General features: G+C 48.5%; 4 protein-coding genes across 8 annotated transcripts; 2 read left to right on the top strand and 2 right to left on the bottom strand.

The window, feature by feature from the left end:
* The first annotated feature begins 13155 nt into the window (after positions 1-13155).
* Positions 13156-25278, top strand: LRIF1 (ligand dependent nuclear receptor interacting factor 1). 2 transcript variants are annotated; one of them, XM_086627284.1, is made up of 4 exons: positions 13156-13220; positions 20238-21738; positions 23050-23328; positions 24652-25278. In XM_086627284.1, exons 1-4 carry the CDS (start codon positions 13156-13158, stop codon positions 25120-25122), a joined length of 2316 nt encoding a protein of 771 aa, XP_086483410.1. In that variant the 3' UTR covers positions 25123-25278. The 2 variants fall into 2 exon arrangements, with proteins under 2 accessions (XP_086483410.1, XP_086483411.1); XM_086627285.1 differs by lacking the exon at positions 13156-13220 and adding an exon at positions 17997-18075.
* Positions 25279-38918: 13640 nt separating this feature from the next.
* Positions 38919-55112, bottom strand: DRAM2 (DNA damage regulated autophagy modulator 2). 2 transcript variants are annotated; one of them, XM_086627143.1, is made up of 9 exons: positions 55078-55112; positions 52130-52224; positions 49047-49204; positions 48619-48686; positions 47919-48058; positions 44455-44632; positions 40995-41077; positions 39802-39894; positions 38919-39243 (listed from the first exon to the last, which is right to left on the bottom strand). In XM_086627143.1, exons 3-9 carry the CDS (start codon positions 49175-49177, stop codon positions 39136-39138), a joined length of 801 nt encoding a protein of 266 aa, XP_086483269.1. In that variant the 5' UTR covers positions 49178-49204; positions 52130-52224; positions 55078-55112; the 3' UTR covers positions 38919-39135. The 2 variants fall into 2 exon arrangements, with proteins under 2 accessions (XP_086483269.1, XP_086483270.1); XM_086627144.1 differs by lacking the exon at positions 39802-39894.
* An 82-nt stretch (positions 55113-55194) lies between these two features.
* CEPT1 (choline/ethanolamine phosphotransferase 1) lies at positions 55195-87944 on the top strand. Of its 3 annotated transcripts, none has more exons than XM_086627141.1 (9): positions 55195-55218; positions 57002-57403; positions 61432-61579; positions 62563-62704; positions 70442-70526; positions 83861-83992; positions 84865-85023; positions 86275-86400; positions 87143-87944. In XM_086627141.1, the coding sequence occupies exons 2-9, from the start codon at positions 57008-57010 to the stop codon at positions 87263-87265; spliced, it is 1311 nt and encodes a 436-aa protein (XP_086483267.1). In that variant the 5' UTR covers positions 55195-55218; positions 57002-57007; the 3' UTR covers positions 87266-87944. The 3 variants fall into 3 exon arrangements, with proteins under 3 accessions (XP_086483267.1, XP_086483266.1, XP_086483268.1); XM_086627140.1 differs by lacking the exon at positions 70442-70526 and adding an exon at positions 79165-79249; XM_086627142.1 differs by lacking the exon at positions 70442-70526 and having other exon boundaries at positions 62673-62704.
* A 7068-nt stretch (positions 87945-95012) lies between these two features.
* DENND2D (DENN domain containing 2D) lies at positions 95013-106351 on the bottom strand. The gene is made up of 12 exons (XM_086627299.1): positions 106297-106351; positions 102567-102751; positions 101949-102061; positions 101682-101751; positions 100461-100538; positions 100226-100366; positions 98482-98630; positions 98143-98320; positions 97591-97632; positions 97118-97208; positions 96427-96666; positions 95013-95074 (listed from the first exon to the last, which is right to left on the bottom strand). The coding sequence occupies exons 1-12, from the start codon at positions 106349-106351 to the stop codon at positions 95013-95015; spliced, it is 1404 nt and encodes a 467-aa protein (XP_086483425.1).
* Positions 106352-108423: the final 2072 nt, after the last annotated feature.

Below are 108423 nucleotides of genomic sequence, written 5' to 3' on the forward strand. Positions count from 1 at the left end.
GTAGAAATAGTTTTAAGGATAAATAGTAGTCTTTCCAACACGCCAGCTAAGTGTCCCTTGAAGGTCATAGCACGTTAATGTGTTGACACGAGCGTCAAAAGCGTGCTGTGCCTGTCGTGTAGAGACGGAGACTCGGGGATTTTCAGATACGGTTTTTAAGTTCACAATTTGTGCTCGTGGTCCCCAGTTTGGGGAGGGACAGCAGAACGCAGCCCGTTGTAAGGTTGTGTGTGGTTCTTACAACTGAAATGGGACTTCTTACGCATTTTTAAGGGTAACGTTGCGAAACGTCTCACTGAATTAGGGCTGATGTACAACTTTCTTCACCATAACTCTCCTTCTTGGCTAATTCCTCTAGAACTGTAGGGCAGATATTATTTCTATCGTGTGCCACGTGTAAAAATGTACCCTTCCATTGAAATGCCTCGTTGTGAAGTTTCACAAGGCCGGATTAGTCAATTATCTTTGTTATGGTTGAGGTTTTGGTGGGGGGGAGGGGGGTAGTGGGTTTTTAATCACTGTAGGTACTATTTTTGTTTTTAAAAGCAATAAAAATGATTTCTAACAGGAAAAACGTAAGGTCTGTAGAGTAATCGGTGGTCACAATTGGCATCCATCAGTCCTCTATGGAAACCTGGCTGCAAGACAGGTCCAGCACCAATCCAATGCACCCAAACTCCTTCACTTTGAAAGCACCCAAGGACCTGGTGCAGAAGCAGCACAGGACCCATGTGCACCAGGAGGAGATGTGCTGGGTTTATGGGAGGGGCTGCAGAAATGGCCTCTGTAAGTAGCAGTGAAAAAGCTCAATGTGCTGGCTTTACGGGATGGGGTTTTGGCAGCATGGGAGGGGTTGTGGGAATGGTCCCTGTAAGGAGCTGTGAAAAGCTTCCCCAGCTCCAAAACTGGCTGGACTGGTGAGACCCTCCCCATGCCCTCAGGCCAGGGTTGAGCCAACCAGCACCTCTGCGAATGCCCTCTTTAAGACCGGGACAAAGGAGCCTGAACGGAAGCTGGACCTACACTGAAGAGAGAGGGGATGCAGGGACTGGCCCCTGGCCTCTCAGGCCGGTGGCTGCCCACACTGGGCCACCACTACCTGACTGGAGATGGCTGCAGCTCCAAAGCACCCCACTGCTGGGACACCTGTTGGGAACAGTTCGACTTGCTGGGACTGCTGGGGTTCCTGGAGAGGACTGAGACCTGAGAGAAACGGCCATGCAGACACCAGGGTCAGTGAAGATGGAATGGGAGGAGATGTGCTGGAGATGACAGTTCCCTGCAGCCATGGGAAGATGGCAGGTGGCCCCCCTGCAGCCCGTGGAGAACCCCATGCCAGAGCAGGTGGCAGCTCCCTAGAAGAGGCCCACACCGGAGCAATCTGATGGGTCAGGATTGCATCCTGCGGGAAGGACTCACGTTGGAGAAGTCTGTGGACTGTCCTGTGAGAGGGAGATCCATTGGAGCAGAGAAAAGAGTTTGAGGAGTCCTTCTCCTTTGGGAAAGGAGCAGCAGAAACAACGTGTGATGAACTGATCTGCAGCCCCCCCATTCCCCATCCCTCTGCGCTGCTGGAGGAGGAGGTAGAGCCAGGAAGAAGGGAGGGGTGGGGGGAAAATGGTTTTGAGACCTGGCTTTGTTTCTTATTGTCCTCTCTGAATGAGCTGCTAACGAATTGAATGATTTGTCCCCGAGCCAAGTCTGTTTTGCCCGGGGCCATGGTCCGTGGGTGCTCCCTCCCTGGTCCCATCTCCATCCTCAGGCCTTCTGTTCCATTTTTCTCCTCTCCACCGCACTGAGGGAGAGGGGTGAGTGAGCGACCTTGTGGTGGCTGAGCTGCTGGCCGGGCTAAACCACGACACGAGGCCAAACTCTGCTCCTAGAAGCATCTTCCAACGCTGCTGCTGACCTGCAAGACCCATCGGTGAAGCGCACAATGGCAGCAGAGCAGTACTGCCTTCTGCTTCTAACGGAAACACAAAAGCTCCAAGGACTTTGAGACCGATCCGAGAGGCTGGTCGTACCCTCCCGCTGCGCCCAGCCTGCACTGAGCTCCTGCAGGTGCTGATGTTACTCGACGTTTTAGCTCTTCAGCAAACCTAACGATTTGCAAGGATGACCAGAATGAAGGGTGGTCACCGAACCCTTTATGAGAGGGAGAAGGCCAATGCCGTGCTTGTTACTTTGGGAAGATGACTCCTGCTCTGAAGCCTCCTGGCATCCATCATCCTTTTAATTGGGTTCCTTCCAGCACGTCAAGGCATTTTCTGCATCCGTGTCCCAGTGCAGGTGGCCACAGGAATGCAGAGCTGGTTCTTGCCTGGTGTTTTCAGGCATAGTCATCGCCTTCAAGCCCTAAATGGGCTGGTCTTTGGTTACCTAAAAGATCTCTACCTTGGAGTGCTTTGTGCCACCTGAGCTTCGTTGTGAGTCCTGGGAACCACCTAGTGCAGCAGAAGACAGGACCATCAGCAGCCATCAAATGTCTTTTGCTGTTCAGCATCACCTCTAACATTGTGGTGCAGGAGATGACTTTGGACACTCGATGGTCATGAATATGCACGCAGCCAGAGTGGCATCCACCCTAGAAGGAGAGAGTTCCAACCGTGTGGGTGGCCCTGGTCAGCCACCGAAGGACCCAGGAGGATGAAGGCCTCTTTAGGACTCCTGTTGTCGCAAAGCAGCTGCATGGTCTGGTCTTTGGTTAGATGGAACGGGGCTTGTGCCTGCGGAGGAGTTGAGGTGGGAGTAGGAGTAATGTCTGAGCAAGAAATGGCAAGAAACAGCAACTGAACTGCCAAGACAGCCTCTTCTGGCTGATGAAGTAGCAATGGAGACGTTCCGGTGAAGAAAAAGGACTGAGGTCTAGTTTGTGACCTCACGGCAAAAAGGCTTGCTCAGTAAACATGAATCGCAGAGAATATTTGACTCTGCATTTTCTTCTTCTCTCCTGTGGTGAACCTGACCTTGGAGGCAACAGCATTTACATGTGGGATTGGTCGGATTTTGAGCCGACAAATGCAGCTGGCTTTCTGCCGACGCAGATCTCCGAGTTGTGGGGCACGGAGATGAGCGATGGCGTCTTTGTGCACGCCTGGTGTGAGGCACAGCCACTCCAGCGTGGCAGTGGCAACATCTGCATTTGGCTCATTTTAAGTGCATTTACTACAGCACGGAACGGTGTCTGATGATTGATCTTGCTTGATTTTTTTTTGGCCACTCCTGCCCCTCCCTTGGCTCCCTCGCTCCTCTCCAACATGCAGAAAGCTTCTCTGTGTGTCCAGGTGACATTTTGCCTCATTCTTCCTTCTTTATGAGGCTTATCTTCTGAATTTTATACTTATGGGGTTGTGACTTGGGGCTTTAGGTGTCTTTTTCTGATCTCGTTTCCTTTGGTTTGCACCACAGGTGATGGAAAGAAGCTCTTACGCTGTGGAGAATCACACCAGAGGTAGGTGGCCAAATTAGGTCACCTGCCTGCGGTGAATTCTGCTTCAGGGTGGCCTTTCCCAACCAGATACAGAGTTTTCAGAGCTGTTTTAGCGTTTTGATGACAGTGGAGTTGATGAGACAGCTTCCTTCCTTGCTGTGGAAGAAACCTTCTCTGCTAATAGTGTTCACCAGTTCAACCGACTTCATTGGTTGGCTTGAAGGACTGAAATCACCAACTGAAAATGACTGACTGTACAACCTCATCCTGGAGCACTTGCCCGTGGATGGTGACAGGTGGTTCTTTGCCAGGAGCGACAGCAGAGGGCAGTTCCATGCCTCACCTTGATAAGGTCATCTCCAAGGCATGGGGTCTGCTAGAGTCATCCTTGCCTAGGAAGTACTGCTGCGACTGCCCCTATTATCTCGTATTTTCAGTGGTGAAGCCTTTGTGTTCCAGCAGTGACTGCAAACAGTCCCAGTTGGCTGAGGACTTGCATCAAGGAGATGTTTGATGCAAGTCTGGAGCTGACCCTGAACTTGGAGTCACCTGTCCGTGCTTCCCATAGACGATACTTTTTGGAAGAAACTTACTCACTACAAGCCCACGCTTCAGCTAAGCATGGCTGCAAGTTAAAGGCTGAGTTCCTCTGTGTGCTGTCTGCTTGAACCTCCGCAGGCTGAAGAACCACCTGCCTGTTGCCCAGAAGACACTATCTTGTTTGGATGGATGTTTAGCGGAGAAATAGCTGGTTTCTAGACTGACTGGGTTTTTCTGGAGAACTAAGCTATGATTCCTCCAGCTTCTGCTGATGGGAGAAGTTCTGAGTATTAAACTTGAAAACTCAGAAGTTTTCGTATCTAAAAATTGTGGGGTCTGAGTTAAATTTGAATCCTTTCCCGGATCTAGACTCCAAGAACATAGAAATCTGTATCCTAATGTATTTCATTTCACACTGATGAATGATATGTTGCTTTAAAAATTGAGATTTAGAAGTCTAAGTAGTTTACTTCTTGAGTTATTTTATTGGGTTCATTAGCAGGAACAATAATTACTCTCCTACGTGTGATAAACACTGGTGGTTCTGCTGGGTTTGTGTGTGTGGGTTTTGGTAGAAGGGGAGGGGCTGTAGAGATGGTCCCTGTAAGAAGATGCAAGAAGCTTCCCCTGAGCTCCAAAACCAGTTGGACCAGTCTCTGGCCAGGGCTAAGCCAATCAGCACCTCTGCGAATGCCATATTTAAGAAGGGGACAAAGGAACCTGAGCCATGCAGTGAAGAGAGGAGGGAGGCAGGTGGGCTGGCCTCCCAGGAGGGCAGCTGCCCATGCTGGGCCACCAGCACTCAACTTGAGATGGCCGCGGTGGCACGGCTTGGAGAGCTCCGAAGCGCCCCGCTCCCGAGGCACCTGCTGGGTGGAGTTCATCCTGCTGAGATTCCCCTGTAGCCCGTGGTGAGATGGCAGGTGGCCCCCCTGCCACCCATGGATATTAAGAATGGAGCAGAGATCCACCCGCAGCCCACGGAGAACCCAACGCCAGAGTGGGTGGCTGCACCTGAAGGAGCTAGTAGAGGACTGTCTCCATGGGAGAGGACTCCCACGCTGCTGGAGACTGACAGTGAAGCAGAGATGCAGCTACTATGGCATCCAATCATTATTAGCCAGCTGGACTGAGTTGAAGATAATGAACTAATTAACTCATCAACTCAAGGTACAGACCCTGCCTACAAGAGGCAGGCCATTTCCTCCTGGCTGTGGAAGATGCAACAGCGTTCTTGGTGCTGTGGCCCAGGCTGGTGAGCAACAGCTACAGCCTGTGGGAAGGGACTCCCCACCGGAGCGGGTGACTGTGCCCTAAGAACCCGTGATTCTGTTGGAAAAGCCCACGCTGGAGCCATCTGATGGGTGAGGATTGCATCCTCTGGGAAGGACTCACCTTGGAGAAGTTAGTGGATTATTTCCTGTGAGGTGGGGCCCCACATTGGAGCAGGGGAAGAGTGTGAGGAGTCCTGCCCCTGAGGAGGAAGGATTGGCAGAAACATTGTGTGATAAACTGACCTGCAACCCCCATTCCCCGTCCCCCTGCACTGCTGGGCGGGAGGAGGTAGAGCTGGGAAGATGAGATGGGTGGGGGAGGTTTTTTTTTTTTTTAAGATCTGGCTTTGTTTTCCCTTTATCCTCTCTGAATTAACTGTTAATGAATTAAATTTTGTCCCCAAGCTGAGTCTGTTTTGCCTGGGGCTGTGGTTGGTGGATTATCTCTCTCTGTTCTTATCGTGACCCTCAAGCTTTTTGTTCCCCCCGGTAGGGTGGGGAGAAGCGAGCGAGTGGCTGCGGGGGGGCTCAGCTTCTGGATGGGTGGGACCACAATGGCGAGAGGCAGCGGAGTGCACGCTCCGACGCAGAAAATGTGGCTTTAAGATTTATTCCCCTCATGCTCCGAATTGCCCTGCCAAAATTGGAACTTACCTCTCCTTTCTTACTCAACTGTTTTTCTTTAGTCCTGAAACTTTCTATACTTGGTCTTATTAGAAGAGATTACTCTTTAAATTAATTGAGGTTTTAATAAGCTCTTCACCCGTTTTAAAAGTACAGAACACCCCCTGGTTCCAAACATGATGGTCATGTATCTTCAAACAGCCCGTTGGTGTTTCAAACTTCAGCTGAGTTCTGAATTTTAATTTTTTGTGGTTTAGTTGTAATCGTGCAAAGAAATATATTAAACAAGACAAACAATATTAGCTAGGATTTGGTGGACCTCTAACAGAATTTCAAGCATTAATTTGTGTAATGTCTAGAAATCAGAAGCGGAATGCTGAATTCTTGTGAACCCTCATGAAGTGCTATTTTAATTAAAATAAGGTTTTTCTGTGTCTCACACCAAGTTCACTTTTTCAAGCTGTGTAATTGGCAATGAATTTAGGCAGTCTTTCTTCTTTATACTTGCAAATTTGCTTTACATGGTTGAAAATATTAATTCGGCATGCATCGGCATAGAGGTGGAACCCAGCCTGTGAAGGACATCTACACCTTTGATGAGTGTACACCACTAAAAACTGCATGGAGAACTCTACAATGGTTCATAATTCGTGTAGCCTGGACTGAACAGGGAGCACATGGCAAACTTTAATTCAGCATCGTTTAGCTGTCACACGTGTTACAAGACCCCAGCTGTATCAGGGCACCAGTTACGTTAATCAGCCAAATTTACCATCCTGTGATAGCTCGAGTTTGACAAGAGCAAGAGCTTAAAATATCCATATTGACTGGCAGAGGATGCATCTGTCTGGCTGCTTTTCTGATTGAAGTGCTGGACCAACAACACTCCTTTTGAAGAGCAGACTGGACCAGCGTTGGATAAACAGCTTGTCAGTTCTGCACCCAAGGATCTGCTTTCACTAGACAGGTGGCGAACTCAAAGTCAAAAAGAACAGGCAGGAAAAGGAGGCAGTCAGTTGAAGTGGTTTTCCCCAAAGACTGCACCAAAATTGATGTTCGTGTGAAGTCTATGGGTCTGTTTTGCCATTTAGAGGAAGATGAGTTACACCTCACTCAACACGCTGGAATTTCACACGAGGAAAAAGTTAACGATGATGAAAAAACCTTAGAGAAATTTTTAGTCTAGCTTCTCATAAATGAAAAAGGCAAAGGTCCACCTCGCCGTTAACAGAGGCTGGAGCACTTTGCCAGTTCGAAGGGAGCTTGGAAGGCTTGACAAGAATCGCCCAAATCTGAAGGAATCCAAATTTCCCTGAAGCCCAGCTGGCATCCTCTCGCAATAAAAACTGCACAGTAAATACCGCTTTTCAGAGATTGGCTTCCTTCGCTTTTAAGAAATAACGGAGTTAGTGCTAACGATGTGTGTCTTTGATATGTTCTAGATCAGAGGCCAGCTTCTGTCTAAACGTGTGAGTTCAATGGCCAGAACATCACCAGTTTGCTGTGAAACAGTAAAAACTTATCCACAGAACTTTTACCCAGCTGCCCTGGAATGTCCAGATAACGTCCAGAACGTGTCAGATGCAATATTTCCAACCTAGTCACACACCAAACCTCGTTTATTAGGATATCCAGGTGGGAAGGGAGGGAAAGGAGGAGAAAAAGCTTTTGACCAGGTAGAGTGGTGACCTCTGGTGAAGCCACTGGTGATTAGACATTTGCCAAAGTCTTGTTTGGGGACACACAGGTACGTAGGAACCACTGCAAGCAGCTTCAGGTGAAGTCCTGCTGTTTGCATGGCACAGCAGGACAGGCAGAGCCATGAGCTTGGCCCCTTCTTTGGGTTAAAATACATCCATCCCGTCGAATATAGTCAGATACGGGAGTGTTCCCACTTCATCCTGAATAGATGATGGAAGTTTGGGATCTAGTGGGGTTATTTGCATTAGGGTGGAAAATCAGCTTTATGGGTTCGGTGAATTCCCAGGACAGCACCTGTATTAACTATAAATTGATACAAAATTGTGCACTGATTCTTCTTTCTCTAAACTCATCAAATTCCTCTTCAAATTTTACAAGCTGGGTCCCAGAAAGCTCTGTGTCCAAGACAATTTCTTTCATTTCACCCTCAGTTGTGTTTTGTTTTGTTGTTGGGTTGTTTTGGTTTTTTTTTTTTTTTTTCTTCCCCCTGGCTTCCAGCCTCCAGTGAATAGCATTGCTGATGAATTTGGAACTAGACAATTTATTTTGTCTAGATCATCTTTTTGGTCTCCTGAAGTGTAGTTGTTTCACTGTCTCCGAGCAGTGCATGAACGGCATCATCAATATTTTAAAAAGCAAATGCCCTCAATAGCATCAAAGTTACTTCTTGCTCTTATTTCAATTACACAACACCTTCTGCAATTTTAACAATCACAGTTTATATTCTCAGGTCATCCTCAGAAAACAGGAAGACTAACTTTTGAAGTGAAAAGTCATCTGTAATGATATGGCTCTGGAGCTCTAAAGAAAACCAACTCAGTAAAGACTACAGGTCTCGTAGAAAAATGGAAGGAGATTCACAAGCACCAGCCATGGTATAAGCAAATCTTGTTCACAAGTTGGTGGTCAAGAAGTGTAGATGAGAGATGATACAGGCTCCCTGATGAGCTGAAACAACAAGGTCTTTCTCCAGACAACCTCCTGAGACCGTTCAGGGCTCAGATCAGAGCAGGTCCTCCTCAGAGAGGTGATATGGATAGACTGTGACCAGTCATGGTGCTTCTGCCTGGCTTCACCTGCCAGAGCTTTCTAGAAAGTCTCTGTCCTCAAGTGTCCCCATGCCACATCTCTCCATGCAAGCACACCATTGGTTTCACATACACAAACATGGCGGGTTCCAAAGTCAGTCTTATGTTATGAAGAAATAATAATTTTTAAAAATCATAATTTCTCAGGTCTATCAGGAACCATACATGTCAGAAGATGGTCTAAACCTCAATGTGCCTTGAGCTATCCCAGACAAGAGAGAGGGAAGAGAGGAGTGCTTTTTTTCATAATTAAAAAAATAAAATATTACCACCTGGGTTATTTGTGTTGTTCTCCAACCCCTTGGCAGGTTGCCTGCAGTGCTTTGTGAGTCAGTAAGTCGGAGAAGGGAACTTTCTGTTCTGAGCTGAAGGTGATGCTGCTCATGGTCATTCTCACGAAATAATAGAATAGTTCAAGTTGAACGTCCAGCCCTTCCTCAAAGCAGAGCCAACATCAAAGGCAGACCAGATTGTTCAGAGGTTTAGTGAGTTACGACTGGAATATTTCCTAGGAAAGGGAGCCCACAACCTCTCTGGGCTCCCATACCACTGCTTAGCCACACATACAGTGAAATATTTTTCTTCTATCCAGGCAGAATTTCCTTTGCTACACCTTGTATCTCCTGCCCTTCCATTGTGCACCTCCAAGGACAGTCCAGTTCTGTCTTCTCTACAGACCCCCAGTCAGGCTGAAGACAGCCCTTAGGTTCCCCGTAACTTCTCTCCTTGAGGCTAAGCAAAGCCGGGTTTCTGAGTCTCCCCTCATATACCATGTGCTTCAGCCCTGGACAATCTGTGGCTCTCCACTGGGCTCTTGCCAGTTGGCTGTTGACTTTTCTGTATGGTAGGGTGGGGAAGACACGCAGAAGTGCCCCAGATGAGCCTTCACAACTGTCATTGAGGTAGACTGACCATGGCTGGCTGCCAGATGACCACCGAGCTGCTTTCTCCCTCTCCCTCCTCAACAGCACAGGGGGAGAAAAGGAGAGGAAAAAGCTCATTCGTTGAGCTAAAGACAGGGAGATCGCTTCCCAATTAGCGTCATGGGCAAAACACTCGACATTGGAAATGTTAATTTAGTGTATTGCAAATTAAAATAGATTTAGATAGTGAGAAACAAAGACAAGACTTAAACCCCCACTTCTTCATCCCCAACTCCTCCACCTACCCGAGCAGTGTAGGGGTGATGGGAAATCGGGGGCTGTCGTCAGTTCGTAACAGCTCCTCTCTGCTGCTCCCTCCTCCTCACACTTATCTCCCACTCCAGCATAGGCTGTATTTTCTTCAGGAAACATCCAGCTGCTCCTGTGTCAGGTTCTCCACCCCTGCAACCCTCCTGCTACCACAATCTGGACATGTACAGTAGTGCCAGGGGAAATTTTGCCTTCTGATGCGCAAATCCTGACAGTTTTGACCCATGCTATTGCTTGGTGTGAAAGGAAGTAATGGGAGATTGTGGTCATGGAGCAAGAGAGAGTGGACAGAAAACAAGGTCTTTCAGTCTGTTCCCGAAGAACTTCAAAATCCGTAACGAGAACCTCTCAAATATTTTTTTTTTTTAAAATCTTCATTGGTAGTATGAGATCCAGTACCACGATTTGCAACATCGAAGGATGAGGCTTTGGGCAACCTGGGGTAGTGGAGGGTGTCCCTGCCCATGGCAGGGGGGTTGGAACTGGATGATCTTTGAGGTCCCTTCCAACCCAAACCATTCCATGATTCTGTGATTCTATGACACTAGTCGTTGTTAGCTTTGTGGGTGGGAGCCTGGGAAGCAGCTGAAGCATTGGGAAGGTGGGATTTGGGCTGATGTGAAGCAAGTTGTATTTCATGCCACTGAGAGCTTTGGTCCATACCCAAGGATTTTCTTAAAATCTGACTAAACGCAAAAGCGTAGCTCTGAGGTCCTAAACTGGAAGTCCACTAACTCTACTGACCATTAACATTAGCTCTGACTGAATTAATCTTAAAACGGGCATCTAAAATAGATCGGCAAACTTGAAAACGGTCTGTTTTTCTAGACTGATACGGACATCTACACTGCAGGTATCAGGAGAGGGATTGGATGACTCAGTCTTGGGTTTTTTTTAATATTAATCTTACAAGCTAAGTCCCCATGGAAGAGAGCCTGTCAACACAGCTAGAAGAAAATAGCTTTAGTGAGCTGTTCCTCTGGAAAATGGAGAGGAGTCCAACACGTGCTTGAAGTTTCATGATACTTTGATAATGTACGGTTGGTAAAAGAAAATTTTTAATAAATTATTTTGAAAGTTTTCCCTTCCATGAAATGCAGGCACTGCAAATCTTGGAATCTGTATGAATTTATTTACAAGGAGTTTTCATATAAAGTAATTTATGTGGAATTGTGGAAATTCTAGGGAACCGAAGGGGAGATAGATGATAGAGAAAAAAGGATGAGAGAGAGAAAAGTGTGTGCCATGGGTAAGGGGAGGTGGAAAGGAATGAAGAGATTGGTGGGTGGATGAAGCACTGAGAGCTAACCCACCAGGGAACTTTATTTGGATGAGCTAATTAGATAAGTTGGTGCCTCATGTTGGGGAAAATGAAGCTGGTGTGAAAAGGCAGTGAACATCTAGGAAGATTCTGCGTGTAGGGGATGGACGTCAGCCAAAGTGTGGAGATGCACTAGCAGGAGGACACTAGAAATTGCAGTAAGCAGCAGTCAGAACGTGGCTGGCTGAAGAAGTCAGCTGGAGGGGATGCAGAGAAAGGCAACTGATGTCTTGTAGACCTCAAGGTAGGTAGTAGGCAGGGATGGATGGGGAAAGATGGGAAGGCTCTGGGTGTGATGTGGCGATTTCATGGGGAAAGAGAGAAGAGGGGACCACTGAGATCCAATGAAAACTGGAAGGTTGCGTTTGCCATGAGTGCATATAGCTCCTCCTCTGTGATGCCCTCCCAGATTTTAATGATTTGCAGGTCAGGGATTTCGTCAGGCTGTTGCAGTTTGTTCAGGGATGTCTGACAGAGGTCTTATCCAAATGTTTGTCTACTCTAACTGAGGATGTCTGCTAACGAGATGGCTGGGAAGAAGCAGGTTTAGTACGAGTTGGAAGACGTTAGTTTAAGGCAATTAAAAATCAGAGCTAGCAGCAAGGAGATGTAAGCACTGAGGAACAAACAAGCAGAGTTGCTTCTAGACCAGTAAGTGGGAATAAGAGATCCATACATGGCAAAGGAATTCCCGGTGAGGAAAGAGCTCGGGCAGTCAGACGGGTGAAGATGCCAGACGGAGCACGCAAGGAGGTGGAGGGAAGGTGGGTCCCTACAGCTGCAGTGTCCCGTGCACAGTGCCACCCACGGCAGGACGTGCAAGTGCCACGGAGGTGGTCTCGCTGCGGAAGCGTTGCTGCCACCACCATTGCGTGTGCAGCAGCGGGGTGAGCTGGGAATGGGAGCCTGCCTGGGTGCTGTCCTGAGGGCAGCTGCTTTGATCATCTTCCTGTGCCAAAGGAATTGGGGGAAATACGCTGGAGCCTGGGCAGCTCTGTTCCGCCTTCATGGGACAAGGGAGGGATTCTACCCCTCTGCTCTGCTCTCCTGAGACACCGCCCCCCCACCCCCGCCAGTGCTGCGTTCGGCTCTGGGGTCCCAACATCAGAGGGACATGGAGCTGCTGGAGCGGGTCCAGAGGAGGCCACGGACATGATGCGAGGGCTGGAGCACCTCTGCTCTGGAGACAGGCTGAGAGAGTTGGGGCTGTTCAGCCTGGAGAAGAGAAGGCTCCGGGGAGACCTTCCAGCACCTTCCAGTGCCTGAAGGGGCTACAGGAAAGCTGGAGAGGGGCTTTGGACAAGGGCCTGTAGTGACAGGACACGGGACAATGGCTTTAAACTGGAAGAGGGGAGATTTTGATGGGATCTGAGGAAGAAACTTTTTACACTGAGGGTGCTGAGGCACTGGCACAGGTTGCCCAGAGGAGCTGTGGCTGCCCCATCCCTGGCAGTGTTCCAGGCCAGGTTGGATGGGGTTTTGGGCACCGGGATGGGAACTCCGTGGAGAAGGGCCTGCAGCAGCGTCCCCTCGGGCCCAGCCGGGCCTGACCCGCCATGGCGGCGCAGCCCCATCCGTCCCCAGGACCCAGCCGGGTGGCGGCGGGGTCGGCGGGCCCGGGGCCGCCCCCTCTCCCGCCGGGGCCCTCTGCGCCATCGAGACCGGCCACCCCAGCCCCAACACCCGCCCGCCAGGGCGCGGCTCGCTCCGCCTCCAGCCACTTCCGGCCGCCGCCGGAAGCGCCGCTCGCAGCACGGCTGGCGGCCACCCGGCGGCGCCGCGCGCCACTGCGGCCCTCTCCCGGCCGGAAGTAGCCGCGGCGGAAGTGGCCGCTGATTGGCGGCGGAGCGCGGCGGGCCGCGAGGCCGCTCCGCCGAGTGGCTGAGCGGGGGGGCGGGGCGGGCGGAAGTGACGCGCCGCGCGCCCGCCCGGGGAGCGCCGCCGGTGCCGCGCTCGCGCCCCCCGCGGCCGTTGCAGCGCCGCCATGTCCGGCCGCCCGCCGGGCGCCTTGCGGAGCCGAGAGGAGCGGCCGCGCAGCGCCGCGCAGTTGTGAGTACCGGCCGGCGGGCGGCGCGGCGGGCTGAGGCGGGCGAGCGGCGCCTCCTCCGCCGGCCCGGGACCGCTGTTCTCCCGGACAGCCCGGGAGCGCCCGGCACGGCCGAGCAGGGACGGACCCGCCAGGTACGGTCCCGCCGCGCTCCGCCCCGGGGCCCGGCGGGGTGCGAAACGGCGGCGCGGGAGGGAGGCGGCTCGGCCGGCCGCCCCTCTCCCGGAGCGGGGAGCGCGGGACGAGGCGCCGGTGTCGGGGTGCGGGTGGGGAAGAGTCGCCCTTCCCGGGGCGGAGGAAGAGGAGGGCGGGCAGCGGAAGGGCGGCCCCGGGCCCTCCTCCCGCCGTGCCGCCGGCCCTTCACGCCTCCGCCCCGCACGCGGCGAGCTCGTCGGCGGCGCAGCGGCAGCCGTGGCCGTGGCGGGCGGGCGGGCTCGTGCCGGAGGCGGCCGGGAGAGCGGGGAAGGGAGAGGAACGCGAGACACGAGGATTTAGGCTTTTCCCGTGGGAGAAGGGCTTTACACCGGCCCGTTAGTGCAGCCACAACATCACCGTGCGGCGGTGGACCCCGCGGGAGCCGGTAACACCGGCTCTGCTCGTGCCAAGGAAATTTTCCAGCCTGCCCGAGACTCCGTGCCCGCGTTCCCGCTGTGCACCGGCAGGAGCTCAGCAGGGGCGGGCTGCTGGAGTCGTCGTTTGGCTCCCGGCGCGGTCGGCTCGTCTCGCCGGAGTTCTCCGCTCGCCGTGTCGGTCGGAGAAGAGGTTTGGCGCGGGGCCGCGGCGGGATGTCGCGGCGGTGCCGTTGGCGTTCCGTGCGATTCTCTCGAGGGCTCTTCGGCTGGAGGAGGACTTGGTCGTTGATGGGTAGAGCTGTGCTTTGTAATAAAGCACAAAGAACGTTTCCCGGCAGCTGGCACATCCTAAAGTCATCATCCATGCTCCGGGGAGTGTTCCGCGATGAGTGAAAGTGTTTCCATATAAACTATCGAACAGAAAGTGTTTCTTCTGCCGTTGTTGAGAGCTTCTGCATTACGATAAATCAGCAAGCCGTTAGGAATGGCTCGGACCTAAATTCTGGACAGGATTCCTAGTTTTGTGTGCAAACTCAACATAAATTTCCACATTTCCTTTGGGTAATAACAAAAAATATTTAGTTACAACATTCAGCTAATGCCTAGGCGGGGTTCAGCGATATAAAATAAATACAAAATAGTCGATTTTGCTCTGGCCCTAGATGGGTGCTTCCAGTTTATAATAAATGTTGTGCTTCCTGGGTCCAGCTTAATCCGTGAAAATAAATGAAGTTGGTTCTCTGAAGTTTGGGGTGGCTTATAGTCCCCATTTGATTTATTCATATTCCCATAAGATTAAAGTTGTGTCTGAAGTAGTAGCTGGAATTAAAGTAGCTGACTTCAGCCGACAAGGAATGTTTCTTCTGAGAACTTGGAACTATACTTGGAAGTTTGGGTGTGTTTTTCTGTCATTTTTGTCTCCACCGGTATGTTTTTTAGATGGCATGATCATGATTTCCATTGCAGTAACGTGTTGGGATGCCCTGGTGCTTGCAAGGGACTTGCCAAACGGTTTTATTTACTGAAGATATTCTGAGGGTATTTTTGTTAATGTGAAAATTAGGGACAGAAAATGAATTTTTATATATTCAGTGTTTTGTTCTTTGAGCCTGCTGCTTAGTAAGAGAAATAAATAATATGGGAGGAGAACTTCAGACCAGAAACTTGGCGTGCCTGGGAAGAAGAAGAGCAATTCTGTTTCGGCTGAAGGAAATGTAGGCTATCCTTTTTATTTCTCCAGCTTGGTAGAAATAGATAAATAAGGAAATAAATAAATCTTCCTGTTTTCTTTGTTACCTCTGCTTTCATAGCTTGCTTATTGCCGTTTCTATTGTTGACTGGGAAACTTTGCATATTGCCATACAGACTATTTTCCTAAAGAAAAAATGACCTTTTTGGTCAAGAAAAACGTCACCTAGTTGACAGTTCCTTCTGTGAATGTCACAGAATTTTATTTTTTTTTTAAAGAAAGCCAACTATCTGAATTTGGTCGTTTCTATGGTGACATTAGATAAAATTTCTACCAGTCCACTATGTTTTTTTTTCCTTCCATGAGCTTGTCGTCCTCAAGTTCTGTTCAGGGATCTGGTTTACGTTCAGGCCTTCGGTCGTGCTGAAGTATCATGACAATAAAAGCGTTTCTGAGTGTTAATATGTGAGATTTGAGGGTGTTTATGTTTGTGGGCTGGGGAAGTGAAGAGTGATGAAGAGGAGAAAGAAAACTCTGCTTCAGTAATTGTGGGAAAAGTCCCCATTACAACTTGGCATGTTTTACAGAATTCCTATTGTTATTTTTTTTTTAGGAAAAGAAATTAGCCTGTTAATAAACTAAATTAATCTGACACTCTTAAAGGAGGGTACTGATGGAAAGAATTTTTCACTCTGCTTAAAGGATTCTTAAAACAGAATCTTCAAAGTAACAGTGGGCTGCAGAGTGAATTGGAACCGCTTCTAGCTCTCCTCTTCATCACTCAGTGATCTGTTTTACTTTGGTAACACGAAATGTCAGTCCTGGTTATTTCTTTGTGTCACCTGGAAGAGTCTTTAGTGATGTGGGATATATATGGCGAAGCGTTTTCAACTTATAGCTGAAAGAGCAAAAATTTGTCAAAACCTTTCCTTCTCCTGTCAGAGGTGTTTGAGCAAATATGTGTGAATACAACAACGTCTCAATGTCTCATCTGAGCATTTCCTTTCCTCCTTTCTTGTCTGCCTTTCAGCTTTTTGTAATTCCACACTCCTTGAGTACCTGCTCTTATTTCAAGTAAAAAAATGTCATCATGGAATCACGGAATGGGTTGGGTTGGAAGGGACCTCCAAGATCATCCAGTTCCAACCCCCCTGCCACGGGCAGGGACACCCTCCACTACACCAGGTTGCCCAAAGCCTCATCCAACCTGGCCTTGAACACTTCCAGGGATGGGGCAGCCACAACTTCTCTGGGCAACCTGCTCCAGTGCCTCACCACCCTCACAGGGAAGAATTTCTTCCTTAGATGCCATCTAAATCTCCCCTCTTTCAGTTTAAAGCCATTGCCTGGTGTCCTGTCACTACACAACCCTGTCCAAAGCCCCTCTCCAGCTTTCTTGTAGCCCCTTTAGGTGCTGGAAGGTCTGCCCAGAGCCTTCTCCAGGCTGAACAGCCTCAACTCTCAGCCTGTCTCCATAGCAGAGGTGCTCCAGCCCTTGGATCACCTTCGTGGCCTCCTCTGGCCCCGCTCCAACAGCTCCATGTCCTTCTGATATTGGGGACCCCAGAGCTGAACGCAGCACTGCAGGGGGGGGGTGTCTCAGGAGAGCCGAGCAGAGGGGCAGAATCCCCTCCCTCGCCCTGCTGCCCACGCTGCTTTGGATGCAGCCCAGGACACGGTTGGCTTTCTGGGCTGCCAGCGCACGGTGCCGGCTCATGTTGAGCTTCTCATCCACCAGCACTCCCAAGTCCTTTTCCTCAGGGCTGCTCTCAATCCATTCTCCACCCAGCTTGGGATTGTGCCGACCCACGTTCTCACAGGCCCACCTCTCTAGCCTGTCAAGGTCCCTCTGGATGGCAACCCTTCCCTCCAGCGTGTCCACCACAGCACACAGCTTGGTGTTGTCAGCAAACTTCTTGGGATGCATCGCTCCTGAGCCTGGAGGAGGTGATCTTTGAACATTAAGCAGCTTTCTTGAGCCTCTTCTCAGGTGCTGTCCTGATGACCTGTGATCCTTCTCCAGGCTCTGAGCATCTATTACTGGCACCAGCATCAAACTGGTAGGAGCGGAATGGACTGAGGTTCCCTTCTCCCAGCAACTTCAATTTAAAACCCTCTTCACCAGCTTGGCAAGCCTGTGACAGAAGATGCTCTTCCCCTTCTCCGACAAGTGGACCCCATCAGCCCCCAGTAGACCAGATTTCTCAAAGCAAGTCCCATGGTCTATGTAGCTGAACCCCTGACTGTGGCACCAGTCCTGTAACCATTTGTTGACTGGCCAGATTCAACTGGCCCTTTCAGACCCTTTCCCTTTGACTGGGAGGATTGATGAAAAAAACTACCTGTGCTCCAGAGTCCCTTCCCACCGCTCCCAGGGCTCTCTGATCCTTCTGGATAGTCCTCAGACTGCTCCTGGCTGTGTCCCTGGTGCCCACGTGGAATGACAGCAGCAGATAATAGTCAGTGGGCTGCGCGAGGCTTTGTAGTCTCTTGGTGACGTCCCTGATACGAGCCCCCAGTAGGCAGCACACCTCCCTGGAGAGTGCGTCAGGCTGCAAACGGGCACCTCCGTACCCCCCAGGAGAAAGGCACCCACTACTACCCCTCGTCGCCTTTTCTTAGTTATTTTCCAGAAAACTGGAATTTTGGGGTTTCTTGCTCTTTTTACATACAGTGTGAAGATTAAAAGCTGCGGTTGTCTTCTGTAGCCGTGAAAACCAGAATGATCCGGAGTTCAGACAAAGTGGATTTTTTTAAAGGAGGTTTCTTCCTCAGCTGACTTAGAAGATCCTGTTTGTAGCACAGTGTCAAAACCAGTTTGTAAAGTCCATGGAAAGGGAGATGGAGTGACTCAGGGTAGAGGTGAGCTCTGGAAACCGGCATTGCTGCTGAAGAAAATACTCATGCAAGCGCATCCTCTATCTCACTTCTCTCTTCCTCTGCTTTTCTTACTTCCTCTCTCTCTGCTCTGCTCCCCTTCCTCTTGCCCGAAAGTTAGAGGTATCCCCTTGCTTTGACAGGTGAAGGAGCGTGGCTCTTGGGAGGTTTCTTCTGCCCTTTGATGCCTGCTTGCAGTGCTAGTTAGTTTGAGTGGAGGTAAGTGCCTGTTTGCTTTGTAAAAGCTGAAATGGTTCAGTAGTTCCATGTCTGTGGAACTTGATGAAAATTTCCTTCTGCATTTACCTTTGGAATATTAATTCTTCTGTGTAGAAGTGAAGAAAAAGTGTAGATCATGGAGTTATTAAAAGAAGAATTGAAAGATTCAAAGCATATAGCAGTGCTAGAAGGTTTAAAGAGGATCCAAAAGTGAGTCTTTTCTGCTTTACTTAAGTTCAAACACACAAATATTTCTAGTTGCTCTTTGTTTAAGCAAAAATATTTCTGAAGGGTCATTACCCTTCAGTGCTTGTCCTTCTCAACTGTCATTTCTGCTTCCAAAGCATCCAACTCCGTTTTACTACCAGAACCTCTCATGGCAACTGCCACTAGGACCCACGTGGTGTATTGCCCGTGTTTTCACCTTATTTTGGAGACAAAAGTGTTGCAGAATTTCCTGCCCACTGCACTGAGGAATGACGTAAACGTCTGCCTTGTCACACAGTGTGCCTAGAAATGAGGCTTGGTACCAAAATATCGAACGGGGGAGTTAATTCTGAGGTCACAGTGAGCAAAGCTCTGCGTGCCTAAAGCCTTTGTTTTAGCCAGACAATAGCGTGGTTCTTTATGTTGACCACCAAGGGAAACGTGACCCCTCAGCCCGTAGCAAGAGCTGTCCAGCTCTGGGATTGAAGAGCATCCTTGTGACTTCTCACTTGATGAGAAAGGCAATGTCTTGACTGACTTCTTGAGCAGATACAACGATGGGACGCACGAATGATATCTCCTAGTCACTCTCGTCCAAGCTGAGTTGGAAGCCCAAACTAATGGTTCACTGCCAGAAAAAATGCCAGTGTTTCAAAACTACTTGGCAATAAACAGAACACAATTCTGGTGTCATCTGGACTGGAACTGGGAAATAATCTCACGTCCATGTTCTCAGTGCATTTATTGATGTAGAAACTCAATGGCACAGAGCTAGAATGCTCTTGATGACTGAGCTCTGCCTTTTAATCATTCTGGATCTGATGACAAGACCATGAAACCTACTTCCAGTTAATTTGGTCTCTACTAGTAAGGGAAACTCTGTTTTGATCATATATTTCTCAACATGCCATGTTGCTTCTGCAGTGCTTTGGGCGTTAGATTGTTCTTCTGAGAGCCCAAGAGTTCTTTGGGGAAGATGGCTGCGTTTGGGCAAACTCACTTGAAGTGGGAAAGATTCTCTGTCGTGCAGTGGACTTGAAAAATCTTGGCATTTGAAGCACTCAAAACTAACTTTTGCTTTGACAAGGTTCTGTCTGTTTGCTGTTTTGAGTTTCCTATCTTCACCTACAAAAAAATAATCTGTATTTACTCTTCAGATTTCACTGGTGGGTCTCCAGGTATTCCTCTTTGGTTTTGAAGCCCTTTTCTTCCTAGACTTAGACTTCCCTTCTCATAAACGTATGTACCTTTCAAGGTTGGTTTTTTTTTCCGTCTCTTTGAAGATGACCACCTCTGTAACCTATATCCACCTAGAACGAGCGGGCAGGTGAGATGTGGGTGTATGAGTTGGTCACCCTACATCCTGTTCCACAAAGTAAATGTGTTCTGCACCTTAATTTCTTCTTTGTGTGTGTCTGAAGTAATTTCTGCTTCCATCTGCAACTAATCTGCCTGTATTTTCTTGAAGCTTTCCTGAAATTCATACTTACAGCACTAAGTAAGGATATTAATAGTGACAGGGAGATGGGAAAACAAAAAATATGGCTTCTCTGTGAAATCTGGAGATAATGTTTTTCTTTTTCAGAATGAAAGGCCCTGTAAGTAGAAGAGGAGGATAATGTAAGGTGTTTTCTCGGGTCTTTTAACTTACTTTTATCTGAAAAGGACACCGTTTCTTGCCACTCTGTGATGTAAAAGTTGGACGTGACTTTCAGATAGTCTGTGGTGTTCTGAAATGCCAGCTCAGAACGTGCACTGAGCAGATCAGTGTGATTTTTAGCAGCGAAGCTCCTAAAGCTTGGATCTGTCATTTTTCCATCGTTGACCCGCTGCCGAGGGGTGGCAGCGCTGGGCGGACGGTTCGCTGGTGCACATGGATTGAAATGCCTCTGCCGCGTTCGCTTACGCCGTCTCTCGTTTGTCTTTCTCTTTTCTCTGTTCTTTGTTTTGTTAAGCATTGCAGGCTGTATGTACCGAGTGGTTCAGACGACGGGACCAGATGGAAAAAACCTTCTGAAATTACTTCCAATTTCTAAATCTGGAAGCTTTGTGCCAATAGTTAAGTCTTCGGCCATGCCCAATAATTCTAAAGCGAGTATTTCTAGTCCAGTCCGTCTTACTTTTAAGACGCAGCTTGGCAATACTACTGCACCTTCATCTGTTAAGATACCTGTTTTTCAGTCTGCTAATCCTGGGAAGATTATTCTTACAAGGACATTGGACAAACAGAAAAGTGTTAGGGCAGGTTCCGAAAAAGAAAGCTTCATTCCAAAACCAGCTGCTAACGTGCAGAGCAGTTGTGTGTCAGTTGATAGCCTGTCTTTGCAGAACATTGCTGTAACGAGTTCGTCCGGCCAGAGTAACACTGCATACATGTTGGTAAACTCCAAGAGTCATCCAGTGACTGTGAAGACTCCAATATTGCCCTCTGGCCACCACCTCCAGATACCAGCTGATGCAGAAGTGAAATCTGTCCCTGCTTCTTTTTTACCACCTGCAATACAGCAAAAAATACTCGCAGCTGCAGCAACAAACGTGTCTGGAGGAGCTGACAGTACGAAAATACCAACTGTTATTTACGTGTCGCCAGTGAACACAGTGAAATCGGCGCTTCCCAAGCATTTGCCAGCCATTCGCCCAAAACCTGCCACAGAAGTTTCAAAAACATTAATAATGACATCTACACAGAAGGGAAGTAGTTCTTCTCCTGAGACAGTGACATCTGATGGTCAGCAGTGCCAGCAAACTCCAATGAAATGGATTGTGCAAGAAGGTCCACAGTCATCAGCACCTTGCCTTATTCCTGTAAAGTCATCAAATAATGTGGCTTCCAAGATCTTGAAAACTTTGTCAGACACGAAGAATGTAGAAGTTAACTCAGCAAATATTTTACCACTCTGTTCTGGTGGTCCTGGTGGAAGCCAAAAAAAAATCACATCTCTTAAAGATAATGCTCTGGTCATGTACAATGGGAAAGTCTATTTGTTGACCAAAAGAGGCTCTGATGTTCTGTCAGCCCCAGTTGACAAACAAACATCTTCCTCTTCTGATGCTTCACTTAAAAAGGAGACATCCAAGCTAATTGATTCTACTGCAGTCAATAAAATAACCAGTAAAGTAGTGAATCTGGTATTGACAAAAAGAATGGTGCTGTCTCAGAAAGATCCAAAACCATGTACAAACTCAAAAAATTCTTCACCAACTGGCTTAAGAAATGAGTTAAAATCTGCAGCTCTGGTGACACCGGGTGCTAATCAGCAGAATTCCACTGTAAACCAGAGAAGGAGTTTGCCCTTCACCGAGAGCGTTTCAAGTGGAGTGATCCCTGTTACGGCAGTAGGGACACAGGAAAACACATGCCAAAGTGGCAAGGAAAAGGTTAATTCCCTCAAAGCAGCAAGTGCGCTTTTCCCTCAGTCTAAGCAAGAGTGTGCTTTCAGTGAAGACTGGCAAAAGGTAACCCTCCACTAAACATGCCCATCTCAGTCTCTGCTAAATTGTTAAATGGTCCTGGTTCTGTTGGGGTGGTTTTTGTATTTTTTTTTCTTCTCCAGTAACATTGCACTATGCAAGCGAGAAAATGCATAAAGAAAAGAAAGGGGCAGGGAAAAGATGACTTTTTATTTCCTCCCGAGATAAATTGTCCGTTAACAGCTGAAACTATGGGAAAGTTGTTCCTTGTTTCAGCCCTGGGAGCTGCCTGCACTCTGACGCTGATGCCACACTCCCACAGCGCAGCCATGGGCTGTGTTGTAGGTGTGATGTAGAGGAGTTTGAAGCTACACAAGAGGAAGGCAAGGTGGAAGAGCTCCAGAGAAAACTCTGGTGTTGCACTAAGTCAGCTCCAGTTTCCACGAGCTCAGGCAGCCAAAGGCAGGAGCTGTTTTCTTCCTTTCATGCCATGACTCTATCCATGAATGACTGTAGGTCACATTTTCAGTTGCTCAAGAGACCAGAATGAATTTGCCTCCAGATAAAAAAAAAAAAAAATCATTCTGAAGCTAGTTTATACTTCCTTGAGTTGACCAGACAGAAGAGAAATGTCAGCCAAGCGTATTTGTGCAAATTTTAGATGTTTAATCATTACCATAGACTGTAGGGCCTCTTCTCTTGATTGTTCCTTGCCTGAAAATGGTTAAAATAGACTTTTTTTTTCCCTTCAGTGCTGCGTGATGCCAAGTATTAGTGTTCTCATTTGCTATAACCTCTGTGAAAAGCAGCACATCAAATGTTTGCTGCTTTTAGTCCGTGAGCGTGCAAGGCCATGGGTTGCCAGGCATTCTGGTGTGAGATTGAACTGGAAGATCAGAAGCAGCTCAGGTTGCGATGAGGTCAGAGATGAGAGAAGGCGAACAGCACTTTGTTGGTGTTTCCAACCACAATGCAGATAGGAAATGCATTCAGCATTCTGAAAGTGACAGTGGAGAGACACTGTCTGAGCTTCCATCATCTTCCAGGGTTACTTTGACGTTTTAGAGCAGGTCATTTCCCTTGTTGCTTCTTTTACTTCTGTGGTTTACTAGTTGGACTGTGCATTTTCTGGATGTTCCACAGTTTACTTGGAGTTTTAAATAACTAACAAGAGTGTTAGGCCCATGACAATATCCATGTAATTTCTCAAAGTTGGCTTACCTGTGTTCAGTGTAACTCTTGGAGAACAGCAGACCAAAGAAATGGTCACCTGTCTTTCTAGTAATTAGTTTTTCGTTTCTATGTATGGAGAGAGAGAGAGAGATTGATGGCTCTCTCACTGTTTCTCTATTTCAGATCCAGTGTGAAAAGATGGATTCACCAGAAAACGTTATTCAAATCAAACACCAGGAGAAGCCACACTGTAAACAATTCTTGGAATTAAGGAAAAAATTTGGTCTCTTGAAGGAGGAGAGAGTGTACCTTAAGAGAATACCATTAACGGCCTCCTATGAAAAACCAGAAGAAAGGGATTGTTCCAGCAACAGCTTGAAAAGGAAGAATGGTTCTTGCAGTTCATCACCATTAGATGTAGAAACAACAAATCAACATCAGGAATGTGTTAAAGAGGAAAAGGTATCTTGAGATTTTCAGTGCTAAAACGTGTTCTGTGACACATTCAGAAAGCAGCGGATGTATGGTCCATACAGAGCTGCGTGTTGATTTGGACCCTCCCACCTCTGGATTCATCGGGGCCAGTGGGTAATCGTGATGGTCCCTGTGAGAATTGTTCCTAGAACCCGTTCCTGTGACAGAGTTGTGCGATTCCAGTACAACTTGAGTACCCTCTGAGAATTTTTATCTTCTTTTCCGGGTTCCACTGGAGGAAGTTTGAAAAACAAATGCTTTGAAGAAGACTAGACCCTCTAGTGGTGGCTGAGCAGTCAAGGGGATGGTTTTTATTGGAATAGAAACCATACCTCTGTCCTCTGATTTGTGTTTAGCCCTCTGCAAACAATTGTGCTTATCCAGTAGCGCGACAGATACAAGCAGAATAAGAGAAGAATTCTTGTGAGGCTTTACCCTGGTGTTTGACATCATCACGTGCCGTTACTTCTAGGCACTTCAGTCGCTCACGTCACCGGGTGTGGCTGAATTCCAAAGAAAGGCATCCACTTAGTCATGTGTGGTTTTATTCAAAGAAATTGACCTTTGCACCCATCTAATCTTTAGAGTTACCAATGTCTTTATAAACTTAGTCCTTGGTCGTTGGCAAGGAACTTGCTTGGGTGCTTCTGGAAAGGTCCTCTGGATGGAAGGACTTCCATTTTAACGCGTTCAAGTGTTTTTATCTATCCAAAGTGCTTCTGTTCAGTCATAGTGCTCTAAATTGTCTTTTGTATGATTCTACTCTACCCAGCCAATGGCTTTCTCAGGTTTTAGTAATTCTGTTTTAAGAGCCCTACTTTGAGCAGACCTACTGGCTGCTCTTAATAAAGTATATTAACATTTGAATAACAAAACAGCTGGGAGGAGTGCAGTCTTGTAGTGGACATTGTTGCTGACGTTTGAGCTTTTTGGAAACGTGAACATGAAGAGGTCTCCTGTGTTTTGGATTTTCCCATCAAGTTAGATAGAAAGTTTTTGTCTTACGCAACAGTTAAGGAACTTAAGCAGCAACAGGAGATGATGGGTGTGGGCAGGAAAGGCAGAAATGTACTGCTGGCTAAGGAAGGAATTCAGTGTTCTGGAATTGTTTGCTGGGAATCTTTGCTAGAAAAATATTGAACAAGGAAGTATGTTTGCTCAAGTTGCTAAAAAAAACCATCTTCCATATAGTAATTCTAAGAAGCTTGTGAACAAATAACTTGTAATTTGTGCTCAGTGAACTGTGATGTTATGCTGCAGAATGGTGCTCACTTTAACAGAGTATATTTTGTATGTTTCTTGACTGTACAGATAATTGTGGATCTGGAAGAGGGTTTGACTAAGAAAAGGAAAATAAAATCCTCACCGCTGTCAGACAGTGGAAAGAGAAAGAAAACTTCAGTCAAACCAACCACAAGTCCAAGTTCAGAATATACCAGCCCAAGCTCCAGTGCACTTAACAGAAGTGTTTCACCTCCACCAGTCTCATCGCAGCAGAGCATTTCCACAGACCTTGTTTTATCGTCTCTAGGGAGGGGGGACACTGAGCAAGACCCATACTCTCCATACAGTGACGTCACAGACTCAAGTAGACCAGTTTTAGTGTCTTGTGAAGATGATGCTTCAGTTCCTGAAGGTTCTTTCAGAGATGATGCTTTCCCTTTGACTCCCCCAGACCTGGATGAGACAATTCGGGATGAAAAAATAAAACGACTTAAACAGCTCTTAAGAGAACGAGAAGCGGCACTTGAGGAGATGCGTAGGAAGATGCAGCAAAGCTGAAATACTGAAGCTGGTGATCTGGACTATATTCATCTTCATTTCAGTGACTTCAGGAAGAAATTCCTTGTTTAAACAAGATTTTAAAGAAATTTGCAGTATGTATGTATTTAGGAAAGTATAGATTTCTTTTTAAATACCAGAAATAAAAGACTTGGACCATCATATTCTGTTTCTGGTACATGATATGTCTCAAAGAATGCAGAAGATGGGCATTTTTCTTAGTGTATTATCTATATTTTGAATTGAGGGGTTTCTCTATTAGTCCTAGCAAATAAACTTTCCCACTTTGGAATTCCGTGGCCTCTTAGAAACTGAATGTAAATTGCCAACCCCAGTTGCAGATATGTTTTGTTTTCCTGATGTTCTACAGTGCATGACAACTTTTATGAGTTCCTGAGAGCTGTCGATTGTCATAAATGGTCAGTGTTTAATAAATGTTATTTAAGTTACCTGGGAATTAGACTTTAGGCAGTAGTAATACAGATGTTTCTACAAAACCCGTTACAGATGTGAAGACAGAAGCAGTGGAAGCCCCTGCTCAGTTACCTACAGACGTGTCTCTTGCTGTTCTTGCTGTAAGCCTGTGTAAGGCCTTTGCCAGCTGTGCAATGTGAACTTGGTTGTGGCGTTATTTTGAGGGAGGGGAGGGGTATTTTTTTTTTTTAAACAATTATGTTGATGAATAATAACTTGTTGAAGAAAAAAAGGCGTATTTCTTTCTGCAGAGGTGGTATCTATAATTTCTCGATGAACATATTTTCCATTAATTTACTCAGTTGTCACTTGAACGTGTCTCTTGCTGCCTTTGTTTGATGCTGCCTTAGTTGTGTGTTGTAGGAGAGAACGTGCACTCAAACTCTTTGCCATCGTGATTTTTATAGATCTTTGTAGTGGATTTTCCCAGCGTGTTCTGTCATGTGTTGTACGGATGCCTTTCGCTACCCTCTTGTCCATGTCAGTGAACCTTGTAAAGCCCTTCTCCTTCTGTCTTTTTTGTCACAGCCATGAATAACTGTTTTGCCAACAGAATTTGTCATTGGCTTTTTCTTGTCCATTTATGGTTGTATTCAACATCATTGCTCCCTGTAGAACGGCTTTGCTGATTTCTGTTCATGAGAGACTGTTGGCTGCTGTTCTTATTTTCTGTATTTCAATCAAATTTTCATCTGCAAGGTTTTTCTCTGTTGTCATCTGGATGCCTAGTGTACGTATAGGGTTTTGGTGAAGGGCGTTGCTTTGGAAATATATCTTTGGAGAGACTCGTGGACAGTATCAGTCCCGTGTTCCTTATTAATACGCATCTCGTCAGTGTGGAAAACTCAAGTGCATTAGAGAGGCAGGACAGGCTTTGACAAGGGAAGAAGAAGATGACCCTTACTCTGAAGAGCTTGAGGTAGACCAAGTGTAGGAGAAGATGATACACCAAACACGCAGTGGTGGGTGAAGAAGGAAGGTGTATCATGGAATTCAACTCTTTAATGATTGAGTTGTTCTACTGTAGAAGAGGCAAGTGCCTGTGATAGAGCGAGCAAGTAAGGGCGATGTTATCATGGGCGTCCATGGGTTCACTCTGGAGTGAGTGTTGTGGGCTGAAATCCCATAGCTCAGCACAGGGAAACAGATACCTGATGAGGGGCTGATGCACAGCAGGGAGATGATGTGAGTGAGTCGGGCCTCAGGACCTGTGTTATCGTGCAGCCCAGTATCACAGAGCTAGGGCACGCAGGACAGCTGAGCAACGGAGGGAAGGACTGTGTTGGTTGCATCAGTGACCTGCATCATGTAGCCTGACAGTGATGCTGAGTTCCTTATGGAGCAGGTGTGCCCAGATGTTACGTGTCCTTTATTGGTAAAGGTGTAAAGAGGGTAATTTATGGGAGATCTTTTTTTGAGCAGCCATTGATACCAATGAGGAAGATGTCTGTTTGCAGTCTCATCTGTGCTTGTTCTCTTGTTCTAGAAAGTGTGGAAGAAGCCTAAGCTTGGCCAAGCCTGCCTGTCAAATGGAAGCAGTAGTGAGGAGGCAATTGTTTTGTGTGAAAAGTGGGAATATTCCCTGTGTGTCTGTGAGTGTGATGGGTTGACCCTGGCCAACACCCAGCTGCTCGCTCGCTCCCCTCTCCTGCAGGATGGGCAGACAGTAGAAGGGAAGGCAAGACTTGTGAATTGAGATAAAGACAGTTTGACAGGTTAAGCAAAAGTTGCACGCAGGCAAAGCAAAATAAGAAATTTATTACTGTATCCCATCAGCAGGCAGATATTTAGCCCTTTCCTGGATTTCAGCATGCATAATGTTTAGTTGGGAAGGCAAATACTGTAACCATAAACGTCCCTGCTGCGTCCTCCTCCTTTCATTAAACTTCATTAAGCTTTCATCTGCTGAGCATGACATCATATGGTGTGGAATATCCCTTTGATCAGTTTGGGACAACTGTCCTGGCTATGTCCGTTCCTAAATTCTTGTCCGTCCCCAGCCCGCTTGCTGGGAGGGATGCGGAGTGAGAAAAAGAGAAAGCCATGATGTGGTGTGAGCACTGGTCAGCAACAGCCGACATACTGGTGTGCTACCAGCACTGTCTCCCTCACAAAGTCAACCCACAGCACCGCAAGGGCTGCTGTGAGGAGAATTGGCTCCGTCCCAGACAGACACAATATGATGGGATGGCAATCAGAACGGAGATAGAAGCAGCCTTGTGTCTTGTGTCTGGTGCTGCAATCACCTGTTGTGGTGCTCTTCCAACAGACATCACTCCTGTATCGTAACTGTCTTCAGACAAAAGTCTTTCCTCGATTTTCCAGTGATCTCCAAAGAAATTAATAAAACTGAGTTCACTTATCCTCGCTGTTCACTGGGAGGATTCTAGGTTTGACATTCTATGGCACACCACCTTCTTCCAGAACCTCTCTTACCCTAACAAAGTGGTCCGTTAGCCTGAGTTTTCTCTAGACACAATGATAAAATGTTGAAAATTCGGAGAAGAATCCTCACTGCAAGGTTTTGAAGAAATGGGGCCAGTAGGATTTGGTGGAAAAAAGTGGATGGGCTATTTCCATGCAGTCTAGTAATGGAAAACAGTGCGATTCAGAAAGACAAAGCCAAGCCAACTATGGAAGAGAAGAGGGTGTCTTTCTTGGAACAGCATCAATGCAAAGTTGAAAGGATCACCAAGAGCCAAGAGAAGCCCCTTGGTGTGCTGACATGGGGAAGTTGTGCCAACGGCAGGAGCAAAGGGGCTTGCAACAGCCGAGGACCTTGCAAGTTGTTGGAACTGCTCCTCGTCCAGACACATCATCTGTAGCACAGATTCTATTTTTCTGCACTGTTCATCCTTGAACTCCTGTTAAGAGTTTGTTTGTGACAGAAAAACTGGAGTCCTGGGAACACTGGCTGCGGCCCCAGGAGGGGAAGTTATTGGCGGCCATCCCTACAGGCAGCCTTGTTGGGCAGAAGGCGTTGTGGGTACACGCCATGGTTGCCGCGTTAGGTACATAGCAATACGAAAACCATGGATTTAAGCTATGGATTAAAATCATCACACTCAAGCAAATATTTAGGAAGAATCAGTGGAAGACCTTTGGTCTGAAGAGCAAAGATGGCCATGAGTGCTGGACAAAACCGTTGGGGAAGCAAAGACAATACTGGGCCAGTTGCAAACGTCAGCCTAACCTGGTGACTTGGAGTGTGTGCAGGAGTGTGAATTTTCGGCTAGAGGCCAACCCACCACAGCACCAGCATTTCTGTATGAGGACACAAATCTTCACCGAGATCTGTCCCACTTATTTATAGAGCCTCAGAATCATTTAGGTTGGAAAAGATGCTTAAGATCATAGAATCATAGAATCACAGAATGGTTTGGGTTGGAAGGAACCTCAAAGATCATCCAGTTCCAACCCCCCTGCCATGGGCAGGGACACCTTCCACTACACCAGGTTGCCCAAAGCCTCATCCAACCTGGCCTTGAACACCTCCAGGGATGGGGCATCCACAACTTCTCTGGGCAACCTGTGCCAGTGACTCACCACCCTCAGTGTAAAAAATTTCTTCCTTAGATCCAATCTAAATCTTGGGGCTAAATCCGGCTGGAGGCCGGTCACCAGTGGGGTTCCCCAGGGCTCAGTGCTGGGTCCAGTTCTGTTTAACATCTTTATCAATGACCTGGATGAGGGGATTGAATGTACCCTCAGTAAATTTGCGGACGACACCAAGCTGGGAGGCTGTGTCGATCTGCTCGAGGGTAGGGAGGCCCTTCAGAGGGATTTGAACAGACTGGATCGTTGGGCTGAGGCCAATGGCATGAGCTTTAATAAGGCCAAGTGCAGAGTCCTTCACTTGGGGTATCAAAACCCCAAGCATCGCTATAGGCTCGGGGAAGAGTGGCTGGAGAGCTGCCTGGCGGAGAAGGACCTGGGGGTGTTGGTTGACTACCAGCTTGATATGAGCCAGCAGTGTGCCCAGGTGGCCAAAAAGGCCAATGGGATACTGGCGTGTATCAAGAATAGTGTGACCAGCAGGAGCAGGGAAGTGATCCTGCCCCTGTACTCGGCACTGGTGAGGCCGCACCTGGAATATTGTGCCCAGTTTGGGCCCCTCGCTTTAAGAGAGATATTGAGCTCCTGGAGCGAGTCCAAAGAAGGGCGACCAAACTGGTCAAGGGGCTGGAAAATAAAACTTATGAGGAGCGGCTGAGGGAGTTGGGGCTGTTTAGCCTGGAGAAGAGGAGGCTGAGGGGAGACCTGATTACGGCCTATAAATACTTGAGAAAAGATGGTGGGAAGGTGGGGGAAGGGCTCTTTACATTAGTGATGGGAGATAGAACAAGAGGAAATGGGCATAAGCTTAGTCAGGGGAGATTCAGGTTGGATGTTAGGAAGTATTTCTTCTCTGAAAGGGTTGTCAGCCACTGGAATAAGCTGCCCAGGGAGGTGGTTGAGTCCCCATCCCTGGATGTGTTTAAGAATAGGGTGGATGAGCTACTTGAGGATATGGTTTAATGGGGATTAGGGATGGTTGGACTCGATGATCTCTAAGGTCTTTTCCAACCTAGAAATCTATGAAATCTATGAAATAAATCTCCCCTCCTTCAGTTCAAAGCCATTGCCCCTTGTCCTGTCACTACACACCCTTGTAAAAAGTCCCTCTCCAGCTTTCCTGTAGCCCCTTTAGGTACTGGAAAGCTGAAGATCATAAACCTAACACTGCCAAGTCCACCACTAAACCATGAACTTAAGCACCATGTCAACACATGTTTTATTTACCTCCATGGATGGTGAATCAACCATATGTAGTGTGACAGGCCACCTGGAAGCTGGGTACCCTGTAGTCAGTCAGGTCCAGTTTCTTTCTGGCAAGCCAGTAGTCAGCTGCTGCGGGTGCAGGTGTGCAGAAATACTCGAAAATTAATCTGCAGACAGTTGTCATCAGGGATGTGCAGGTTCCACTTTCAAGCTCTTTTGGATGGTGTAGAACTGACCCTGAATTTCCTACAGTTCCAAGATTTAAGCGGATAAATTGTGACCAATTTCCAAGACACAGCTGGCAGTGGGAGCATATACCAAGGCTGAATTTGGCAGAGCCCCCGCCTGTCCTCCTCTTGTGGATCTGGAAGGTGTGGAGCAGCTACAGTGCAGTCCAAGACGGCTTCTGGCAAATGGAGATGGCACTGCTTTCAAGAGCAAGACATCAAAGCGTGAGTAGTCGGTGCTGGATGAGTCTGAAGATCCATCCAGCCCATCATTGCCTCTCCAGCAGAGACCAATGTGAGGAAGAAAATCGGGATGGAGACTGATAGTGGGTGCCTAGAAAAGAGTACGAAGACATAATGATCACAAAAATGACCACAAAAGCGATTAGGGGAATGGAGCCCCTCTCCTGTGAGGAAGGGCTGAGAGAGTTGGGGTTCACCCTGGAGAAGAGAAGAAAGATGGGGAGAGACTTTTTGTAGGACCTTGTAGCAACAGGACAAGGGGCGATGGTTTTGAACTAAAAGAGGGGAGATTCAGACTACACATAAAGAAATTTGTTACGATGAGGCTGGTGAAACACTGGCACAGGTTGCCCAGAGAGGTGGTAGATGCCCCATTCCTGGAAACATTCAAGGTCAGGTTGGCTGGGGCTCTGAGCAACCTGGTGTAGTTGAAGATGTCCTTGCCCATGGCAGGGGGGGTTGGACTAGATGAGCTTTAAAGGTCCCTTCCAACCCAAACCATTCCATGATTCTGTGATCGTACGTGAGACTTCACTGGTACTTGTCATTTTCCAGGTCTTAAACAGACCTGACATCTTTATGTTTAATACATCTTGGGTTTTTTTCCTTTATCTGTTATATTTTTCTATTAACTTTTTGAAGCGAGTGTAACCAGGCCTCGAGGCACCATGTCCAAGCGAGAAAGTGATTTTGTAGACTTTTTTCATCTTACTCTTCAGTCTTTCTTTTCCTAGACAGGGTAATTCTGTGTAGGGGTCCTCCGAATAGAAACTGTCCCAATCCTTTGACTGGTTTTGTTACCCTTCTTTCTAACTTCCCAGCTTCACCATAATCTTTGGCAGATGGATGGACCGGAGCTGCTATACTGATGAAGATGGCGTTGTGTCATGGAGTTACGGCGGCATTTGATGGTTTTGTTTTACTTTCTATACCTCCTTTCTCATATTCCAGCGCTCTTTACTATTGAGCTGATGTTTTTGTGGACCGATCTACTAAATTTGCTGATGTCTTTGAACGTAGCAGCTCAGTCAGGGCTCGTTATTGTAGACGGAAACACAAGGGTTTAGGTTCCTCTATGCTGTTTTCGTTCATCCACGATGAATTTCATTCATCTGTACTGAAATTCATTTTGTTTTATTGCTCAGTTATTTGGTGTTATGAGAACCTTCTGAAGGATTTTTCAATTTCAACTCACTTTTCTAAATAAATTGTGAATATTGAAGAGTACAAGCTCCACCAGAAGTATCTGGGACTTCTTCCCTGAGAAGAACTTCTTGCTGAGAAGAACTTCACTGAGAAACTGACTGTTGAATCAGCCTTTCTTCTCTTTAAACCACCTATTTATACAGCTGAGGACAGTCTGTCTTTTACTGTAGCAGCCTGTTTTTTGTGAAACTATAGTGAATAAAGTCCAGGTAGATGATTGACCATGGATCCCTGTTTATGGGGGCACCAATTACACCGACTCCTTTTGTGAAAGCCACTGGATTTTTGAGTGTCGTGGTTTAACCCCAGCCAGCAGCGAAGCCCCACACAGCCACTTGTTCACTCCCCACCCCGTGGGATGGGGGAGAGAATCGGTAAAAGAGAGAAAACTCTTGGGTTGAGATAAAGAGAGTTTAGTAAGTCAAGCAAAAGCCAAGAAACAAGGCGAGGAATTCCTTCCCTACCTCCCGTTGGCAGGCAGGCGTTCAGCCATCTCCAGGGAAGCAGGGCTCCACTGTGTGTGACGGTTTCTTGGGAAGACAAACACCATCACTCCAAATGTCCTCCCCTTTCCTTCCTTCCCTCAGCCGAGCATGGCGCCACGTGGTAGGGAATGTCTCATCTGGGCGCGTTGCTCCGGCCGTGCTCCCTCCCAGGACACCTGCTCACTAGCAAAGCCTGGGAAAGTGGAAAGTCTTTGCAGCAGCTAAACCCATCAGTGTATTATCAACATTCTTCTCATACCGAACCCCGTCCGCGCTGTTCTAGCTACTAAGAAGAAGATTAACTCTATCCCTGCCAAAACCAGCACAGTGAGGTGGGTCTTGTCTTAACTGAACCTGCAGAGACTTTTCTTTGGTTGTAGAGGATTGTAATGGAACAGAGAAGGCCAGTTTGAAGAGAGAACGACCGACCACGGAAGCAGCGGAAGAAACAAGCAGCAGGAGGACAGTGAGAATGGCAGGGGTTGGTGGCACTGAGATGAGCAGGTCGTCAAGATCCCAGCACATCTGCTTGCAGCTACTGAGGACCCCCAGCTCAGGAAACTAATCACAGTCTAAAAAAGGCAACAGATTAAAATGAAAACTCAGGCCTTGAGGAGATGATGGTGGGAAGATAGAGCAGGAGTCACAAACACTCAGATAAGAAGGGAAAGGATAGGAGGTAAATCCAGATGGTTCACACAAGTGGGGAGGAAGGATGGACAGACAAAAAGACCAATCTGTCAGTTCCTCAAGGGCGTGAAAAGGTACTCCCAAAGCTGATGGGTAGTTGCCAAAATCAGAACCACCCAGGAGATGTGAGGAGGATTTGGAAGCTGGTGTCATCCTCCATGTCACAGGAAGCAACACTGGACAAGCCACGTGGATAACAAGTATGGCACCGAGCTGCTGGCCAGGCCTCATGGACACCTACCTTGGTACCCACCCGTGGTCATGAGCATGAGAGAGGGTTTTAATTTAAAAATGTAAGATCTCCAATAAGATCTCCCGTTGAACTTTACTACATCATTGCTGCAATGCCACGTTTTCCTACACAGTCTGGCATTGCTATTCCATCATTTCTATTTTTATTATAATTTCTACCTATTTTACTGGTATGGATGAGAAGATGCTGCTCTTACAGTGCCACAGACACCCCTGGGAACACTTCAAAAAGCTGGTGTTGTGTTTGCCACTCTCCTGTCCTCTAGTACTAAAGTCATTCTCATTAAGAACTTATTTCAGCTGTTTCATGTTTTGTTCCTTTCGGGTTCCTGTTTGAACATGAGAGCATAATCCCGTTCGTTCATAAACTCGTTACTGTTCATCAGGTTGTTTGGAAACTTCTTACCAGCATCTCAGTTCGGATACATCGGTCAGTTCCCTGTGATGAAAGGATGGGAACGTTTCTGGGCTCTTCTGTGGTGGTCATGGGTACCAATAGCGTAATTTTTTTCTGATAGATTTTCCTTTGAGGACTTATTCTATACTTTGATCTCAAAAACCTTCTGGCAGACTTCCTCCTGATGTTTGAAGACACGTTGGTTGTCCCTTAAGCCCCCTGCTCATTTGGATGCAAGTTCAATTTATCCAAGGCTTTTTTCCCAACGTCTGATGGCTGCCTTATCCCAGTTCAGCCATGCTGGCTGTCCCCTTCCCTCCCCAAATCTTTTTGGGCCAGGTGGCACACGTTTGCTCTCTAAACAGCCTCCAGCAGCTTGCATAGATTTTGCTCTTTGGGTTAACCCTTTTAATTATCTTTTTTTTTTAATGATGGCCTCACTTGCCTATCATTTTTCTTTAAATAATAATAAAAACCCCATAAAAACCTTGTTTCAATGCATGAAGGATGAGTCAGCTGAAAGAGTTTCCTTTTGTTACACCCCAGGCCCCTGTCTTGCTCCTGCCCCATCTTTTTGTGCGTCTCTGAAGACAACGCTGGGTACTTGCCGTGTTCTCCGTTGGCTTTTTTCTTGGCATCTTCACCACATCTTTCTTCCACATTCTTCCCTCTCACTGAAGCTGCTCTGCCTCTGCCCCTCCCTCTCACGTTTGGCTTTGGGTGGAAATACGTGATATTTTGGTGCTCCACCTCTCACGTGCGACAAGTGGTGTCGAAGCTTAGCGCGGTCTGACAAACCCGAGCTGTCCAGGTGGGAGGACGAGGATTCACCCAGAATTTGAGCGGCCACTGGCTGTTGCCATTTAGCATTTTTTTTCTCCATTTTTAGTAGATGTCTTATGTTGGCATTCCTGTCAGTCTTAGCAAGAGGGCTGTGGCTCCTTAGCCGGCTTCATCTCCGATGTTCAGCTGCTGACAGATGCCTCCATCCTTACTGTCCTTGCGGCGGGGTGTGGGGCTTGTTTCAGGAGTGACGCTGTAGAGCCACCTCGCACCCAAGCAGGTGAGAAAGTCAGCCCTGTTTGCAGTTGTGGTCTCACAAGAAGACACCGGTGTCATTTGGGTGGCAGTTTCTCTAGTCCAAGCCTGTAGATTTACTGCAGCAGCCAGGAGTGGAGGAAAAACAAGTTCACAGGAAGTGGCAAAGACAAGAAGCATGGATGCAACCACTTCTTCATGAGGAAATGCTGATGAACTCAATGGGAGTTGACTGAAATGTCTTACTGTGTCAGGGAGCAGCAGGAGCGGGGCTACTCCCCAGGGAAGGATGAGCTGGAGGTCACTTGGGTACAGGCAATGCCCTCAACAACCGGGAAGCTGGGCCAGGTAGACAGAGCAGGGCGGTGATGACAGGGTCCATGGACAGCCCCAGGCAAGGTGAGATGATGAACAAGGTTCTGGGTCCATCCAAGATGTTCAGTCAGGAGTGACAGGAAGTGGGACTGGAGACAGGACTGACTGCACGTTTGAGGTCCATGGAGGAGATGAGGTTGGAGGAAAGTCACCTACAACCTAGGTCTGAAGTCCATCCACAAAATGAAGCCAGAGGCAGAACTGGAGGCATGTTTGCCTTCAACATAGCTCAGGCCAGGACTGGGTGCTCAAGCCTGGGCTCAAATGGAGCTCCTGGGCCATGGGCAGAAAGTGTGGGAGGAGGTCCCAGGTGAGGCTGGTCAGAGCAATTAAGGTGTATTAATACCCTCAGGGCCCTGTCAGTCTTGTAGTAGTGAGGGAAGCCGATCCTTGGGTTGAGTGCTTGAGTCTTCAGACTTTCCTCAGCCAGCATGGTCTGACTGTGCCCATCTCCCTGCAGGGACCTGGCCATCAAAAGTCTTCAGCAGGAGAGGTAGGACCTGGCCCAGCCCCCAGGAGCACTCATCTGTGTTGGTGGGGCTTCAGGGAGAAAGAGGCAGCGACACTGTGGGGTTGTGTATCTCTGGAGTGGTCCGTCAGGAGAACAGAGTTGTTCCTGGGTGCTGCTCCTGGATTATGCTCCATCCCTGTCCCTTTGGTAAAGGGTGAGAGAGAAGGAAGAGGGTTTTCCTTGTGTTGAGGAGATCGTTAAACAGAGAGGAGCTTGATGCTCTGAGATTGATGCTCTGTGGACGTGTGAGCAAGGAACCCAGCGAGTGGTGCTGAGCTGGAGGGGGAGCCTTGGGGTGGTTTGGGCAGGGCTGTGGGTTTTTAACTGCAAACTCAGGAATGTGCTATTTTAGGTAGAACTGAAACTCTTCCCAGAGCTCAGACTCCTCCTTGCCCACAGTCTGTCTGGGCTGGCTTGTCAGAGTGCTGCTGCTGCAGACAAATCTGGCTTTCTGCAGCAGGAATTGCTCACGGGGGCAGCCTGTCTGTGGTTTAGCCCGGCCGGCAACTAAAAGCCACGCAGCCGCTCGCTTGCCCTGGGGCATGGGGAAGAGAATTAGAGAGGAAAAGGGGAAGAGACTCGTGGGTTGAGATAAGAACAATTTAATAATAATAATCTTTAATAACAAAAATATATGAATATATGTATAGCAGTAATAATATTTACAAACAAGTGATGCACAGAGTAATTGCTCACCAGCTGGTGACCAACACCTGTCCCATCCTGGCAAAGGATCCTGAAACAGGTAAGTCCCGACACCGCAATCCCGGATGAGCGAGAGGTCCGAAAAGAGAGAGAGAGAGAGAGCACTCCAAGAGTCCAAGAGAGCCCTTGGAAGAAGGTTCCTGGAAGAGCAAAAGCCCCTTTTTCCAGTCAACCCTCCTCTGTATACTGGGCATGACGCTGCAGGATACTCCATTGGCCAGTTTGGCCCTCAATCTGAAGTCCAAGTTCAAATCTTAAGGGGAGTTGTGGGACCCTTTGTCCCAGCCATGCTCCCCCCCAGCCTGTTGTGCTCCTGCCCACTGGCAAAACATGGGAAGCTGAAAAGTCCTTGAGGTCTCCGTGCCAACTCCAAACATCAGGGCGCTGTCAGCGTTCTTCTCAGACCAAGTCCCAGACTAAAACCAAACCCCAGAGCTCTTCCAGCGGCTAAAAAGAGAAACTCACTCTGTCCCAGTGAGAACCAGGAAAGTGTCTGATGCTTGTTGTCAGGAACAGCCTCTCTGTGCTTGACAGTGATCCGGGAGAGATGAAGGGAGGGGGCTGCTGTGCTGCCAGGCACCCAGGGGAGGGAGAGAACCACCCCGTGAGTGGGCAGGGACCTACTAGAGCTTCGTGAGAAGCCACATGAAGGAATGAGTGAAGTTTTTGCTCCTCCCCTTTTCACACCAGGAAAAGGGCTCTCTCCCTCCTTCCCGGCAGAGATCATGGCCCTGCAGACCCGGGGCGGAATGTTGCTGTTGTGGTGCTCTCCTGATTAAGCTGTTTGCCTCATGAGACTTAATGAGGCATGTAGTTTTCTAGGTTGTGGTGGTTAACTGGGAACTGGGGTTTGTGTATTGCCTCATTGGAAAGCGTGTGGCCAAGTGTGCAGCCCTCCATGGAGTCCCTGATCCCAAGGAATTTATCGGCAGCTAAAATACCATACTTGGCAAAATCTTCCCCGAGCTGTAGAGCCCTTGAGGTCTCTGTGACTCCATGTTGCTCGTATTTACTTGCCCTCTTACTCCACTGCTTTAGTAGCTTGGCAGTTCTTTGGGCTCCAAAACTTGTTTTCACCATGTGAACTGTCTGAACTCTGGGCCGAACCAGACCGTAAGTGCAAATAAAGCACCGCTGCGATGGAGATACCCTGTTTTAATTTGGGAGAAAGAAGCTGCCCAGGGCAGCTGCTGGGATTTCCAGGAGGCCTCCAGCTTAAATGCCTCTCCTGGTGCTTTACCTGCCCCTCCAGGGAAGGGAAGATGTCAGTGTAGGCTACTCTGGTGTGGGAGGGAGCACATGTTAGAGCTCGTGTAGCTGTAGGCTTGAACAATGATGTGGGATGGGAGCGGAGCTATTCCTGCTAAGTAGGGCTCAAAGACAGCTGTTGAGAATCATGGAAGGTTTGGGTTGGAAGGGACCTCAGAGATCATCCAGTTCCAACCCCCCTGCCACAGGCAGGGACACCCTCCACTACACACCAGGTTGCCCAAAGCCTCATCCAACCTGGCCTTGAACACTGCCAGGGATGGGACAGCCACAGCTTCCCTGGGCAACCTGTGCCAGTGCCTCAGCACCCTCAGAGGGAAGAATTTCTTCCTCAGATCTCATCCAAATCTCCCCTCTCTTAGTAGGTCTGTCTAATCAAATACCATCACTTTGCTATACTTTGGTGGAACTAGAGCAAATGTGTACTTTTAAGGCTTCTGGCTTGGTCTGGACACAGCTGTTGTGTGTGGGAGGTTGTCTCTGTGAAAACATTCGGTATAAACCCCCTGGTACACATCTGGGTGTCCAGTACTGACAGCGTCGTGGAGCTCAACCTCTGGAGCCCCCTGACAAGCTGCAAGGTGAGGATAAGGGCTGGTGACGCCCTGTGACAGCTTTGGGAAGCACCAAAAGGAGGGAGCAGCTGGCTCTTGGGTTGGAGACTGTTTAGGGGAGCACACAAGGACACGCATCGTGCTCTGCTCTGTGCTCTGAAGAAATTCAGAGTGCTTTGACTTTGGAGCAGCCTGTGCAGGTCGTTTGTTCCTGCTGCTGCTCCTTGTGACTCCTCTCCAGGAGTAAACACATGGCTGCCCTTCCAGCAAGAGGGGAGCTGGTCAAGCTACCGTCTGTCTCCTGTCCTCTGGAGGAGGCTGTGGTGTAAAGAGGGCTTTCCTCATGAGTCACTCAAAGGATCATGTGGCTTTGAGGTCCTTTATCTCTGGCACAGCGTGCAGGTCACGGGTCAGCCCCCGCTGCCCCAACGAGGGAACTGCAGGTGTGGGAGATGAGGCTGGAGCCCAGCTCTAGGCTGGAGGCTCCGTGCATCTGAAAGGACTTGGCCTGAGGAACACTGGGGAGAGGGGGGCAAGGGGCTGCGGGAGGTAAAATGGGGTGTGGTGGAAGCGATGAGGAGCCACAACTCTTTAATAACCTTCATTTAATTCTTCCATGACATTGGCATGTGTAGAAATGTTACAGGCTCGTTTACGATACTGGTAACATTTGCATTGCTGTGTAGGTTATTAGCAAAGCCCTTTATGTCAAGTACAATACAATCACTTCATATCTTTTTTCATAGAAAATAAATGCTTAGAAATATCAACTGTTATTGCTACTAAATTCCTGAGTTATGCTGAGAACATGTTCTCGTCACCTTCATTAGATGCTCCCCGCGACCAGCAGCGTCTGCTCGTCAGTCACAAAGCTCTGCGGTGTGTTATAAAGGGTTTGTCCGTGCAAGCTGACGACTGCACGCAGGGAAATTTTCTATAGAGGAGAAAGGAAAGAAAATTCAAGTTAGCAGGTTGTCACTGTCACAGCACGGGCAATTCCAGTAGTCAGATGGAACGCCAAAAGGCGGATCGGCTCCAGAACTACAAGCCTGACTCCCAAGCTGTTCTCCTGGCCCGACTCCCAACATTTGCCTTGCAATCCGACAGCAAACATCCCCTGTGACTGTGACAGAGCTCGCGAGCAAAGCCAGTTAGAGCTCGTCAGATCATAGAATCTTAGAACGGTTTGGGTCGGAAGGGACCTCAAAGATCAACCAGTTCCAACCCCCCTGCCATGGGCAGGGGCACCTTCCACTACACCAGGTTGCCCAAAGCCTCATCCAACCTGGCCTGGAACAGCTGGAGTCTGTGTGCTAACACAGCAGGGGTGGATCCTGTGGAGGAAGGGAGCACTGCGTGATGCTGTTCGTGCCATGACTCTTCCAGCCTTGATGACTGATACTGTACAGCAGCCCGTTCCGCATCATGCCAGGCTGCTCAGAGCTTGGAGAAGCAGAGCACTGAACTTAAAATTAATTAATGTTAATTTTACCTGAAAGTCACGGATGTAGGTGAGGAAAAAGCTGAGGAAGGAGAAGGCTAATGACCACTCTGAGACGGTGCTGATGATGTGAGCTGTGTAGCCCTGCATGGGGGGGGGGGGGAGGGAGGGGCAGAACAAAACAGTGTGAGAAGCTCCTCTTGAACTCACAATGGCACAAAGATGGCACAACTATTCCCTCTGGAGAGCAACAGTTCTTAGTGTATCTGGAGTCTCTAAGAATGAAGTGCTGAAGTCGGCAGAAGAGTGAGAATGACCAGGAAAACACCTGCTCCACACAACTGGGATGACCCCCTCTGGGAATTTAATATCCACCTGCAAAGCCTGAAGGCTCAGTGAAGAGCTTGGCATGGCTAACGGCAAAACCTCGCTACAAAAAAGGCCCCGCTTTGGATGCAAGCAGGCTTCTGAGAGGCTCCTTATGCTTTAAATAAAGGGAGGGGTGGAAAAGCCCTCAAAGCCAGCTGGGGTAATCACAGAATCATAGAATGGTCAGGGCTGGAAGGCACCTTCAAAGGTCATCTAGTCCAACCCCCCTGCAAGGAACAGGGATATCTCCAACTAGATCAGGTTGCTCAGGGCCTCATCTAACCTGCCCTTGAACATCTCCAGGGATGGAGCATCCACCACCTCTCTGGGCAACCCTAATATTTCCACCAGTAAGCGCCCACGCCTCCAGCAGTGCCTGGAGAGGATGAGGAGGGCCAAGGAGACAGGCAGAGCTGTTAGACATGCATGCCCTCTCTCTGTCCCACTTGGGACCTCTCGCTGCCCGGCACTTACTGCTCCAACGGCAGCTCGATGGCTCGTAGCCTTCGGCCTTCATCTCCTCCTGACTCCCCCAGCCAGGAGCTCCGCTTCGCCGGCGCGCGAGATCCCTCATTTACAGGGGCCGGGAATCGCTGACCAGCACGGACTGGACAAGCTGCTGGTCTGACAGCCCATTGTGACAGTGCAATTGCTGCCCGTGAGTGAGATGAATTTAAAATAACCCTTCCAGCTGCAACTGTTGCTCAGAGCAGTTCTTTGGCAAGTCGCTGCACACTGGCTCAACTGGTAAAGCTCACTCGTGCTCTCCCATCCCACGTGCGTGCACACAACTGCAGCAGGTGCCCGGATGCATTTGGCACTGTAAATGACGTAGCTGGTTTTGTTCTGGTTATTTTCTTTGCTCAATCACTTACTTCTTCCTGTGGGTCCCAGTGCAACTTCTGCACGAGGTTCGTTCCGTACAGGCCACTGTATAAGACAACTGAGGAAGCAAACACTGCAAAGGAATCTGTTAAGGAAGATTCAGCGCCGAGAAGGAGCAACTCCGAAATGTCAGACTCGGCTCCGGATTGTGTCAAGCTGAGGCTGTAAGGAGATCCCTGCGTGTTTTCCACGAGGCCTCCTCAGCATAACGAACAGCAGTGGTGACAAGGACCACTTCACATCGCTCCCTTCAACTTGTAGATTGTTCCAACCGACTAGTTACCATCACACGGCACGGTTAATTCTACTCTAAATCCATTTCCTTTGTTCTCTGGATGCTGCTGCTTGTTGCACCTCCTCAATCAAACACAGGCTCCTTATGAAAGCATAGAATCATAGAATGGTTAGGGCTGGAAGGGACCTTCAAAGGTCATCTAGTCCAACCCCCCTGCAAGGAACAGGGGTATCTCCAACTAGATCAGGTTGCTCAGGGCCTCAAGGCTCCAACCTGGCCTTGAACGTCTCCAGGGATGGAGCATCCACCACCTCTCTGGGCAACCTGTTCCAGTGTTCTACAACTCTCATGGTAAAAAATTTTTTCCTAATATCCAACCTGAATCTACCTCCCTCTATTTTAAAACCATTACCCCTTGTCCTATCACAACAGGCCCTCCTGAACAGCCTCTCCCCATCTTTCCTGTAGGCCCCCTTGAGGTACTGGAAGAGCATTTAAGTTCTGATCAAATGTGAATACTTACTTAGCGTTTTGAATTTTTTTTTGTGGTGTTTTCCAGGCTAATAGTGTCCAGATCTCTTTCTCTGATTGCTTTGCAACTTCCAAGCCACCTTGAATTCCTGGTATGCGGGTTACAGGCTGGAATACTGTATCATTTGCAGCAGAGAGGGTTATTAGCTTCTCAGTTTCCCTCTTAATTCACTCAAGGTTTGATAACAGCAGCCAAGGAAAAACCTCATGACAATGATTCCTCATTTGATCAGAGACTCTAGAGTGACTGAGATGTCACTTTTTCAACATCTTACGAAGGTACAGTGCTTCAGTGCTACTGCCTCTATAAATGAAACTTGGAGCACTAAGTTGGAGAAGATTTGCTTTTCATAGGATTAAGACATTATCTTCTTTAATCATTAATGAGATGAAACATCAGGAGCCTCCTGATGTGAAAGGTTAATTTTAGTGGTGAATAAGGCTGAACTTACTGGCACAAACATGTTTTTGAAAACCCAGACTTCCAAAGCTTATTAAAAAATTGATGTGAGTGGTCCAGGGAGCTCTGGTTACTGATCTGAATGCAAGACACCCAATTCTCTGCTAATTAAAATGTACAGCTTTCGCAGCTGTTAGATACCTGCCTGAGATCCCCCTGCAATGGAAATAATTTAATCATCACCATACAAAAATAACTGGCTTTCATCCTCCCCTCGTTACAGAGCAGGTAATTAACTGCTTTGCTCTTTCTGTGTTGGTAATTCTGCTGTTTCACTCCAGCAGAGGATCAGGAGTATTTTTACGTTCCCTTCTGTCCTCCAGTACCAGTTAGAACCATTTCTCCTACTGCCATAGACTTCTGCCTGTTTCCAGCTTTCCCTTATTACATTACCAACTGTTAGTTTAGAAAATACCCCAACAATTTCCCCTTTCTTCCCCTTCCATATGTACGTATGTACGTACACATCGTTATTTCTACAGCTGTCTTTCCTTCCCTCTAATTTTGGTTAGACCACACTGGTTTAAAAACCTCTCTAGATTTGGAGTTTGTGGGTTTTTGGCATCTGTAAAAGGCTCTTAACTTGCCTGAGTTCATATTGTTCTATTTTAGGTCTTCCTCAGTTGTATTTGGCTCCTAACTGTTCGAAGCTGAAATTCTTGTTCTTTGCTAGCACCAGAAATTTCTACTACAGACTGTAATTCCCTAAGTTTCCCACACGACTTCCCTGGGATGTGTCAAGCCTCCTGAGCAGGAAAGGGTCCTTCTCACTCCTTTACAGACAACCAGCCTGTGCCTCGACTGTCGCTTCTCGTCCGACCAGCACAGATGATGTAATCTTGCAGCAGCAGGAACGGGAGCTCGGCGAGATGCTCCGGCCCTGGGAAACAGGGCGTATGGTTTAGTGCTGGTTTTGGCTGCCAGCCTGGAAATAAGTGGAATTGGTGGGGATTCAATCGGTGGCCTTGATTCAACTGCAGAAGGGACAGAGTTTAAGCAAGGATGTTTGCACTCATGTCTTTGGAATGTAAATATGAAAGCTTTAGCGTTGCAGTTCTGTTTGACACAAAACTGGGTCATAATTTTCCAAATACAACGTTTAGGTCCATTGAGGTGAGCAGAGGAGCTGCTGTGGGTCAGTTTCCTGATTGTTAAATGACTCCAGACAGGAAAAAGGCCTCTCTTTCTGGATGGATCTGCCTGTATTTCTGTAAAACCCACAGCTGCTTCCAGCACTCGGAATGTGAAGTGAAGGGAGATGATGGATTCCAGAGCTGAGGGAAGGTCGCAGGGAATGCTGGTCAGAAACGTCTTGTCTTTTGAACTGTAGGATGGCCAGGGGAGGAGATCAGAGGTCAAATGTCTCTTCTGACTCGACCTTGGCAATATGCTCCAGAATCATGTCCCTGACAACGCCAGACCTGGGAGACAGCTGGCACAGTGCATGGTTAGGTAACAGGATTTTCTCTTCTGCTACATTCTGTGCTCCTCTATAAAATTTGCTGCAGCATTCCTGTCACCAGGGAACAGACACTTTTATTCCTTACACGGCTTTTTCTTCCCATTAAAACCACCCATCTCCTAAGTATGTTTCCCTTTTCTCCCTTTCTCCCCATCTTTCATGATCTACAGTCAGACCTCTTTGTGAGAAACTCTGATTTTGCCATTTTGAATCGCAGGCGTACGGAAGGACAGGAGAGGAGAAAGGGTGGTAACCATCCCCCTTACCTTTCTTATGCAGTGACTCACTTGCAGGGTCAACCTGATGGTTCCCTTTTTCCCTAAAGTTCCCAGGTTGCAATCCAGAAGATGAGTCGATAGTGTGATACACGCAGTACGTGTAAGGATGACAGGCCTCCTGTGGCACAGCCTTTCACGTAGAATCACAGAATCATAGAAAGGTTTGGGTTGGAAGGGACCTCAAAGATCATCCAGTTCCAAACCCCCTGCCATGGGCAGGGACACCTTCCACTACACCAGGTTGCCCAAAGCCTCATCCAACCTGGCCTTGAACACTGCCAGGGATGGGGCAGCCACAGCTTCTCTGGGCAACCTGTGCCAGTGCCTCAGCACCCTCAGAGGGAAGAATTTCTTCCTTCTATCTAATCTAAATCTGCCCTCTTCCAGTTTAAAGCCATTGGGAGGTTAAATTAACACCGGTGCAAACACTGTCACTTGTGAAGGCTGCTCTGTTGTATGGTGACACTGCACGGCAAAAGGATACTGCTGACAATGCTTGAGCAACACCAGAGCAACACGGTCAGACGGATCCAAAAGATGTCTTTGCTGTGAACTTCTGGCTGCATCAGGTAGGACAGGACAGTCTGAACCAGCATGTAAATGGCCCCTACTCCGAACGTCAGGCAGGCTCCAACCACGTGTATGTAGTACAGAGTGTATTTCTAGGGAAAGAAAGCACTGCTTGTACAGAACCTGGTTTCATTTTGGATTCTTGGAATAATTTTCTTCTGTAAACCTTTGGCACTCCACCCGCTCAATTACCTTCCCACATCCCAAGTGAAGTAGTTCTGGAACATGCTAGTGCTTAGGAGATTTTTCTTGGAAAGCCCATACAGGGTTAGCTGGAAGGCAGCACCTGCCAGCCCTCTGCACTGCAGCTTTTGTGAAGTTCTTGTGGCCAAGATACAGGTCACAGCTACATCTGAGCTACAGGAATTTATGAGAGCTGCTCTCAGTAGCTGTAACACATGGTAGTACGGAAACGGGATGAAGGAATCCCTGCAGCTGGACAGGAAATGAGTGACAACAGGCTATCTACTGAGCATTTCTATCCCAGGAATCTGTGCATCTATGAGAGATAATGTGACACAGGATAAACACGACACAGTTCTGGTACCCAAAATGGGATTAAAAATAAGGAGGTTTAGCGTTTCTCTGAATTACTCTAGTTTGAACAAGCCTTGTTTGTCAAATTAGTATCTTTGAGCACTCGCAGGGAACAAGGTTGAACCAAGCAGTGATACTTCCTAACTTAAAAAACACTACGGGAGAATCAACTGTTGAATAGTAAAAATCATTAATGCTGGAAGTTATTCCAAGAAAAACAACCCAACTTAAAACTTATGCCCTGAAAAATGACGTTGTGTTCAGCCCTCTCCTCTCAGCCCTGGGTAAGCAAGGTGCCCAAAGGCAGAGACGACAAAGTGTTGTCTTGCCAACTGTGCCACTCGAGGCCTGGCACTGCCCCGCACGCCAACCCTGCAGGTGATCTCTTATGCCCTAAAGCAGGAGACTGTGTATTTTACTGAGTAGCTGTTAAGATGAGGAACTGGAGTCACCTCTTCCTCACAATCTCCACGTGCACAAATGAATTTGAAGTGCTGCACCCACAGCCTAACAGAGGTGGGAAGGCAGATTTAAATAGTGAATCACCCAGTTGCAAAGGCACGTGCTCCAAAATCCACGTGCTGCTCAATGATGAGGTGTCATCAAAGAGAGGTCTTTGCCCTCTATGAGACGAAATCAAGAGCCCCAGCTAGAAAAAAGCAATAGTACTGGCTGAGCAGCAGGAATCAAATCATAGAATCATAGAATCATCTGGTTGGAAGAGACCCTCAAGATCATCGAGTCCAACCGTTTACCCTACACTGTCAGGGTCCCTAAACCATGGTCCTCAACACCAAATCCACACAGTTTTTAAACAACTCCAGGGATGGGGACTCCACCTCTTCCCTGGGCAGCCTGTTCCAATACTTCACAACCCTCTCTGGAAAGAAATTTTTCCTGATATCCAACCTAAATTTCCCCTGGCGTAACCTGAGGCCATTCCCTCTTGTCCTGTCATTCATAACGTGGGAGAAGAGACCGACCCCCATCTCCCTACAACTTCCTTCCAGGTAACTGTAGAGAGCGATAAGGTCCCCCCGAGTCTCCTCTGCTCCAGACTGACCAGTCCCAGCTCCCTCAGCTGCTCCTCATAGGACAAGTTCTCCAAACCCTTCACTAGTTTCGTTGCTCTTCTCTGAACCCGCTCCAGCACCTCAACGTCCTTCTTGAAGTGAGGGGCCCAAAACTGGACACAGTGCTCCAGGTGTGGCCTCACCAGTGCTGAGTACAGGGGGACAATCACCTCCCTCCTCCTGCTGGCCACACTGTTTCTGATCCATGCCAGGATTCCGTTGGCTTTCTTGGCTGCTTGGGCACACTGCTGGCTCATGTTCAATCGGCTGTCGACCAGCACCCCCAGGTCCTTCTCTGCTGTGCAGCTTTCCAGCCGCCCTTCCCCAAGCCTGGAACGCTGCAGGGGGTTGTTGTGGCCCAAGTGCAGGAGGATATCCCATGAGGATGAGCTTATCCCATGAGGATGAGCCCTGTGCTACTGCTTTGACTCCCAGCAGTGAGAGCTGTCCGGAGCTCTTGGCGAGGTGGCTGTTCCTGTATCCCCTTTGTTCATCTTTGCATGTTTTCACACTTCAGTTGTCTTCAGTAACTGGTGGATTCCAGGGGGCATCTTTTCTCTCTGGGGTGGCCCTCAACCAGTCCTCAGCACCACTTGGATATGCAGGTACATCACTTCCAATTTTTGTCTTGCTCAAGGTTAAATGTTACACAAACTAGTTAACAAATTAACATGCACCTTCTGTATTTGGATTATCTCGAAATCTACAGATCCTGACCAGTGGTGGAGTGAAATCATGGAGCTGAACACAGGCTGGAGGCTTTTTCTTGGTGGGTGTGGCAGGGGAGGTATAGCGAGGGCTTTAGAAAAGAAGTAAACAGATGGAGGCCTCCAAAAAACCCCCCAAACTCCAAAATGAGTGTGCTGAGGTTTCTAAGACAGGGGCTGCTGAAGCACCTGGAGAGCTCTGCTAGGGGAAAAGGAGAAGGGAAAAAGGTGGAGCTGTCCAGGAGCTTTTCCTCTTCGCTTTTCCCGAAGCTGACTCGAATCCAGCAAGACACCGAGGTGACACTGCAGCCTCTAGTGGCTAAAGGCACCACAACAGATTCCCCAAAAAGCCAGGTGGGCAATTAAGATGATGAGCCTGGCAACTGTGCAAGTGTCTTGCATGTAACAGTCAATGATGTAGAACGTGGCTGCGCTGATGGTGTGATGTGTGAGAATATAAATTTTTTTTTTTTGGAGGGGGTGGGAAGTATTGGAGAGGGAAAAAAACACAGGCTCTGGTACAGAGAAATGCAAAAGCTGGTTTTGCTGCAGTATTTTTAAGAATTGCGTGGGTTTGAAGGAAAATATTCCTAAAAGGGGCAGATTTTTCAGAGCTGGACTTCTTGTAGGGTTGGGTGGTTTTGTTGGCTTTACTTCTAGTTGTAACAATTTTTGACTATTTGATAGCTGATTCTCCTGAGTCAAAATACAATACCTGGAGCTAGAGCTTTCGAATCTCCTATACGGAGATCAAAAAAAAAAAAAAAAAAAGGACATCCTCCTATAAGGAGGAGGTCTGCTCTCTGCAAAACTTGTGGGTTTTTTAACAATTTGAAACTTGATGAATGGCTGCTCACAAGTCCCAGTGGAAAAAGTAAATAAGAAATAAGTAAGAAATTATAAACCAAACCTTAAATTTTGTAACAATTTCCTGTAGGGAATTTGACAAAAACCAAGCTTGCCCCTAAAAGTTTTGCTTTCAGTAAAATCCCCATTTTATCAGATATCTCAGCAAACAAACAACTCTGTCCATTTCAGGACTTTGCAAGCAAAGCACAAACCTGGAAATTTGCAATAATGCAAAGTCCAAAACAGCTCATCCATCCCAGCGTGAGGCCAATCTTATTTAGCTTGATGATCTTGGATTTTTCTGGATTCAGAGCGTAAACTTGTTTGTAACGGACATACATGGTGGCCATACCTGTTCACGAAGAACCCAAATGCAGTAAGATTTTCAGCTGAGGAGCAGACTGTCCTTTTCTAACTGGGAAGAGGCTAAGTGACAGAGGCAACTATTTAAAACACAAAAACTGTCTTATGGCACACTGAAGTAGAAAAGTTGAGAATCTGAAAGTCAAAGCTGAAATAATACAATGGTAAACGAGTCATCTTACTAGATTTTTCAGATCTCTTTCATTTGAAAGACACACTAGGTTGTTTCCCCCCCACCATAATTGCAGCACAAGTGAGGAGACTGCCTTGAATTTTCATTTCTATTTCTTTTACTAGTCTGCTGGGTATTTTAAAACACGTTTTTGCCCTTCTGAAATCTGCAGCTGTCATGCTGGCTTTGTGGATAACATCCCTGACATACACTTTCCTCTGAATTGCTTAAAAGAATTAAGATTAATTGGTTTGAGTTTAGTTTTTGACTGAGAATTATGGGCTGCCTAATGATCTGAATAAGGCAATTAAATCATTTTAAACTGTGTGCATTCCAGAACTGCCTGCAGTTTACCAAGGACAGCTTTCTATACTCACCTAGGAAAGCTGAAATATTTAACATGATCCCAAATAAGCATCTTTCAGGTGGTATTGTCCCTGTATCACTGGAAGAGATAAATGGATATTATAGATACATACATACAGATAATATGTATGTATCTATACTAAAAATACATGCAACACAGCCATACTTATTTCAGTCTACAAAGGAACCGTAAGAAACAGGTTTGTAAAAAAACCAACCAAAACCCTCCTAGATATTTTTCACTGAATTTTTCCTTACTCAAACTATACTGTGCTAGTTTTAGAGCTGTAGAAACAAGCATGTTAAAGACACGCTGTCCTCAGAACAAGGAATCAACATACTTGGTATAACTATTGCTTTTATATTGATCTTGAGTCCATAAAAGGTGAATAAAGAGCATTGAAACGAAAAACGAAGAACCTGGAAAACTGTTACTGACCTGATGTAGGGCACCAAAGGATCGACGTGGTGTAGGACGATCGCAGTAATGTATGAAAACACAAAAGATGCAGCTGACCAAACAACCAAAGCCGTGGGCAACACAGAGAGGCCTTGCTGAAACCACCACATTTTGGTGCTGACTTCCCACTCCGAACACTGCGAGGAACCAAAGACAAAGGCTGACTAGCGTTTCTCAAAGGTTTTGCTTTTCTCGAGGCAAGCTGCCTCAAATACAGCAATTCGATCTTGCTCTAAGTCCTGTCCTGCAAACCCAAGGTGGTTATTTGACTTCATGGCACAGAAGCAATCATAAATAAGCAGAGACAACATCTGGAAATGCTAATTCTGAAATTCGTAAAAGACCCTGAGAAAAGAAACCGGAAGCGTCACTTTACTACGTGTCTTAGCATTTGTGTCTGCCAGAATAAGGTCAAATGGGTCACTGTGAATAACAGTCTCTATTTTCTTCTTACCCTTGTGTCACAACACAATTAGAATTAGTGAGGATGACAGAGAACGTGTCCCAGTAGTGACAGTTTAACCAATAGTGGCTGTTGTGGAGCCTCTAAATTCCATTAACAATCAACTGGGCAGATGTGGAAGAAACGACCTAAAATTACTTTAATATCTACACTAATTTACTACCCGTCATGCTGTGTGACTCAACATCTGTCATAAGCATCACTTCACAACAAGCTCACAGGTATCAATGAGCAAGAGCTGACCGCTGCCAGCCACAGCCTTCAAACTCAAGGGCTACTCATTCCTGGTGGCAGAAGAGTAGCTACCTTGTTTGTACAGGCAGGAGGAAAAGGTCCATTTACCCTGGAATGAAATGGCTAACTGTCCAGTTCCCCAAGCCCCAGCCTGATGGCAAATCTGTGTCTCTACCTCCAGTTGTCTAAGAACAATAATGTGCAGTTGCATCACCCTGGTGAGCTCACGCAGAAAGAACTGTGACTCCTCTCTACTCCTGGTGCTAGAGGGAAGGAATTTTCTATCGGCTTCAAAGTTACGCAGAGCTGATTTCAGAATCCCAGAATGGCTGACGTGGGAGAGGGCCTCTGGAGGTCAACTTGTCCAAGCCCCTGCTCAAGCAGGGCCACACGGGTCTCTTGTGCAGGAGGGCTTTTGAATATCTCCCAAAGATGGAGATACTACAACCTCCCTGGGCAACCTGCCTCAGTGCTTTGTCATCCTCACGGTGGAAAAGCATTTCCTGATGTTCAGACAGAACCTCTTGTGTTTCTGTTTAGAGCTGTAGAAACAAGCATGTTAAAGACACGCTGTCCTTAGAACGAGGAATGAACATACTTGGTATAACTTTTGCTTTTATATTGATCTTGAGTCCATAAAAGGTGAATAGAGAGCATCGAAACTGGAAAAACGAAGGCCCACTGCCTCTGGTCCTGTCACTGGGCACCACTGAAAAGAGCCTGGCTCCGTCCTCTGTCCTCTTTGCATCCTCCCTTCAGGCAGGGAGATGAGATCCCACCTGAGCCTTCTCTTCTCTGGGCTGTACTTGCCCCTGTGCTTTATGCTGTTTCACTGATGGCATTGCCTTATGCTTACAATGGTGAAAGAGTACAGAAAGTGTTTCGGTGGAGTCGAAACTGGCAACCGTAAATGGCATATGAAACAGGACAAAAGCAAAGAGCAAATAATAAAGAGTCCAGATCCAAGGGCATCCGGGCAAAGATCAAACAGTACGTGAGAAAAGCAAAACAATGCTGAGACAAAACAGGAAGGAGTGCAGCACTGAGAGGTTTTGGGAGGCAGGCGTTGCCTAGAGTGGGAGAGACTGAAAGAAAGGAGAAAAAGGAAGAAAGAGATAGGAAGCACCAAGACTAGAAAGTCTCATGGGAGGAAAAAAGAACTTGAAATAAAAGTGGGTGAATCTTACAACAGATCAGAGCTTATAGAATCACGGAATGGTTTGGGTTGGAAGGGACCTCAAAGATCATCTAGTTCCAACACCCCTGCCATGGGCAGGGACACTCTCCACTACACCAGGTTGCCCAAAGCCTCATCCAACCTGGCCTTGAACACTGCCAGGGATGGGGCAGCCACAGCTTCACTGGGAAACCTGCTCCAGTGCCTCACCACCCTCTGAGTGAAAAACTTCTTCCTTATATCCAATCTAAATCTCCCCTCTTTCAGTTCAAAGCCATTGCCCTGTGTCCTGTCACTACACACCCTTGTAAAAAGTCCCTCCCCAGCTTTCCTGTAGACCCCCTTTAAGCACTGGAAGGCTGCAACTCCTTTTATCAACTCCTTTGCATCTCACTGAGGAGCCCTCAGCACTCCTCTGACATGGATTTACTGCACTCAGCAGCACTCGGTCCCAGGCAGATCGCTGGCATTCCACAGCGTGCCTTGTTGCTGACCTGTGCCGGCACCGTGTCCAGGAGAGCTTGTGGAAAGCCAGGCTGACAGATCCATCACATAACACGAGAATTGCTCATTTACCAGAAACTGGTCACTGTCTTGCATTTGTGCTGCTTTTCAGCCTAAAACCTTCGTGGTTCAAGTGAGGACAACAAGCTCTGGCACGCTCCTGGGAGGTGACAAAAGCCAACTCTAACTGATGACCTTTGAAAAGAACGTAGCTACACCCTCGTAGTAGTTACACCCTGATAAAACTGTTGGTTCAGCTGCTTGTAAGGAAGAAGTTGGGCGCAGATAAAGGTGTCTAACAGGAGAGGTGATGAATAAGAAGAGAGTGAGAAAGTTGCTTGCTTCCTTACCCTTAAGCTTTCATTTTGAAGCCAAGTATAACATTTGCCCTTTAATTTTAAGCCTGTAATGCAGTAAAAATAAATAGTAATTAACAGAACTTCACAATCCCACCTCCTGTAAGAGTAAACTGGGGATTTGTATCACAGAAGAAGGCGTATTTGGCATGGCATTCTCTGTTACGGATGTTACGTGCCTGGGCGTGTCATTCAAAACTTCCTGCGGTCAGTCTGATGCTTCATTTTTACTTTTCCTTTAGCATTTAAATCTTCCCAGTGCCTGAGCTTTATTTCTGAGCAAACAGACATTTTTGCCTGAGAACAAACCAAACGATATGCCACATACCTGAGAACAAGGGCATCAAAGCAAACGTCACCTCAAGGGGAATCCAGAGTCATCTTGCTGGTGAAGTTCCACATTCGCTTCATTTTTTCCTAAATCTTTGAGATATAAAGGAAAATAATCAACATGTGAGTTACTTTTATACCCTACTCTACAGTATTTATTCTCCTCCTTAGCATCTTTGATTAGTTGCTGCTGAGTGAACATTGGATTAGATGGCCTGACACAGTATGCTTTTCTTATGTTCCAAGTGGTTTAAGGAGTGAAGCACGTGCATGGTGGGATGGTAGAAATGCAAAAAACCCCCAGGTTTTTAAGACTTTTTGATGTATAGGACTTGCCTGCACAAAGATTTAACTTGAAATGAGAAGCCTTCAAGGAAAGAAAATGAATGCAAGTGCTTTAATGCAATCAAAACCAGTGCCTGTAATCACTGCTTTCCTGTAAGGAGGAGGACAGGACAGAGTCTTCCCGTTTCATGGCGGACGGGCATCCCAATGTGATGCCAGTGCCACACTAAATATGTGCCAGGGTGGGTGCTGAGGCGCAGCAGCAAGCAACCTGAATTTAATCAGACATCCCACAGCTCCTGGCTTCTCTCCGCCGTTGTCACGCACTGAAGGAATGGTCAGAGAGGAGAAACCGCACCGCCTTCTGTGAGCTGGTGGCACTGACCAGCTCCTGCAGACGTCCGCCGCGCTCGGGGTGCTGGGCAGACGCAGCTCTGGGGCACTGCTGCCAGGCGGGCAGTGGCACTGTGGGGGTAAGGCTCACAGACAACGTGGGTTCTCCACCTGTTGGGAGTTATTTCCACGCGTACACAGATGAATTTACCTGGCCTAAGGTGACGTTAGTAAACCAGAACTGCTGTTCCCAGTTTCCCCCCTAGCAGAACTGCTGTTCCCAGTTTCCCCCCGGACACTGCTCTTAGAGCTCACCAGCAATACCTGCTCCGGAGCAAGCCCTGCTGCAGAGCAGCCCTCTGTCAGTCACGACAGCTGAAGGCACTTTCGTGTCCTGAGGGGTTTTTAAAGCATCAGGCTGAGTATCATAGATCTTTTCCGTGACAGACATTATCAAATCATCATCAGGAGCAAGTCAAGGAAGTGTTTCAAGCGCAAAGGAGATTTTAATGATCTCTGAGGTTTTCCTTTGAAGGCAGGAAGTGTGCAGCAGCGTTCTGCACGTACTTGAGCATAGAATCACCGAATCATGGAATGGTTTGGGTTGGAAGGGACCTCAAAGATCATCTCGTTCCAAGCCCCTGCCATGGGCAGGGACACCTTCCACTACACCAGGTTGCTCAAAGCCTCATACAACTTGGCCTGGAACACTTCCAGGGATGGGGCAGCCACAGCTTCTCTGGGCAACCTGCTCCAGTGCCTCAGCACCCTCAGAGAGAACAATTTCTTCCTTAGATCTCATCTAAATCTCCCCTTTTTCAGTTTAAAGCCATTGCCCCATGTCCTGTCACTACATGCATGTGGGATAGAAACTACAATGAAAATAAAAGGTGGCCAAGACCATGAATGGCAGAAAGTTAATGTTACCTAGAATGGTAACGCTGGTCAAAAGTACACAGGGAAAAGGGAAATTCCTAAATTAATGCTGATACTCTGATTGTCAACTCTTCCCTGCTCTCTCAGCAAAACGGGCAGAGATAAAGCCAAACTAAGGGATACTCCTTGTTCTCTCCAGTAAAATACTCCAGCAGACGCCGTGTTGAAGGAAGAAAGACAAAGCAATTTGCCACGTGCCTTCCCAGGTAAGCACGAAGGGTGGATGGGGATGACTCAGAAAGAGATTTAACATCTTGGTTTGCGCAATTTATTGCCAGGGTCAAACTGATACCAATGGCTAAAGGGTACTCATCCTCACAGGACCAGAAGTAAGAAAGCAGGAAACGTGTCACCTTTGTTGTTCTCACTGCAGGGTAATGATGGGTCACTCGTTTTGAGTCCTTTCTCGGTACAGACACCAAAAAAACCCTATTAAAACTATTAAAACTTCATGATTAAAACTTCTCAGCTTCCAGAGAGTTGAGGTGAGGATCTTTATGCCCTCACCAAGCCCCTGTGGCCCAGCTGGCAGAATGGCACGGTGCCAAATCAAGATGCCACGACATGAGGATGCACCGATTCCTGTTTCAGACACCTGCCGCACCGCGGTACCGGCGTGCCGTTCCAGCCGGCTGAGCTCAGCGTCCGGGATGAACAGACGCTGCCTGTTGGTCCAACCTGTCTAACCGGAGAAAAGCAGCTACAAATACGGGAGACAGTTTTCCACGTTACGGCTGGGGAATGGAATTCCCTGCACGGTCCCAGAGAGGGCCTGGAGATGCCTGGTGTGAGAGAGTGGGAAAAGGGATGGAGGGGGGTTTAGGAGAGCAGCTGGGCTGGAAGGAAGGGGACATGGAAAAGGGATGGAGGGGGTTCAGGAGAGCAGCTGGTGCTGGAAGGCAGGGGACATGGAAAAGGGATGGAGGGGGGGGTAGGAGAGCAGCTGGGCTGGAAGGAAGGGGAGATGGAAGGGGGAAAGCGCAGCCTGAGGGCAGGGAGGTGACAGGACAGAGGGGCTCGATGGGGTCCCCGGGGCAGAGGCGCCACTGGAAGCGACGGGGGGTCACTGGGGCCGACAGGGGGTGCCCGGCGCGGCGGGGGATTGCTGGGCGAGCGGGGGGGGCACTGAGATAACCGGGGCCTCCAGAGGCGCTGGGGGCTCCCGGGGCGGCCGAGGGGCAGCGGCGAGGGCGGCCAGCGGGGCACGGAGGAGGCCGGAGCCGGAGCCGGAGCCGGAGCCGACCCCGGGGAGGCCCGGGGACATTGCAGGGTCGCTGAGGGGGTGACGGGGAGGCGGCGGGAGAGCAGCGGGGAGAACCAGGGAGGCCCCGGGAGGGGCGGGACGCGCGCGCCAAGACCCCCTCGTGTCCCCTCCTCCCCCCCGCCATTTACCTCAGCCGCTCCCGCGCCGGCCTCGCGCCGCCCCGCCCCTCGCATCGCCCCGCCCCCGGCGCGCTCCCCTGCCGCCGCCCACCTCCTTTCCGGCCGTCGCAAAAGGGGCGTAAAAGCGCCGCCCGGTGCGAGGCGAGTGCGGTAAGTGCCGGTCTGTGGTTTTTCCGGTGGCGGGCGGGAGGTGAGCGGGCGGGGTTCGTCCTTCCGGCTCTGCGCGGCGGGACGGGGCCCCTGAGGGAGGCGGCCGCTGTGCGGGTGAGGCGGGAGGTCTCTGAAGCCGCGCCCGGGCCCGCGCTGCGCGGCGGGCCGGGGCCTGCCGTACCCCCGCCCGGCCCGGGGGCTGCCGCCTTCGGGCTGGGGGCGAAGCGCCGGGCCGGGCCGAGGGGTGTCCGTGTTCTCCCTCCCCTCCCCCGGGTGTTCGCCGGCGAGCGGCCAGGCCCGGGTGAAAGTCCCGCGGAGCCGGGCGGTGGGGGTGTTTGTTTTGGAGGACGAGGCGGCCTCTGGGTGGCTTCTCTCCCGTCTCAGGCGGGGCTCCCTTCAGGGGGAGCAACGCCTCAGGAAGAGAGGAGAAGTGTCCAGTTTTCTGCGTTGGAACTAGTTTTCCTGGTCATCCAGGACAGCACCTGCAGGGTTCTCCGAGGTGGCTGGTTTCCCGATAAGTGAGCGGGTGCGAGCGAGCCCGCTCCAAACCCCTGAGTTCCCGCGTAAGCAAGGCCCGGTTCGCTTGCCCTCCGACAGTGCCTCCGACAGCCCTTTCCGGGGTTGGCTTTTCGCTGCTGGGAATTGCCTTAATTAAGCTGTGGAGGGTGGAAATGGGAGCACTGGTTCTTATGCCGGTGTTGACCTTTGATTTATGGGGCTTATTTCCCCCACCTGGTGTGTGCTTTGCTGGTGGCTTTGGAGATAGCTGTCATCTTCCCTTCTCTAGCTCCACGCTGCTAGACTTCACAACTAGGTTTTTTTCTGGTTGGTTCACGTAGATAAATAGCAATTTTTTTCTTTTTAGTTTCCTTTCTCTGCTGCTTTTCCTCTAGTTCATGTGGGGAGTTATGTGTTGCTGCTCTCCTGCCTTGAAGGAGCTGGAACATCCCAAGGTTTCTTGTTTGCACTGGAAATGTTGTTCCTGAGCCTCCGGTTTTGTCACAGCTATCTCATGCTGGTGTCTGTAGGCTGTCTTTGACCAGCTAAAGCTCTCGAGCTCCTGCGTGTTTCTTGCACATCTTAAAAGTTGAATAAGTAATGAGCTTTCACCTGAACTGGGTTAAATTTGGAGAAGAAAAAAACTGCAGCAAAACTGAAAAGAGGAACAGTGATCTGAAAAAAATTGCTTGTAACTGCCTTTAGATGGTTGGTCAGCTTCACCGAAGAGGCAAAGCTTCTTCATACCAGTTAAACTGAAACCAGTGTGAGTACAGAGAAGTCTTTAGTGCCAGCGACTGGAAAGCTGTTGGGTACAACCAGCCCTCCTGCGAGAGAGACGTGAGGGCTGTGCTTAGTCCGTAACGTAAGTCAGTGGTGTAAGTTTCTGCTGCTGATGAAATTCAGGCTGGTGGCCGCGGGGTGTTTGCTTCGGTCAGCAGCAAGGAGAGCAAACAAGCGCAACTCGCTGGTTTATAACTGCGTGGAGAATGATTTTTTCCCTGTCTTTCCCTCAGGAAGTCTCCAAATACCTTTGTTTTCTGAGGGAGAGCTCATAAAACCTTCTTGTTTTGCTAATGGCCAGTGAAGCTCTTCTTAGCTCAGCACCTAGAAGCTTTTGATATCTCATTTTGAGGCTTTGGGCAACCTGGTGTAGTGGAGGGTGTCCCTGCCCATGGCAGGGGGGTTGGAACTGGATGATCTTTGAGGTCCCTTCCAACCCAAACCATTCCGTGATTCTGTGATTTGTGCTCTTCACCTTCCACGTCTCAACCCTTTGTTGCAGGATCTTATGGTTCTCCGTGACAGCTGCTACCTGCCAAACAAAAACTCCGAAGCCGCCCACCCCATGAGCGGGCATCGAAACGCGAGGAGGCGATGTGGGGAGTCGCACCTGGAACCCCCCGCCGGCTGCGGCCACGGGCCCGCCGCTGGGTGCGTGCTAAGCAAACTGGTGCAGCTGCCCACGCCTCCCTTGTCCAAGCACCAGCTGAAACGGTTGGAAGAACACAAATACCAGAGCGCTGGACGGTCCCTGCTTGAACCCCTCATGCAAGGGTACTGGGAATGGTTAGTTGGGAGAGTTCCTGCCTGGATCGCCCCCAATCTCATCACCATCATTGGACTGTTAATAAATATATTCACAACTCTGCTATTGGTATATTACTGCCCGACAGCCACAGAGCAGGTAAGTCGTGAACCTCTGACTGGCGTGGTTCGTGGTTCCTGTCAGCTGGTCTCGGGTGGGCTGTGTGGAGAGCTGTTTCTCGGCGGCCAGCCCGCAGTTCTCCTACGTTTGAGCTGTTCTCTATAAACGTTTGTGGTGTGTGTCTCTGAATGATGCTTGCATGGAGAAAAAGCACGTACGGGTTCTGGGGTTGCATGGAGAAAAAGCACGTACGGATTGTGGGGTTAGTGTGCTGCGTGCTGAGTGAAACAGTGGTTCCTCTGGCCGAGATGCTCCCTAAAAAGTGGGGTCTAATACCGAAATAGCTGTTCTGGTTGCAGCTGGGGAGGATCTGCTGTATGCAGGCTGCAGCCCCACAGGGCTTGAGGGCATGTGCAGGTAGTTAGAAATGGACTTGCAGCTGGCTTGCATGGCACAGGGAGTTTTTGCCCATTTACTTTCTCTGCCTGTGACCGGGTTCACCGCCTTCAGCTTTCTGATCTAGGGTTACCACACGACAAGAGGTGCAAGGTGGCTCACTGGCAGTGGGCTGAGAGCCCGCGAGCCCAGCTAGAGTCGCAGCACAGCGAGGAGCTCGAGCTCAGAGCAGGAACTGAGCTCCAAAGTGGTGCAGCTTGAGAGATCAAGAGCTGTTTAGTTTGTTTAAAGGGCAACGAAACTAGTGAAGGGTTTGGAGAACTTGTCCTGTGAGGGAGCTGGGACTGGTCATTCTGGAGAAGAGGAGGCTCAGGGGGAACCTTCTCTCTCTCTACAGTTACTTGAAAGGAAGTTGTAGGGAGATGAGGGTCGGTCTCTTCTCCCACGTTATGAATGACAGGACGAGAGGGAATGGCCTCAAGTTACACCAGGGGAAATTTAGGTTGGATATCAGGAAAAATTTCTTTCCAGAGAGAGTTGTGAAGTATTGGAACAGGCTGCCCAGGGAGGTGGTGGAGTCCCCATCCCTGGAGTTGTGAAAAACTGTGTGGATTTGGTGTTGAACCTGGTTTAGGGACCCTGACAGTGCAGGGTAAACGCTTGGACTCGATGATCTTGAGGGTCTCTTCCAACCAGACGATTCTGTGATTCTGTGATCAAGGCTGGCTGCTTGCTCCGTGGCTGGTGTGATGAAACCCAGCTTCCTGAAGAACAGGAACACTTTTCTTCAACCCTCATGGACCCTGGCACTTTGTGTTGTCAGGCACCTCGGAACAGCGTGCGAGGAGCTGTGGGAGCACAGAGTTGTCGTCTTGAGCAGCCCGTGCTGCGAGGAGGCCAGACAAGAGTCAGTGTTTCATTCTTTGTTCTGGATGCACTAAAAACTCTGGATCTGTCCTCGGGAGAACTGCCTGTACTCCCTGTAATTCCTGGCCACCGGGATGCAAAAGTCTTTACAAGGCATTTCAAGTTGCTAATTTCAGAGGCTTTTCTCTGGTTTTGTGCACCGCAAAAGTTTTGTCGCTTGGATGTTGGATCTTAGAAGCTGCTCCTGTCTGCAGGCACTGGAAAAGGGAATTATTTGGTACAGAAAGCTGTTACATGTTGAATGACTGGAGAAGGTCTGAGGAGTTCTAGCTCTTAAAATATCTGAACTCCTTCACAACCAAGTCTCCCAGCTGAGATTGGAGAATCCTTTGGAGTCAAGCGGCATCAGTTTGTTTCCACCCGGACTCTAACAAACCCACATGGGTTGGTACATCCAATGCTCTGCGTCCTCGTTCCGTGTTTGACGTGGCAAAGGGATGTTTGCCTCTTCCAGAGATCTGTTGAAATACAGTTTCGCAATATCTTGTGGAATTTGGCAGGTGTAGGACAAAAAGTGGATTTTCAGTTGAAGCAGCGAGTGCTTGGAGCAGCTCCTTCCTTTTTCAGACCGTGGCATCACCGTGCGGCTTGGTTTTAACTTGCCGTTCACTGTGGAGGTTGAGTCTCTGCAATCCAGTTCCATAGAGACTTCCAGCAACTTAGCAGCTGGTGTGGGCCACTGAGCCAGCGCAGAATTCAGAATTTAGAGCACAGTTGTGATTTGGTTGGTATAGAGTGTTGTATAGAGCCACAGAGCTGTACTTTGCTGCGTTAAAACGCCGTGTCGTGTTTAACATTGTGGGTCACTTTGTGCGAAGGGAGCAAGATCCTCTCCTCACTTGAGCTGAAAAATAGTGTTCTGCTGAGGTAGCTTTCAGCCTGATCTCACTTGCCATCTGGCACTGCAGCCCTGCGTGCTGGCACCACAGGGAGGATGCCATCTCAGTGGTGGAGCTGTGAGCTTGTGTGTTTTAAGTGTCAAGTAGCTGTCTGGAAGAAAATGGGGCTTTGAAATTCCAGAAACAGATTTTTTTTTTCTTTTTTTTCCCCTGAAAGCACTATTGCTTTTAGATGTAAATTTTCTCTTCCTTGTAGCTCAGTCTTAGTTCTGCTTTTTTCAAGAGTGACTTGTCTCTTCCTGTTGATGAAAGGTGTAGCCAAGGGAATGTAGCTATCACTTACAGCCTCGCTGGTAGCCAAAAGGAAAATGAGATACAAATAGTTCTGCTGACTGCTTAGCTGGGGAGACCCCAGCCAGCAAAGTGCTGAGCAATGGTACCTGAATCTTTGTGGTTGTGTTTTTTTTTAAAAAAAAAAAAAAGAAAAAAGACTTGAATAAGAGAGGGAGCTGTGAAATGTTACGCAGATACAAATAACATCGAAGTGGAAACACCTACACTGGTAATGAAAGTGGTATTTAAGAAAGAAGAGCCAGCAGTCTGATTTATTTTGTAAAAGTTTTTAGAGGAGAAATTTCATGACATTGAAAGATAACTTAAACCTTGTGTATAAAATCTAGTCATAAGACACAGAAATATCAGCACAAGGTGGAATTCTGTAGCATCAAATCCTCATCTACACATGATCCTCTGCTTTTGAGGGACACGTTTCCCCCTGAACTCTCTTCTTGTGCTGGTTTGTGTAGACATGTTGCTAAAAGCAGAGCATGGTGCCAGCTTCTGGGGCAGAATGAACTGTTTTAGGAAAATGCAGTAGCAGGAACAGTGCAAGCTGTGGAAATAATATATTTACGTTGATGTGCCACAAATGAGTCCAAAAGAAGCTGAAATCCAGAGCTTGGTGAGGCAAGTCAGCTTGATTCAGCTGCTTAGCTGTGTTTGGACTTCAGTGATTCCTCCCAAACCAAAGGTGCCAGGAGGCAAAACCTTGGCTGGTTCTCACTAGCCCTTTGCCCTCTGCTGAATGCACCAAGAGAACTGGGGCTGTGGCTCCCGTGGTGCGGTCTGTAAAATAGAGCTGTTCATAAATGCTCACTTTTATAAAGTGTGGTGAATGTGGAGATTGCAAAACATCCAATAATATGTTTCATGGATGTGTAAAGTGAGGCAGACTAATGGCAACCCTCTGGCTTTTGTGGTAATCATGGTTTGTGCTTCAGATACTGAACAAAGCCCGAACTGTGGTCCTTGGCGATCGTGTGTTTCTCGCAATCCAAATTGCTCTGCTGGATGTGGATATCGAGGGCTGGTCACACGGATTTGGCAAAGCTGCTGCTACCTGGCAATAGCAGTGCCTGGTAGCACCCTGTACTTGGCAGGGGTTGGGTACGTGGTGCCTCGCCGAGGTCTTGTGAAGATGAGCTCAGTGTTTGTGACAGTTGCACGTTTTGGGGGCTAAGAAAGCTTTTGGGTTTCTAAATCACTCCGACAACTTACACATTCCTACAGGGAAGGGAAGCAAGACAAGATCTTCATTGCACACCACTGTGCAGAGGTAGCACTATATTTTTTTTCAGATGTACAGTGCAGCTTCCTGCTTTAGAAAATGTGCTGTACTTCTTAATCTAAGCTAGTAATGGTTGTCACTGTTTTATTTACATTTCACATGTCATAACCCCCTCTGCCTGTCTGTGCAAGGACCAGCCACTGAGCGCTCCATGCATGCCCTGAGAAAGTGTGTGCAAATGAAAAACTACTGTGTGAGCGCATAAGACAGCTCAACTTAAGGCTTTTTTTTTTTTAAGATTTAAAAAATCTTTTACTCTCATTGATTTTCTTTCTTAGGCACCTCCCTGGGCATATATTGCTTGTGCATGTGGCCTTTTCATCTACCAGTCTCTGGATGCTATAGATGGAAAACAAGCAAGAAGGACAAATAGCAGTACTCCGTTAGGAGAACTTTTTGATCATGGCTGTGATTCACTTTCCACAGGTATTGTCATTTTTCATTGAAGTGTGAGGATTAAATGATGCTATTTTGGGGATCAAATCTGGAATACAGAAAGATGCTTCTGTACTGAAGAAGAGGACAACTGAAATTGCTGAATGTGTAGCTTTTCAGCCAACCTTTGTTCCATAGGCAGTCCTCTTGACCAGCTGAATGTCTTCTCTTGTGTTACCCTGAAAAAAACATTAAGCATGTAACTAATTCAGTCTGAGCCAGCAATCTTCTGTGTGTGCTTTCTCAGAGCCTTGGTTCTAACAGATTTGCTGTGAGAAGTTGTCAAAATGCTCTTCTGTATTATTTTAGATTGAATCTATATGAGTGGTTGCAAGGCAGGTGTGAAGCCTAAACAGTGGGAGGGTGGAAGTCTGAGTTTAAGGTTAGAATCAGCAAGATCAGTTCCTCAGTGAGCCAGCCTGAAGTTTAACCTCACGGCAAAAGCACCATCAGCTTTTGGGTACTTTCATTCTAAAGCTCTTTAAATCTTTATGAATACATTGTCAAAATTGTGTGTTTAAAGGGTGGAGGGGATAGCATGGATACCTTATGAGTCTTGGATGGCAGACCTTAGTTTTTCTTAATGACATAATAAAAATTCAGGAAATGGGAGGGAAAAATATGTCCAACAAATTTTGGATACATGAGGAAACACCGAAACTCTGGCCACAGGCTCCAGGGGCATAAGTCACTCAAGTCCCTTGATGTCTAACCTCATGAAGCTCAATAAAAATGAGGGAGACCAAGAAACAGCTCAATATTGAGGCCTTCTAATAACTGATATGAGTTTAAATACACATTTCACAGTCTGTACTCCTCTTAAATTGAAGTGTTAATTTCGTGCCTGTGAAATAAAACTCATCAGGATGCCTTCACCCCGTCTCTCCTTCTCTGGGTCCTTTTGTTAGGCTTGTTTCTGGTCAGGATCTTTACATGCTTTATATTTTTACTATGTGACTGATTTTCTTCTGCAGTCTTTGTGGTTTTGGGAACTTGTATTGCTGTGCAGCTGGGAACCAACCCTGACTGGATGTTCTTTTGTTGTTTTGCTGGAACATTCATGTTTTACTGCGCGCACTGGCAGACGTACGTCTCTGGAACGCTGCGCTTTGGCATGTAAGTACCTGGGCTGAAAATAAAACTGAAAGTTAGGCTGCTTTCCTGTCTGCTTGCACTTTGCGTGATTGTAGTTCAGATCCTTAGAGAAGTAGTAAATTGTTTATATTCCTTTCCAACCCAAAATGTATGTTATTATTTATATTCACACTTCGAGCTCGTGGCAGCTGTTACGTGTTGGATCGACAATGAATACTGTTACTTAGCTTGTTTTACCAGTGGTAAAATACCCTTTTGTCATATTGGTTAATTAGGAGCTTCTGGTGTGATTGAAACCGAAATAAATAAGGGGAGGTACCTCGTGTTTCATCCCCAAGAGTGGAAAGCTTTTGTCAGAGGGTGGCAGTCTGGCTTTGGTGTTCAGTTAACTACCTCTGTCTTGATATTGCTCGACTTGTGATGATGTCTAGTTAACCTTTGCTATTAACTATAACTCTTGAAGCGTATCAATTGACACTGTGCCTACAATTTAAAATTCTGAATCCCTTTTAGTTAGTGTAGACCGTGGTTCTGTCAATAATGGGACCAAAATTGCGATGCCAAGAAAGTCAACAGCTGCAGTCCTGTTTGCTGCTGGGTGAGGGTTGATGGGGAAACAGAACGCAACAACTCGGTGAGCTGTGGGATTTGCTGGCCTCCATGTGGAAATGTGTGTTTGTTCTCCCTTTCCATTCATGGATCTTGCAAGTTTTACATACATTTAAAGTAAATATGCTACAAAATGATTTTGGCACCTGGAAACCTGGAAATTTGTCCTTAGTTTATACAAAACAATACAGCATGCACCGTTTATTTACAGTCTGTTGTTTGTGATCTATAGATGGACCTCTTGTCTGCAACAGCTGTTGGACAGAACACTAATGCAGTTTCTCTTGAGAAACTTCTGTGTTTCTGCTCAGAAATGTGAGATGACAGAGCAGTTCTCAATGTCTGTTGGGGGAAGAAAAGAAAAAAAATCAGACCCCTGTTCTAATCCTGACAGATGAGAGTAGTTTCAGTCAATTCTCTGATACTGAAATCTCGAGTAAGGTGGGTGGCTCAAATCTTGTACTGTTTTAGGCTTTTAGCTCCCTTTGAATTTCATGGGGCCCTGATAATTAAAGTTTTCCAGTTATCCATCAAAGAACCCAAAAAAACCCCAACCTTGGCATGTGCTTGACTTTACAGATGAAAATTAAAACCATCCAATTTGGCTTTGTGCAAATGTGCACAGTACTCCTGGTATTCACTTTTTGCTTTTGTGAGGAGTCTTTATGTTTTGGAGCAGATACTATTGTTCTGCATGACCTTATATTATGAGAATTGGTGATGCATCAATATGTAGCTAATTTAGAGCATGCAATAAGCACACAAAGGTGTGTGTGTCATTATTTTGGATAACGGACAGCACTGTGTAGTAAACACATTGGTCTCTTCGTTTGCCCCGTGCCATGAGGTTAATAGACTGCCAGAAGCTGACGTTCGTTTCTGTGGCAAAAACTCAGATTATTTATCCAGTTAATTGGTTCTTACTGTTCGATACTATTTTTTTTCTGAAGCTTTCATTTCACCAGTTGTAAAACTGACAAAAAGTCTGTATTTTATCTGCCACTTCAGATTCACTGGAGTGCCCAAGCTTGGGTATTCCTGAGTGTACTCCTGAATAAGTGGAATCGGAGACAGCTGTTGAAAGGAGCCGAAAAGGTCTTAGTGCCCAGTAGTGTTTTCCTGTCTGTGTATCCCATGTAGTAAGTCTGATGTCAAAAATACACTGAGGGGGCTGTAAAGAGTAGTGATGTTTTAGGAAATGTGTCAGCATTTTTCTTGCCTTCCATTCCAAAGCAGCAGGAAGGAACACACAGTTGGTTCTCACTTACTGTATTTCTGTGATGAGATTATGTCCAAGAAATTGTATTTCATTAGAGATCAACTCAATAAGCAAATTGGAAACAGCTCAGAGAAGAGCAGCAGGCTGCTAAAGGGAGAGATTAATATTTTACTCCTTCCACACAGCTCAGGCGTGAACAGTTGAATGTATAATCAACTTGGCTTGCTGAAAAATCCATTGTCTTCAAAAAAAGAAGATGATAAATTAGTATGTCAGATTAAGTGTGTGATGGTGGAACAGAATGTCTGATTCATAGACGCTGTCACTGTACCAGTCTTGGCAATTCACTGGAGCTGGGTGCGCTTACGTCAGACTCTATCTGCAGAGCAGCAGCGTTCACCCTGAGGGAGGAGGAAACGGGATCCTTTCTGCTCAATTCCTATGGAGTATTCCAGGTGGAGTAGGACAGCTATTAGTTTAATTGTGCCCAATTACTGAATGCATCAACTGTGCTGGTTCCTTTTCTTCCCATGGACAACTGCGAGGAGCTGCCCTGCACTACTCCTGGATGGTAGAATTATTGGTTGGGATGGTAAGGTCCTCTGATCTGCCTCCATCTTTAAACGATGATATAATTTTATTAGATCTTGGCAGCTGATGCAGAATTTTGAAGTTCTTGAGTTGGTTAAATAGCTCCATAAAGTAGCTAGAGGTCAGTATTGCTTCATAATTCCCTGTGAGGAAGCAAGAAGTGTCTCCAAGCAAAGGGGGCTGGCACCAGAGTGACATCAACAGTGCAGAGGCAGCAGGGGACAGCAGGGACAGAGCTGTGTGCAGAAGGCTTGCTTAAAAACAAGCACCCGATCTGGGCATGGGCTCATGAAAGAGCAGGAATATACTGCACGTTTGGAGCAACGAAAAGGGGATTCTGAGTTGGAGGAAAACATTTGATATTGAAGTAGTAGAAGCTTTGTTCTCCTGGTCTGTTTTTCAGCACAGTAACTGGTTTCGCTGGATTGTGGATGTGCTGTGCTGCAGTACAGAATGGGCTTTGCTTTGGGCTTAGTGTTTTATGAGTACAGCTGTGCCATAACTGGGGCATCTCTGGTTTGCAAAAAGCTAATTTTCTTCTACATATCATAAAAATTGAACTGGCAAGCCCTAATGGGCTCCCACATGTCCGTGTGGAAGCAGATCTAGTCTTTTAAGAACACGCTGCAGACACTGGAATCATCAGGGCATGTGATGCACAGACTCTGAAAGGAATTTGCCTGCTGTTAGCTGGAGCCTGGTTGTGATTGCTAGCTCTGGTTCTTCCAGATCCAAACTTGTTCCACTTGGATTCAGTAATGCATCTGCCACTGTTTGGGCTTCAAGAAGTGCATTGGGTGTCTGTGTTCATGCAGATCCAGTGCTGTATCCACCTCACAGGTCAGTGTGCAGCGTGACTCTGCAGGAGCTGTCTCAGATCCCGGATAGTCGGAAGCGGAGCTGGAGCTGTTGGTCTCTGGCGGATCTGGGCTGGGTTCTGCATTGCAACTGGAGTGTTGTCTTGAGAGGCGAGTTGCAGCACTGCACAGGTGATGACCTTGTACACTTGGCCGTGCTGGACTGGGGGCAGTGCTAAATCACATCTTAAAGATCCAGCGGGCACTCATGGGCACTCATCACGAGTCCACCCAGAGACATGAGTGTGTTGCTCCACCATGGTCTCCAGTACTTCTCCCACGAGTTAATGCGTTGCCTGGCTTATTCCAGCCTTTCTTAATTGAAGGCTCCAGGGTGATCTTATTGCAGCCTTCCAGTACTTAAAGGGGCCTACAGGAAAGCTGGGGAGGGACTTTTTACAAGGGCATGTAGTGATAGGACACAGGGCAATGGCTTTAAACTGAAAGAGGGGAGATTTAGATTAGATCTAAGGAAGAAATTCTTCCCTCTGAGGGTGCTGAGGCACTGGAGCAGGTTGCCCAGAGAAGCTGTGGCTGCCCCATCCCTGGAAGTGTTCAAGGCCAGGTTGGATGAGGCTTTGGGCAACCTGGTGTCGTGGAGGGTGTCCCTGCCCATGGCAGGGGGGTTGGAACTGGATGATCTTTGAGATCCCTTCCAACCCAAACTGTTCCATGATTCTGTGAAATACAGGAATTTGGTGATAGTAGAAATTGTGTGTGTAAATAGATACACACACAAAGAGATGGAATTCAGTTTCTAAGGATGCTTCATAAAGGCATGTCAGTGTACACTGAGGGGAGGGATCAGTTCTTACCAGCTTTCGTGAAACTGAAAAGTTAAAAATGTTATTTCACTGTTTGAGTAAGGTTCCCTAGAGAAAGCAAAAGAATTCAGTCTGTGTAACAAAACAGCCATTATTAAGGAATGTTGGAGAATTTGGGGGAGCATTCTTGTTTGGTGACACTATAGCAGTTGTACATAAGCAAGAGCCCAATTGATAATTGGTTGGTTTAGGAAGGGAAGAAGGTTAATTTGATTAACCTTCTGAGTTCTCTTGCCAGTCCTACCACTGAGGGATAAGGGAGAGATTGGTAAATGAGGCTGCATTTCAGAAAGCAGCTAAAATGAAGCCATCCTCTCTAGCAGTTAGTAGAAAAGGAGTTAGTGTGGTGTCTTGCATGGACAATCCACACCAAATATCAAGCTACAGAGATGGAAGCCTTCCAAGTCAGCTTAGCACATTGAGTTCCCACTCTTGGGAACAGTTTCAGGATCTCAGGATTACGATAGGAGATAAGGCAGTAATCTTCACGATTGTAGGGCTTAAAACTTTCCATCTTGCGAGTTTTTCCAGCGCTTCTTGAAGAACTTTAACACTGTGGGTGTTTGCAGAGGAAAGTTTGAAGCTCAGTGGAGTCTCTTAGTGTCAGTGGAGAATTAGTTTCTCTCCACTTGCAAGAAGTACGTATGGAAGTATCGTTGCGCTTGGTGTTGAGTTTGTTGCTCGCACCCTGCTGCGTGCTTCAGTCATAGAATCACAGAAGGGTTTGGGTTGGAAGGGACCTCAAAGATCATCCAGTTCCAACCCCCCTGCCATGGGCAGGGACACCCTCCACTACACCAGGTTGCTCAAAGCCTCATCCAACCTGGCCTGGAACACTTCCAGGGATGGGGCAGCCACAGCTTCTCTGGGCAACCTGCTCCAGTGCCTCAGCACCCTCAGAGGGAAGAATTTCTTCCTTAGATCTCATCTAAATCTGCCCTCTTTCGGTTTAAAGCCATTGCCCCTTGGCAAGTCCTTCATTGCCACATGTCAGCGTTTCTCTAGTGCTTGGTGTGTGTCGTATAAACGTGTGTAAGTGCTTTACTACAGCGTCAGCACACGCAGCTGAAATTGTTGAGGGCTGACGTAGATGATAAGGGTTCTCCAGTTCATGATCTTCCTCCTCTTCTTCCTGTCCCTCTCACAAGTCCCTTAGCAGTGTTTTAAACCAGGGACCAAGCAGTCATGTGCAGAGATGCTGCTCCTGATTTTTCTGCCTTCATCACTGAAGGATGTTCTTACTGCTCTGTGAAGCTGTGAGCTTCGACGTGACAGCCACATGCTTCACCTCGTTATCTGCCTGCACAGCTTGGAATCTCTGTCAGCGAGCCGCAGAGGAAAGATTTACCCATCATCTAAAGTGTATTACAAGGAGAGGAGAAAAGCTTATGGCTCATTTTTAATGTTGTTTTTACCTCCAGATGAATTTCCTGTAGCCGAACAGAGTTTTAATTGGTTTACACTTTTTTCTGTACAGTTTGCTTTATTCATGATGTCTGTGTTTCATGACATCCGAGTGAAGACGCTGGATTGGAATGAGTTAAGATTAAACCCTATAGTAACGTTTCAAATGAAACACTTGGGCTTTGAGCCTTTTTTCCTCTCGTGTTGTGATGATGAACGTTCTTTGCTTGCAGTGGTTCCCTTCAGAAAACAGTCCTTTGTCTCGTGCTCAGGTTCGTGGTTTGTTGCCCAGCCTGAGTCATCCCACTTGCACGCTTGGCAGATACGGATGTGACAGATGGAAGAATCATCATTTCTCAGACCAGAGTGGTGCACAGAGTGTTAAATTGTAGACATAAGGCTGGGCAACTCAAGGGGATGTAACTTCTGTGTTCTGTTGAGGCAGGAGTGTTCTTGTCTGCTGTGTTTTGCTACATGGGACGTTTGCAGGGGATTCTGTATGTTGGGGGTGAGGAAGAGGATGGTACATAAATGCCCCCCCTTTGTTTCACACAGTGTTAAAAGGAAGCTGTATTAGATCAGCTGTACTGGTACTGATTGACTTGATTTCAGAGCAATCTCCAGTTTAAGTATCTGTTTCCTGTTGTTCTTGGTTGGTTCACTTTCTCAGGAAATTTCTCAAGTTTTGAATTAAATCCTTTTGGTTCTCCGTTCTGGACAAGGAATTTACAGCTGTCCTTTAAACTCTGAAACTTGATTCGGTGGTGGCCCTTGTCAAGTCTAATGGCTTGTTTAGTCAAACAGGACCTTTTAAAAATTGCACGTGGAATATACTCAATAAATTAGTGCTGACAAGAGTATATTCCGGATGTATGACTAATCAGCTGTGTGTTAATTGGCTCAAGACTCCCCAGCTTGAGGAGGGAACCCAGCAGGATACAAAATAAGACTCGTCACTGCCAACATCTAAGAGTTAAGCACATGCCAAGGTCGATGGCCCCTCTTAAGCTTTCCTGGATAATGTTTAAAAAATGAATCCGTGTCTGAATTACAAATATCACTTAGAGTAACATAGGGGAAAAAAAAAAGGAAAAGAAACTGCAGCTGTCCAAAAGTACCAAAGTTAGCTCTGATGTTTATATATGTGACTTTCTCTTCCTGTGTTCCCTGAAATACCAAATGTTACCTTTTCTAGCTATAGTATTAAATTAAACTGAGAATTAAATTGACTGAGAATACTTATCAGACTGAAATTCACTGCACCTCCCACCAGGTGTGGGGCTGCGCACCGTGACCACGCTTTTTTAAGCTCCGTCAGCGCGATCACGATGAGCTTTTTCTCTGATGGACCTTTGTCATCTATTGGCATGTTCCCAGGGGCAGTCTGCATGCTGCTTTGATAAGCACTGCAACAAACAGGATCTCTGTTATGGCTGAAATAGATATATTTTGGGTTTTTTTAACCAGATAGTTTGGTGTCATCTTAGTTTGATCACATTTTAAGATATTTTAGGTATAAAAAGCTATAAATCTGCATTTTATCATAAGGAGTATGCGTGGTAGTTGTGGCTCTGTTGGCTAAAGCATGTTTTTGCATCCCTTTCTGTCAGGGTTGAAAAATACACATAGAATAAAATAAAAAAAATAAAATGAAAAATAAACAGAGTTCAGTTACCACCAAATAGGTGTCCAGAGCTCACTTGACTTTTTCCAGCATTATTTTCCAAGAAGCCGAGGAGCTGGGAGGTGTAACTCCGTGCTTTTCTTTAGAGGTGGCAAACACAGTGTGCTTCTGCCCTACAAAAAATATGCAGTAGCATCTTTAGATGAAAAATCCAGATATGGAGTGTCGTTTGGAGATACGAGCATGGGGGAGGAAGGTGAGACGTTCTGGATTGTGCTTGATTGTGGATTTTATTTGCTGTTATTTGCAGCAAGGAATTTAATTTTGTTTCCTCATGCACACGCCGATGATTGTGTTTGCCCACGTGTTGGAGCAGTACTGGAAATTGTGGAAGCTCTGAATGTGTAAAATACTACGTGGATTACAGTACTCTTGTTAATTCATTAATACCCTCGTTTTGTGATCATTAATTCCCTTCCTCTGACCAACCCTTGAAATTATCTCAGCACTGCACAGTAGTGAATGTGGATTTCGTTCTTCATGCCGTGACTGAAGATCCGTGTTAATGGTCGCACCAAACGGAAGCGCTCGGGGAAAACGTTGTAAAATGTTTCTTTCCCTCGCACGTAGATTTGACGTTACGGAGTCTGTGCTCTGTACAGTAGCCATCCAGCTTCTCTCGGGAGCCCTGGGGCCCTGGTTCTGGAACCACACGGTAAAGCCAACGGCACTGCTCCCTGCAAGCAATGGCATGGACTGGGCAGAGACAGCACCTTTGTCATGCACGTGGTAACTGGTGTATGAAAAGCATCTTCCCAAGAGTATTTCACAAGTGCTTTAACACGTGAGGAAAAAATGTTTGTGAAGTATGAATGAGCAGTAAAAATCCCATCTAACTTTGTTTTTAAAGCATCGTACTTTACTCGAAAACAAAGAAAAAGCCTGCTTGTTAAGCAGAAAAACTTGCTTTTAAACATTTCTTTTTATTTTATCACAGTTCTGGCTTCACCTAAAAGATAAGCAGGGTTGTGGAAGCAGCTCTGTAAGTGTGGGTGTAGAATAATTTTGTTGGAACTGCTTTTTTAAAGTTGAAATTTTTTTTTTGTTGCTGTTGTTTAAATACCTTTCCACCAGAAAAAAAAAATTACTTGACTAGTTCAGGGAACTGCATGCTGTGTAATAGCTTAAAAAGTCACCAGTTACTGGTTAAAAAGGCCTGTTTTGAACTATGCCACTTCATCCAGGTCGTCTCGTTGCTCAACTGTACTTGTAGCTTCATTGTTAAGTAAATTCATTTCCTGGTTGTCATTTTCAAAATGCTTTTCCTTCTGTCCGTGCTAAATATATCTTTCTCTGCTCTGGTTTACTGCCCTTTAGAAAGGACTTTCTCTTCCTTCTTTCAGCTCTTTTAACACAGTGTATGACATACACTGGTGGGGGTTTTCCCTCCCCCTCAATAAAATGGTATCATTAAAAGTGAGTAAGTTCATAGTTGCTGGATTATTAACCAGGAGTTTCCCTTGAAATATTTGAGGGTATAAGAACGGCTTTTTGATAGCCTTCTTAGAGCTGCATCCGATTTTAAATGGAACAATATCTATTTTATTTTTTTGGTGGTTTGTTTACATACCCTTTGAACTTGCATTGATGCAAATTATGCTGTTCTCTGGTTGTATTGTTATTTTTTTCTTCCATATAATAGGTTCAGCACAATCTCTGCTTTCACGAGGCTATTAGAGTCTTTAATTACCAGCTCTGCTTTAGATCCAACAATATCAGCCATCTGGTGGATGATGGTGTATGTCATACCCGCTGGCCGCATCGGACAGTTGCAGCCCAGTGCCAGTCGGCGTGCTCTGAAGGTAGTCAGATGACAGTTTTTAAATGCTTTGTTGACAGTCTGTGACAGGCTGGAAATACTCAGTGTCAGGAAATGTTCTTCTAGCAAGCAGTAACTTGGAGGAAGGAAGAGCTTAATCAAGGTTTTAGCCTGTTGTGATAACAGCGTTACGACGCTGCATGAGAAGTCACTTGGGGGGGGGGGGGGGGGGGGGGAATAATAAAATCCCTTAGTACTGAAACATTTGGAGATTTCCGAAGTCACCGTTGGTATGATAGCTGTGTGAGAGGAGGCAACTCGAATTCTGTAATGAAAGTGAATTGTTGAAAATGGATGAGGCAAATTGCCATCTAATGGAGGAGAGAGGGAGGAGTCGTGATTCTCTGTTCAGGTGACCTGGAGCTGATGGAGATGTGGGTCTGTAGACCCCACCCTTGGAAAGGTGCCTTTGACATTCAAGAAGAAATTTGTTTTACAAATAAATGCAGTGGTTGGTAGGACTGGTGTGTGTAGCGGATGAGCCAGTCAGAGCGTTTTGTCCCTTTTGCTCCAGTTACAGAATGCCCAGAGTTTGCTTGTGACAAGTCAGAGGTCGAGGGAAGGGGCCCTCTCTGCTCTCGTGAGACCCTCCCCTGCAGTGCTGTGTTCAGCTCTGGGGTCCCCAACATCAGAAGGACATGGAGCTGTTGGAGCGGGGCCAGAGGCGGCCATGGAGATGCTCCGAGGGCTGGAGCACCTCTGCTCTGGAGACAGGCTGAGAGAGTTGGGGCTGTTCAGCCTGGAGAAGAGAAGGCTCCGGGGAGACCTTCCAGTACCTAAAGGGGCTACAGGAAAGCTGGAGAGGGGCTTTGGACAAGGGTGTGTAGTGACAGGACACGGAGCAATGGCTTTAAACTGAAAGAGGGCAGATTTGGATGAGATCTCGGGAAGAAATTGTTCCCTCTGAGGGTGCTGAGGCACTGGCACAGGTTGCCCAGAGAAGCTGTGGCTGCCCCATCCCTGGCAGTGTTCCAGGCCAGGTTGGATGGGGCTTGGAGCAACCTGGTGTAGTGGAAGGTGTCCCTGCCCATGGCAGGGGTTTGGAACTGGATGATCTTGAAGGTCCCTTCCAACCCAAACCATTCCATGATTCTGTAAGTCCCCTCATACACGCTAATTTTAACCACTTTTTAGGCATACTGAATTAAAGTAGACTTAATCATCTTTTTAAATTCCTGCATGTGTAATTTCAGATGCCTTCTGAAATACAGCAGGTACCCATTAATAGGCTTAATTTCCAGTCTTAACTTTAAGGCGTAAAGATGGTGCCGCTTCTAAATCCCTCACGTGGAACACACAAAGCCTCACGCTTGTTTTGCATGGTTTCAGCTCAGGTGGTGTACGTTTTTATTTCAGTGTTGCACTATCTCTGAGATGGTTAAGCTACAGGAAATATGTATTCACGCTATTCTTTTTCATCTGGTAGCTGTTTCGTGTGACAAACATGAGGAAGTATAATAATAATAATATAGCCCTGCCTTGAAAATACTACATGATCTGGCAAAATAGGACGTGAGTAGATTGCAATGCTTAGAACACAGATAAAACTTGTACTTCTATGTGCTGGGCAGGAAGGCTTTGCATTCAGCAAACAGGGAGGAAAACAAATTCTGAAATTATTAATGAAGTTTGTTTATGCCTTTAGCCTATGGAGAAATTATTTAAAAGAACCTGAAGGCTTTAAACAGTGGAAACCAGAGAAGATTTGGAGAATGGAGTTAAAACAGGTTTAGCTTGAAGTGTAAACGTGCAGAATCCTGAAGAGCCTCAGCCCTGTCTGCTCCCTGCAGCTTGGCAGCGTCACCCTTCAGCGCTTGTTCTGGTGGAACGGAACTTCTGCTTGTGATGTTTCACCTCACGTTTTGGTGGTGGTTTTTTTTTTTTTCAAAGACCAGAATTGGGCAGTTTCAATATGGTTTAGCACAACCATATAGAGGACTTGCGGGTGAAGTTGTTTAAGATGATAGAATCTGGAGAACACCCAGACTTTTTTAAGAGATCAAATGCTAGAAGATTATCAGGAACACTATTATTTTATTATGTCAGAAAACATGAGTTTGAAAACTAGCAAGTAATCCACAGTCAAGTTTGGTATGACAAGGAAGGACAGATTAATACAATAAAACATGTTGCAGAGCGTGCAGTAAAATCCAAAAAAGAGCCTTTCGAAGCTGTGTAGGCATTCTGCTGCCGTGTGAACCTGGGCAGGCAGGGAGCAAGGGAGGAAATGGCCATTGAAAAACTCACAGCTTTTCTGCTTCCCTGACTTTAGCTGAATTAAACCACTTTAGATATTCTGGTTTGCAAAGGCTGCTGGTGCAGCGTTGACTTGTTTGACCTCGTCCCCACTTGCTGCGTTCAGTTCTGCAGAGCTGCTGCTTGTTGTTCTTTTGTAACATCAGTGTGCTGCAGGAGTGGTATTTTTCAGGGTCTTTGTCACTGTTTTCCCCAGCCTTGCAGTTAGATGTTCTGTCTCGGCATTTTTAGCTTGTTAAACTATTGAGTCTGGCTTCTTTGTTGCTTTGTCTTCGGTGTCTGATGTTTGCTCCTTGCTCTTTGCCTGTCTGTTCCTGGTGATCTGAAAACCTTGGGTCACAGTCTTCTGTTTGTTTCTAGAAGATGAAAAAGGCCCTGGTTTATTTGAAGGAGCGATCTTTGGAACTAGACTGCTTTGTGTCTGCTGAGGAACTCTTACAATAACTTTATGTCCACCTATTGTAGTGCGAGGATGTCTTGGAGGAAACGGGTTGTTTCGTTTTCTTCGTTTCACAGGTATTGTGCGCCGTGTCTCCGCATCACCCTAGCGACAAAAACTGTTCGGGCAATGCTGACATGACTCAATTTGTCAGGAAACATCAGGCAAAAAAACTGTGAGGTTAGGGGAAGTGTGGCTCGAGTGATTGCTGAAAATATCCCACTTAAGATGCCTTAAGAAACCCCCTTACTGGAGCTGCAGAATTCCTGCTGCTGGCTCTTTCCATTTGTTTTTTCTTAGGATGTCCACTGTAGTGTTTAAATGAGTAAATAAATACAAACACAAGGAGAAAATAGAATCAGGCTTTGAACTGGCTGATTCCCTTCTTTCTTTGAAATGGTTTTGCTTTCCTACAGGTCTTCTTATGGTCCCAGGCTACTCTTTGTGCCCAGTAATTAAATGGGGGGTCTGCAGCACCGAAGGCCTTTCCTCACTTTTGATATCCCAGTGCTGTGGTTTTTTTTTCCTCCTCATGTTACCTCTCTTTTTGCATTGATGCTAAAAAACCTTCTCTATTACTCAATAAATGCTCCACTACCCCAGTTTTTATTTTGTACAGTCCTTATCACAGGAAGAGGTGTTCCAATGTGCAATGGAACTTTGTGTGGGAAAAAACCAGTCCTAACTATGTAATATTTAAGCAGGACTGTTACCACCCTGCTTTGCAAATGATTTCCCTAGCCACTAAAGCAAGCTAAATAGATTTTTTTTTTTTTTTTTTCCTCCAAAGGCCAGTGTGGGTAGTACAGAAAGACCTTAGTCAGTCTGCATCCAAACTGAGCAAGCAGCTTTCCAGGCAGCCTGCTTTTTTTTTTATTAGGTACCTGCCCAGTTTTACCAGAGTTTAAAACCAGTATGGTGACTGAGGCTATTTAAGGCTCTCTGTATTACCAGCATATTTTATCTTGAAACAATTCATAAATACAAGTTAATCATTAAAGTGTAGGGGCGAATGTCCTCTGGATTGCCTGGAGCGTTGACATTTTCCGGGTAGTGCCTGTGTTACCTTTGCTCAGTGTCTTGACGGAACCGTTGCTGCTGTGTTTTCTGGTTGCAGTCTTTCACTTTTTACTGCGTGACATTTTTGAGGGCTATTCAGGACTTTTATGGACACTGGTCGCAGTCCACTTGTGTCGCGTTCGGAAGCTTACACTCATTCCCGTGTATTTCTCCCGTTTCCTGCCGTGGGGAAGCCCGGAGCTGCACAGTCACTTTGGCCCAGCACGGTGGTGGTCAGCTGCCAAAGGAGGCAGTGCAGCCCTGCCGCTGCCCTCTGCTCTGTGCTGGCATCATTCATGACCCACACCGAATGGACAGGGAAAGCTGATATGCTAGACATTGGGACAGGAACCTTATTTTTTTTCCTCTTTTTTTTTTTTTTCAGTTGGGTCACTTTAGTTAAGCCAATTTCCCAATCTAGATGATGGCTCGAGACTGTAGTGCTGGCACCAGGGCCAGAGTGGGATGGAGCAGGTGGATTTTGGGGGAGAAAGCGGTCGGTCATTAGAGAAGCCTGGATGATGGCTCCTTTTAGCAGCAGCATGGATTTAGTCCAGTTTATCCCCAAGTTGCTGAGTCATTTCAAATTCAAGTTCAATGAATAGAGGAACAGTGTGGCTCCTTTCCCTTTCACCCAGCTTCTCTTTCCAAATATTGTTCTCTTTTGTGGTCTAGTTTCGAGGAGCTGCCTGTCTGGATTCCTGAAATCTTGGATTTCTAAGTAGTGGCCATTTGACATTCTGGGGAAAAAAAAATAAAAAAATCACTGAATAATTCCAGCATCAGGCATGTACACTGCTGGTGTGAAGTGTATCTTTTTAAGTCATCCAGCAGTGATTTTTAATGGAGTGTAGGATGTTCCCAATCCTTTTTCATCCTTGGTATTAAGAACTTAACGCTTTACTTCAGGTGATAGTCCAGGTGTTTAGTTTCTCTTTGGTTCATCTTATGTCTTTAGTGCTAAAAATCTTCTATTTATGTGAAATTGAAGCTAAGATGGGTATTTGTTCTGCAATATGAGATTCTTAGAATAAGCCAGGGGGGAGTTTTTAACCAGACATACATGTAGTTCACTGCTGAACCCTCTCCAGCTGCCTGGTGCCGTTTTATTTGAGTCGGGGAGGGCAGAAGGACAGGTGATGGAGCAGGTAATGCTGTCTCCCTAACCTGAACCCAGGCACTGCTTCCGTGGCTTTGGTTGGCATCCCAGTTCTGCGTTGAGAACTTGTCTTTCAGAATACCTTGTCTTTTATGATCTGCATTTTTTTTTGAAGTGTATGACCTTACTTTATTTTGCATTAAGATTGCTGCTGCCAAAAGAAACCTGTCCTACTGCCCAAGGAAAGCTGTGAACTTGAGTTACCTACATCAGTTGTTAGTCACTGTTTCTGGGAGCTCTCTCAGTTGCTTTATGTTCTTCGAGGTCATTGGCAGAAGTAGTGAAATAGGCTAAAATGGATTCCTGTTCAACCTGGGTGAGTTCACAGCGCTGCTTCAGCCCTTCCTGGCTTGGACACACTCAAAACACATTTCCACGCTGACTCCGAAAGCTGGAGGAAGCAATTTGCATTTAATCAGATGTTTTGGGTATCTCTCTTCTTGCCTGGCTGGCCAGTTTTGCTTTTTCTTGCAGCGTAGCTCAATGGCTTAATTTGTTTGCATGAGGACTGAAAATACAGATTTTTTTTTGAACATTCTTTCCTCTCTGTGGAAATTAGTTTTTTCCCCAAGCCAGTCTGGTTGCCTTCCAGGATTGTTATTGAACAAATCAGAATAAAGCAGGACCTCTGAGGTTATTTCCTATGTGTCTCATATCTCCATGTTTGGGGTGGTGAGAACAAAATGTACAAACCAAAGATATCTAAAGCAAATAGTCTTTTTGTTGGAATCTTTGCTAGGTTTCCTCTGACAGCTTTAGCTAAACTTTCCCATTGTATGCCAAGAGCCTGGCTCATTCCTGGGTATTGCTGCTGTCCCATCTTCTTCGTCCTTTACGTTCCCTTCTGCTGCTTCACTGCTTACTTGCTGTATGACTTTGGGAGGGAGCGGTGGCAGCTGGCACCGGCGACAGTCGGGCTGGGTGCCTCATACCCTGTTTGGTGCTGCCGACGGTGCCACTGCGTGCCGGATCTGCTGTTTGTTCCATAGGTGTGTGTTCTGCTCTTAGGGGTTGTTCAGAACGTCCTTTGGCTGATGGAAACGGGAAGCTGCGCAGTGGGAGATGGATGCAGTGTTTTTGCAGCCAGTTTAGAGAATCCATGGCAAGATAAGAGATGGCACGGAATGCCACGTACCGTTGGATTTCTGCTTTCTTATGCCTTGGGGGGTGTTCCACATGGGAATTAGATGCAGCCTTGTAATTATCCCTTGTGCTTATTGATCTGTCGCTGCAACAAAATTAGATTTTTGGTGAGGCACTGGACCAGGTTGCCCAGAGAAGTTGTGGCTGCCCCATCCCTGGCAGTGTTCCAGGCCAGGTTGGATGAGGCTTTGGGCAACCTGGTGTAGTGGAAGGTGTCCCTGCCCATGGCAGGGGGGTTGGAACTAAGATGATCTTGAAGGTCCCTTCCAACCCAAACCATTCTGTGATTCTACGTTTTGGCCAGACTGGAGATCCTCAGATGAAAGGACCCTCTCCAAAACTGGAACAAAGGCTCTGGAGAAAACTTGAGGTAGCACACTGATCTGATATTAACTTAATTATATGGTCTTGTAGCTCATTTCAGGCAAACAGGCAAAATCGTGCCCCTGAACCCTTATTCCCTGCTGCCTGTGCAGTTGGTAACATCAACAGTGGGTTTGTATCAGCAAAGCATGTCTTTGCAAGGAGCGAGTTTGGGTCTTTTGGCTGGAACTGTGTCGTTAGAGATAAGCAATGTGCCATAAATATTTTAAACTGAGTCACAGGATTATTTTTGATACAGTACTCCAGTCTGAGAGCATTGTATGGCTTCATGTCATCCACCAGCCAGTCCATCCTCTTTGTGTTTCACTTGTATTTTTCTTTACTTCCATTTCTGGAATCAATTTCTGTAGCTGTTTTTCCCTCTTGCTAGCTCCAAGATTTCTGCGTGGTCTTTAAATCAAAGTCTTGAATTCAGTTTTTTCTATAAGCCTTTCCTTCTTGGCCTTCCACAAAACACACTAGCTGTTCTAGAACCAGGAGTTGTTCTTGCTGCATGCCAGAGACTGAGCTGTGTCATCTTTAGCCATGCAGCTGACTGTGCCTTTACATTTGCACAAATTCTTCTGGGATCCCTGTTTCTTTTTAAAATTTGATGCCATTCAGAGAGAATATTCATCTTAAAAAATAGGGTAGGGAATATAATAGGGATTAAAAATATCTTTCCTGAATTTTATCATCTGAAATGCTTTTTTTTTTTGGTGGGCAAGGTTAAAAGTGAATATTTATTTCTGCAACTGGCAGCGGTCAGTTAAAGAAGAGTTCCAACTGTTCCTCTTCACAAAATGGATTTTTATTGCACTGTGAAATGAAACAAAAAAATATAGCACAGCATGGCTCTTACATTTAACAATGAAACTAAAATATATTTTTGCTTTCTAAATTATTTATAAACTTTGCCTCTATTGTTTTCCTCAGGATTTTGGAGGTTTTATACTGTGCATGACAGAGGAGAGCTGCTGAGCTTGCAAATAACTGACTTGAAATTGCTTTGAATAATTTTGCTTTTTTTTTTTTGGCTTTTTGTACCTAATCAGAATTGATGTGACTGAAGTGCAAATCTTCATAATAATCATGCATTTACTGGCAGTGATTGGAGGACCACCTTTTTGGCAATCTCTGGTAATTTTGTTCATGTTCTTATTTTATCCTTTTTAATAATCTCGAAGGCACCTGGAAGAACTACCTGCATGCAGTAGCACAGTTTAATCTGTGAGGGGAAGGTCTCACTTTTCCTCATAAATGGAAATATATATTCTTGAACATAGGTCACATGGCAATAACTGTGCATTCTGGTTTTGCCAGGGTTATTAAACCCAGCCATTATTTTGGATCTTGTGTTTGCAGGTAGAAAGCCATCAAACGTTGCGCCAACTTAAATGTACCTTCAGTGAAGTCCAGCTCCCTTTGGGAGAGCTGGCCAAAACTTAAATGAATATCATGCAACAAGCTCTATCAGAAACAGAGGAGTCCTAAATTGGATTGAGGATATGGGGGAAACTTTTGGAGACCAGTTGGTAACCATCAGTAGATGGTTTGGCCTGGATGCGGCTGAGAACTCTTATCTATATGGGGGGAAAAAAAAATATTAATTATTTTTCTGTGATGTTTTTTTAGCAGTGAACATCCTAATTAAGAAAGCTGACTGCCATGAGCTGGCTGCATATAGATCCTGCAGATATTCTATAGGCTTCCCAGGCCATGTCAGCTGGCAATTTATGGGCTGTCGTTAAGTTGACTTTATGTTTGTGTTACTGAAGCCACTCTGGGCTTTCAGAATCGCATTGCCCAGAGAAAAAACATACATGTGCATACATAAATACAGCACATTTCTAGAAAGAACATCCAAAGTATTGATTTCCTGGAGGATTTTCCTTCTTGAGCATCATCTTGATTGTGAGGTTGATAAACGCGATTTTTAAGGTGGCTGAAGAAATCTTGATTTGCAATAAAACCAAGAGATGGTCAAAAATTACTGAAACATGTCACCCCAAGTTGATGAATTTTTAATCTGCTTCATATAACTAGAGAGACAAACCCTCTAACACTGTAGAGAATATCTAGAAAAAGGAGCTAACCTTGGCTACCTGAGTTCTGATCCGTGTGCTTGCAGGCTCAAAACCCCTGAACCCCTCGATTAATTATGGAAACTGCAAAGTAAATACCATCTAAAGAGAGAGTGTGGGTAGAACTAATTCTGAAAAAAATGAGGCTACAAGACAGCTTACTGGTGCCAGAGTTTTCCAGAGAAGTCAGTGTGGCCAACATCCCCATGCAGCTGTGATTCCACGCTACAAATGGGGATTTCCCAATTCATGTTCTCGGTTTCCTTTCCTTCTTTTTTTAAAGAAAAAGGGGGGGAAAATGCTGCCACAGCACCCTCTGGCACAATTCAATGCAGGGTGATGTTTATGTGAGCTTAGAAATTGTCCTCTTGTGTTATCAAATAAATTAAACAATCCTTTAAAAAAAAATAAAATAACCCTTTTCAGTAAAATCCCGAAATCTATTAGAAATTTTGCGTTGCAGTAACATTTGGCCAAGTCAGCTCCCAAAAGATTGAACTATTTTGGAGCCCAGTGTTGGGTTAATGGAGGCGTTTCTCCAGAGAACAAACTTGATCAGATTTCCCATGACAATCAGGAATTTTCTTTGTTCATTCAACTTGTGAGATTTTATGTTTATTTAGACAAAAATGTTATTTACTACTTGCAGAGCAAAACATGTCACACAGCCCCTCCTTACCCCATCCCTCTCCCCAGTCGTTTAATATTTTATGTGACAGCAAAATGGATGGTTTGGTGGTGGTTTGGGGTTTGTTTCTCTCTGGGAGGGGGGAAATAAGGAAATAAAATGTGGTTTTATGCTCAAACATTCCACTTTCTTTTACTAACATGCGAAAAGCAAAACAATCTGAGTAGGCTGAATGCAGAATTGTGTATTTTGTCAATTGGTGCTTTCATTAGCTTTGTGCTTTCCCGTGGAACGGTGCGTGCCTGTGCTGGCTTCCTTCCTTCGGGCAGTGTAGGTTGTCTTTAAAGCGAGTTAAACGCTGCTCCGAGGCTCCTGGAGCGCGGCCGTTCCTGGTGGATGGTGATCCCCCCGCAGCTGGGATCCTCGTTTGGAAAACGTGAGTAACGTGAGCAAGCGTAGGTACCATCTGTTGGATGCACTGATGATGATATAGAGGGTTTTTTTTCTGTTGGAAGTGAGAAAGTGCTGCAGGCACTCGAGTTTCATTCCATAACGGGATGTTTAAAAGCATCAACGCTGTGTGACTCTAAAGCAAGCTCGGGTTTGGCCCGCTGGGAGTTGTTACTCCTCTTGGGATGGGGCTGAAGCATATGTACATACAGCTCCCAACTCCAGCTGGAGGACTCCCGGGATGCCAGGAGTCTCTGTCCGCTTAAGGATGCGCAGTCTTACGCCCTCCATGCTGCTGCTTCCCTGGGCTGTGCTCTTTTCCCAACTACTTCCTCGTTACATATTTATTTGTTTATTTATAACCCCCAATTCATGCTGCACAAAACTCTGGTGGCATCTAGTCTGGAGGCCTGACATTAATTTTCTGGCAAATGATTCTGGATTTGCTTTAATCCAGGCTCTGGCAAGCACTCGTTAATCCATCCTTTGCCCGCTGCCACTTGTTTTTATTAACACACATGGGTGGTTTTCCCCAGATAAAATTTGGAATGATCCCTTTACCGGGATGTATCCGTATTCAGGAGCTTTCTGTGCCGTGTGACCTTTCTCCTGTAAGCAACTTCAAAGGGTTTTGCAGAGAACATAGTTTCCCTGCAGAAGAGGTGGCTTGTGATGCTTCTCTGTGTTATTGACGTAGACGTTGGTCTTGTGAAGTTCTACATGCATCTGACTTCTGGTGGAACCCCTGTGATTACCAGCGAGGTCAGAATACTTTCATGGACTGCAGGGATCTGTGGAATACCAGACAAGGAAGTCTTGTAGCTTGCCTTGCAGTGTCCTCTTATTTAAAAAGTCAGGGGCTGCTATGCCATTTCATAGGGTTTCTGGGTACAACTCCCTCTCTTCCTTTACTCAGATTATTTATTTTCCTCTTTTCCTCCATGCTATTTGCTGGCCTCTGCTGCTTCCAACTTTTGGCCTCTGCTGCTTCCAACTTTTGGCCTCTGCTGCTTCCATTTTTTGTATGCAAAGCAATTTACCAGGCGCTACCTTGCCATACCTCTCCTTTGACTTCCCTCTGCCAAGTTTCTGTATGTGGCTTTGTTTCCCATTAATTATTTCTGCCAGATAGGTGCAGTCTAATACCCATCAGTGAAAGCAGAAAGGAGAGTGTTAATTAGTATAACTTGCCAAACTGGATGTTGTAACAAACAGTGTGGTCTCATCCTTCTGCCTTTCCCGAGCATCGTTCTCAGATGTGTTGGTAGCAGTTTGGAGTTCATGGGGTGTTTTTCCCAGCGAGCTCCCTTTGCCTTTGGGAAATGTCAAGCTTAATGTCTTTTGACTGCTGTATGAGGCTTGCCATTGCTTTCTTCAGGTAGAAGAGCAAATTCACCCTGTTCTTTAAATACCAAAGTATCGTTACTGAGGCAGAGGGCAGCACAGGTGCCTTCCTTTATAAGGCTGAGGAGAGACCTTCCGAAGTCCTGTGCCTCTTAACATTAAGGAATGGTTATGGTTCCTCCTGAGCGAGGGAGAAGTGTGTTCCAGTGGCACAAAACTATACTGGCTGGCCAGAAGCCTGCAGGGCAGTGTGATTTGGAGAGCTGGTCTGGGTGCTCATTCGTAGGCTGCCTAAGAGCCAAGGCATGAAGGGTTAAAGCTGGCTCTGCCTTTAATTGTGCCCTGAAGAGATGGAGAGATTAAGTTAGTGAACAGGGTAGAAAACTAATCTCTACCTGCTGAAAGCCACACTGAGAGTGTAATTGAAGAAAAATAAAGAACTTGACCTCATTTGGGCTCTGCGTGTCGTTGGACTCCCAGCTGTTGGGAGCCAAGGATGTTTATTTAGCTGAGCTCCGACTTCAGTTCCTGGATTAAAAGCTCGTGAAGATTTTTAGCAGTTGTACAGATTGAGTTGGGAAGTTCTAGGTAGTTCTCTCTGAACGCTTGCTTCCATAACATACTTGTTGTGGTTTGTTTTGAACTCTTTCTGCACTTTTAGTTTCTTCTGTCCTGCTTGAAACGCTGCTGTTAAAAATGGAGGAAACTACTGCCTTGCTTTCAAAGCTGCTTGTGCTCATTTTCTTTAGCAACCTCATTGCTTGCTGTCCTGGGCTCAGTGACTCTGAGATGATGTGTCTCATCTCTGTTTCCCTTGTCTTGCCCATAAGATAGGATCCAGTTTCTTAAGGGGCTTTATTTAATCATCTCTCTTGCTTTGTCCAGTTTGATCTTGGGCTGCAGTTGTGAGTTCTGTAACCAGCTTCAGGAAAGATGACTGATGTGTTTCTCTTCCATTTGATAGCTGGGTGATTTAGCAAGTTCTTGGTTTCTGTCAAGTTCTCTGCTTTTGATGGCTCCTTTCAGGTAACTGAAGATAAGCCTGGCTTTATGGGTAGCTTGATGGAAGGATTATTGGAAAAATACATATTTCTCTGCGCCTTCTAGAAATTTGAATCTCTGTATAGCAGAGAAAGAAAAGCAAACATGGTGTTGGAAAGTGGAGTGTTTGAGTGCACTGGAAGTATTAAGCCCAATTTTAGTTTGCTTGTGTGTATTTTAACTTCTTGTCTCTCTCCCATTAAGATTCCAATACTGAATATTCAGGTGAAAATATTCCCAGCTCTATGTACTGTCGCAGGAACCATATTCTCCTGTACAAACTACTTTGGTGTGATCTTCACAGGTGGAGTTGGCAAAAACGGATCCACTATAGCAGTAAGTGTTTTGTTCTGCTAGTTATTCTTCAGCACCCTGTGGCTTTTCAGCCATGCCTTTCGTTTCTATTTAACATAATACTCCTACATGTGAAATATTTTCCTTTCAGTTCTTTGCTGGCCTGAGAAAAACAAGTTAATGTCGACTCCTAAAGTTACTGCTCTTATGCAGGCAAGAGTTTTAAAATGTTTGAGTGATTAAAAGTGTTTATGGTACTTTGATATTTGCTTTTGAACTAATCATATAAAACAGGTTATACGAGCACACGTACCCCCGAAGAGTTCACGGAAAAGTCCGTTGCAAAATCCATTCAGAAGGAAACTTGTCAAGAAGATTGGTTATGGTTTTAAAAGGATCAGAAGATCTGGGGTTTTTTTATATTACCAGGTAAAAAGTGCAGGAGGAGGTACCTGCAGAAGTACCTTCTGTTTCAGTGAAAGTGATGTTTGATTCTGGAGCCCCAAGAGTTTTCCAAAAAGTGGTTCTATACCAGCCTAATAATGACTTGCTACGTAGATGGCTGGTTTAGTTGCTTTCTGGCTGGCACAGGAAAAAACTATAGAAATATTGTCTCCTGTCACTTGCTGACAGCATTAGCCACTGCCTGTGTGACAAGTGTCAGAACTGGGCACGTTCTCCTGCCAAAAACCAGCACAGGAACGGTTCCTGTGCTCAGGATTCCTCAGCTGATGCTCACTGGGATTTCACCACGCTCTGTTCCTGTTAGTACTGGTGTTCAGAAAGCCACGTTTTTAATGTGACTTTAGTTGGAAACCACCCGTTGCAAACCACGTGAGTGTCTGGCTTGTGGAGGTTTCTTTGCAACGTGCACGTTTTGTTAACCTGAGGCTTTAACTCTTATCTTGCCGTAGGGAACGAGTGTCCTTTCACCTTTTCTTCATATTGGCTCAGTGATCGCGTTGGCTGCGATGATCTACAAGAAATCTGCTGTGCAGCTCTTCGAAAGGCATCCCTGCTTGTATATACTTACTTTTGGTTTTGTATCTGCTAAGATAACAAATAAACTAGTGGTAAGTGCGTCAGGACCTCGGTGATTCTCGTTATCACAGAGAATTCTGTAGATTTTTTAAAGTTCTCTGGTTATTCTGTTGACTTTCTTGCATCTGCTTGTGTACTGAAGCAATACTCATGCTTTACTTTCAGTAGCCTGGAGGTGCAGGGAGCCTTTCCTCTGTTTGAAAGAGGGATGGTAAACCTCAAGCTAATGCCATGGTTGCACAGTCAGTGCCAGTGCAGCTTATAGCTGCCCGAGTTGTGTCTCTTCCCCTTGCCCAGCTGTTTATTCACACTTGTGCAGTGTGTTTGTGCACACGTGTGGTGAGCTGGGCTGGAACAGAGGTGCCCGAAACCCCCCTCAGATGCAGGTACAGAAGGGAGGAAAGTTTTTGGCAGAGAAGGTGACAGAGCTGCTGAAGTTTGGAACAGTTGCTCAGTGTGTCACTTCAAACAATTGGAGAGAAATAGTGGTTAAAATTAACAGGTTTGTACAGGAAACAGATGGCAATGCTATCAGGAGAGGAGCCCCTCTGGAACCGAGCAAACAAGGGGTTAAACAACTGCTGCCCACGCCAGCTCAGTTCTGCAGCATATGTTGCATTGCCACATGAACTGGATCAGTGCTGGTTGTAACTCGCACTGGAAGAAAAGTTAATTTCTTACCAAGACCAGTTTACTACGCAGTCACATCACCAGTTGTGCTGGTAAAACTGAGGATGTGGTGTAGGACAGCCTCTGTGCCTGTGGGGGATGCTGGGAAGGCCAGACTTGGCATGAAAAGACATGATCATCCCATTGTAACTAGAGAGAGCTGGTGATCCTATGGGATGGGAACGAATAGGTGGAATGAGAACACCAAGTGTCTCTTTTTTTTTCCTCCTCTCCCCCCGCCCCCTCTTTTCTTTTAAGATCTAGCAGCTGTGAATTTTTGTTTCCAGGCTTAAAATTTACCAGTCTAGTTCCATTTTACTGTTTTGTTTCTGGCAGGAGGAAGAGTTTGTGTGCTGGAAAATGTTAGGGTTTTTTTTTTTCCTGTAGGTACATTCGTTGTTCTGGCAAAAGATACTTCTCTGCAAACCGTGCGTCTCATATAGCTGCAGACTTTGATGGCTAAAACAGGGTTGCTGCTGCTACTTAAGCACGTGGCACATCTTACAGTAATGTGGCTTGAACACTAACTGTTTTGGCTTTGTGTGTTCTGAAGTCACTCTGCCTTGGCTGGCATGTGTTTATTTCTTAAACTTCCTTTTTTTTTTCCCATATAGGTTGCACACATGACCAAAAGCGAAATGCACCTGCACGACACAGCGTTCATAGGCCCAGCACTATTGTTTCTGGACCAGTATTTTAACAGCTTTATTGATGAGTATATCGTACTCTGGATCGCCCTGGTAAGTCTGGGTTCACTTGGCGTGTGGGAAGTTGTTGCAGGCATTTGTGTGCCCTTTCACAACCAGTCTTGGCGTTGGTGGAGCCTCGCTGACTCACATGGAGTGTGATGGGATGAGCTGATTTTTAAATAGAGCTCATGCAGACAGAGGTAAACATGGCCTGCTTGGTGCATCGTTTAAACAGTTTTAAAGCAGTGTAGCAAATACTTAAAGCTTAGAATAGAGTATTTTGAAGATTTGTGTTGATGGCTTGTTAGCAAGAGAATGTTATGTGCAGTGCAAGTGTAGTATGGCTGTGCCTCAAGCTCTTGAAAGTGTGTACATCTGTTATTACTAGCAGCACCCATTAGGAAAAAATATCTTAATTTCAGCTTGTGCTTATCAAGCACTCAAGTGTTATCTTCCAAAATGCAGTGTTAACCTTTTAATGAAATTGATATTTTATGTATGGTTTTATCACCAGTCAGAGTTAATGGGGCATTTCACGGTATCTGTAGAGCTACTTAAACTGTTTTCCCCTCTCTGACTGTAGAATTAAGAGTCTGTATTCTTACAAAGCTGGAAGAAAGCCCAGCGTGCCTGGAACCTCTTTCTTCACTGAGTTGTCATGCCTACAGAGTTGGAGATTTAGTTTGTGAGAAGACCCAGTGCCTTTATTCTGAAGTATGCAGCTGGTGTTATACTCTAGGAAAACACAGAGCTAAATGTGTGTCTTTTTTTTTTTTTTTTCTTCCCTTGGCAGATCTTTTCCCTCTTTGATTTGCTTCGGTACTGTGTCAGCGTGTGCAATCAGATCGCTGCCCACCTGCACATCCACGTGTTCCGAATCAAGCCCTCCTCCTCCTCACATTCTAATCACCATTAGTGAATGGGGAGTCACCGTACGGAGAAAGAGGAAAGAGTTGGTTTTCTACACGAGCGGATGTGAGGATACGTAGGAGACTGAGGCAAAAAGCAGATAAGAACAAAGTAATTTATAATAATCGGTGTTGTATAACTTTTCTTCTTTGTTATCGGTAACACTCCTTAACTAGTCTCCTGCCTGAGAGAGTGAATTCCAAGTACACCCTAGTCAACTCTACATGTAGTCAACTCTTGGTTCAAAGCCCGGGAAAGCATGCAGGGGAGTAATGCTCTGTCTTTGTAATTACCTTGATTACAAAATAATCTATCTATGGTGAATGGATCCCCAGCAACCGAAGTTTCTAATGTAGTATAATTACAGCTGCAATACGACTTGCTTTTAATTTTAATATCTCATCATCTCTTAGTGAAATACTTGTTTAGTGTCCACTCGAAATTTATTTACTAAAGACCTGAGCTGGGAAAAGCAGAGATATCTCACTAGGTTGTGTAGCTGCAGCAGCTGTCGGGGTGTGAGCCCAGCCTGATGGGCTTCTCTTGCCCGAGCATCGCTGGCGAAGCGGCTCCTCGCCGAAGGAGAAGGCGAGGAACAGGGTTCTGCGAGCGGGAGGGATGGCCGGCATGCAAAATAGTGTGGTATCTTGGTCAATTAATTTTATTTTTTTAAATAAACGTTATCTAAAAAGACAACTTATTTCTCAATTTTCTTCAGTGGAAAGACTATAAAAAGAAAATTTTACTGTTTACTTTTTTATGTATAAAACTTCAGCAAAATTTCCTTTCTGCTCTTAATAAATAAGAATTATGAGAGCAACAGTGTCTTCAGATGTGTGTGTTGCTCTGTCCTCCTCAGACTTACGAAGTACAGTCCTGCCTGCTGTTTAGAAAGCAGTTTGCTAATGCTTTTACGTGTGTAGTGTTGTCATTCCAGCATCTCCAAGAGCTTCCTCTGCTACGTAGTGCAGTAAGTTTGGGGTGGTGGGATTTCTTGTTGTTTTAATGCCATTTTAAATGTGAACTGCATCAGGGAGGCTAAGTTAGATTCAAGGGAGGGTTCGATTGCACAGTGCTAAGTGCTGCAGTGTGTGCACAGGCCCTGGCCCTGGGGGAGCGTCAGACCCTGAACAAAGGGCCCAGGCTTGCTGTACAGAGCAACGGGAGTGTCTCCAGAGCAGGATCTGCCGTGGCTGTCGGAGCTGCTTGGGAGGCAGTTGGTGGGCAATGCTGGAAAGGTGGTGGCTGAATTCCCAGCCCTCTGACCCTGAGCATCTCACTCAAGATGGTAAGAAAATGCCTCTGTCTACTGGGAACCTGGAGCTGCAGCAGTACCTGAAGAAAACTGCATGTGTCCCTTCTTTGAAGGAATTGAGCACAACTCACTTTTTTTTTAAAAAAAAAAAGTAAAAAAACCCCAACAGCAATAAATCAAAACCCCACTCGGCTGTGGGAAGTGGTGACGTGTATTTCCTGTGATACCCCAGCGATTAGAAAACATGCTCAGGAAGTGGAGAGAAAATTCATTTCCTTCAGTAACGGGGGAGCTTTTAAACCCCTTTTCCACCTCCCTGGGGCAGAGCCCAGTGTCAGGCTGTCACGGGCAGAGAGGTCAGCCTTCCTAAGTCGTGTCCTCGCAGAGACCCAGGGCTGCTTGGGCTAGAGAGAGGACACAGCAGGAGCATGGTGCTGGTTTGGTTGTTGAAGTGTTTGTCTCTGCGAGGAAAGAACTGGGGCTGGCCCCAGTTTGAGATGTTGCAGGAAGTGGAACTGAGATGTTGATTTCTTCAGCTGAGCATTTAGCATGTGGACATGCCCTGTCCTGTGTCTTCTCTGGTTGGAAGAGTTTTGGTTCCTTCCTACGAGGTGATGCTGTTTCAACAAGTGAGTTGGAGGCCATGCCTCGGGCTGGGGGCACTGGGGAAAGGAGGAACGTCTTCAGGACAAGGAGAAACTTCTGCAGGGTTCACCCTTGAAGGTTCACCCTTGAACTTTCAGGCATCTGCATGCTTGTGAGCAGCTGCTTTATGGCGAGCGCAGCTGGGGGCTCTTTGGGGGACCTGACTTGTGGGTTTGTACCGGGGGTTCTCAAAGGGTCCCTGCCTGAGGGGGAGTTTGGTTCTCACATCCTGACCACGTACCTGGGGCACAGCTCTTAAGTGTCCTGGAAATGTTACAGTCCCAGTGCCTTGAGACTGGGAACATCTCCAGTGTCCACACGCTAAATGCTTGGCTGAAGAAGTTGGCATCTCAGTGGTGGCAGCTGTCTCTTCAGTATCACGGGTTTAGATACAACTGGAATTTAGATAACTTAGTTAAATCTAAATAATCTTATCTGTATTCAGCTGAGTGAAGGTTTGGTGTAGGTCTAGTCTAGCCTCTGCTGCTGCTCTTTGTGGTGAGCAAGACAAAGGCTGCAAGGCAAAAGACAGTCTGCCCCTCTGCTCTGCTCTCCTCTCGTGACACCCCCTTGCAGTGCTGCCTTCAGCTCTGGGGTCCCCAACATCAGAAGGACATGGAGCTGCTGGAGCGGGGCCAGAGGAGGCCACGGAGATGATGCGAGGGCTGGAGCACCTCTGCTCTGGAGACAGGCTGAGAGAGTTGGGGCTGTTCAGCCTGGAGAAGAGAAGGCTCCGGGGAGACCTTCCAGCACCTTCCAGTGCCTAAAGGGGCTACAGGAAAGCTGGAGAGGGGCTTTGGACAAGGGTGGGGAGTGACAGGACAAGGGGCAATGGCTTTGAACTGGAAGAGGGGAGATTTCGATGGGATCTAAGGAAGAAATTCTTCCCTCTGAGGGTGGTGAGGCACTGGAGCAGGTTGCCCAGAGAAGCTGTGGCTGCCCCATCCCTGGCAGTGTTCCAGGCCAGGTTGGATGAGGCTTTGGGCAACCTGGTGTTGTGGAGGGTGTCCCTGCCCATGGCAGGGGGGTTGGAACTGGATGATCTTTGAGGTCCCTTTCGACCCAAACCATTCCATGGTTCTGTGATTTTAAGGTGCCTGAGGGCCTGTCTGCCCTTTCACAAACCATGTGTTTCTCTTCATCAGCATGAAGTGGATGCAAAACCCAGTTGCCTGGAAAGTCCTTCGCTGGAGTGTAAGTGGTTTCCTAGAGATGCAAACAAGGAGAATCATGCTCTCAGTCTTCAGGGTTTTAACATTTAAGCTGCTCCAAATAGTCACTGATAGTTGTGACTGGTGAAGAACTGAACTCTTTAAAGGGTTGCCTAGGACCAAACTTTTTACGACACAGGTCTAAGCTAAAGCCTGTTGATGTTCAGGAAATGCAATAGGGCACCTTTTCCTCAGCTTTTCAGTACCTGGAAGTTTGAATGCCGTCCATGTTCAGCCAGCCAGGGAAAAATTCCCATTTCTATCCTGATTAAAGTTTCAGTGTTATCAGGGAATAGTTGCTGCTGGTAATCCGAGCCATATAAAGTGATGTAGGCGTTATATACATGCCTGTGATAAATAATGGAATAAATGAACTTTACCCCTGGCACTCCTCCATGTCTTGTGATCGTAGGTTATCGTAGGTAACTCAAGGAATTGAGAAGGGGAACAGAATTTTTGTGGGCTCAGCCTGATCTTGTGACGTGTTTTTTCACGTTGTGTTACGTTCAGAAGGCACTTACAAGGAAGAGCTTTTGCAACAGCAGCCTGTTGAGCTTCCTGGCACACCTGTGTCCCAGCATGCTCCCTTCAAAACAAATCCAACCTGTTCTCTGGTAAGCAAGTTTTCTCCTAAAACTGTAAAAGCAAAGCTGAAAATTTCCACGTGGTGTCAGAGCATCGTCCCCTCTTCCATGAACTGGTAAAGGAGTTCCCTCGTTTTGGCAAGGGGTTTAAAACAAGAGACAGGTCAAGGTGCCTCAGGCCCTGTTTCTGTCTCATCTGAGTTTCAGTTTTGTTTCATACTCATATTTTTTCCTCTTTTTCTCCTGCCCTGCATGTGCCAGGTACATCCGCTGCTGCTATGCCCCGTCTTTGAGTTTGGAATGGAGTTGTGGAGAAGTATAATCATTCCCAGAGAGTAGGACGTGAAGACTGCAGCAATTTTCAGAGGTCACAGCCAGGTGGGGAGTGATCTGAGGCAGGAGCTGTGTCTGTTTTCGTTCTGGAGCAATCTGGAAGCACTTTGCAATAACGCCTGCGTTGACTCTGGTAGGTTAAATATGCCCAGGACTATTTGCTGCCACTGAGGCCAGCTGGCAGAGGGTGACACATGCCGTAACATGAAATTTATCTTCCAAGTAGGGCAGCTGCTGGAATTGAACTGCGAATCGGGAGCGATTCCTGAGCTGACTCCCAAACCGTGCCTGGGAGCTGTTGGTAGGAGCATGAGCTGGCTCACACCGTGCTGGGAGCTGTGTGAGCAATTCACCAGAATCAAGGAGCACTTTCCAGTTCAAGGAAACATTTCTTGGCGCTGGTTTATTTACTGCTGTAGTCTTAGATCGAGCGTTGGGCAAACCTTGGGCGGGAAGAAGGATTTAAAAACACGCTGTGAGTTTTGCTGACAGGCTGCAATGTGACCGGAGCCCGGCTGGATGTGTCCGTGCTCCCGGGAAGCAGCAGCCGAGTTTACCCCAGCGTCTCCAGCAGCGAACACCGTGTCCCCACCTACAAGCAGGTGGTTTAAGAGAGGCAGACTGTGTTCGAAGAAATGAACAGGATATTTTATTCAGCATCTGCCCTTTCAGCACTGTATCTTCCTTCTTCACTCACCTGGACTGACCACAGGGATGCGCGTGCTGCTTGCAGTGCGCAGTCTGTCCGCTCTCCGGGCCTTAAAGGGAGGGCATTAAAGCTCCTGCCAGACTGACCGGTCAGGTGAGTGAGCAAGCGTGAGAATATCAAGCTGCTTTTCAATGTTCAGGCCAAATCAACTCGAGAAACCTTTGCAACTTGCTGATCAGCATCGACACCAGTCACATGGGCTTAGGGAACAAGGACAGAGCGGGCAGGAAGAATAACAGCACACGGAAAGGGAGAAGATGTGAGAGGAGTGTGTGGGGACGTTTAGGGCTCCTGGGGAAGGTTATGCTCTTGGGTTTGTTCTCTTCCTTTCCAGCATCTTCAGCCACCACTTGTAGCTCTGAAGCTGCTGCTGGATGGTGGGGAGAGAAGTTAGTGCCAGAAAAGTGCCTGGTTGCTCCCGTTACTCTGTACCTGTTCCTTTGGTCTTCCTGCAGCCAACTGAAGCTGAGCTAAGAGCTGCTGTGCTTCCCGAAGGATGCTTTTCTGGGCTGACCTAGGTCCCTTTTTCCATAACAATACCGAAAGGAAAAGTGCTTTAAGTAACTTTACACCTATTTCAACCTGGTCTTTGATCAGCAGTCAGCAAGGTAGCACCAGCCCTTCTAACCTGCTGTGGTTAACCCTTGCTGACATCTGTAGCACTGGCTACATTTGAACATTTTTTATTTTTTTTTAAATTTAAGGGTCAGTTTTTGTGTATCTGTTTGCATTAGCTAAGGAATAACCTTCTATGAGGTTTTTCTCTGGCAGGAATTATGCAACCACACAATCCAGTCCCTTATGTGATTTCAAATTCTTCTTTTCTAAAGAGCTACTGCCAAAGCAAGGACCACTTCCCTTTGTTTTTCCTCATGGAGACCGTGCTATGCTCCACACCACAAAGGTCAGCATCTTCTCAAAACAGTAATGAACAAGCAGGAGAAGGGGGAGGCAAGTGGTCTTGTCAAAAGGGACAGTTCTTGATAGGTGCCCTTGATTTTCCACACACAATTTTCTGCTGGGAAGTGAACTTTTTGAAATGAAAAAAACCACAGAAAAAAAACATCAACCTTTAATTTCCTGTAGTTAAACCTGTAACACTCTCTCTATCTGCGAGGAGGAGCTTGTGGAGCCAGAGAAGATTTCCAGTGCCAAAAATCCCCTTTTTTTTTTAATAACAGATAATTCTTTTTCCCCTCTCCAGACACTCATGGGGGCCCGACCAGAACTCAGCAGTTTTCTTCCAGCAGGGCTGGAGAGTTTCACTGCCGTGGAGTTTGCACCCTCTGTCCAGCTGTGTTTCTCTCGCCTACAGCTGTGCATGGCTGCACAAACGGTTCCTTCTACAAGAAATGTCCTTTACATCTGTCTCGTTTCACGTGCGACGTCTCTGAAAGCGAAAGCTGCCTGGCAGCCAGCCCGCTCGGCGTTCCGTGTTTGGGTGAAATCTCTCACCGTGGCGTCGGGCTCCCACCGCACCAGGGTGTATTCAGCTCCGTCGTTGGTCACACCTGCCTGTGCGCGTGTCTAGAGGGCACCGAGGGGTACGGCAGCTTGGCTGTAACATCCCGGAGAGGAGGATGAAGCTCTGCCTTCAGCCTCAGCCCTTGCTGGGAGAAGTATTTGGCCCTGGTTTGTCTGGGAAGGAACCAGGCAGATCTGCAGCCAGCACCAGCTTCCTCTGCTGCAATATTTCTTCCCTGGGTGAGAATCATAGAATGGTTTGGGTTGGAAGATCATCCAGTTCCAACCCCCCTGCCATGGGCAGGGACACCCTCCACTACACCAGGCTGCCCAAAGCCTCATCCAACCTGGCCTTGAACACTTCCAGGGATGGGGCAGCCACAGCTTCTCTGGGCAACCTGTGCAGCACCCTCAGAGGGAAGAGTTTCTTCCTGAGATCCCATTGAAATCTCCCCTCTTTCAGTTTAAAGCCATTTCCCCGTGTCCTGTCACTACACACTCTTGTAAAAAAGTCCCTCTCCAGCTTTCCTGTAGGCCCCCTTTAAGTGCTGAAAAGCTGCAATAAGATCACCCCGGAGCCTTCTCTTCTCTGGGCTGAAGGAGAGTAGTTTTTTTTCATTTCCATTTTCTAATGAGTGCATTAGAAAAGAGGGAGAACCATAATTCAGCTTCAAATCCTCTGCAGGCACCACATTTCAGAGACGGCGCTTCAATGACCAGCGAGGTTTTAAAAGAAGTTGGCATCAAAACCTGAAACCGGGAGGATGTCGACATGTTTTACTACTGGATTTAACAAATACTTCCTGCCTACCCCAAGCTGTTGCTCGGCCGTTTCCCTCCGCTACGAAACCCAGCCCTGTGGCCTTCACAGTTTGCTTGCAGCACAAATAAATAACCTGTTGCATTTGGTTTCTTTAAGGAGCTAAACTGGGCTCCAAGTGGTACCAACAGAGCCGACAGCTGCTGCAGAGGAAACCACCGAAATCCCCTGCGACGTTCCTGCCGCTACGTAACACCGAGCGTGTCTCGACAGAAAACACAGTCAATACACAGTTAATAACAGAAACCTCGGAAACTTATTCAATAGGATGTTACTTCTTTGCAAAAACCTCGCTTTGTGTTTTCATCAGAAATAACACGATTTCCTACTCGTGCCTTTTTTTTTTTTCCTCCCTCTAACAATTACTCTACAACCTTTTTGCCCCGCGGCCAGCTCTGACCTCCCTCCCTCAGGTCCGGCCGGGCACTGGTGGTCGTGGTCTGTCCCTGTCGCTAGCAAGGTTGGAAAAGAAATCACAGCCTGCTTGCTAGCTCTGTGCAAAAGAGTTTTCCAGTGCAACCATATCCTGAGGGAAAAAGAAAAGGTAGAAACTGGTGTTCGGTGCTGCCCACGCATCTCATGAGTCACGGATGGGTAGGATCTGGCGGATAGATCCAGCAGAAACCAGTGTTCTCTGCCCTCAGATGGGGCATGTGTTGAGTCCGTGCAGCGTGGTGCTGCTGGCAGGGAGCTGCTCGGTCTCAGCCCTGCTCCTGGCTTCCCAGGCTGGACTTCAGGAGTCCCTTCGGTGCTTCTTCTGTTCGTGGTACTCTGTTATTTTCCGCTGGAAATACGCTGTGGGGAGAAAAGGTCGTTGGGGAAATGTAAGCGTTCGGGCTGGGGAGGATCCAGGGGTGCACAGCCCGAGTCCTGGGGAGCCGAACGGTGCTGGGTTATGGACAACGGCACCCAGGTGAAATCGGGAGTTGTTACGATTCCACCCATCCCTCCCACCTACCCAAAATGGGCTTTATTATGCTGGGTTAGCCGAAGTTTTTAACCCACGCGTTCACTCCTCTTCAGTTTTTGCGTTTCCTCTCCAACCAGTAAGGAAGAGAGGAAGTGTGAGACCCCAGGAATGTGAACAACCAAAAAAGGTGATGTAGACTGGGGATATAAGGAGAAAGCTGGGCTTGTGCCATCCCTCTCTCCCAACCCCAGGCAGATCCAGGTCCATGTCTGCCCTATAACCTGGGAACAGGTTGCCCAGAGAAGCTGTGGCTGCCCCATCCCTGGCAGTGTTCAAGGCCAGGTTGGATGAGGCTTTGAGCAACCTGGTGTAGTGGAGGGTGTCCCTGCCCATGGCAGGGACGTTGGAACTGGATGATCTTTGAGGTCTCTTCCGACCCAAACCATTCCCTGATTTTACGATTCTATAAAAAGTCTGACCTAAAAGAGCAGAAAAAGCAGAGACTGAGGTAGCGCTGAGCCCCGAGTCCCCGGACAGGCTGCAGAGGGACCCACCACGGGCTCCATCTGCCCCTCACTGCCACGCCGCACCGTCCGAGCAGATGTTTGCTTTGCTCAACATGGCACTTGCTGATAGAGCACGACGACTGCACCCTCTTAAACTCTCTCCAACTGCAGCAAGACCTCGGGGGTGGCAAGTCCCAGGCCAGGATGTCTTTAACCACCAGTAGAAGTTTTGGGTGGCTTCCTCCACCTCCACTGCCCCTGTTTGTCCTTGTCCCAGGCTGGGAGGAGGCTCAGCTCTGCCCAGTGCCCTGTAAATCCCCGGGAAGGGGAAGGACCAACCCAGCCATGGGTCCGCGCCCGGGCCGGTGGCAAAGATGAGTCAGGGCTCGCAGAAAGCGCAGGCAGGAGCCAGCTCCCAGCTGCTCCCTGCGTCCAAGCCAAATATTTGCACTGCTACTGGCATGTTTGCCTAAACACTGAGCTCTCGGGAAGCCTGTCCCGTCCCTGGTCGAGCGACAAGGCCTAAAATGACCCAGGGATTTTTTGATTGTGATAAGGACAGAGAAATGCAGCTGTGGAGAGCAAACGGGTGGTACTCGCTGTCCTGAGCATCCTCAGCCTCAAGACGCATCCCTCTCCGGGCACGGGGCATCTCTTTCCCTTAACCAAACAGCCCAGGACTTTGCAGAACTCACTCGACTGGAGAAGGAAGTAGAAATGGGGCCATTTACCTTCCTGTGGGATCCTGCTCTTTTCCGCTTCCTCAATAAATAGGGAAAACATGTTCGTCTTCACAAACTTCTTCACGAACTTGCGGTTGGTCTTGGAGGCGATGGCTTTGCAGAAGGCTCGCTCCTGGAAGGTGCCCGAGCCGTTTTTACTCCACTTGATGTGCGAGGCGTAGTGGCCGACCATGCGGACGAAGAACTGCACGAAGGCTTCGGAGACGAGCGCGTTCACCTGCTCGGATGCTGGAAGAGAACACGGAGCATGAGAGGTGGGGATGGGACCTCTGGGCATAGAAAGGACGGACCTATTTCAACCTGGCCAGTTCACCAGTCGGTCTCTGTTTGCATCCTGAGAAATTATGTCCTTAAAACCTCCCTCTGCCAGTAAACGAAGGTTGGATTAATTTTGCTGAGGGAGCACTGGCTGGGTTTGCTTCCCAGGGTGGGGGCATCTTTGTGGGCCAAATAATTGGCAAAACCGGATTTTTTTCAGCAGAATTAATTGTTCCTGTTTGTACGTTTCATAGTACAAGGGAAAGGCCGAGGGATTTCTCTCCTGTGGCTGCATTTTATTGCAAACTGGGGCAGAAACATCCCAGGCCAGGTCTCTTTAGGGAAACCACTTGAGGACTCTGGCCATCTGCGGAAGGCGGCTCGCATCCCTTTCACCGTATGTAAAAAGAGACGCCCTTACTGTGTACGTTGTTGTTGTTGTTGTGCCTGTTCAGAGACGTCAGCATCTCATTCTGCAGCTTGATGGGCAGGATCTCCTCCTCGTCGCCGACCTGGGAGGCAATGGGGCTGTGAAGTACCCGGCACTGGTGGGAACCCGGCTCAGCTGGCCGCGGGCAGCGCTTCGTGCAGCCCATCAACGGGGGCTTTCTGCAGGGTTCATTCATTCATCATCTCTGCAGGGAGCTGCAGTGATGCTGGGAGTGGGATGCCCAAACACACGGACCCTGCTGCTCTGGCCCACGACAAGAGAGATGCAACGGATGTTGACATCCCTTCGTGGGATGTTACCCCTGCGTGGGCGACACCGAGATGTCTCTTCCTCCCAAAACGTGAAGGCCACCAGGTAGCTGGGACCAAGGGTGGAAAGAGGCCCTTCCCAGTGCCACCCAGGCCAGGTGAGCCCACCCCCACGCCCTGCACGGGGGGACCTACCGCCCGGAGGATCTTCCCTTCGCAGAGGTCAACTATCAGAGCCTGAAAGAGAGCAGAGAGCAACCAGGCTTAGCCCTACCAAGGCAGCCAGGCTTCCTCCCACCCGTTTTATGATCAGATCTCCGTGTCCATAGCCCACAAGGATGGAAGAAGGAGGACCGGTCCCTCTGTGCTGGAGGGACCTGGGCAGGGGACCCAGGGATCCATCCAGGGACCGTGTTTGCCCCAAGCTCGGTGGCTTGTCCCCACGCAGCCTTTCTCCACTTCTGCAAAGTGGGGCCAATGCCAACAGCCAGCCCGGGCGACAGCAGCTCCCTGAGCCCCCAGGGTCAGGGCTGCGGGTCCTGGGGGTGGCCGGCAGCACCAAGGGGGATGTGGAGGTGTTGTCCCAGGTGCCAACAGGAGGGGACATACAAGAAGCCCCAGTCTCCAGCCTCCCTGGATGGGAAAAGGGCACAACCAGAACCTTCAGCCCCAGAGCCAACCCAAACCCAGGATCACAGACTAACCCATGACTCCATCCAGATCCTTTCCCCCGCCCAGATGAAGTACCTCCTCCATCGGCTGGTCCAGGACCCTCTCCAGGTGCTGCATCTGGATGCCGACCATGAAGGGCGTGGGGCAGCAGACGGTGTCAAGCAGGCACTCAGGGACCACGGGGATGTAGGTGTGAGCCCAAGTGAAGGGGTAGAGGAGAGCGGCCACGGCATGGATGCACTGCGACAGGGCGCTGCGGGACAAGGAGCCATCGTGGTGGCATTGCATGAGGACAGAGGATTTCACTGCTCGGAGGGGACATCCTACCCTGAGCTCAGCTGCATCCTGTGCTCCTTCAAGGGTTTGGGGTTTTTTTCTTTTATTTTATTTTCAAACAAACGGATCAGGACTCACCTCAGCTCCTCCGCCAGGAAAATGAGCCGTCGCTCCAACACGGCGGAGGCAAAGATGTGCAGGATGAGGTGGGGGCTGAGCCGCTGGAGCAGAGCCTGAAACTCCACGTGCTCCAGGTGGGCATCCACGGGCCGCGTGAGCTCGATGAGCTGCCAAGGAAGAGCCACCAAACCCCGGCTCAGGAGGTGCAACGCTCCCCCCGCGCCCCCCTGACCCCCCGAGAAGGTGATCTGAGAACAATTAATGACCCGGAGTTTGCAGCATCTGCATCACGTCCCCCTGCAAGGGACGAACCTCGTCTTGTCCTGCCTGCAGATCCGGGCTGTGCAGCGCTGAGGGTGCAGGAGAAGTCAGCGGTGCCGTGCACCGTGGGGTTTATTTAGCGGAGCACTGGGGTTTTTTTAACCAAAAACGCCTCTTTTCTGCAATGCTCACAAGTCCCGGGCAGGAGATATGCAGGGACGTGCTCCCACCTCGACATCTGACAGCTCATCTGCGAGCAGCAGCTTCCAGGAAAGGGAGGAGGGATGAGGGCATGACTTCTGCTATAAAAACCACAAAAACTTCCTCAAAAGACTCTCTGGGAGGGCCGGCTCGCCTCGTCCTGGCTAGGATGGCCCAAAAGTGAATTATTTCATGGATATTTGCAGGTGGTCTGTCTATTCTGCTGGCTTTGCCCCAGCCAGGAGTCTCTCAAACCCGGTCACTACCTCTGCCCTGCTGTGGGCAGCCCCGGACAGCGACCGCTGAAGGGTTAACAGGACTGTGCAGCTCCAGACACAATCCTGGCCCTGCTTCCCGGCTTTACATCGGAGAGGGGGGGAAATCCCCTTCCTCCATGTGCCAAGCTGCCTCTCCAGCAAAGAAGCATCTTCCCAGCCAGCATCACAGGGCTCGGCTGGGCTCCGCAGCCCCTTTCCAGCACGAATCCTGCCCGAGCCCCAGCTCACGTGGTACTCAGGAGTTATTTTTCACCCCTTTCCCTGTTTTCTCACTGATCTCTTCCACTTGTTCCGGCCTGGAACCCCAAAGCTCAGCTCTTTCGAAGAACATCCTCCTTGCAAATCCTCCCTCCCCATCACGCCCCAGCCCCACTCCGGGCAGCCTGGCCAGCAGCCAGAGCATTGAGCAACCTCCGACGCCCTTGCACAAGCCTTCCTGGATGAAGAAACCTCTTGCAACTCGATAGCCAGCTGCTGAATTGCTCTAGAGATGAGGGATCTCGCTCTCAGACCCACCCTGGCACGACGCATCCCAGCGATGCTCAGCACTGAGGTCGTTTTGCCCGGTGCCAAGGCAAATCCTCCCCCTTTTTTCCACCCCAGTTTTGCCACGAGAGAAAAAAAATGCAAAAAAAGCAAAAGAAAAGGCTGTTCCTGGGCGAGTCTGGGCTGTGCGTGGGCGAGACGAGCCCCGCGGGCACCGTGCCCGGATCAGGTAAGGGTTAGGCTTTGCCACGCGCCTGCGCCGTGCTGGCTGCCGAAGATGGTGCTTCGCAAGGATGCAAAGATGGGGCAGCATCGCCTGCGGATGGGCTCCATCCTCATCCTCGCTGCTCTCATCTTTGGACCAGGAGGGAGGTGGCACCCATATTCCCAGGGCATGAGGTCCCCGGCAGCCCCACTCACCACCCACTCCTGCAGCGAGCACCCATGGGTGCTGCAGGTATGGAGGATGCTCCTGGAGATAGCCCAGGGTCCCCGTGTTGGAGCAGCCCAGGAGGTGCTGCTGAGCCCCCACCAACCTCTGTGCCTGACTCAGGGATGAAGCTTTTGATGGTGACGGTTTTCCCTGGAGCTGGGAAGGGCGATTCCCGAAGGCCCTGCATGAAGGGGTAAATCACCGCCATGGAGATCTGGCGCCTCTTCTCCACCTCGTCCAGGATCTGAGGGAGAAAAAAGTGAGCTGGGAAACCCCAGCAGGCAACGGAGTGGCTGCCTGGGCCACCGCCGTGCCAGCCAGAGCCACCACAGCCCTACCTTGGAGAAGAGCCCGAAGCAGCCCAGGCAGCTGATGATGCAGAAGACTTCAGGGAGGCGTTCACCGCGGCCGGATGGCTGGAAGAGGATGGGAAAAGGGCTTGAGCATCTCCCAGCCCCACTGCACCAGCTCCGTGCTCTCCCCAGGGATCCCGCCCTGGCCCCATTCGCCTTCCCTTAAAATTCCCAGTCGCTCGCTGGGGGATTTTCCGAGCTGGGGCTCAGCCTGAGGATGCAGTTGATGGTGTAAAAGCAGAGGGTGCCCGGAGAAGGCAACTCAGATGCCAAAGCTGTTAATCACTTTGGTGCAAAGCCCTTTGGCATATTCCCAAACTTTTCTACCCATCAGACACGCGTCCTCTGAGACGTCCTGCCCCACAACCCTTGGGGCTAACCCTGCCTCCTACTGAAACAGGGACCAGCAGGATGAGTGCCCTGGATTTTTTTTCTCTTTCCAACTGGACCATCCTGGGTCCGTTTGCTCTCTGCACCTTCAGGCCTCCAGACATCCAGTTCAAACAGCCAGAGCTCAGCCCTGGGTGCAGAAGTGGGATGGCTGACCAGGGAATGAAAGGGTGGTGGGATCCAGCAAGTCACCAAGCCGTGGCGTATGGCCCTGTGGCTTTACACCCCTGTTTATGCAGGCTGTGAGTAAATCAGCAGCCAAGGGAGACCTCCACCGCTCCTCGCAGCCCCCGAGCTGGCCCAATCCATGAGTTGAGAAAGGCAGCCACTGTTCAGAAGCAATTTTTGGGGACAGGGCTGAGGGCACCCAACTCCTTGGCACCTCGATGGCACACGTGAATCTCCATCCTGATCCCGAGTGGGATTTGCAGCCGTCCTGACTGCTGCGGCCAAGATACAGGAGCCAGGGAAGCTGTGGGAGATCGGTGGGAAGGCAGTGACCACCAGTACAGGGAACGGCACCTCCCAACTGCTGCATCTCCAGGTTGTGTTTCAGATCAGCCACGGGCTACAGCAAACGCTGCTTTCCTCCATCCAGCATCCAACTGACGCCTCAGCACAAGAAAGCTCCAAAAAGATCCCTTTGGGTACCCGGTTGCTGCTCGTCATCATCTTTGTCAAGGCAAGCGGCTTTGTAAGGCACATCCCCAAGAGTCGTACTTTGGGCATGGCAGAAGGCACCGTGTCCCACCACGGGGATGTGGTGGCACGGCCACCACCGGCCCAGCGATGGGTGTAGGGGTGTGGGATGCTCACCAGCAGCCGCCTGCAGTAGCCGATCTTCCTGCTGCCATCCACGTTGGTCAGGACAAAAGAAAAGGTTTCACTGCAAGGAGAGACAACGCATGGGGATGGGATGGGGATGGGATGGGGATGGGATGGGATGGGATGGGATGGGATGGGATGGGGATGGGATGGGGATGGGATGGGGATGGGATGGGGATGGGATGGCTCTTCAGCCCTCAGGGGTACGACAGCACGGGGTGCGAAACCGTGGCCGAGACCCCACAGTGGGGCAGGTACCTGGTGAACTCAGCGACGGGGGCCCTGTTGTTGCCGTCGGGGAAGCAGAAGAGGGGGATGGCTTGCAAGAGACGTTCCTCCTCCTCCTTCTGGCCCTTCAGCAAGTTCTCACGCTGGAAAAAAGCGATGCCAAGAGTCAGGGGGATGGAGGATGCCCATAGCCCCAGGGGATGGGGTGGGATGGGGCATGTCCCAAAGCAACTCCCAGCTCAGACTGAAGCAGAAGGTGCCTGCACATCCCTGGATGAGCATCTCCCAAAAAAACAATTTTTGACTTTTTTACCCCATTGGGCAAAGCAGAGACACACAGGGGCCCCTCTCCAAACAGAGGGTCTCCTCTGGTGCCACCTCCCCAAGGTGTGATTTCACTGCTGTGGTCTCCCCTTTTGGGAAAGGAGACCAGGGAGTGCCCTGGGATTTTTCTGCTGGCCCTGGGCTTGGACCGGATGGTCCCAGCAACCCCAACCCATGGCAAGCAAAGCCCTGGGGTTTGGGTCCACGACTCCAGGGCTCAGAGTATTTTTCTGTTCTCCTCCCCTGGCTCTAGTGATGGGGACAGAGCAACATTTTACTCTAAATTCAGAAAACTCCTCTTCCTGAAAACACGGGACTAAATACCTTTGGGAACTGGTAGGTTATTTTGGGTTCGTAACGTCCATCCAACATCTTCCTCAGTGACACCACCACCAGGTACTCGAAGAAGAACTGTCCGGCAGAAGCGAGGACGGAGCTCCGCTCCCCTGGCTTCCCCTGCGGCACCCGTGAGGGGTTGTTTTCTGCAGCGAACGCCTCTTCTTTTCCTTCTGTAGCCAAAGAAACCCCCCCCAAAAACCAGCAGAGTGAAATGAAAGGCCAGGAGGTGTCCTGGCAGCAGGACAGGAGATGCAGAGCTACACATGAACCAGCCAAAGCAGCTGGAGGGAAACGAGACCTGGTGCCCAGGGTGTTTTAGACCCCGACAGTGAACATCTGGGGACATGGAAAGGATAGAGAAATGGCTTTTATGAGTCTTTTGGGGAAAATCAAAGTGCCATCAGGAACCCCAAGCCCTCCTTTGCCCCATCCCAGCGAGGGCAGTGCAATGCCCAGAGCAAAGCCAGCACGTGGGATAGCGGGGAACGGATGGTCTCTGCAGAAAGCATCTGCGGGAAGGTGTGGAAATGCTTTTATTGCAGTTGATTTTATTCCCTTAGGGGAAAAAAAACAGCAAACAAACGGCACGGATCTTGTTTGAGCACCTCCAAAGGCTCCAACAAGACGAATTCCAACCTCTCCCTGCCAGTTGTCCTCAGTCCTGGGAACTGCTGAGAGCAACCGAGATACTCGAGGCTTCTCCCTAAACCAGAGCTCCCAAAGCAAAGCAATTCCCTGAGATCACATCCCATTTCTGGTTCGGCCGGTTGGGGAGGGCAGCTGTCACAACCTGAAAAACTAGAACTAAGAGTGAGGAGAGCCCAAGCCGGCATCTCCAAGAGCCCGGGGATGATGATGGTGGGTTGCCGAGACCCGAGGGCTGGGAAAGAGAGAAGTTAAATGCCAGTGGGAGGCTGCAGCCAGGCTGTGCCATGGCTCTTCTCTTGCCCAGCAGCCGGTTATGACTCTCTAAATCCCCAATTCCTGGCACTGAAGCTGTCCCGGGCTTAGTCTCGGCTCTGATTACGGCGGGAAGCTGGAACAGAAATGCTTGAGCTGCTCCTAGGAATAACAGGCAGGAAAATAAATGTGTGGCGGGATGAAATTCTCACCTGGGCTCTTTTGGTTGTGCCGCAGCTTGGCATGGCACGGCACGGCACGGCACGGCCGGCAGCTCTCACCATCCCTCTCCCTCCTGCACAACATCCTCCTGCGAAACCAGGGCTGGTGGACACTCCATCCCACGTATCCCCCCCATTCCGTAGCCACCTCTTTAGTCCAGAAACACCTTTCCAGCCTTCGCTCCACGACATTGGGAGCCGATGGGAGCAGAAAGCTCATCAGAGGAGGTGAGACTCACAGTCCTATCATGGGATGTCCCTTCCCAGGCACCAGAAATGCCTTTCCCAGGTCAGGGCGGGGAGACAGCGCGAAGCCTCCCCCGCGTGCGCCCGAGGCTGCTCCACCTCCGTATGCAAAATGCTTCCTCTTGGCAAGGTGAAATTCACCCCGAAGAGGTCCCTTTGCAGCAGGGGAAAGCCCAGGAACATCCCAAGGATGAGACCCAGCTGCAGACACCTCTGGTTTGTCCTTGGTGGGGATCACCCGTGTGACAGCCCAGCAAGGTGCTCCGGGCCAGGGAAAAAAGCTGGACACGATGCGCTTTGCTTCTGCAGCTCCTCCTTGGGCTGCTCCAGCAACGGCTTCAGTGGCCCAGTGTCACCTACATGGGGCCGGGGTTGTTGCTGGGGGGACCCCGGGGAATCGGGCTGTGCAGCAGGGAGGGCTGCTGTCCCCCATCCTCACTTGTTTTCCCATTGGATATTGCCAGGGCAAGGAGAAAATCCGGTTAAATCCTGCCTATCCAGCCCCATCCTGCACTTCAGAGAATACAAGACGGGCTGTAGCGCAAGGGCTGGATTTGCAGCACGTCCATGGTGGTTTCAAACAGCCCAGTAAAACCCACGGCGCCGGGTCGTGCCGCGCTGCGGCTCTGCCTCTCGCAGACGGGCCCATGCGCCTGCCCAAAGCGCGATCCGGCACAGCGAGCCCGGCCGAAACCACAGCGGCACCTGGCAGCGCTCCCCTGTGCCAGGTCTGGTCGCAAAGCCCTCGCTGGCAGAGCCTAAATCCTTCCAGGATCCTGGAAGACGAGCTCCGGGGATGTACGAGGCCGTGCACCGTCGCGTGGCCTTGGATGGGTTTAATGTGGCATCAGAGGTCCCAGCACTCCCCAAATCCAGCAGGATTCGCAGTCCCTCGTGTCTCCCAGGGACACAAGCCATTGTCACAAGAGCTTTGGCCAACGATTTTCCCGTAGCCCAAGCGGGGAAGACTTGGGGACCACCCCCAGCCCCCCCAGCAGCGGGGGCATCGCCTGTGAGGAAGAGAATGAGCCGGGGTGGCTCATGCAGCTCCTGGATGGAAAGTGGCTGCCGGTGCTGTGGGGATTTCCACCCCTCCCTCTGCTGGGCAAAGTCCACCAGTCCACACCAGTGCGATGTGCCCATGCGGAAACGGCGCCGGGGCCGCCGGCGTTAAAAGAAAAAGAGGTTTTGCTGCACAACCAGCTGCCCCGACCGGCGCGGGGTTTTCCTGCCAGCCGAGGGCTGCGCTCAGAGCCACGGCGAGATGCGGCACAACCTGTTTCTTTCCTTCCGGAAAACTGCCAGGCTGCGGCGTGCCCAAATCTCCCGGTTGGGCACGACGGTTTGCGGGGGAGCTCTGCTTCCCGCGCCGCGCAGCCGCCCACCTGCCCCGAGCGGAGAGGAATCGGCTTTTGCTTTCTCGAATCTTTTCCACCGAGCTCGGAAAAACACAAATCGCACCCGGAGCGAGAGCCAGCCCGCACAAAACGGACCCGAGTGCGGAGCCGGGGGGGGGTTGCAATGAGCCCCCCAAATCCACAGGTTGCCCCAACTTGCTCTGCTGAGATACGACAGGCCGGAAAACCCCGACAATCCATCCTGGATCTCGGAAAACCTCTCAAATCCCGAAGGGCCGATCTCTGCACCATTCTCCAAAGGCTCCGCAACACCGACCTGTCCAGGGACACCGCGTCCCCGTGGATGCTGGGGGTGTCACGGCCGTGCCCTGGCCAGTGCGAAGGCTTGCGTGGCCACCTTGCCCACAATGCCATGCTCCGGTGTGCCCAGCGGCGCTGAGCCCGGCGGGCAAAGGGCTGCCAAAGCTTTTGGGGACGTGATGGCAGGGAGCCCGTGGGGCTGCCCCTGGGACGGGGGAACCCCTCCGGAGGGTGGGCTATGGACTCGGTTTGGGATGAGGTAGGATCCCGGGGGATAGGGAGCAGCTCCCGGGACAGGCTGAACCCTGCGGGACGGGATGTGCTCCGGGGGGCTGCGGGTACGTCCCTGAGGATGGAGCGAGCCCCGGGAGATGTGGTGAGTCCCCGGGGCGGGGCAAGCCCGTACGGGCAGGGCTGGAGGGCACCGAGTCGGTGCCGGTGCCGCCCCCCGTACCGTCGGTCCCACCCGGCGTTACCGCGCTGTGCCGCCGGGAAAGTCCTCGCTCCGGCGGCAGCCGTTGCCTCCCGCAGCCGCAGTCCCGGGGCTGGCACCGGCACCGGCACCGACACCGACACCGACACCGGCACCGACACCCACACCGACACCGGCACCGGCACCGGCACCGGCGCTGGCGCCTCCCGGCGCCCGGCGCGGGGCTGTGCTTCCCGGCGTGCCCTCCCGACCCTCACCTCCACGGCCGGGGCGCCGCAAGCTCCGTCGCAAGAAGTTGCCGATGGAAGCCATGGTGGCCCCGGCGCGGCTCCGGTGCGGCCCCGGTGCGGTGCGGTGCGGCCCGGCGCGGCCCGGCGGGGAGCGCTCGGCTTCCGTCTGCCGCGTTTTCGGTTTCCCGGGGGAGGAGGGACGGGACGGGGCGGAGAGGAGAGGAGGAGCGGAGGGGGCCGGGCCGCACCTGGCACCGGCCGGGGCACGGGGAGCCCGCCCCGGGAGCGGGGGCACTTGGACCCGGAGAGGCCCGATGAGCGCCGGGCACCGGGAACCGGGAGAACCGGGCATAGGGGGGGCCGGGAGCATCGGGAAGGGGGGAGCCGGGAGCATCGGGAAAGGGGGAGCCGGGAGCACCTGGTTGCAGAAGAGCCAGGAGCACCGGGCACAGGGATACGGGCAGCACTGAGAGCACCCGGGCACGGCGGTCCCGGGGGCATTGGGAATGGGGGAGCCGGGAGGACCCCTGGGTACGAAGGTGCGAGGAGGAGCTGGGCATGGGGGAGCCGAGAGAACTGGGCAGGGGGTCCCGGGAGCACCTGGATACAGGGGTGCCGGTAGCAGCGGGCACGGGGGTAGCTGAGCGGGAGTGCACCCTGGTACATGAAGCCGGGCATCCCGGTGGGGACCTGGGCACAACTCGGGTCTGGGGGAGCTGTTTGGGGTGAGGGATGGGCATAGGGGAACCCCTGGGCAGAAGGGAAGCTGGGCGCACCGGGGGCGGAGGCAGCCTGGCACCCCCACTCCAGCACCTGGAGTAGGGTGGGAATTGGGGCAGAGACCTCGCGGACAAGGGGTGACTTTGCCCGACACACGCAGGGGACAAAGCTGCCCCAAACCTCCAGCATCCCTGCTCAGGCCTCCCTGCCTCCTCCAAACCCTTTTCTCCTCGGGAGCCCGTTGGTGCCAGGGCCGGTGCCCAGCGCAGCCGCCACGGAGCTGGGGGTGACGCTGAACCATCCTCTTGGTGGGACGGAGGTTTTGGGGTCTCCCGCTCTGCGACATGACGGGGAGGCAGCCCGGCCGCCCTGACCATGCCGCCACGCTCTCGTTTCCACAGCTGTCGGCTGTGACCTTGTCCTGGCTCCACTCTGGAACGCCGGCTGGGTTGTGCTTTCCCTCCATCTGGCCTTTCTCCATCGGGCAGGATTTGTTCCCCCTCTCGGAGTGACTCAGAGGCACCTTGGCCAAATCTCGGGCTCTAGGCTGGTTGCCATCCGTCTTCGTTACAGGAAAGGAGAGCAGTTCGTTAGCGCTGCGATATGGCGGCTGCCCCATCCCGGGCACGCAGCCGGGATGCCTGCGGAGCTGCTCGGCTTTGCTGGGTGCTTTTACTGCTCCAGACCCACCAGTGAGGAAAATCTCTTTAAAGCCAGTGATATCTTTTTAAAAAAATCCCCTTTTCCCATCCTTAGCCTGTTCACACCCCTAATATTTCCTCTGCCGTTTTTAGGCAGTGCTTATGCAGTAATTAAACTCGCAGAAGGGGCTTTGGGCACGGCTGTGGGTTAGGAGGCCTTTAGGTGTGATGAGCTGCGCGCAGTTCTCAGCCCTAATGCCGGAGCGGGGCTGTTTGCGGTGCAGAGCAGATTTCCTACACCAGATACCCTCCTCTCTTATTTTGCAACACCTCCCATCCCCTTCCCTTCCCCGAGCGTGGGCTGGAGCTCGAGGGTGAGTTTGCAGGCGGGAGGAACGGCCTTTGCCAGCTTGCAGAAGTGGCGGATGCTTTCGAAAACATGTCCCCGCCGGGGTGGGAGCCTCTGACCCAGCCAGGATGCTGCTGCCTCGCCGGGGTTATCAGGGAATTGCTGGTCCGGGGGATGGTTTCTGGCTGAGCTTGAGCGGGTGGACGAGCACTCATGCTTCCCGGCGGAGAGCGCAGCATGTTTGTTTGCACACAGGACTTGTTCCCAGGACAAATTTCCTCTTGGCACAGAGGGAAAATCAAAAGTTAGGGGTTTTCCCCTTCAATTTTCAAGGAAAATCCCTGCTTTCCTGGAAATGGGAGTCACCTTGGGAAAACAGCTGCTGCCTTCAGCCAAAAGAAATCCCCAAATTCTTTGATTTTTTTTGTTTTATTTTTATTTTCT

Source organism: Tauraco erythrolophus, chromosome 27 (genome assembly GCF_009769465.1).
Source record: "Tauraco erythrolophus isolate bTauEry1 chromosome 27, bTauEry1.pri, whole genome shotgun sequence".
Lineage (NCBI taxonomy): Eukaryota > Metazoa > Chordata > Aves > Musophagiformes > Musophagidae > Tauraco > Tauraco erythrolophus.

Excerpts from the sequence above, each read along its gene's own strand:
- CEPT1 (XM_086627141.1), top strand. The coding sequence starts at position 57,008 with ATGGTTCTCCGTGACAGCTGCTACCTGCCAAACAAAAACTCCGAAGCC. Across the intron at positions 61,580-62,562 it reads CTGTGATTCACTTTCCACAG|TCTTTGTGGTTTTGGGAACT; the intron begins GTATTGTCATTT and ends TTTCTTCTGCAG. Across the intron at positions 86,401-87,142 it reads TCGTACTCTGGATCGCCCTG|ATCTTTTCCCTCTTTGATTT; the intron begins GTAAGTCTGGGT and ends TTCCCTTGGCAG.
- DRAM2 (XM_086627143.1), bottom strand. The coding sequence starts at position 49,177 with ATGTGGTGGTTTCAGCAAGGCCTCTCTGTGTTGCCCACGGCTTTGGTT. Across the intron at positions 44,633-47,918 it reads GCATTATTGCAAATTTCCAG|AAATACACTCTGTACTACAT; the intron begins GTTTGTGCTTTG and ends TTCTTTCCCTAG. Across the intron at positions 41,078-44,454 it reads TTGCTCAAGCATTGTCAGCA|TGTTTGCTTCCTCAGTTGTC; the intron begins GTATCCTTTTGC and ends ATTCCTTTGCAG.
- DENND2D (XM_086627299.1), bottom strand. The coding sequence starts at position 106,351 with ATGGCTTCCATCGGCAACTTCTTGCGACGGAGCTTGCGGCGCCCCGGC. Across the intron at positions 102,752-106,296 it reads GCGGCGCCCCGGCCGTGGAG|AAGGAAAAGAAGAGGCGTTC; the intron begins GTGAGGGTCGGG and ends CTTTGGCTACAG. Across the intron at positions 100,367-100,460 it reads GCTTCGGGCTCTTCTCCAAG|ATCCTGGACGAGGTGGAGAA; the intron begins GTAGGGCTGTGG and ends TTTCTCCCTCAG.
- LRIF1 (XM_086627284.1), top strand. The coding sequence starts at position 13,156 with ATGTCCGGCCGCCCGCCGGGCGCCTTGCGGAGCCGAGAGGAGCGGCCG. Across the intron at positions 21,739-23,049 it reads TCAGTGAAGACTGGCAAAAG|ATCCAGTGTGAAAAGATGGA; the intron begins GTAACCCTCCAC and ends TCTCTATTTCAG. Across the intron at positions 23,329-24,651 it reads AATGTGTTAAAGAGGAAAAG|ATAATTGTGGATCTGGAAGA; the intron begins GTATCTTGAGAT and ends TTGACTGTACAG.